This window comes from Hemicordylus capensis, chromosome 5 (assembly GCF_027244095.1).
Source record: "Hemicordylus capensis ecotype Gifberg chromosome 5, rHemCap1.1.pri, whole genome shotgun sequence".
Classification (NCBI taxonomy): domain Eukaryota; kingdom Metazoa; phylum Chordata; class Lepidosauria; order Squamata; family Cordylidae; genus Hemicordylus; species Hemicordylus capensis.
Window position 1 is genome coordinate 52,507,651 of NC_069661.1, and position 144,179 is coordinate 52,651,829.

General features: G+C 42.8%; 1 protein-coding gene across 15 annotated transcripts; it reads left to right on the forward strand.

The window, feature by feature from the left end:
* Positions 1-17,064: 17,064 nt before the first annotated feature.
* On the forward strand, positions 17,065-83,920 carry PCDH10 (protocadherin 10). Of its 15 annotated transcripts, none has more exons than XR_008308208.1 (6): positions 17,065-20,641; positions 22,885-22,943; positions 23,564-23,670; positions 36,853-37,158; positions 40,587-40,655; positions 43,097-43,132. XR_008308208.1 is itself a non-coding variant. In XM_053254036.1 (6 exons), the coding sequence occupies exons 1-5, from the start codon at positions 17,996-17,998 to the stop codon at positions 67,855-67,857; spliced, it is 3,153 nt and encodes a 1,050-aa protein (XP_053110011.1). In that variant the 5' UTR covers positions 17,065-17,995; the 3' UTR covers positions 67,858-67,892; positions 79,845-83,920. The 15 variants fall into 15 exon arrangements, 11 of the variants coding, with proteins under 11 accessions (XP_053110011.1, XP_053110013.1, XP_053110019.1 ...); XM_053254036.1 differs by lacking the exons at positions 40,587-40,655; positions 43,097-43,132 and adding exons at positions 67,823-67,892; positions 79,845-83,920; XM_053254038.1 differs by lacking the exon at positions 40,587-40,655 and adding an exon at positions 45,044-45,686.
* Positions 83,921-144,179: the final 60,259 nt, after the last annotated feature.

Here is a 144,179-nt window from a genome sequence, read left to right on the forward strand (position 1 = left end):
AGTCAGAGGTGGTTTTTCATGAGTTGAAATATACAGTATGTTACAAGCTCACATTCCAGGCCACGTTGTGACTAGGAGGAGCCAGCATCTTTTCTCTCTAAATATTTCACAGAACAATGCTGGTAAAGCAGGCAGATATATTGGGGTTTAACTGCTGTTTTACAAAAGAATTGGACTTGCCATAGTCATTCATGCCCTAGTTACATCCAGATTAGGTTATTACAATGCACTGCATGTGGGCCTTTGAAAAGTGTTCAGAAGCTTCTGTTTGTTCAGAATGCAGCATTATCTGGGGATGTGAGGTGTTCTGATCATAGCCTCCATCAGATATTGTTTTTAAAAACCCGCTGTAGCCATGCACAGCAAGATGAAGTGGGAGGAAGTCCTGCCCCCGCCATGCCACTCACTTGCACACACCAACGCTCACACTTACAATGGGGTGTGTCCGAAGAGGGGAAAGCCCTCCTATGATGGCAGGCATATGCATGATTACAAGAGTGGATCTATCCACCCTCACAATCATGTATGTGCCTGCCATTAGGGGTGTGCATGGAACCGGCACGAGTAGTTCGTTTCGGGTTCGAACCAAACTCGAACCAAGCCACCCAGTCCATGAGCTGGTTCCTTAGAACCAGTGGAGGTTCAGTTTGAGCTGTCGAACAAGTTTAACCCAGTTCTGTTCCCTTGCTTGTAAAGGGGAATCCAGCAAGGATTCCCCTCAGTTTGTTACCTGAGTCATCCTCCTCCTGGCTTGCTGCATTCAGCCAGTTCCCTCTCCTGGAAACCTCCTGGCTCCCATACTCGGAAGCAGCTCCTCATCATCAGCAGCCTTGTCTTTAAATACCCCAGTGCAGAGCTGACAGAACTTAAAGCCTACTTCCAGCCCTGCACACTTCCTGATCTTGCTTCCTTTTTCCTGCCACATCTCTGTCTCCCTGGTGCTGTTTCCTGCAACCCCTGCCTTTCCCTCTCAACCCCACTCGGATCAGACCATCCTGGACTCTTCTCATTACTGCCGCCCACTGAAGGGAATGAAAGCCCCGCAGGAGGGATGCCATGCCCTTCTCCAGACTCCACTGGGCCACACAGGCAACCAGGTAACATAGCACCCCAAAACCCCTACCACATGATAAAGGAATGTGCTGGGAGAGCATCAGGATATCCGCAGAGGATTCCAGTAGGTACACTTTCAATGCCTCCCTTTCATAACTGTGTATGCCTAGGGCTGTGCCGTCAGAACCGGCCCTTTCCTGGTGATATAGTTGGGTGTGAGGTGACTTGTCACTTGAACTGGTGTTAACTTATGAAGTGAATATGCTGAACCAGAGTTCACTCATAAACTTGATTATTCAGAAGTAAATGCCACATGCTTCAGTCAAACTTACTTCCAACTAGCGTGCCTAGGATAACAAGCTTATTCTACTTTTTCTTGTTTCATTGCTGGCAGTTGAGAAGGAACTACTTAGGAGAGTGGCTTGCAAAAAGGGCCAAGTAATTTCCTCCATTTCAGGAAATAATAATATATAATAATTTCAGGAAATAATAATATATAATAATAATAATATGGTTCTTGTTCTGTGTACAACGTTTGTAGGCCTCCATCAGCACAACACAGATCTTGCTGTTAGACATGATGGGAACTTTTTAAAAATATGGCAACAGCTTGTTCTTGTTATTTACAATCCTAATCACATCATTGATTTTGGTAATCTTTCCTGCGCTAAGAGCAGTTATTAATCCTCTCAAAACAGGACCAGGGTGTATGTGTGTTTGTTTGTTTGTTTTGTAAGCCTAGATAATTAAAATTAAGCTGAGTAATGACACTCTAGAGATTTTTCTTAGGACTGTTAAAAAGACCACATGCAATGTTAATGGAGAAACTAAAGCTACCGCAGAATTTCCTAGTGTAACTGGGATTTCAGGTTTGCCCTCAGACACACTAAGAGGATATCTGGAAATCTTTGTTTTATGCAGCATTACAAAGAAGACCAGCTAAAACTGAATGGAACTCATAAGAAATAATTAGTTATTAAGACTAAGGATTCAGAATCTGAACATTAAAGGGTAGTGATGTGCAAACTCCCCACTTCTCAAATAGTAATCAGGTTGCTAATTATAAGTGCTGTCATCAAATGATAGAAAAAAAACCAGCAGGTGGTTTCCCCCCCCTCTCATCCTCCTCTTTTCTCTGTAGCTCTCATCAGGTTTCACATTGTCAGTGTGTACAGGTCTATATACACATACACATTTTTGTGTAAATGACTGCACATTTGGGGCAGGTTCAGGTGATATGTCCGGCTGCCTGTCTACCTCACAATTAAAAGTGAAAGCATGCACATATTTTCCTTGTGGTGCATCATTCCACCTCACGTACTGACACAGGAGCAAATGTCCAAACTGCCCATAATCATATACTTTTAAAATGAATACAATGTATATTTATATACTGCTTTTCAACAAAAGTCCCCAAAGTGGTTTACATAGATATTAAATAGATAGATAGATAGATAGATAGATAGATAGATAGATAGATAGATATGGCTCCCTGTCCCCAAAGGGCTCATACTCTAAAAGGGAAATATAAGATAGACACCAGCAACAGCCACTGGAGGGATGCTGTGCTAGGGATGAAAAGGGCTAAGTAGTGTTGGTATTATTACGAAGTTGTATTGGAACCACAACAAAATGCCACAGTATATCCCTGCTATGCAAATGATATTTGAGACTATGGCTGAGTATGGTGGGGGGGAAAAGTTAGCAACAAAAACAGGAGCACCTGCTTTAACTTGAGTCTTAGTTCAAATGCAACCTTGATTTTGTTGTGTTTTCTAGGTGTTTTTCTAGGGGTAGAGGAGAAAGTCTCAGCAAAGTCTCAGCACCATTTCAAAGCCATTCCCTCTCAGAAACACAAAGCTGTGAAATGGCTGGTGAATAAACAAGAGTTCTACACACCTCTCAGAAGCAGAAGGACTTGTCACTATTTTGAAGAAGTGTTCTTCAAGCTGATAAATTCCCCACTCTTTTTGTTCAAGTCCTCCTCCTCCACCTTCACCAAAGAGTTCCATTACCTCCACCCACCCGCTTGTCTGTTAACTGCCTGAGCTCACAAACATTCCACCTCATTGGCTATCATGGGCAGTTGGTAGGGCAGGGGAACGTCCTTCAGATTGTTTTTAACACCAACATATCTTCACATCACCCTGAGTCTGCTGGGAACCACCCCCCCTTATTATTTATGTATTTATTTTACATTTTATATCCCACTCTTCCTCCAAGGAGCCCAGAGCGGTGTACTACATACTTTAGTCTCTCCTCACAACAACCCTGTGAAGTAGGTTAGGCTGAGAGAGAAGTGACTGGCCCAGAGTCACCCAGCAAGTATCATGGCTGAATGGGGATTTGAACTCTGGTCTCCCTGGTTCTAGTCCAGCACTCTAACCACTACACCACGCTGGCTCTCACTTGCCCCCAGCTATTCTGGTTCTCCATCCACAAAGGTCCTACATTTCAGAACTTTTGGAAATCATATATAAATTAGACCTACATTTATTTGTAGTTGGATATATTTGACAACCACTCCTGTATGTTCTTGGGCTTCAGTTTTTCTCCAGCAGGGAGGCCAACATTTTTTTAAAAAAAATAGAACCTTGTACCTTGTTTTAAGACATACTGTTGGTTTTTTTAACAACATACTTGGTTTTTTTTACTGTTTAACATACAGACACACGCAGTTTAACACATGCAATTTAACACACGCAGAGCCAGCGTGGTGTAGTGGTTAGAGTGCTGGACTAGGACCGGGGAGACCCGAGTTCAAATCCCCATTCAGTCATGAAACTAGCTGGGTGACTCTGGGCCAGTCACTTCTCTCTCAGCCTAACCTACTTCACAGGGTTGTTGTGAAAGAGAAACTCAAGTATATAGTACACCGCTCTGGGCTCCTTGGCGGAAGAGCGGGATATAAATGTAATAATAATAATAATAATAATAAGTATATTAATCAACCAGTTAAAACACACAGAAGGTTCAGTGCACCAAAACCTTTGACAGACTAACAATAAAGAAAAAGGAATAAAACACACATTCACCATTATCAGGAGACTGAAATATGTTTGTACTTATTTAGCTTTGATACATTTTCCTCAGGAGATCAAGGTAAGTAAACAATTAATACTCTACCTCCTGAAAAAGGTCCTTGAGGCACCTTGGCCCATGCATTTGACAAGGGAGCTTAGACTCCCAAGTTTTGTCCACCCAATTGGGACATTTGCTTGTTTCCATTTAGCTGCCAAAACAATTTTGGCTGCCAATAACAAATTAAGTAATAGTGTCTTACAAGAGCCAATTATGTTGTTGTCTTATTATTTGGAGCAATATTAGTTTGGATCCTTTCTAACGATGCAATTCATTAATTTGTCACCTTGTGTTTCACTATCATATCCCAGGATTCTTGTGCCATTTGGCAGCTCCACCATGCATGAAAGTGGGAGTTGATTAACCCACACCCTCGCTAACAGTTCAGTGAAAATGCTAGGTTTAGTCTGTGTATCCTTGCTAATGTGTTATGCCATTTTGTCGGTTTGTTTAAATGACATGTCTTGAAAATCAGAGCAAATGCTTCATTTAAAAGTGCCTGTCCATGCTTTGACCAATGTATCCAATTATATCTTATCTTGTAGATCCAATACCCACAGACAAGCAGAAATTCTTCTGGTGAAGCCTTTTTCACCACTGTTTCTGCATATTAATAGGAAAAGCTTTACTGGCTGAATTTCTGCTTGTCAGGCAGCTATAAAAGGCACCACGGGGAAGTGGGGACGTAGTAACCTTATTTTCTAGATTTCATCCTTTCTTTGATGTGAGCATTAAGAGACCTCAAAATTCACATCTCTGCCTCAGAGACAAGATGCCTCTAAAAACCAGTTGCAGGATGCTGGACTAGATGGGCCTTGGGATGATCCAGCAGGGCTTTTATTATGTTCTTATATCTGGGCTGGGATACAGCAAGTTTTGTTAACATCCTTATAATGTCCGTCCACGTATTGTCCGCCCATCTTTATGATGTCAACCCACATTTTCATCACATGATCATCATCTTTATCACTTGATTAGCCCACATATTAATCACCTGAAGTCATTCAACAGGTGAAACTTATCCACCAATATATCTCAAGTCACCTGTTGAATTTCTGGTTGTTCCATAACCAATAAATGCATAGAAGCACTATCTGAAAAGGGGTGGTGACCCTAAGTAAAATATAATGACACATGTTCAAGCAGTTAATTAACACCTTGAGTACAGTTTACCTTAAATTGCTGCTCCTCCTGTCCTACCCTAGAAATTTTAACTGGAAAAGTTGCCTTGAAAAAGACACTGATGGTTAAATATTGTCTGTTTCCTCCTGTTTGTTTCCTGTTTGATTAATCTGCACTCCGTTTCTATCATGCGGTCGACAGACCAGTTGGCTATATTGGACAACCGCTCCTGTATGTTCTTGGGCTTCAGTTTTGCTCCAGCAGGGAGGCCAACTTTTTTTTTTTAATAGAATCTTCTTGTACCTTGTTTTAAAACATACTGTTGGTTTTTTACTGTTTAACATATGTATATTAATCAACCAGTTAAAACACACAGAAGGTTCAGTGAACCGTCAAATTAAATCGATTTAAACAAAATCTATTTGAAGAGATTTGAGTTAAGTTTACTTCTCCTTTGGCTCTTGCAAATACTGAGGTTTACATTCTTTAACTAATAAAATAAAATAAAAACCTCTTCGGTTTAAGATGAGAATTAAAGTGCTTACAATCTCCACTTGTGCTCTATAAAGCACAGAAGCTGCAAGTTAAGTTGGTCACCTTGATTTCTGCACCATGTAAAGACTGTGTGCCATCCTGTTGTATATTATGCTGGCTTTACAGATTAGGTTCCATGCACCCACACTTGCCTTGGGAGTTTGGTTCAACAAGGGAAGGGTGTGTTTAGTCAGAAATGTAACAGGTATAGCATTGCCGGTCACTTCCTAGAGATGCAAGCTAAATTTCTGCCTGATTTTCATTTTTCCTTGGCTGACAGAGAGACTGACAAAAGTATCCTGGCCAAGGACTTGTACATCAGTGCCTCCTTCTCCCACCCTCTCCACTGGCCAATGGGACCATTCCTAGCTCTGGAATGATGTAGGGCCCTCTGGGGATGCTCCCAGTTGTAGAGGAGATGCAGAGCCCAGTGGTAATATATCTTGGCCAACTTATCCACCACTACCAGTTGTACTGGGAGGTTTACTGCCTGTTGTTTAAATGGCCTGTTTAAACCACAGCCAATCTAGTTCCTTTACCTTCTGAAGATCACTTGAAAGAAAAATTCAAGTCAAGACATATGGAGGCTATTCACACAACATGAGCTGCCTCGGATAACCCAATGGCTCTTGTCATATGGAGCGCTCAGAGCCCTCCCAGCTGCTCCAGAACGTGGTAGCCCGATTTCTTAACCCAGCAATTAGCCTAGGTCAAACAAACCTATGATTAAGAGGAACATAAGTGGTGGGTGATCATGAGCATGATTGCCACCGGGTAAAAAGGCTCCTTGCCCCGCCCTGGCATCCCACCATTTCTGGCAGTGAGCCAGTGGGGGGGGGGAGGAGCAGCCATGCAGAGTGTGGCCACTGCTCTAATGAGAGCAACCACTGCACTTGTGGTGCGGGGCGTCCTGGAATGAGGGAGGGGGAAGTCCTCTCACTCCTGGCTTTTGCCTTCTCCACACCATCACTTGTGTGGGTGCACAGTGCGGTGAAGGCAAAGAGGACAACACTCGTCTGCCTGCAGACCTCCGTGAGTGGTAGCATGAGGTTATATGCATGACCACAGTATCTGAAGTTTTTCATCTGTTGATTTTCTGATCCTAGAAGGTCATCTAAATGCTATTAATTTAATGAAGCAAATCCAATAGGCAATGGAAAAGTGCAGAAAGATAGGACAAAACATGAGGCTCTCTCTCAATTAAAGAAACCTAGTTTATTAATCACATTATTTCCAATATTCAATTGATTGATAAAATCTTCATACATTTTAATGAGACCAAAATAGTCCTGAAAAAATAAGCATACTTTCCTTTTTTTAATATGGTGTATGTCTATGCCATGGCAGTCACCATCTTAGAACATAATTCCGTCCTTTGTTAGAGTAAAGGGGGAATGCCTCTTTCAAGAAGGTACTGCATTCTGAAATTCTAACCATTCATTTTATTAGTACTACAGTAAAACCTCTATTCTATGGACCCTGTTCTTCCATACCCCAGATTTTATGGACAGCATCCATAAAATCTGGTTCCTCAGTCTGCTGGGTGAAGTGTTCAAGGAGCAAGAGCCAAGATTGGCTAAAGGAGAAATATTCTACCTCTAGGAAAAATGTACTCCCAACTCAGCAGTGATTACTGGGCAGATCTGGCAAAGGCAGGCTGTGACCAAAGCAATGGTGGTGGGTGGCAGGGGTGGGGTGGGGTGTCTGACCAATCAGAAAAAAGGTTTCCAATTCCATCAGTGGTTCCTAGGCAGATCTTGAACAGGCAGGCTGTGTTGAAAGGTGGGACTATCTGACCAATCATCAAAAAGCTTCCAGATTATGTTAGTGGTTGTTGGGCAGGTGTTGCATTAGAGAGGAAGAAGGGTAAAAATACTTCCTTTGTGTGTTCATAATTAAATACGTGATTGCCTCAATTATACGGACTATCACCTAACAGTTGAGCTGTCCCTCACTAGTTTGTAAAACTGAAGTTTTTCTATAGCAACTTCTTTTTGTAGAAGGTTTTGCTCAGTTACTCAGAAATGCCTTTTATCTCATTGAAATGGTTTGTAATTGATCCGATTAATCCATTGCAGGGGTGTTCTTAGAGAGCCCTGGCAGGGTGTGGAGTCTGGAGCAAATCAGCCAGTGCAGGTGGTCCTTCTTCCAGTTAATTTTAATGGCAGCAACAAGAGCCATTCTCTGGCCCAGGCGGTCACCCTGCTTGCCCTGGCCTAAGGACAGCTCTGCTCCATTGATTAAAGCTTGCAGCCTTGCAAAACACACAAACAAAAATCATATTACTAGCTGTCATATATGTCCCTTTGACATAAATCCATTCTTGAGGAACACCATGCTGAATGCCACTTTCCCTAAATCCATGGCCTTGGATAGTTGTGTGGAAAACATTCTCTGGAAGCAAGAGAGACAAATGATGATCAAGAGGCAGGCACTTACAGGGGAGGGAGGAATCTGTTGCTAATTTTCCATTTCAATCTGAAAGGTGGATTTACCAGCCTGGAACCATTTATTTGCATTTCTAAGTGGCAGCATGGAGCAAAATGTGGTTTTGCAAAAGATTAGTCTTCATTTGTCGAAGTAATTGCTGCCTAAAAGGATGACATATGGAAGAGCTGACAGGAACTGTGGTGGTGGGGTCGATTTTTGTCACTTGCCTCCAAAATGAAGAAATAAATAAAATAAAATAGAAAATCTCATTTGGTGCTGGCATTTTTTAAAAAAGAAAAAAGAGAGAGAGAACAGACATGTCTTCTGTAAAACTATTCCTGGACTCCTTATTAATCAATAGGCCCTATTGAAGGGAGCCATATATGGCATCACGGCTGCAACAGTATTATTAGAAAATGATATAGTGTGCATTAGGATGTATAATTCATATTGCCTTCATTTGCTCAGACCATCGTGAAAATCCATAAATCATTTTCTTGTTCATGTATTGCCTAAGTGCAATTTGTCATTTTGCATTAGGGGGCTGCTTCAGATCATCAGTGCTTTTAATTCACTATTTAGAGTTTAACAAAATGCTGCCCAGCCCTGTCTGACAACTGAGACTATATGAGAATGAAGTGCCCTAGCATGGAGTTTGGACAAATAGAGAGAAGAGATAAGGAATGGATGCCCTTAGCGGTTAACAGTGTTCTTGTAGCTTGATGCCTTGTGTATGCATATTAGATGTACTCTGCTGAGAATTTATCCTCCCCTGTGACCACTTTTAAATGACTGGGTATTGCACAAGAACATTGTTTGGGTGTTAAACATGATATGCACAATATTGTATCCTATGTGAAGATGTGAGCGATAACTGTATGAAATAAATAAAATTCAAATTCCCTTGAGGATGTAGATGGGGAAAAACTCTTAGGGGGAATATTATAGGGTGTAAATACAAGCATAATGTGTGTAAAGGATGAATTTATACCTTGTCATATTTTTGCTCAAGAGTTTTTCAACATCTGCATCCTCAAGGGAATTTGAATTTTATTTATTTCATACAGTTAAAGCTCATATCTTCTGTTTCCAGCACAGTTTACAAAATCATCATAAAAACACAGAATAAACCACAATTTTAGGAATTAAAACAGCAGCTAAACTATTTAAAACCTTAAAAGGTTTGGAAGAATAAAGAAGCCTTTATCTAGTACCAAAAAGGTAACAGTGCAGGCACAAAGCTCACACTCAAAAGGGAATTCCACTGAATAGGCCTCACATCAGTAAGCAGCTACCTCACCTCAGATGGCAGAGGCAAAAAGAAGACCCGCAAAGACAATTGTAGTGCATTGGCAGACTGATGCAGATCAAGGAGTAACCAGAGCTCCATTAAGACAAAATGGCAAAATTCCATCCACAAGGGTGCAGATGAAGTGGGAACAACAGACTGAAAGACAAAATTCTGTGGGGAAATCTATAGAAAAGACAAACTTTTCTCCTCATGATATTTTTAGCCTACTTTCCTTAAGGAACATTAGCTTATCAGATCACCCAGCTTTATGTGTGTCCCTATCAACTTCAAAATGCATGGACCGATTTGAACCAAATTGGTACAGTTGTAGGGGCATATAGAGACACCTCAACAGCATAGTTTGTGATGATGTCATCCACCCCAATTCAAGATGGCGGATGTGTGAACGTTTGAGGTGGAAGTGGACTAACTTGTGAAGATGCTAATCATCAATTAAGATTATAGTGAAAGAGAAATAGGCAGATAAGTTCTTACCAGAACTTCTTATTTTTACCATCATCTCCCTCTCATTTTGCCACAGCATAGCATTTACCCGTGGCTGGTTGCTAGGCACTAATGGACAGACAAGCAAGTTAATGGTCTGTATGACTCCTGCAATGTGTTCTGTGCAAGGCTGCCTTTGTACATAGTTCAGAAATTTAGTTAGTTCAAAATGCATCAGCTAGATTGGTCTCTGGGGTATCCTGGAGAGACCGCATTATGCCTGTTCTTAAACAGTTCACTGGCTGCCAGTATGTTTCTGGGCAAAGTACAAAGTGCTGGTTATTGCCTTTAAAGCCCTGAATGGCTTAGTCTGGGTTACCTTATGCCTTTCTCTACAATATCCCCACCACTCATTAAGATCATCAGGAGGGGTCCATCTTCTGGTGCTACCAGTTTATCTGGTGGCTACCTGGGCTTGGGCCTTCTCAATTGTAGAATGTACTCCCCATGGATATAAGAGGATTATCTCCCTTGGAAGTCTTCAGAAGAGCCTTAAAGACCTGTCTTTTTGGCCTGGCTTTTAATATCTAGCTTGAATTTTAATTTTAATGAGTTTTAATCTGGTTTTAATATTTTATGATTTTAATTGCTTTATTATGTGTTTTTTATTTTAATGTAAACTGCATGAGCCACTTTAGGAAGGGTGGTATATAAATTGAATGAATGACTCAAATAATAAATAATAAATAAATGTGGTTGGGAAATGCTGCCATCATGTTAACAAGACAGAGGTGAGGTTTGGGAAACCCTAGTTGCCTCACAGGGCCTCCTCAGTATATTAGTGCAAATGCGGATGGACTGACCCACTGCATCCAATCTGGCTCTAAAGCCACAAGGCAACTGTGCATCCCTTGTCCTGAATCTCCATTTCTTTTGCAGAACAGTGGAAGATGTAAGGTCTGTGCAAGGTGTAGTCCCACAAGGGAAGGAAATGTGCATTTTATTTCTTATTTATTTTTCTGTGTGAATTGCTTTGAGAACCTTTGTTGAAAAGTGGTATATAAATATTCATAGTCATGTACTGTATTGTACAGTCTTTCTTGGAGACTGTGTCCATACTTCTGACTGAGTGCTAAACCGATGCATGGTAGCTTCCCTTTAACTCATAGGCATATGCAGGGTGTCAGTAATAGGATGCCTCCAGTGGTGTAACTGCAAATTCAGAAGTGCAGGCACTCCCCATGACTGCCCCTATGGCCATGCCTACCCTGACAGCCAAAGAAGCTGCATGTTCCTGCATGTTCCCTCTCTCCACTGCACACCTGGATGCCTCATCAGTGAGTATTTAAAATTGTATAATACAGGCTATTTTACTCCACCTTAATTCTTTCTGCTGACCTGTATGGGTTACATCCAACTTATCTGGTTGCTAAGATATTTCATTAAATGCCTGTTATATTACACTTTGTGTTAGTTTTTTTTTTAACTTTGAAAATTATGATAGTCACCAAATATAGAACAGTAGAGTAGCGTTGTGATCAAGCCTAGCAGACACCTTACATACCAGCCAGTTCTGTAGTATAAGTCAATTCATTGTGTCTGGGGATAGGTGGTGTTCTGGTTTGACAACAACTTGTTGTACACCGCTCAGAGCCTTTAGATGGGGCGGTTTATAAATGTAATAAATAAATAACAACTATAAAACCAAGGTTGCCAACACTTGAACTAGGCCAATACCACTATAACACATAATGGGGGACTTGGAGTGGCTTTACCCTCAAGTGCTCGTAGGGACAGCAGCTCCTGATACCTCCTTCAGCTTGCGGAGTCCACCAATCACTACACCACACTGCTCCAGCTTTTTGAGTCCACCAATCAACACTTTCAAAGTCCCCAAAGAAATGTGAGTTTTACTTTCTAGGGACCCCTACAGCATGGTGACCCTCTATGTCCAGGCTTATCAGGCCTATTGGGATATTTGTCCCTGGAAGGACTAGTATTGTATTGGGTGAGGGGAAGTACTTAATCACGCAAGATTAAAGGGCCAGACATTAGAGAGTAATGGATGTGATTTTTAAAAAAACTTTATTTTTCATTTTCATTTAAAACAAAGCAATAATAACCAACATATCAAACAAAAATAGTGTGTGCAAAGTCACATACAAAGTCACAAAGTAACTCCTCCCCTTCCCTTCCCCCCTTCACTTCCCAGAAAAGGGGATGGAGGGCCCCACCTATGCTCTCCACAAAAAAGTTGTCATTGTCTACAAGCATCAAAGGTGCACAAAATGAACTTCTGCATTCAACACAACAAAAAGGGGGATGCTTTTTCCTTCTGGCTTCTCCACAGATTTGGGGGCTATTCATGGCAAAGTGCAGAATTGTTTATACCGGCAGCAACATTCCTCATGGAAATCAGCATTGAAGAAGTGGGTACCATTTACCATCTAGAAAGCCTCTGTGATGGAGTTAATTTTCAAATAAGCATGCTTAGTATTGCAGTCTCATTTTAATGCGCAGTTTATGATTCAACAGTGGGTCCACAATGGAAGAGTTGAAGTGTGTGTGTTTGTGTGCACGTGCTCTCCAACTCAACACATATGGCGTATGCTCCATATTTCCTCCACCCACACTGATTTCCCTACAGAGATGCTGTCCTTTTCTCCTTGTCCCTTGTTCTCATTGTTTATTGGTTAATTATTCTAGCCAGGCCATCTTTTCTCTCTGTGTCCTTTTGAGGACACCTTTTTATTGCCCCATCTGGATTTCCTATTTTTCCTCAATTACTTGGGAAAAACGCCTCCCGCCAAGCTCTGAGCATGCCACAGTCATAAGAGGATTTAGGAACAGATTGCTTTCGAGTCATGTTAAATCACCACAAGCAGTCATTTATCCAGATGTTTACAAACGGCCCCCCCTTCCTTCTTCGCAGAGGGGACACAAGACAGGAAGTCCATTCCCTCTCCTCCCTGTCCCTTTCTGGAAACTCCGAGAAGGAGAAGTTGAGCAGTTCAACCCAGAGAAAAGGCGGGGGGGAGCAACCCATACACCCCCAAAGCCCTAAGAGCAAAAGGTGACCCAGGCTCCCACGATGCAAAAGAACAGTCCCTGCACTTTTGATGCCGGAGGGATGGAAGGTAGGCCGAGATAGTTTTTGTAGCGTCGCCCTCCCATGGTGTAATGACTGCTGATGGAGGGGATACTGATGGCCTGCTCGCCCTTGGCGGGCGGGGGCGCTACAGTGGTGCTGTGATTATAGCTGCCTCTGAGTGGCAACTCCATGTTTTTACTGTAGCACTTTCACGGCAGTCATGACACTACCCGTTCCAGTTTTTACGCAGTTCCCCTTCATCATAAAGCCACGGACGCTGCCTCCGAAGGGGGAAACGAATACATAACCCCTGGAAGGGGGAGAGCGCAGCTGAAGATCAACGCACTGTCTGGAGGGATTGCTGGGCACTGAAGGACAGGAGGAATCCAGATTTGGGGGAAAGTGTGTTCAGAGTTGGAAACGAGCAGGCTTAACTCCGCATCTGCGGCGTACATAGATTTCTCTTATGACCAAGATGAATAAATGCCATCCAGTGCAGCTGCACGCTGAGCGTTGCTGCAGTAGGAGACTGCTGGCTGCTGCTGCTTGCCGCTGCTGCAAGCCTCGGGAGAAGGGCACGCCAGGAACCAGCAGCTGAAGAACCGATGCAGCAATTCAAAAGGGATTTTAAAAGAAAGATGCAGGAGAGAGTTTGAAAGGGAACAGTGGATGCTGGAGTCTGAAATTCTCTCTCTCTCTCTCTCTCTCACACACACACACACACTCACACACAAACAGAGAGTTTACGCGCACGCACTGACACACATACACGCAAACTACACACCAAGCCAGCAACAAAACGTCACGTCTCCAGCAGTGACTCCCTCTGGACGCTAGGAGGAGCTTGCTGCTTACATTTGTGAAGCGAAGGCGACAGCTCTCCCCATCCTCTGGCTATTGAAAACTTAACATTGTAATGCATTCAGCGGCCTTTTTCTACTAGCGGAGCCGTCCATCTCGCCCCCCGCCCCTTAACTGTCCTTTTAAGCGTTCCAGTTGAGACGCTGACTACGTTTGGAGGAAAACTGCCGTTAAAAAGGCCCCCAGTAGTCTCAACGGGGCAAGCTGCTCAGCCATTCGAGCTGCCGCTTGAGAGAGAATATCAAATCGGAAGAGCATCCAGCCCCCAGCCCCGCCACCAGCTCAGCCAGGCTGCTGTTGAAACCGGAGGCTCCCTCCCCACTCCGCTTTTTAAAGCACAAATAAATCAGGGCATAAAAGGAGGATCCTTAGGAATAGTCCACAGCTTCCCCTTTCGCGCGAGGGAGCGGGGAGCCACAGGTCCCTGCCTCCCCGAGCCCCACTCTCCGCAGCTCGCCCTCTCTCCAGCTCGCTCCCTTCTTCCCGCGTGTGACGCGGCCGCAGCAGCGCTCGCTTTAGCTCTGTCTGGCCGACCGTAAATTTAATGCAGCTGCGAAAGGGACTAACTACTTTCCCCTCCTCCCTCCCGCACCCCCCCCCGCTTTTGCTCAAAGGCAGGATCCATTCACGGGAAAGGAGCAGAACAGTCTGCGACGGGAAGCGAGAGGTGCCCACACAGATGGGCAGGGAATGTTCCGACACTGGCGGCTGGCGGCGGGATGGGGGAGGAAACCTCGCTTTAAAAAGAATAAAAGCAAATTCGCCTCGCTATAACAGCAGAGGCTATGAAAATAGGGGGGAGTCCTGTTTTCCTGGTCAGTGGGAATGACACCCCTCCCGGCAAGCTTTGATCCCATAATTACGCGTCAAATAGCCCTGCTTCTGGATATATGATGCTTTACAGCGCAATAGACCCTCTACCCGAATTGCTGAATGGGCTTCGAGCCAAGGTTGAACGAGCTGTAGATCGAGATAACATCCTCAAGGGGAAAGCAGGCATTTGCGATACGGTTTACTAAGAGACTTGCTTTTATGAACATCCCATGATGTCTGCATGGTGGGGGGAACCCATATTGGTTTGCGGTTACAAACGAGGGGATCCATCATTCTCAGCTGTAGCGTGTGAGACCCTGACTCTAAGGAATGTCTTCAGTAGAGACGTGCTTGAACCTACCTGTACATACCTTTCACCCCCCTCTCCTCGTTCCCTCCCACGCCCTTGTGTCCTTTCACACTGCAAGATCTCGATGACAATGGTCCCCAAGAGAGGCGCCATTTATGAGCCACTTGCTGTGGGGTATTGAGCCTTGGAGGCTTTCCTTGCAACGCTGTTTCTTGCAAGCTGCTCTGGGCAGCTCTTGGGGTGGAAGATTGGCGGGGGCCGCGGTCACACGCGATTTATTATTACACAAAGACCAATGTGCAGTAGATACTCCTATTAGATACTCCTAAATGTGCAGTAGATACAGTTTATTCAGGATAGTCCAGCGCTGGGGGTTGCACTATGTTCCCAATGGATTCTATTGCAAATGGCCACTAAAAGTGCACACACACACCCAGCACGCTTCTGAGTGGACTGTACATTCTCAGTGGACTGTACATTCTGAGTGGACTGAGCGTGCACATTCTCAGTATCTGTATTCGGATGACATCAAATACATATTCTGCGCTCGCTCGCCACTCCTCAAGGCCCTTGCTTCGGAGCAGTCCAGCTGAAGGCTGCTGAGCCACTCAAATCGCTTGGGAGTATTTGATTGGAGAGCTGCCCTCGACACTTCAGCATCGTCTTATACCGATGACAGCCTTTCTCCACGATGCCACCTGTCAGCAGCGGTTTCGATCTAGTAAATTATGACAGTTCGGAAAGGCGGGAGATGAGAGAGGGGGCCGTGTGTGGGGGGGGCGGTTGGTGGAGGGAGACGACCCCAGGAACGCCCGTCCCTTCCAGCACTCAGAATCTCTTGAGGAAGCGCAGCCAGGGAGATTCAAGAATACATATACAAGAAGTCACAAGGTGCCGTTTCATCAAGAGAGTACCTACGTACAGTTGCTATAGGACACTTCTTCTGCGCAAAGGAGCCTGAAGTCACCATACGAAGGCAAGCGAACCAATAGTAAACACTCTATCCATAGGGTCTAACGAAGGCTTTAACAAGTTAGCTTTTATACTTGCTGGTCTTAACCCCTTCCTCTCCCACGACCCCAAACGCAGGTTTACTTGGAAGAAACCCCCTCTGAACTGAGTGGGGCTGATTCCGGTGCAAATGTGATCGGGGCTGTTGCCTCTGGATCTGGGATCCACAAATCAGTTAGGTATGCATTTAAACTCCGTCCTACTTTAGTATTGTTATCAAGTTAGAAGAATGCCAGTTACAATGATTTGTGCATAGTACCACCAACCCCCATCAGTGAAGAGGGAGGGTTATACGCGGCTTATGGATTATTGCATTCATTCTGTCTGCCCTCCCGGATGCTATTTCAGCGAAATTGATTCAAGAGTAAATAAAAATTGTGCAGCCAAATCTTTGTTACTTAGGAAGACAGCCCTCCTCCCTACGACCCCCACCCCACCCCATCCCCGCCAAAGGGAGGGGGGAAAGCTACAGGCTGGCACTGGATAGCTATTTCAACTCTCCATTACGTGCGTGCTTTTTAAATCCTACACCAGAAAGGAAAATCAAACCGCGGGGAAAATAGATAAGGAAAAAATCGACTTCAACTTTCCCCTGTTTATGACTTTAAAATATATATATAAAGACACAAGGTACAGAAATAGCCAAAGACGAAAGGGAAAGTCAGGCGCAGGTGGAAATTCCTTCTCCACGGAGCAGTTTGTTTATTAGCGTCATGGTTTGCATTGATGACGAGAGGTGATCTCCTTGCTCAGTAACTGCAACAGGGGAATAGTAACTTTCCAAGGCAGAGATTCCCCAGCAAGCGCTTCGGGAGTGGCAGGGTTATTCTCTCTGCCATAGAGACACACACTCACACTGAGAATACAGGGGAGAGTTCTCGCGCGCTCCCTCCCCCACCTTCCCTGCCTCCATGACGGAGACTGCTGGACGTGCGGCATATCCAATGGGTTGCCGCCCTAGGGCTGTAACTACGAGGCGATTGGTTGGCAGGAGCAGGTCGCTGCGCAAAAACAGAAAAACCGAGCGCTCGCAGCTCAGAAACTGCCAGCAGAGATCACAGGAGCTGGAGCCGGGACTGGAGAAGGGAGCGAGTGGCAGCAGCAGTATCAGTGAATTGTGTTTGGAAAGGCAGGGGTAGGAGGCAAAGCAGCAAAGGCGAGGGGAAAAGAAAACTGATCCGGACCCTCATTAGCAAGAAAAATGAGGGTTCTCGGGACACAGGCTTTAAAGGAAGACATGGCGAGGGAAATTTAAGAGAATCCGAGATAAGCCCCAGAGCGATTGGGGGAATGAAAGTTTGGAGCTGCCGAGCTGCTCTCTGTCTTTTTCGAATTACCTCCTTTGGCTGGTCGTAATCATTTTTGGGGTGGTGGTGGTGGTCTGATTTTTAATTTTTGTAAAACAATCTTTCCTGTCTTTCATGTGTTTTTCTTCGTCTGAGGGGGGCATGCCCATCGGTTCTTCCTGCAGCCTTTCCCGCTCCTGCGATCAGGAAGCCAAACCGAGGACAATCTTGAAAGATACCAATTCCCCAGGATTTGCTGTTGCTGCCTCCACCGGCTCTCCGGCTGCCGCGGTGCAGTGCCAGGACTCTGGGAATAAATTAAAACGGGCTCCTGTGTCTATATAGCCACCTACCTACCTATTGCCTCTAGTTGGTCATTTCTTGCGAAGATCACCGATGAGGTGGGAGCTCTGCCTGGCGTCCTCCCGTACTCATCTCGGGTGATTTATTTATTTTCTTTTGAAGGAAGGCGATGGGGGAGAAGAGAGAAAATGAAGGAAAAGGAATGATCATAAATCCCTTTTAGAGCCCTCATCCATCTCTGCCCCCACCCCTCCCTCCCCACACAAGAGTGTTTCCTGGAGGAGGAGGGTTTTTTTTGTTGTTTTTTTTTTGAGAAAGAGGCAGTGCTGGTGTCGGGGAGGGGGGATCTCTTTCCCCTTTTGGAGATGGTCGTGCTATTCCTCTTTGCCTTAATCTGGATGGTGGAGGGAGCCCTTTCGCAGCTTCACTACACGGTGCAGGAGGAACAGGAGCATGGCACTTTCGTGGGGAATATCGCCGAGGACCTGGGCTTGGACATTACAAAACTTTCCGCTCGCCGCTTCCAGACGGTGCCCAATTCGCGGAGCCCTTACCTGGACCTCAACCTGGAGACCGGGGTGCTCTACGTGAACGAGAAGATCGACCGCGAGCAGATCTGCAAGCAGAGCCCCTCCTGCCAGCTGCACCTGGAGGTCTTCCTGGAGAACCCACTCGAGCTCTTCCGCGTGGAGATTGACGTGCTGGACATCAACGACAACCCGCCCGCCTTCCCGGAGCCCGACCTGACCGTGGAGATCTCGGAGAGCGCCACGCCAGGCACCCGCTTCCCTCTGGAGAGCGCTTTCGACCCGGACGTAGGCACCAACTCGCTGCGCACCTACGAGATCACCCCCAACAGCTACTTCTCGCTGGACGTGCAGACGCAGCCCGACGGCAACCGCTTTGCCGAGCTGGTGCTCTCCAAGCCCTTGGACCGGGAGCAGCAAGCAGTGCACCGCTACGTGCTGACGGCTGTAGATGGAGGGCAGCCCCAGCAGCGCACCGGTACCGCTCTGCTCACCATCCGCGTGCTGGATTCTAACGACAACGTGCCCGCCTTCGAGCAACCCGTCTACACGGTCTCCCTGCCCGAGAACTCGCCGCCGGGCACGCTGGTGCTGCAGCTCAACGCCAGCGACCCGGACGAGGGCCAAAATGGAGAGATCATCTACTCGTTCAGCAGCCACATCTCCGCCCGGGCACGGGAGCTGTTCGGGATCTCGCCGCGGACGGGCCGCCTGGAGGTCAACGGCGAGTTGGACTACGAGGAGAGCAGCGTCTACCAGGTGTACGTGCAAGCCAAGGACCTGGGGCCCAATGCCGTGCCCGCCCACTGCAAGGTGCTGGTGCGGGTGCTCGACGCCAACGACAACGCGCCGGAGATCAGCTTCTCCACCGTCAAGGAGGCGGTGAGCGAGGCGGCGGCGCCGGGCACGGTGGTGGCACTCTTCAGCGTCTCCGACCGGGACTCGGAAGAGAATGGGCAAGTGCAGTGCGAGCTGCTGCAAGGCGACGCGCCTTTCCGCCTGAAGAGCTCCTTCAAGAACTACTACACCATCGTCACCGAGGGGCCCCTGGACCGCGAGCAGCCCGGCGGCGACGCCTACACGCTGACGGTGGTGGCGCGGGACATGGGCGAGCCGGCGCTGAGCACCAGCAAGTCCATCCAGGTGCGCGTCAGCGACGTGAACGACAACGCGCCCCGCTTCTCGCAGCCCGTCTACCAGGTCTACGTGAGCGAGAACAACGTGCCGGGCGCTTACATCTACGCCGTCAGCGCCACGGACCGCGACCAGGGCGCCAACGCGCAGTTGGCCTACTCCATCCTGGAGAGCCAGATCCAGGGCATGTCGGTCTTCACCTACGTCTCCATCAACTCCGAGAACGGCTTCCTCTACGCGCTGCGCTCCTTCGACTACGAGCAGCTCAAGGAGTTCAGCTTCCAAGTGGAAGCCCGCGACGCCGCCGGAGGAGGCGAGGAGCCCAACGGCGAGGAGGCGCTGGCCGGCAACGCCACCGTCAACATCCTGGTGGTGGACCAGAACGACAACGCGCCCGCCATCGTCAGCCCGCTGCCCGGCCGCAACGGCACGCCGGCCCGAGAGGTGCTGCCCCGCGGCGCCGAGCCAGGCTACCTGGTGACCCGCGTGGCGGCCGTGGACGCTGACGACGGCGAGAACGCGCGCCTGACCTACAGCATCGTGCGGGGCAACGAGGCCAGCCTCTTCCGCATGGACTGGCGCACGGGCGAGCTGCGCACGGCCCGCAAAGTGCCCGCCAAGCGCGACCCGCAGCGGCCTTACGAGCTGGTCATCGAGGTGCGCGACCACGGGCAACCGCCGCTCTCTTCCACCGCCGCCCTCCACGTGGTCTTGGTGGACAGTGCAGTGGAGCGCCAGGGGGCGGGCGCGGGCGGCGGCGGAGGCCCCGGGGGCGGCGGGGGGCTAGGCCCCGGGGGCGCAGGAGGCCCCGGGGGCGAGCACCGGCCCAGCCGCTCGGGGGGCGCGGGGGCCGGCGAGACCTCGCTGGACCTGACGCTGATCCTCATCATCGCCCTGGGCTCGGTCTCCTTCATCTTCCTGCTGGCCATGATCGTGCTGGCCGTCCGCTGCCAGAAGGAGAAGAAGCTCAACATCTACACGTGCCTGGCCAGCGACTGCTGCCTGAGCTGCTGCTGCTGTTGTCCGTGCTGCAGCCGCCAGGCGCGGGCCCGCAAGAAGAAGCTCAGCAAGTCGGACATCATGTTGGTCCAGAGCGCCAACGTGCCCAGCAACCCCGCCCAGGTGCCCGTCGAAGAGTCGGCCAGCTTCGGCTCCCACCACCACAACCAGAACTACTGCTACCAGGTCTGCCTCACACCCGAGTCGGCCAAGACCGACCTGATGTTCCTCAAGCCTTGCAGCCCTTCCCGCAGCACGGACGCCGAGCACAACCCTTGCGGGGCCATTGTCACGGGGTACACCGACCAGCAGCCTGACATCATCTCCAATGGCAGTATATTGTCCAGCGAGGTAAGGCATCCCTTCCCCATCCCCTGAGCCTCCCTCAACTGCCTGGGTATCCCAATCTCTGCTTCCCCATCAGGTGTTGGGAAGTGATCATTGTAACTGCCAGTATTACTGCCCAACTTGGTGCATATTTACCCAGGATCAGTCCCCCATGTGTTTAGCTGTGTGGATAGGATCGCCCCCAACTGCACTGCTCCAAGCATTCTTTACTCGGGCCCGGTACTGCCCAGTTCTGTACTTGGAAGCCCCAGTTCTGTACTTGGACTTCAATGAGATTCTCCCCCCGCCCCCAGGAGTGGGTATAGGATTGCAGCTTCCATTGGCGTTAATACTTAATTTGTTGTCTTACTATAAGTACTAAGGTTCCTGATATGTATAGTAACGTTGCTCTGTGGATTTTCTCCCACAAATTCTTAGAGGTTTCTAGCTTGAATCATTCTATGGTTATTGATGCATATCATGTATTTTACCTCCCTTCCCTTCAGTAGACTGCATTTACAACTACTATAAGTAGTAGCAGATGAGCAGTCAGCTGATTTATGTCCTTTCTCCAGAAACGCATGCTCTTGTCATCAATGATCTCCTCACACAGTGCCACCATCAAACTGCAGTGCAGTTCTTCTGCACCATCTCTGCCCCCTTCACTTTTTATCTAGCCGTTTAATGCACACATTGTTCCAAATAGCGCCTTCCTAATACCTCTCTTACTTTAAATAATTACGATGCAGGACAGGCTGACATCCGAGGTTCCTTTTGGTTTCAGCTAGCAACATCCTCTTTTCTTCTGAAAGCAGAAGGGACTATGCACTGGAGAGAGTATCTTAGAAATTGTTGCAGCCTAACGCCCACACTCTCTGAATTTGAATGAAGCTAGCCAAGCTTTCCCCATTTCTATATCAAATCAACATAGCCTTAGGTTAGATGATGCCAGTATTTATTTTCACTTTTAGTTACACTACTTGATACATCTGAACACCACTGTTTTGCTTTCCTGGCCACTGCTCTTTTCAAGGAATGGCAAATCTGAGAGTATTTCTTTAATCATTTCTATACTCAAGGCAATATTTTTTTAAAAATTTACATCTAAGAATACTTGCATTTATGATTAAGACTGGGAAAATTCTCTTGTGGATAGCAAACTATCAGGCAGCAATTTTAAGTAATTCAGTAATCAAAGACTTATTCATTAACGTTTCATTACTCTAGCAAGGTCCACCTTACACTACAGTGTATTTTTGTAAAGAAGGTATTTCCAAAAGAACATCATTGCCATTCTCTATCAAAGCTTAGCAGTCTCTTCCATGATGCATATTTTTGTATTACCCTAGAGTATAAAGAATTTTTATGGATCATATGATGGAGGCTTAACATGTTTCTGTTAAAACCTGGTCTGCTGGGCATTAAACTGTGTACACCATCTGTGTCAATTGCTGGAAGAAAGCACAATTTGAGTCTTCTAAAGCCAACAGAGACCTTTAAAATGTTAGCATTTTGAATATTGGCCTTCTAGAACTTCAGAAAGAAATGTGTCTCTTTGCTGGCTATTTGTCTGCTTTAGAATTGTATTCCTTTGCCCATAGGTTGTATTGAAATGCATGCTGGTGTTCAGATTGTGGGACCATTATTCAGAATGAATAGTAGCTCACTTGATATCTCTCATGTGTGGTGTAGGTGGTTGGTTATTCAGTAATGGTAAGGAATTAAAATCCAGTCTTGGATTAAAAATTCCTGTTGATTAATCTATGAGCCATTTCTATTGGTGCTTGTTTATTTGGGTGAGTGGGGGGAGAATATTTCCCCCCCATGGATGTTTAATGGCCTAGCTGTTAGTGAACATAGGAAGCTGCCTTATACTGAGTCAGACCATTGGTCCATTTAGCTCAGAATTGGCAGTGGCTTCTCCAGTGTTGAAAGCAGGAATCTCTCAGCCCTATCTTGGAGATGCCAGGGAGGAATCTTGGAACCTTCTGCGTGCAAACATGCAGATGCTCTTCCCAGAGCGGCCCCATCCGCTGATGGGAATATCTTACAATATTCACACATCTCCCATTCAAATGCAAACCAGGGCAGACCCTGCTTAGCAAAGGGGGCAATTCATGCTTCCTACCACAAGACCAGCTTTCTCCCATAAACCTATATACAATACCTATATACAGGCACCTGTATCCATTATAATAGCTGTAGTTATAAACTGGTTGCTCACAAATGTATACTAGGATCTGATTTTTTTCCTATTTTTTTTCTAGACTAAACACCAGCGTGCAGAGCTCAGTTATCTAGTTGATAGACCAAGGCGGGTAAACAGGTAGGATCTCATTCCTTATTTCCGAATGATGACCCTAATTTTGTAAAACCTGAGATGTATTTCAGCAAGTATAAAGGGGAAACATGGAAATGTGTTTACTGCAGATGTCGAATAATAGCTGAGGAATATCAAAACCAAGTTGTTGAGACAGTACCATTAAGCAAAATAAATAAGCACTGAATGAACATCTTTGAGTTATGGCTTTGGTAGCTCTCTGAAATTACCTGAAAAGAGAGTGGAATGTGATTTTGTGCTCGTTTCAAACGTGCCTCAAATACTTATGAGCCCCTCTGTGAGAATTGGCAGCTAATATTGACTTCTCTGTGTGCAAATTTAGCTTCCCGTCTTAAGCAAATTCAGCCAAATTATTTATAACAACTGTGTGTAACACAGGCGGTGTGATAATGGCTACTGTCTGTTCCAGTTGGATTATTAATGCCTGAAAGTACAAGTTTTGTATCTGATGGAAAGAGCAGCTCTACAGAAGCAGTGCTGAGAGCGGGGAGGTCTGGCTGAGTGCAGCACCGCATGTGGCCATGTGATGGCAGAAGAATGTTTTATGAGTTTCCTTTTTCCTGGGTGTTCAAGTATTAAGTCTCTTCCCCCCCCCATGTTTCTAGTTCTGCATTCCAGGAAGCAGACATAGTAAGCTCTAAGGACAGTGGTCATGGAGACAGCGAGCAAGGAGACAGCGATCATGACGCCACTAATCGAGGTCAATCCTCTGGTAAGTCTGATAAGGGGGAATCTAAATATTTGATCTTTTAATAAGAGAAGCAGCAAGGGCAATTACAGATAGATAAATAAATAATAGGCCAGAAGTAATGTGATACAGAGTGTTTATCGTCTTATGTGCATATACAGCTAGATGGGCTTAGAGTGATTCAGTTTGTAATACACAGAGAAAGATGGACCCTGGAAACCCTGGCTTCTTGCTTTTGAGCATTAGAGTGTGTTGGTATGTTAATCCTGCATGGCTGACTCTCCTTGAATGTTAGTCTTCTCTACTAGAGTTCTGAAGATGCTGATAAGTTTTGGTGTCAGGCAAAAGTCTCCTGCAAAGCTGTTGGGAAGATTTCAGAGCAGTTTGCAGTGACTATAGCAGGCTATAGATTTCAGAGCAGTTTGCAGTGACTATAGCAGAGTGATGCACAGTGGGTGTGGCCCTAGGGGAATGAATAGGAAGGAGTCCTGTTTGAATGACAGCTGGATTTTGAAGGGTTCTCTCTCCCCCCCCCCACGCACCCTTTGAGATCAGCAGTGTCTCTCACAGAGTATTGGGAAAATATAATGCCTTGCATTTTCAGGATTTAGCATTTGTAAACCAGTAAGAGGGCTGCATATGATGATGAAATTTGGATTAATGGCCATATTATATGTGACTATTTGACCTTTTATATGCTCATGAATGGAAATTAAAATACCTGTTAGATATATTCTTGCGCCACTGCTGCTACACCTATTTGAGATGAGCACTGATCCATTTGGTGTTTATTTGGCTGTAATGCACCCTGTAGCTTAGTAGGTATCAATGCCATTTGTCACTAGATTGTCATCACCAAAGGTTTGGGAATCCAGGATTAGCAGTAATAACCTCTCCCCTTCAGCTCATAAAAGCTCTCTAGGCTCTTCTTTCCCCCACCCCCAGATTGTCTTGCAGGGTGAGCCTCTAGGGAGGCGGGTGCTTTTCCTCTCTCCTGAAACATCCTCTTATGCATGAGCGTGAATGGCTGACTGATGCCCAGAAGCACCAAGAGACTGAGTGGAGGATATTCTAGCCCTCCACTCTTGGAATGTGTTATTCCCTTTGCTTGTGGGAAGCCTAGGCACACTGGCAGGGGAAAAACCCATTCAAGGGCTGCTTTATATTGCTGCAAGTCATTAATATGCAGACCTAATGAGACTTGAGGAGAGCCAAGAGCCTCTGAGCTCACTGCTCCTTGCAGGGCTTCATGCTTAGTGAACAGAGCATTTATTTTGTGTCTGGGAACCTGACAACAAACCAGCTCTTGCCAGAAGTTTACATCGAAACACAGAGCCTTTTCATTTTTTGCTCTATATTTGGCATATGATTTATTGTTGTCTCAAATCTGTGCATTTTGCCTCTTTCCCCCCATCCCCAGTTCCTTTGCACCCCTTTTGAGGCAGCAGTCGGTGCTTGGGGTTATAAAAATCTCCTTTGCTTTATCTCTGTTTTTCTTTCTACTGGGCTTCTTTATACACACACACACACACACTCATTGCAGTACTCATCTCCATGAACATTTCAATCAGTTTATTCCCTCAGCATAATGAACCATAATAACCAAATGGGAGAGAAAAGAATAAACATCTGTACAAGAAGCTGGGATAGAAAGGCAGACTGTGGGAATATAGTCATTGTGATGCACATCAAGCAAAAAGCCATTTTATTTTAGAAGAATATAGCAAAGGTACTGTACATAGGTTTCTTAGATTCTCTCCCCACCCCCCGCCCAAATAGTTTATCTGGGATTTGTTATATTCTGAAACTTGGCAGCTATTTTTATATTGCACCTCTAAAGATGTTAATTTGTGTTACTGTCTGAACCCAATAAACTGAATGTCAGCTGATTTGGAACTCATATCTTGAAACCTGTGGTCCACCTGCTGTATAGACTAGCCTGTTTCTAGACTTACAGGTTTCTGGAAATTAAAATTGAGGGGAATAAACTAGACTGGAAAATTGAGTCTAATCAAAATTAACATTTTGTACTGAAATCTTAAGTTAATAATGGCAGTATTCAGTTTTGATAAATTATTATAGTAATCACTTTGCTTAAGGATTTTTGCAGTGCTGGTATTTAATATATAATCATGGTGTACACTGGATATATGTTATCTAACTTTTTAGTTAGTTGTGATGTACATGCATAAATCCTTGGATTATGTGTAGGTTTCACAACAGTAGTTAGCCAAGTTTGCCCTAACATTAGTACTAACAAGAAAGATTTCCTTGTGTCTGACCTTCACTTCCATTCCTGCCCATTCCTCTTAAATTGATTCTGTGAAAAGTGTGGGAGCTAGTCCTGTTTGAACTTGAGTTTTTAGTATTCAAGGATGCTTCCTTAAGGTTATAAATATGGATAGATTATATGAAAAACAATTAACAGTGCTACATGCTGGTAAGCTCTGGATCAGAACTCTGACAGTTACTCAAAAAAGTGTAAAGAAGTGATGGACAAGACAGAGATAGAGTTAAATTATTTAGTTACGTGTTTCAGCTTCCACCTTATCTAATGATGAAGGTGGAAACTAGTTTAACTAAATATTTTTTTATCTTAACTCTTGTCTTGTCAGTTATTTACATGTCTGCATGTGTGTGTATTATTTGTAGAGATGTGGATATAGCAATTGCTGTAGCTGTCTGTACTGTTACATTATTTCCTATCCTTTCATGTTTCTCTTTTGCATCTTCTTCCTAATATTACTTATTTAAGCAATTTACCTCTCAAAGCAGAAGTTGCTGATAAACCAGAAAACCAATAATAGTGCCTTAAAACTACTCCCAAAAATAATTGTCCTAAAATTCCTTATAAACGTGCAAAATAAATATGCACCAACTATGCAGCACTTCTCCTTTTGATTTTGCATCCAACATAACATGTAAAGCAATTCTGCAGCCTTTGTTTTAGGAACTTGAGATCTGTGGCAAGGCTGGGAAATTTGGTTCTAAAAGGGAAAGAACTACCAACAAGTATACATGGCAACAACAGGGTTTTAAAAATAGATCTATTTCTGGAATATTTGGAATTGTATGCAGTCCAAATGAAAGTGTCCCCCAATCCTTGTTGTAATCTGTTGAAGCAGTATGTGTACTCAGTCAAATTGACTGAGCAGACTTGAAATAGGATAAGTATTTGGCTGTTCAGTATTGAATATATACATATGAAGGTACCTTATATTGAGTTGGTACAATAGTCCATCTAGACCAGTATTGTCTGCTTTGACTGGTGGCAGAGATTCTTTTAATTCAATATGTTGTGGACTGAACCCGAAACCTTCTGCATGCAAATCATACATTCTGCCGCTGAGCTGTGGCTCTTCTTGGTTTCATATTGAATGGATTTAGCATCCCAAGAAGGGTACTGTATTATGATTTCTTGTTGGGGGGGAAAGTCCTTTAGTTTTCAACAGGATGGATTCCATTAAAGAAGCCCTTTTTTTGCATGTACAATAATCTCCTACTGGAGAAATTCTTCTAAAGGTAGTATCTAAGGATTCTACCCCCCCCTTTCTCCATGGGTAATTAAGCTCTTGGCTTCTCTTCTGAGACTTCCAACATAGGTGCTAAGTACCACTCTCTGTGTGTGTTTGTGTTTCTGCTGTGTGATGTGAACACCTGTCTGCCAGGACTTGGACCTAAGCCACTGACTCATTTCCTCTGGTTGCTCACGAAATAAACATGATGATGCTGATTTAAGAAGACTAGATTTGGGGGGGATCTCAATTGTGTACATATTTCATGTAGGCAATAAAAACTTTATGGATTTAGATATCTGACAAAAAGTATTCAGTATGGATGCAAAAGAAACATTGCCAGATTAAAGTGTGTATTTTTTTTCTTAGCATGTGACAGTGTGTTCTGCAGGTTATTTTTATCTCTATACTTCTATAAGGGACTGATCAGTCTAGCAACTAAGATTCTGGTTAACACACATAATATATACACAGAAACAGAATACAGTATGTACTGTACATGCAAATTCACAGAATTATTTTGGCAAGCTATTTGGGAAACAGTTGTTAGCCCCTGAAAGAGCTAGTGGATGTCTGTGATGGAAATAAGAAAAAGTATTACCCTGCAATTCCTGAATACAGAAAGACAAATGGAAAGACAGAGTTTTGAAAGGGGGAGACTGTTATTTCCCTCTTCCAGATCATGTACAGTTTGGTTCTTTGCATGACATTTGGGCACTTAGCTAGTATTTTATTTGAGAAAATGAGGGAAAGGATGTAGTGTTGTGTTTTATTTTTTATTTTTTTACTCAGTGTGATTGCTCTGTTTAATTTTGTTTCCATCTCGCTGATTGAGATTTTGCTTTTGAAAGCAAAAGCTTTGCTTTTGAAGAGCTTTTGGGAAATCGGAAGGGTAAGAAGAGACACTCAGATGGTTGATAGCAGACTTATGAAGGCCATTTTTGCCATAGAAGAAATGGGAAGCCTTTTATTATTCAACAACCATAACATTTTTGCAGAAAGTGAGTGGCTTTGGAGGGGAAAAAAACACCAGGCAGTTATTAGCACCTTCCTTACAATTGCAGTTTTTAATTGGATAATTAGAGAATGATACTTTGAAGATTATTCAAAATCTCTGGAGGCTTTCTGTGTATAGGGTTTTTTCTCCTTAATTTAATCAAGAAGAAACAAATCTCAAAAATGCTTAACATTTTAGAGCAAAATAAGTGATTTTGCACTCATTCCAATTCTTCATAATGGTTGCAGTCCTGTGCATAATTAGGCTGCTTTATTCTCATTGAATTCAGTGGCGCTAAAGTTAGGGATTGCAACCCACTTCCAAGTTAAGCTTGGAAACAGGTTACAATCCTGTGTACAGTTTGAATTCAATGGGTCTGAAGTAGTGAAACTGTACTTAGGATTGGAATCTACTTCCAAGCTTCTTCTTTTTAAAAGGGTGTGGGGATATTGATATTCAATGCAAGAATATTGCTCTTGCTTCAGCCTTTATTTTTAAAATGTTCCTTTGCTACTACTATTTCAACAGTCCATGCTTCTTTACTTTTAATTAGTGTGGTATTAGTAGTAATTTATTCCTATACTTCTATTTATTTCATTGTCTATCTTTATAATACATTTTTGGCTTTCCTATTTAGAGTAGATTATATTACTAATGGATATACTGTAGATGTGTTTAGTGATCTAGATGTAGACAGAGAACATGAGATGGTTTGCTCGTCTTTTTATAAAAAAAAATAAGATATGGTGCTGAATATTATTGAGCAATACTTTGTATTAATATAATCCTGTTGGCACAGCTGAAAATTTTATGATCTCCATTCATTTTTAGAATTTTAGTTTAATTAGTAATTGCAGGTCTTTGTGTGTTACATGTACCAAATTCAGTTACGAGTTCTAAATACATTTTCCCCACTGTAGACTGGCAGTGACAATAAATAGGTTGGTCCAGAAAGACTGCACATTATGTTAGATTTATGACAGAGTAGAGATGGAAGTGTTTGAGTGACTGAACACTTCCCTAAAATATAAATCAGGAACATGTCTTGGTTTATGGAGGAGTGAGGGGTAGACAGTCACCTCCTTGGTTCATACTGGCAACACTCTTAGAGTGCAGCTAGACAGTTACCCAATAATATACAGGATCTGCTTTAGTTGTAAACCAGCTGAACAGGAGGCAAAGAGGCACCTTTCTTAGTGGCCCACATGTGCTAGCCACAGCCGTATAATGATGTCAGATGCATGCTGACACAGAGATGTGGCCAGCTTCAGGAAAGGCGAAGCACACAGCCCCTTATCTGCTTCCAGCCAGTGAACTTTTTGTTCAGCTCATGAGGTAAAGAAATCTTTAATGAGGCTGAATAGCGGTATCAAAAAGCATAGTTAAATAATAGTAATATATAATATGATAGATAGATAGATAGATCATTCTATCTATCTATCTATCTATCTATCTATCTATCTGTCACCCCTATGTGCCACAGTAGGACATCATCCTAAATTATTTTTAAAAAGGTTTTGTAAATTGTGAACGATGCAAGTCATTTACTGGTACTAGAGAAAGACATGCTGTTCTGGTATTTTCAAATATTTTGTATCAGTACTTCTGAACTGATATTTGAGCACGAGAGTCCCACTTTATGACATTAAGAGAAAGTATTTATCCCTGTTAGATTTGAATTGGCATTTTGTGTAAATGAAGTATTCTTTAAAAGGATGATTTCTGTAATCAGTATACATATTCCATAAATGTATAGAAAGCAGAGATTCCCACAGAAAAAGAAACATGTTAGCTCTCTGTAATATTTCAGATAAAGCCTGTCCCTTCTAGAATTATAAATATTATTGGAAATTAAATGCATGTTGTGAATCATTTAAATTATTTTTTAAAAATAAAATGTGTTTTTAAAAAGGCAATAGATGAACAAATCTAAAAGAAACTTGGTTTTCTTTTGTTGGACAAGAAAGAAGTACAGCTTGATATTGCTTAGTGATGGACTCTGTACTTCATTGTATTATTCTTTTGCAAAGAAACTGGCAGTTTCCATTGCTCAGCTTTGTATGATAATTAAGTGACATATTTCAAATACGTTCAATTGAAAGGAGCACTATTTTTTAGTGAAGTGCTTAAGAAATAAAAAAACCCACACTTATAAAAGCTGGTAACGTGGCTTTCTCAATATTGTTTATTGAACATTTAGTTGTATCTTAAACATCTTGATCGTCAAGCACAACCAGAACACTCAATCCAAACTGTTACTTTGGTGGAGAACAAGAAGGTATATTGTTGGGCTGTGGGGAGGATTTTTATTAAAAGTTTGTAATGGAGAGAGAGAGCATGCGCGCGTGTGTGTGAGAGAGAGAGCGAGCACATTTCAAACCAGGGAAGGAAGTGGGGGAGAACAAACACAAGGAGACTGGCTTTTCAAATGCAAGCACACACACGGTGGCTTAATGAAGGGCAACAATCAAACTAAACAGATCTAGGATAAGGAACACTTTTTGTTGTTGTTGTTGTTTTTTGTTGTTTGTTTTACCTTGCTTGAGAGAGGAAGTTCACAGTCCTTCCACTTCCCAACTGGCTGGGCTGAGGCTCCCTCCTTACCTCCTGTGATTTGCCAAGAGTGACCAGGAAGAAGCTGAAGCATGCAGCCTAGGCTGCTAGGGAGAGGGGTGGCACTCTCAGGGTTAACCCTTTGCTGGTGCTGGCGATTTCGCCACTGCTGTGTCACCGCCAAATCCAAACTCCCTGCCTGGCAAGTGCTAAATTTGCAGGGTGATGCGGTGGGGGCATGCTGGGGAGTCATGTGACTTGCCTATGGGGTGCCTCTCAAGGCAGTGGGCCCCGAGACAACTGTCTCCCCTTGCCCAATTGTAGTTATGCCCCCCCCAAGATTTAAAAAACCTGGGAGTGCGCACACAATCGCACACCTTAGAGGGAACACTGCTGGTGATCTTCTCTGTTTCTGAAAGAGCTGGAAGTGTTACAATGTGTGTGGACAGAGAACTGGAGTGTGAGCAGGCAAGTGGGAGGTACTGGCAGACTTGGGGTGACTCACGAATAAGTCAGTTTCACAAATATCTGAAGGGAAAAAACCAAGAGGAACCCAAATCCCCCCAAGTGCCCCCGTGTTAGCCAGTGGGATAGAATATTTGTGAACTCAGACAGTTGACAGGTAGACAGAGCTAATGGAACTGTGTAGCTAAGAAAGGGGCTAGGAGGGCTTCAGCAAAAAGAGTGGGAACATTTTCCGCTTACAAAATACTCCCTCAAGGAAGTCACTACTTCTGAGGGGCAAAGCTGCCTAATAGTCTCCATAGAGTAAAATGTTGAAATTCTATGCCTCTCTCACCAAAGTGTCAGGTAACCCTGTTCTGTTTTTGAAGGGGAAGCAATTAATCTCTTGGTGATATGACATATGGCCCTCTCAAGTGTTGGTGGGGAGGTTTTGAGAGACAATTTTCTCACAACTCTCTAGCTTCGTGGGAACACTGGAGGTTCAGATAATCATCGTAAGACTTAACAGAAGAAACCTTCCTTAGCCTGCTCTGTAGCAGTTACACAAAACTGAAGAGCCCTGCTTCCTAACTCTTAAGCTTTAGGGCTGGATGAAAAGGAGGTGGGACTGAGCACCATATAACATAACAAAACGCATTAAAAAAAATAAAATTTGCTTATGAAGTAAGACTCAAGTTAGAGGCGGAAGCCTGTCTTTGTTGCTATGTTTATTTTGTCATCCTGGTCAGCCGCAGACTCAGGTAACATATGCACACCAGAGGCATTTTGTTATGGATCCATACTTATTCTCTTACATTTAGCAGAGGCAGAACAACTGGTCTTGTTTGACCCCGGCACAGCATTCTTGCTTTTTTGTTTAAATACTAACTGCTTTGAGGATGCTTTGCATTGAAGAAGTGGTATATAAAAAATAGTAGTTAGGAATAATATCAGCCATTGTCTGTTTCCCTGCACCGCATATAGCTATCAAAGTCTAAATGCATATAAATATTCAGTGCATATAAATATTGGTCGTATTCATAAATACAGTAAAATCTAAGTCGAAATAAATGCAACAATACTACCATAAGCACAATGGGTAAACCCTATCCCTGAATCAGAAGCCCCAGAGGCATTGCTCTGGACTGAGCATCTTGCTTTAACAAGAACCAGAGGTGGAATGAGGTCTTCAGTACCTCCAGTCTCTACTTTGCTGCTCAGAGAAAGATTCTCTGGCCTAATGTCTAGCATGTCTCCTCTGTTCCATCAAGTCTCTGCTGGCCCATTGTCAGTGCTGTGGTGCAGGTGTGGGGCAATATGAGGTACTTGATGCAGAAAAGACCACTTCATTGTGGGGCTCATGTTAAATGAGAGTCAGTTTCAGAGTCTCTGAATTCAGGGTCTCTTGGTTGAGAGACTCTGGTTTGGGCTGGAGACTGTAGGTGGGTCCTCCAGCCTGATTTTTCCTTTCTCTTCAAGATCAGACTTATTGCTACTGCTTAGGGCTAGGGTCACAACAGTCGTGTACCCTATACAGGTCTGTTCTGTTTTTTGGGTGTGTGGAAAAACGTACCCATTCCCAGACTTCGACATAGCATAGGCTTTGTATTTAAAATAAAGTGTGAACCCAAGCTAACACATTGGTAGCTGTCTGCCCTCCTAAATGCACACTTGCTGGTAAACCAGGTGCCAAACAATTAAAATAAACAGTACTATTGCATAAAAGAAATGGATAGTGTTATTTGGTGGCGCAGTGGTAAAACTGCCGCCCTGTAACCAGAAGGTTACAAGTTCGATCCTGACCAGGGGCTCAAGGTTGACTCAGCCTTCCATCCTTCCGAGGTCGGTAAAATGAGTACCCAGAATGTTGGGGGCAATATGCTAAATCATTGTAAACCGCTTAGAGAGCCCCGACTATAAAGCGGTATATAAATGTAAGTGCTATTGCTGTTGCTAAATAAATAGGTTTATTGAAATCACATATTTGAATGAAATAGATCTGATTTTTTTCTTCCTGAAAAAAGCAAAGAAGTAAACAAAAATAAAATATTACTTCTTTCTCGGATTCTGTTGTTAGGCATTGTAAGAATGATGAAAACTAACCTATGTGGTGGTAATATAGTGGTCAGGTGTGTATTTACTTTCATTCTGCAAAACACCAGAGCCAATTAAGTTACCAGACACCAAGCCATTCACCGTTTCCTTGTTTCTTTACTGAATCTATGAATCACCAGCTGTGCTTCTATTGCTCCAATTTTAGGCCATTATGATGCCATGAAGAAACACCTGTTAGAAACCATTTGGTAAAATGTCACCCTATTTATAGGACACTTTAAAATGGAGTATACAGAACAGGAATTAAAGTCTGCATGTGTCCCACTGTAATTTCCTCATCTCATTTTGGTTTAATGTATTAGAAATGTCTGGTGGCCTGAATCTTCTAGAGTAACAGCTGCTGTTAATGTAGCAAACACAATTCTTAAAGATTATTAAGAACTTTAGCCTGCTCTATAAGAATTTGGAGTGGACAGCAACATTTTTTTACTAGTCTCATTTGATCTCTCTACAGCCATATGAATTTGGGACCATCCCATGTGGATGGTCAGTCCACGTTTCCCATATGGAAAAGGGAGTCTGATAAACAGTTGCTCAAGCCATATGGGGAATGATTCCTCAGATTCTAGAAACGTTTCCTACCAACTGTTCCCCCACCACCACCACTACCACTTCCCTGGTAATGTTCTCCTAGTGCAAAATTATTATTAATTATTATTATTATTATTATTATTTCATTTTATATCCAAGGAGCCCAGAGCGGTGTCCTTGGCGCTCTTCTTCCAAGGAGCCCAGAGCAGTGTGCTACATACTTAAGTTTCTCCTTGTTCTTCACAACAACTCTGTGAAGTAGGTTAGGCTGAGAGAGAAGTGACTGGCCCAGAGTCACCCAGCAAGTATCATGACTGAATGGGGATTTGAACTCGGGTTTTCCTGGTACTAGTCCAGCACTCTAACCACTACACAAGGCTGGCTCTATGTGTCTAGCCTTTTATTCATGTTAATCTAATTTATATTTTTAGTAATCATGTGTTTCAAGCTTTCCCCTTTATTTCAACAAAGGCTATCATTAATATGTAAAACAATTCATGCTTCATGTTAGCAGTATTTCAGTTTTGTAAAGTTACAATATGATCCACACAAAGTTCAGCAGATTCAAATCCTATTCTCTTCAGTGAGAGAGTTAACACATGCTCATGAATTAGTGGGAGAAAGTGCTTGACAGTGTGTGGATTGTACCTCCTTTTAATTTGCAGCAATCATAGTATATTCATATTTTATATTGCACTGCTGTATTATGTCACTTGTTTTGTTCCCTGCAGTTGACAAGCAGAAATCAAAGGAGCTTGCATTTTAGAACCTGATACAAAATTGTAAACAGCAGTGCATTTCCACTAGAAACTACATTAGAGAGGGAAAAGAACAGAGTACCATGCTCTCGAGTGATGTTTTTAAAAGAGAAGAATATAGTTTAACCCTTTTTCTTATGTCCAGATATTAGTTTCAGTATCTGCAATTCATTTTCAGAAAGCAGTGAGCAAATTATTGTGAAATAATGAAATTAGGATTTCCTCTAGATAAAAAATTTACATCTTCATTCTTTGCCCCATTTTTATGAAATCTATGTGTCAAACTGTGATTCTTAACACTGATTTTGCTGTTGTTATACTTGCTGGAAAATGGACTAGTAAAATTATTCTATGTAGACAAGAATATTGCTGGAGAAATGTTGAACCATTGTGTCCTCTTCATTCCTTTTCTCTGAGCAAGAAGTGAGCTAGCCATTTACTTCTTAAACCATTTGTATGTCTCGTATGCTGTTCTTCCCTTAAATCTTTAATCCCAGCTTCTGTTCACGTTTGCATTCCTCAACAGCTCACCGATTAGCAATTTACTTCCAGATTCCTGCATGCCAATTATCAGTAGAAGGTTACAATTAAAGCCAGACGTTGTGTTGCACATAGCTTAATTTAAAATAAAATTGTCATTACAAAGTGAGATTAATCTGAGACAAATCCCCTTGTATTTTTCTAATTCTCAAACACTTGTTGGTAAATTGCTGGGATTTTTTATTTGCGGAAAATGTAGTAAGACATTGCTTCTGCTTATATGAATCAAATTAAAATTCAGTCGCAGCAGAACTTTAAAACTAATTTTTGCTTCAGAGAGATAGCTATTGATGCCTTTTTATGGCAGTAGTTTCCAACCCTTTTATCAAAAGCAGGCATTCCTCACCAGGCAAATGTGGTCTTTGGGAACCATCTGCCATTCTTAAATCCTGATACAGAAGAGCCACGCACTTTAAAGGTCTTGTGGCAAATTATTCCTATCCTCTACAGTCAGTAGTCTGCCAATGCCAGTCAGCTTGTAAACCTGCCATAACACCTTGCCAGTTCTAGGAATTGGCAATCTGGTTTACAGTAATGAACAACGATGGTGACCTGGCCATATGGATTGTATCATTGGTAGTGGAAAAACATTTTTAATGTACATAAGTTATGGTGCTTGGTATGGTGATACTGGTATGTGGGGTTGGTTTTAATGCAATTGTTGTAAGGCCAGATCAACAAGTAATTTTATTCTGCAGTTACATGCATACTGAGATCTAAAATACAGTATTCAGCTTCTTCTCCCAAGGAAGCCATAATTTGACCACTGAATTCTTACTGTATACTTCTTAATATCACTCACAGTCAACATTGGTTATTCCATTCTACTCTAAAGACTTCAGACATCGCTCTTCTTCAAGAAACCTGGTCCGATGACTTAAGAAATCAGTCTATTGAAATGCCAATCATAAGGTAGTCAATTGAAGCCCTGCTTCTCATTTTAAATCTTAATAGCATTAAAGGATTTGTAAGCAACCTGTTTCATGTTGGCAAGGCCAATGCTTTCTAGTACAGAGTAAGCATTAACACGTTTGTCAATAGTATTTGGATCTGTGTCACATTGGACTTCAGCTACCCTTAGTGGCACTAATTAGAGTAATTTCACTATAGGCTTTTCTTCAGCTCCTAATGTGGCTTAGGGGATTTTAAGGGAGATAGCAGCGAAAAATTACTTGGAAGAAATTGTGTCAAAGGCTGGCTCTGTTAGGTCATGCTCTTCCTCCAAAGTTGAATTAATCTGTAGTCTTTCTATGTACTGACATATTCAGAGAAATTCACCAATTATTATTTATTTTTACTGGTGAGTTCTAGATGAAAAACAGGTGGAATTTTATTCCACTTTCTTAAATGCATTTTCTCTCACCAGTATTTTTACCATTGTCCCCTTCCTTTCATGTCATACTAATTCTTTACTCACCATTGCTGAGCATCAAGCTTCTGACATCACTTTCTGATGAAGTTGGACTTGCTCCCAGATGGGCTTGATGGAGTGGGTTCAACATTGCTTTTTAATAAGATTCCCACTTATCATCTTGTGATTGTTTTGCCATGAATAGAACATTCTCGCACTTGCTTTCTTTTGAATGATGGTGCTGTCTTTTGAAGACTAAATGATCCAATTCTTTATTGATAGGCTGGAGGTGATGGAAAAATCTTTTTTTTTTTTTAACCACCATACCTTTACACATCTATCAGCAGCTGGTCATGATGCTGAAGATTATATCTGCAGTTTTTCTCTCTTTCCTGCTTGTAGGCATGGATCTCTTCTCTAATTGCACGGAGGAGTGTAAAGCATTGGGCCACTCGGATCGGTGCTGGATGCCCTCTTTTGTCCCTTCTGATGGACGCCAGGCTGCGGATTACCGCAGCAATCTTCATGTACCCGGTATGGACTCTGTTCCAGACACTGAAGTGTTTGAAACACCAGAAGCCCAGCCAGGGGCAGAGAGGTCCTTCTCCACCTTTGGCAAAGAGAAGGCCCTTCACAGCACTCTGGAGAGGAAGGAACTGGATGGACTGCTGTCTAATACACGAGCGCCTTACAAACCACCATATTTGAGTAAGTACTGTTCAAAAGGCTGCTAGAGAGTATATTCCCTTTGTGGGAATAAAACTCTGTTCCCCAGTGTGCTTGCTAGGGATAGAACAATATACCAGAGGCAATAGGAAAAAAGACCCCTTGAATCCCTTTGGATTGGGAATCATTGAAGAGAGCAATGTTGATTTTTTTTTTTAAACGCCTGTGGCATTTTAAATTTGTCACTTCTAGGACCTTGTTGAAGATGGATTTGTTATAAAAAAAATATTGTGCTGTTTCCTGGAACTGATGCCCTAGTGATTTTTCCCCCCCTTGGAAGTAAATAATTAGCAAGACAAGCATTTCTTCAGATTTTTAGCTGTCTGTGGTGCCTCTTTGCTGAAACTTTTCACTGCACCAAATTATTTTGTATCACAACTGCTTTGTTTCTGTTGAGCAAGACTTGGAGGTCATCCTGTGAGTCATGTTTCCCTGCTTCCCCTCCACTACCTTTTGTTCCCTTGACCATCCTTCAAGGGATGAACTTTGATGATTTCTGAATTCTTGTGACAGTCATCAGTATGGTGTTTGTGCGGCGGAGAAGCTGGTGTATAGGTTTAGGAAAGCTATTTCATTATTCACTTCTGATTTTGTGCCAAGCAGAGTATGTTGAAGTCACTCTTTGGCCCAAGATGCTATATCACTATACTTACCAGCCCATTATGTTTTATTACGAGATCGTAAAGTCTTCCTTTGATTAGAAGTGCTTATAATTCTTATAGTCTGACAGTAAGAGAGGAAAGCAGTATTGCATCAGTGAAAGTAATGCCTTGAATTAGTAAGGCTTCAAATGTTGTAGGAGTCCTTTCCTACAAAAGCCAAAATCTAAAGACAGCAGTGGTGTAACAGTGATGTCACACAGGAGTCCAGGTGCATTCTAAAATACAAGTTCAATATTGTAGTGCTTTCTTTTCTCTTTTTTCCTCAGTTCCATTTTGGCAGTTGCCCATCATAATTTGGGAATTAAGTCTTTATATTTCTAGCTTTTTGACTCGGAAAAGCATAATGGAAGTTTCTGATGTCAGCTTTGTGCTGTGTATATTTAGTTAGCAGCAGATGATGTTGAAACATATCACTTGTTACATAACAAAAATCCATTTGATAATATTTCATGTACCTTTGAACATAATGATCTAGAGGAGAATGGTAGGTTTTCATTGTCCAATTCATGAAGCTATCTAGTTTCCAAGACATCCTTTACAGCTGCTTTTTAGCCACACATTCCTAATATCCTTTCCATAATTTTAACTCACATACTTCAATCCTATAGCTCAAATGCTTCAATCCTGTCTCCTTAACATAAAACCTGGGTTTCTTCAGTTTAGGCATCAATTCCTTTTAGTAATGGATGAACATGAAAATGAACAACACTTTTGTAATGGAAACTTGCTATCTGAATTTTGTTTTAGAAGTTGTCAGCAGCTTTTAATCAGAATACAGAACTGTTTGTGATCATTTGTCTTTTTAACTTGGACTATCTAAAGGCTAGTTTAGATTTCCCCCCCACTAATTGTGACTTGTGCATCTAAAGTCTATCTTAAGCCTATGTTGGAAATATGTCCTTATATTGTAATTTAGTGGTATCTAAGACACATTCAGGAAAAAATATCAGCTCTAATTTTTGCATTCTATTTTATAATTCAGGATTATATTAAATCTAAAATTATGTGATTGTCTTTCATTTCCCTGTAATTTATGCTCCGCATAATTTTATGTTTGGAAATGCACATCAGAACAGAGTTAACCTTCTTCTTCTTCTTCTTCTTCTTTTTTTTAAGAGAAGAAACCAACTGCTTAGGAGTATGGTGTGTTTTAGAACCGAGAATATTTCACAATGAATAATTTATTCTTTGAACATGACAAGGGGAAATACTATTCTCTGTTCAATTCTAAAGGAAGCAGCAGAGCTTATTCAAGACGTAACTATAGTAGAGCTGCTAAGTAATAGTGACCACAGCATAATTAAGTTTAACATTCTCTTGGGGCAGATTGTACCAAAAACTATTAAGGAAACATTGCGCTCTACAAAGGGAATTAAACAAAAAGCTAATTGAGAAAAATCTTAAGAGTAAAATCTGCAGACTAAGCATCATTCTACTCACTTGAATAGCTGGGTCCATGGAGCTGCAGGAGGCAGGACATTGGTAATGGACTCCAGAAATAAAATGACTTTTGTTATTTTGTAACCTAGAAAAATGATAAACATCTATTTATTTGGTATAACAAGTAACTCAGATATGTGCAGCTATACAATCTCTACCCACTTAAAGGGAGTAGAAAAATCTAGAACTTGCCCTGAGCCCTGGAGAACTACAAGGAAATGTCTGCATTTGCACTGGAGCTTTTAACCAAATTTGTTTTAACAGCAGCTTCCCTTGTGGTACATTGAGAGGTAGGAGTCAGAAACAACTTCTAGTTCAACTCAAGAGAGAGACTCTAAAAGCCAAATTGCATGTACACAAGTCCGTAGGTGTTCTAAAAGGGGTTTGTTTGATGCCTTCAATACTTGAAGCAAACCCTATGGTCAAATTTTTTTAGCAACAGGGACCATACCCACCTGTGGGTGGTAGCTACAGATATATCACGTAAACATCTCTGCTGCACTCAAGTGACCTTTTCTCTGGAACATTGGCGTCGCTGCAAGAAAAGATAAAATGCTAGGCAGGTTGTCTGACTTCGCATTTTGGGAAAGGGTTTTCAAATGGTGGTTCTCTTATATGTAGGACCAAGGGGAGAGCACCTGTCTCTGTTTAGTCCAACATAGTGCCAATGCACACAATGCAGTCCCTAGCACACACAGTTATGAAGGAGAGGCACACTGAGAACATGCCCATCTTTTTCATGTGTATAGGGGCCATTCATCCAAATGGCCCCTATACAGGCATTTAAAGAACTATTTGGAGCAGGTGTACAGGGACAGATGTCCTGATGGGCATGTTCTTGGCATGTCCTATTCATAATTGTGTGTGGCAAGTGACCATAGTGTTCTTCCTGGTAGCTGTCGCTGGTGCCTCCCTTGTTTTTCTTGTATGTTGTGAGTCCCTTTGGAGACTGGGGAGAATCTTCTAAATCATGTAAGCTTGTAAGCATTTTGCTCAAAAGTGGTATATAAATATTTTTAATATTATGATAGACACAGAATTTATGCAGAACCACAAAAAGGCAGGCAACACACACATTCTGCATAGTGAAGCTGGAAGTTGCAACTAACTCTACAGACCAAATCTGTAGTTTAAAAAATAAGGCTAGTAGTGAGGAATATAATGAAGATTAACAAAAGTGATAGTTAAGGAGATGGTATCATATTCTGTATAACTAGTCCGTATTTTTAAAAGGGGGAAAAATGAATATCCAAGCTACCATGTTAGGTAGATTGGAAAACTACATAAATATTATTTATGTTTTAACAGGAATCAACTCATGAGATTAAGCAAATTCCTAAGTATGACAGATGCATACATTTTATCAGATCCTGTCAGGTAATAATTAAGAGGGCATATCTGAGAATAAGAAGTCAAGTGACAAAGTGCTGGAACAAACTGACACATTAAGTAAAAATAAGTTGCTTGCACCAGATGGTATTCACCCAACAGTTGCAAAGGATTTTTAAGGGAAAAAGTTGACAATTGCTAACAAAAATAATTTCACTGTACAATGTCCCATGTTTAGATAAATTGAATATAGAAAAAAAATGTTGACCTTCAAGTTCTTTGAATCTGATTTCCATGGCAATTATAATAAGTTCAAGAGCCTTCGGAGTCAGGCAATATATAAATAAAATAATACATAAACAGGTAATTCTGAAAATTCAGGAGCAGTGATTAGAGCTTGTGTTTTAAAATGTCTATGAGAAGAGTAGACACTTACCTATCTTCCATGTTTGTAAAGGCAAAATGTGAGTAAAGGGGTTGTGCATAATGCATTATCAAAACTCTGATTTCTACATTGTAGTATAGGGTCATAAATTCTATTTACATTGAGAGATAAACAGTAGGAAGAGAAGGGTGGAATAGCAGCCCCAGGGTGCATGTGTGATGTTGAGCTGATAAATGGTGAGTTTTTGTTGTGGTTAAAAATCATAGGCCTGTTAAAAAGGAAGGTCCTAAAACCCTGCACTGAAAAACCATGAAGGAGGCAGCTAGTTGGATCTCCCAGGGTTGGGAGTTCCATGACTTGGTGTCTTAGCACAGAACACCATCCACTGTGGATTTGCCAACTATATTGTTGTCCAGGAAGGTAGTCCCTTTCCCAACTGTTCTTCCTGCTCTCAACTGCAGATTTCAAAGCTGTTTTACATTAGAACAATTAAAGAAAACAAAAAACAAAACACCAGCCAGCAGAGAGAATCACACTACTGAGTATCACAATTAGGCCTTAATGGAAGAGACTGGTAATACTTACTCTGTTGCAGGCCTTTGATGACATAAGATGATAGAAACAAAGTAATTAGGTACTAAGATTGGTGAATTTTGCACAATAGTAAGTCCTAAGAATGTTTATGTCCCACTGAATGGGATTTCCTAAATTAATACAGTTATTAAAGGAGATAAATTGATTGATTGGGTTAGAAATGGAAAAGGGGGGGAAAAACAGCTTTAAAAATGATCAGTATTTCATTTCCTAGGTTGCTGGGCTGGCCTTTGGGGAAGATGACTAAAGCATTCCTGGTGGTATTTTTCAGACTCAAGCTGTCCTACCAAATGCCTATAAAAACTGAGCAAGGAGTGGGTGCTATATATGATATGGTTGCCTTGGCTCTGGTCTGTGTAAGCCAGGCAGAATTTAATCATATACTGGAAAGCCTCCTCCACCCCAAAGTTTTTTAAGAGCTCAGCTAAATGAAGTAGAGAAGGCTACTAAATTCTAACCATATCCAAAGAGCTGCACATGAGATTCTGTGTATGCACTGGGTGGGAGCCTTAATTCCCACAACCATCTCTCCCTTGAAAATCAGTCCTGAACACCAGGGCACTCATAGCATCCTCTGAAATGCAAGGGCTTGAAGTTGGAAGTGAACATGAGGACAGGCCTCCGGAATCTCTGTTAGCATTGTGGACATCCACACAGAGCTCTTTCCATCCTGGATATCTACTAAGGACAAACTCCAACCTCCTTGGATGAAATATTTGGCTACCCAGTGGTGTACTATGCTAATGAATGTGATTCATGTTACTAAGATTTTATAACAGATTTTTTTTTGTAACTCTACATTATTTGGATCTGGTAAATTGCACCTACAAAAAATAGAATATGTGCTGAATCACATTTAAAAAGTTCTTTCTTAGAAAAGGCCAATCCCATATATCTCTGGCCACTATTATGGACTATAAGAATTTTTTATGTCTGCTGGTGCTTGTGCCAAACTACAATATTTTTCATGTTTAATCAATTGGCATTTTGAGACATCAGTGTTAGTTAAGCCTCATATGAAGAAAAACATTTTTTAAAACCACCCTTGGTTTACTTTTAACAAGTGGAAGAAATAATAGAAATACAAAACTAACTCTGCTTTCATTTTATTACAGCAGTAAAATGGTCGTACAGAAGTCACATGCTCTGTCTTTCAACCATTAAGTTAAATGAAAGGATTTTTCTATCTCACATTCCCTTCTTGCTTGCAATCTATAGTGGTAGTTATTTCCTGTTTGCGGGGTGGGAAGCCAATGGAATGATTGCTGTAATGACAGGCAGGAAAGAAATGGGTACGTCAGAATGACAGATACAAAAACTAGTCTATAAAATTGTACAAAAATATAATCAGAGTTTATTTTAAAATAAAGATAATGGTTTAGAAATAAGATAATCTACAAGATCATCACCTATTAAACCTCAACAATAGAAACTACAACTTGTAGAAAAACAGAGAAATTGTAAACCACAGAAAACACCATTAATCTGATCATAGTAACTTTTATTGCAGATCAGAGTTTGACAGTATTCTGAACTCTGCTTTAAAGTAAGTGAAACCAAGAAAAACATGAAGAAAATCTTGCCACTTTTCTCTGTCATGTGATTTACAAAACCATTGCTGCCTGAATCTCTTTATGTGCTACAGACATTGGGAGGATATTGGTGATGTACCTCAGTAGTATTATTGCTAGTGAGTGACATGAAGATTAATGCTGCGCTTGCGCAATAAACAAAGTTATGCATGTACAAGACACTTATGGAGCTGTGAAAAATCACAGGATGCTTGAAGTTTCACTTGCACAACACTAGTGGAGCAGGATGTGGGCATCTCCTTGTGCTTTGGTGTGCAAGCACATCCTGTTGTGCTAGTACAGCACTGGTCTGGAACACACATTTCTGATTTAGCATATCTCGCTAGTGCAAGACCCCTTGCACTGGAAGGTAATAATAATGGGTGTCAGTCTAACTATTTTTATTAACCCGGGCACGAGTAATTCAAAACCATTGATTTACACTTGCATGTTTTCTTTCATAGAATTACTTTGCATCTTTTTGCAAAACAGTACACTGAGAACAGGTAATGTTGACTTACTACAAAAAGGCAGTGTACTTGAAAAGCACTGTAAATGCTAACAGCACAGAGCAACACTTGGGGCCAAATTGCATGTTTCGTTAAGTATGTAGTTTGCTCATGCATCGTTGTTTTTTTGTGTATGAGCATCAGCCATGATGGGAGCTGATCAAGAGTAGTGCCATGACATGGGGGACAGAACAATTTAATCCTTCACCCTGCATCACAGTCCCAGTGAAAATCGCCCCCTCAAGCTCGTTATGGTGCCAAAGGCAGCTCCCCTTCTGGGTCAAATAACGGCTTCAGGGCTTGGGGTGTGTGTGTGGATTATGCCATGAAGGGAAAAAGTGAAACCTCCTCACCCATGTCATAGCCCTGAACCTGATGAGCCCCGCTCTGTTCTCCATGGCTATTTGCAAAAGAAAAAAGTAGAAATGGAAGGGCAAACTACATATTTAACATGACATGTAGTATGTAGTATGGCATTGGTTATGGGAAGAAACTGAAAATTAACAGATTGGCTTCCCCTAGGTCATAGGTGGCACGGATTTGACTTGTGTCTTCAGGCTTTAATGTATTGTGGAGTTTTAAAGCCCCATTCTAAGAACTTTAGTGCAACTTGTTATTGAAAGAGAGAACTGCTTCAGCGTTTGTTGTTTTAGGATATTACTTTAATGAGGCGATGAGAACAATCCCCCCCTTCCTAAACCTCAATTAGCAATGTTTTCCAACAAATTATTAGCAATATGAGAGAACTCCATGGCTGACATCCTAATTTACACAGCATGCATGCAGCCAAAGGATACACTCTCGCAGTGGCTGTATGCCCACTTCAGCAGCACAGGAGGTTGTATTCAGGGGCTTTGCCAGTCTCCCCATCCCCTGGAAGTGCTTTGTGCAATGTACGGATATACCTCTGCGGATCACACAGTGCTCAGGGAGATATTTCCTGGTTGCACAGAGTGCTTCTGGGGGAAGGGGAGATGGGTGAAAATTACCTCCTTAGTTTGTGACTGACCTCACTGCTGCAGTGGAAACACAGCCACTCCAGGCATACCTGCTTTGTCTTTAAGCACACAGCGTTTTAGGATGTCAGCTAGTATCATTTAACAGGTTATATATTTATTAGTGCTCCTTAGTAATGGCTCTATAGTTGATTTTGTTTTCATGAACACAATCTATCTTTGCCCTTTCAGTGAGGGCACTTTTTGACTTTTTGACTTTGGAGCTCTTTCTTGAACTGCCGTTTCTTCCCCATTCTGGATCTGTATATTGGAAAGAAAAACCAAATGTCTCTTGTTAATCTATATCTCAACAACATTTTTCTTGGTATTCAACTTTAATTAGCTTATGTTTTTGCTTCCACTTTGCCACTAAAATCCTAAGGTTCCTGGTTTGAAAACATCCATCTTGACTTAAGACGACATCCTTTCAAGTACCTTTGGTCCACAGAAGAAGAAACCAGATGAGCAGCAGGAAATTAAACTAGGTCTCTGAGATGCCCCTGGCTCTTTGTGCGTCAGCTACTAAGCATGCATAGAAATACAAGCTTGCGTTGGGAGAAGCAACTACGAATGGTTTTTGACATGCATATTCGTAGCAGTTTCAGTTCTAAATCTGACTACCAAGCTTCCCTCCTTTTCTGATCTTTACAGCTAGATCACTTATAGACATATACCAAAGAAAATGACTGAACAAACTGAATTAGCAAACAAAAATATTTGTGGTAATTTTCATTAATACTGTCATATGGAAAGTCGTACAGTGCTTTGCCACTGTTCACGGATATTTGAAATGAAAGAAGTACTCTCAGAGGGCATTAGAAGATCTAAAGATTTGACAGCGAGATTAAAAATCCATGTAAGAATAATACTCATTTTACTGTGAGTATAGGGTGGTGGTGGTGGTTGGCTTGTTTTTTTGTTTTTAAAAAGTGTACCTGTAGACAAAGTAGCAAAGGATGTATGTACTGACAAATTTAAAAAGAGTAAAAAACTTTAATAATAAACAATAAAGCTTATCTATCTGACTAATTGCAAAATCAATTTTATTAAAAACGAAAATGCTTATGCATTATTTAATGAAGAACATAGCTCTCTTTAAAGGTGAAGTTGTGCCCTCAAGTCAGTGTCGACCCCTGGCAACCACAGAGCCCTGTGGTTGTCTTCTTTGGTAGAATACAGGAGGGGTTTACGATTGCCATCTCCCACGCTGTATGAGATGATGCCTTTCAGCACCTTCCTATTTCACTGCCGGCCGATATAGGAGTTTCCCATATTCTGGGAAACATACCAGTGGGGATTTGAACCAGCAACCTATTGCTTGCTAGGCAAGTCATTTCCCTGCTGCGTCTATAAAAAGTGGGGATGTTGTACTTGCATGCAGAGTCTCCCAAGAGAGTGTGTTCTGAAACCCTACCACTGTGCTGATGCTCACTGCCCTCCATTGCCCCTGGTGACAACATTTGTCTGAGAGACGTGCTATATTTGTGATTAGTCATACCATGGTGCAGAACGCTGAGGCACTGCAGCATTCTGATCATAGAAAGGATTTGACCACTAGTGTCGCACTGGTCTCTGCAAATGCTGCAACTGTGAACAGTGTGGGGAAGCTTCTGAGCATGTCTGCACAAGGTGGGGCTCACAGGGCACACTCAGGGATGCTGTATCAAAACTGAGTACAGCACCCTCAGTTTTGATAATGTCTGAAGAGGGCTCATGAATAAGCCAGAACTGAAGTTTTCATTGGTATTTTAAAATGAAGTAGTTAGCTGTAATATGCCTTACATCTCTCATGCTATCTGCCTTGCACTTAAGAACAGCCCTGCTGGATCAGGCTCAAGCCTATCTAGTCCAGCATTCTGTTTCACAAAGTGGCCCACCAGATGCCTCCTGAGAAGCCCACAGGCGGGGGTGAGGGCTTGCCCCATCTCCTGCCATTGCTTCTCTTCCTTCTTTGTAGCTTGCTTCTGATCCACATCAAGGCCACACATGCGTACTAGTAACACTAGAAGGTATTTCACAAAACACAGACTGCTTGGCTAAAATCCCTCCTACCTGAGCAGCCCATGTCATCTGGGAGACAGGGAGGTCTCTCGATCCAGCAGCTTCAGCCAGAGCTAGCCCAGATCTGCTCCCCAGGCAAAAAGTGAGAATGGATGGAAAATGAGTTACTGCCACTTCAATGTTTGGCCGTGTGCTGCACCAGGGCTCTGAAGATAGCTGCTGAGAGTGGAAGCCATAGAGCCCTGATGGCACTCCAGACAGGGAGGAGAGCCCTGCTACATCATAGCAGGCTGCCTCTCTGTTGTCTGTACAGTGAATTATGGGATGCGGGAGGACTTCCTCCTCCTGATCCCACATTGGGTGATTGCTGCTGCACCCTAAGAGGCAACAATTGTGTGGGGGAAGGTAGATAGGCTCCTGCCTTCCTCCCAGCCCTACCCAGTGGAATTGATCACGTGAACAATCTTAATGTGTGGTTCAGTGTAACATTGTACTGAAAATTAGGTCTGGTTGTGTCTGAGCATCACATTTCTCTACTTCGGCTTGACTATCATTCTGACTATAAATATGGGATTTATACTCTTCCCCACCCTGCCCACTTAGACTGTGACTTGTACAAATTCGGTCCAAACACTTCCAGTGATTGGAAATAAAATTGAGTGCATCTAAGGTCCAAAGTTAAATGCCTTGCTTCCCTTCCTCCTACATAACTTGCAAGGGCTGCCAGGCAGCTCTTTAGGTAACTCCTTCCCAAAGAAATAAAATCTCCTAGGAAGAGGCCGTATTAAGCAACCTCCATTTAGGTTTATTATTGGAGAAGTTAGAGTGTGCGCCTGAGATTTGGTTGAAATCCTGCTTGAGCATTTTAAAGGAAACATGTATGTGCTCATATTGTTAGGCAATAAAAGTCAGAAGATGAATGCAGAACCAAGTGGCCAGTTTTTGTTGAATAAAGCAGACGGTATAGTAAAGATGCATTTTGCTTCTGTCACAAAAGAGTGGATGTTAAATACGGTGGTCTGGCTGACATCCTGGCCAGCAAAGCACCAGTGCAATGGGAGAAGCACCAGTGCTTCTGAAAAATTCAACTAATTCAGCTCCCAGGCTGGCTCAGTGGTGAGGACAACTTTTGATGATCTGTCCTTCTTGAGGAAGTGCTGTGTGCCACCTGACTATATGTCCCGGAGGGTTGTACAGCCCTCAGAGATATTTTCGGTTGACATAGAAGATGTCTTGGGGAGAGGAGGAGATCATTGAGAGTCCCACAGAATAGCACCAATGCAATGTTAGCCTGGAACTCTTTGGATGCACTGGTGCTATACCAGTGCTTCTCCCATTGCACCAAATGAAAAGGAACAAACACTGGCATATTCAAAATGCTTGCAGCTGTAAGCAGTGTTATCCAACTGGCCACCAAAAAGAAGTGGGATTATCTCATCTCAAGGCTTTGTTATTCTAAGCACATTTACTGCTACTTGCATTTCACTGGAACCAGTAGAAACTGCTTACAAGAATCTGCTTAGGGTTTTTTATGGTGTAAGGTTGAAATCCTATTATATGGAAGTAAGGACTGGTTCACACACTAGCATCTTAATGAGAAAACACACATAATCAAGTTCCCCACTGCCTGTCTTCTCTGTTCTTTGGTGATGGCTTGTAGTCTTCCTCTTCTCTTGACCTGAACAGACAAGGAGAGACCACCGCCTTCACTTATCCACTCCGACAGCAGCATTTAGCTCTTCTGGATAGCAGTTAATTACACAAGTTTGTCCCTGTTTTGTGTAGTGTCAGTGGTGAGGAGGGAAGTCCCCCCATTTTATGTCAGAGCACCTGCCATCAACCAGAAAGAAAAAAGAGCAGAACTGATACAGTGCGGGTCCACTAGCAAAAACATCTGGAATGTGGCCCTAATATGGATGCATAAGGGTAGTGACCTTGTTCATGCAAAGAGTTCAGAGCAGGGCAAGAGTGGAATAGGCATTTCAAGGGGGATTTCTAGTACCATGGAGGACACTGAGGCTGACATTCAGATGAATGCTGCTCTAGTGCAGTAAACAAAGTTGAGCGCACACACACGGAGGCTGTTTTCATGTGCTCCCTAACCCAGGTTAAGGAAGCCCAGCCTGGGTTAGGCTGCATGTGAGAACTGCCAGGTTGGGCCTGATTCTGGTGCGGCAGCGCTGCCTAGCCCCGCTTTGAAACCCGTCTCTACATCCAACCCCAGTGGACACAGACGGGCACCTAGAGCTTCTGGGGGAATCCCCTGTGTCACTCAGTGCATTGTGGGATATACAGAGGCTGGGATGCGTCATCTCGGTCTCCAGAGCTCCACACTGCACCATGCAGCACAGATTGGGAGTGCGGTCCTCCCACCACCCCACCCACCTGGTCATGTGAACAACCTCAAGGTCACATAGCTGAATGAAGGTTCAAAGTTATTCAATCCCTTGCACTCAAAGTCTGCTTGCATAGCAGAATATGATGCAGACTGAGGAAGAGGTTTCTAAGCAGGTGGTGCCCCACAGGTTTCGCCCTGTTGCATAGGTGCAACTCTGCTCTGAAACACAAGCGCCTGACCTAGCAGAACTAGTGAACACAAGATCTTTGTCCTAGTGCAACATGCTTTTTAAAGCTGCATAAATCTGAAGGTCAGCCACAGCCTTCAACATTTGTTTTGGAGGCTGCTACAAGTGAAGGGGGCTTGACATGTTACAGAGTAATGTATAAATTAGCTCTAAATTGTGCTTGAATCGGGAACATTTATATATTAGAGTAATTAAGTAAACATCCTTATTAATGGGAGGGTAGTAGATGTATTGAACAGCATGGAGCCTGTTTATGAAGACACTGAATGCGTGTATTTGTTTGCATTTGCTAGCACACAGAGCAAGCACTTAAATCTGGTGTTAGACTGGGGAAGAAATCCTGAGTTAATGATAGTGACCTTAGCTCACTTTCCATTTCAGGCGTAACTGGCAAGCATAATTTTAAACTATAGTTCTAAACAACCTTTACTGAATAATGCAAGATGTTGAGGTACAATTAATAGCTTCTTAAGAAATGAGTACAATAATGCCTAACAATACAGAGAAATAGAAATGTTTTCATTATACTTATCAACACCAGAGATGTGGGCTTTCCAGAAAAATTTGAATTTGTTTTTTTAACATTTCCCCATGCAAATTGCACCCTCATTTGTATAACATTTTCATTGATCCCCCTCCCCACTCAAAAAATACTGTACAAATTTTCCTAATGCCCTAAATAGATTATGATCTGATCTGGCATGTTATTTGAGCTATTATACAGTAAAAAGCACCTCTATCATATTAATGCCTCACATTGTATCTCAAAGTTTTTTCAAGTAGCCAGGCAGTTAAACTGAAATATTTGAGGATTGGGAGTGATCACTAAAGTCACGCTTACTGAATACTCAACTTAATAAAACCTGTGTACCCTCTCACATACTTTCTGGATATTCCTGAAAAACATGAATTATAGCTTTGAAATTGTTGAACTTGTGTGACCCTCAGGGACATATTTTGGTGATGCACAGATGGTTTGAGAGGGAAGGGAAGATTGATGAAAGTTACTCTTTCCCCTGTTCAAGTCTGGAACTCCTACTGCAGCATGTGTTCAATGCTAGTCCAGATGCCAGCCAATGGAATTTTAAGAATGAAAAAAAAAGTTCACTGAAAATATAGCATGAGAATAATTTCTAGAAAATTTTCCACGCCACATCTCTGATCAACACCAATTTAAAAACACTATAAATTGACATGAATCCAGTATAAGCGAAGTTAAAATGTTTTGAACTGATGGAGGAAAAATAAACCCCTTTCAGCAGCCATGTTTTTGAAAAGTAAGGTATTTTATCAGGAGTTCTACTAAAATCCTTTTGTACAGAAGGAAAACCTTTACTCTTATTGAAACCCACAGTGTCTGTGTTTGTTGTATGTCCATCTTTTATTACCAAATCAATAACACTTTCTGTGAAAATGGCAAGATGCCTTCAGATAACAAAGTTCAAAATATTTTACCACATTTTTATCCTGGCAAGTTTCCCAGATTAACAGGTTTCTATCCTGTCTTTAATTCAGGTACCATTTGTGACTTTTCTTCAACCAGTATTCCATGCCTGACGCATACTATTGCTGATTTCCTACAGTCATACACTTCGTGCAGTTATCCATTGTGAATGGGATTTTTGGCTAACTATACTATTTTAAAAGCTAAATGTGAGATGATGCAATGCAGTTTCAGATCAGACTTAGGAAAATAGCTGATTACCATTTGTATAGTAATAATAGGTGCAGCTCTGACAACAAACATATTGCACCCAGCATTTGTTTGTTTGTTTTGTTACATTTATATCCTGCTCTTCCTCCAAGGAGCCCAGAGCGGTGTACTGCATAAGTTTATCCTCACAACAACCCTGTGAAGTAGGTTAGGCTGAGAGAGAAGTGACTGGCCTAGAGTCACCCAGCAAGTATCATGGCTGAATGGGGATTTGAACTCGGGTCTCCCCGGTCCTAGCCGAGCCCTCTAACCACTACATCATGCTGGCCTCCACATTTCTTAATTTGGTACAGTTGATAGCATCGTTTAGACAGAATTTAAGTAAATTGGCTGAAGAAGGTTGGATTTTGGTGTTCTTTCTTGCTTCTCTCTGTCATCTTCAACAAAAGTTCGGAACTTCAGAGCCTTTGCTTCCCTTAAACCCGGACTGTGATTATATATTTTGTATAGCCATACCTGTGTAGGATATGTAAATATACAACATCAGCTTTGCCCAGTTCAGAATGAAAGTCATTGTGGCAGTACTGTTTTCAAGATAAATAAGAGAAGGGCTCAAAAAATATAGCTCCCAATAACAAAGCACACTAATTGTTGTTATGATGGCCTTGTGTCAGTGATGAAGAGGATAACAAGTGGCCTATTTCAGGCATAATATGACTCATCAGTGGCTTAGACATTGCAGTGAAGAGTATGCTAATCACATATTTAAACAATACAAGCTTGGAGAGGGTTGAAAATCTTTTGCAGAATACAATTAAGTACTCTATAATCTTGATAAATTGGAAGGACGGGCTGAAATTTGATAGGATAGTACTTCAAAACAAGATATAATTGCTTTGCTTTTGAACACAAAATAAAAGACCAAAGTGGATAAAGAAGTGTAAAAAAATGGATAAGAAAGAATAAAACTAATGCGAGGAAGTCTAAGGAAATTCTGGGTAGAATGTAACACACTATCTGATGATCTGCACTAATAATAGTAATCATAATAGCAAAATGGGCTGAAAATGTCATCTGAAATGGTCATGTGGACTCATTCTGTTTATTTTACACTTCTTAAGTATTGAACCAAGCATCATTCTTCACTTTAGGAAAGTGCATGTGGTGCAGCCTATCTGGAGCTACTGCAATACTAACTGGACAGAATGCCGTAGAAGTCAGGTGCTTCAGTAGTTTCTCATATAAAATAAACCCCAATGTGCAGAAAACTAGCATATCAGAGAGAAGGAAATGCTGTTTTTGACAGGCTAGCTTTCCATACACGGGGTGTTTTCACATACATTGAGTATACAGCCCCCTTCACCACTTGCGTTTTGAAATTATACACATCTAGGAGTACTGCAGTCACCTTAACTGGCACAGTGGGGAAATGCTTGACTAACAAGCAGAAAGTTGCCGGTTCAAAGCCTCGCTGGTACTATATCAGGCAGAAGCAATATAGGAAGATGCTGAAAGGCATCATCTCATACTGTGAGGGAGGAGGCAATGGTAAAATCCTCCTGTATTCTACCAAAGAAAAACCACAGGGCTGTGTGGGCGCCAGGAGTCGAAATCGACTTGACGGGCACACTTTACCTTAGGGAGTACTGCATGGTGATTTCCCCCTGAGTATCTCCCCGCCACCCAACATCCGTTCATTCACAAAATTGTGAAAATGTGATTGTTTCAAAGATGACATTCCAGTGTTTTTAATGGAATGTGTTGTGAATTGAATATTTTACTTTATTAGAATTGCCCACATAGGTTATGTTCAGTGCTGAAACAAACTCTTCTATCCTGACTAATAGAAGGAAAATAAAATCAGCCTTTTAATGCTTGTATATAATTCTGATTAATTCAGTTGGATACTTTCACTGGCTGACATCCTGACCAATGCTGTTCCTGTGCAAGCAAAAAAAGCACATGTGCAATACTACCAACCCTGCTTCTGAAGCACAGATGCTCACTTGGGGGGAGATCTTCTCCAATCACCCTCCCCCTTGAAGCACTCCATGTAACAGGAAAGTAGGTCCCAAAGGGTTGCTAGTGTTGTGCATCTACTGTTTTTGCTTGCATCATTAGTCGGGCTGTAGGCCATTGTTACTGAGCAGTACTCAGTATCATCATCATCTTATTATTATTTTATTTAATATCATATTACATTAAGAGGGGATTTATTTTCTTCCACAACTTTCAGACTTCAGGGGAAAAAATACTGTAGAGCACAACTGGATGCACCTTGTGTCAAGACTAGACTGCAATGAGAGCACTTTATCAATTGCTGATGCTAAATGAATGATAAATGCTGACATCACCATAGATATTGAAATAGTTTTCTGCATTAATAATAATAATAATAATAATAATAATAATAATAATAGTAAATTAATAATCTGAATACTAGATGAATTGTATTCATCGTTACTACTGCTTCTAGCTAAGTGCATTTCTGAATAGTATTAATAACCACAACTTGACAAGTCCCAGGTGCCAGGGAGCTGGTGCTTAGAAATTTTACTGTGGTGCCTAGGCTAGGATATTCAGAGGTAGCATTATTTAATAAAATCTGTTTTTGTCCCATGCAGCGGTGTTTCTGTTCAAAGTATGTTTCTTGAAAAGGTGGTAAAGCCCATTTACCCTCCTACTCCACAATGTCCATCAGTAAATCTGGTAATGTGGTCAAGTGTCCATTTTCTGGCTCTGAAATTTTTGGGATGGTTCCTAGATCCAAAGAAAATTCATCAAGACCAGGATGTGCTTACAGAACTGACCATTTCTTAATCCCAGCCATTGAAAAACAATGACTGAATACTCTTTGGAAGTGTAGGATAGTTGTTAAAAGATAATCAACATCATAGGCCACATGCCAGGACTTATGTATAATAATATATAACTGTAAAATAATTCTTAACACATGGTTAAGTTTGTGTAGTGTGGAGTAAAATGTATTCAGAATATTTATTTATTTATTTATTTAAAATATTTATACCTTGCCCCTACAGTACACTACTGCTTGGGGCAGCTTTTATAACATTTCCTATTTTCAAAGCCTTAGGTGACTAATGTTTAGGACCATGACCTTACTTCCCATGGTTGGCCATAAACATGATTATAGGAATCCAAGGATTCTACATTATTTTTGCAAGATGAGCAGAGTGGCCTTCATATATATATTTAAAATGAATACTAAAATATTAAATTCAATACTAAAACTTCTACATTGCTTAGCTGTCTAAAACTGTCCTTAGGGCAACCTGTGGTATTTATGCTTAGAAATTAAATGCATACTAAGAGGCTGTCCTCACAAGCAGCCTAGCCTGGGATCCTGGTGCTCCCACATGGATCCCAGTCCTCCCACCCAGCCTAACCCTGCTCCTAAACCCAGCTCTTAGCTGAGGTTAAGGAAGCAAGCGCTCCCTTAACCAGGCTGTCAGGGTTGTGTGTCTCCTCAGGCTGTATGCAGACCGAGGATACACTGAGACGGACACCTAGAGCGCACACCTGATAGAAGATCCCATCAATACACTGCGCTTGTGGCATGGTGCCTTGTGAGATATCCAGAGGCCAGGACACACTCCCAGCTGCCTTTCTATGATTGTCTGGGAGGAAGGTGAGTTGGAGCAGCTTTCCCTACCACTCGGTCATGTGAACGGCCCCTAAGAATATGAATACATTATGAGGGCTACTGGTATGTTAGCCTCCAGAATTGTCTTGAGCTAAAGAGAAGTGTTTATGTATATAACATGGGCCTTTTCAAAATAGAGACTATTACATTGCCTTATACTTGAAATCACATTTAATGCTTAAATTAATGAATGTGTGTGTGTGTGGGGGGGGGGGGTAAACTTTTAAATAAATTCATTTGAAGGTTGGTCCTGTATCTAGAATTGTGTCCTGATGGAAAAAGTAACCATTTAGATGAACCATCTGTCCCCTTTTGATGATAGAGGCAACAGCATTGGCATCAAAGTCATTCTGAATGGACATAACAGCAATGTTATGCTCTGAGTGTTATGTCCATCAGTGCCATTTTCATCCCTGGTTACCTCTGAGTCAAGGTCGCTAGAATGGATTTGTGCTGATTTGGGCAGTGTTATACTCATGCACTTACATGCACCAACATCAAAGGCTGATACCCAGCTGTGGGCAAGTTAGATCTTGAATATGCTTATTTATCTTTTGACATCAGAGGATGGGCATAGCCATCAATACACTTGAATGGCAATCTTGAAATATTTATTTATTTATTTATTTTATTTAAATAGATAAAGGCAGGATGTTAGAACACAGCAATTACTACATTCATTATTTTCATCACAGCCTGGAGACCAGGTGCTCATGTTATCTTTTCTGTGCTTCAGGAATTGGGCATGCCAGGGTGAGAATTGTCAATTCATTTTAGAAACTATATGTGACTCTTGAATATTGCAGAATCTGGGGAGGTAGGGACACAACCCATTAAAATTCCAATGCAGGGTCCAATTTAGACTATGGCTGAAGTCTTTGTGGAGGAAGTCTTCTGTTTCTCCCTAATTTAGAATGAGTTAGAGAGAGAATTGCAGCCATTACACATGAGCAAGGTGATTTCTTATTCTCAGTGTGCCCTTTACACTATGAAACACTTCATCCAGAAGAATAAGTACATTGTATCATCACAGATGATTCTGAGCAAAGAGCCACATGGGAAATGCACTAAGAGATCCAGAAGGGCAAAGCTAAGGCTGATATTTATATGAATATTGGCAGCTATGAATTAAAAAGGCACTAACAACTACACACATACCTATACACAATATACATATTTTTGTATGGAAGTTAAAACAAAAGATTTATTTTTGTTTTCTCTGCTCCAAACTAAAGCCAGCTTCAATATTTCTGGTATCTCAGATGTGTGTTGTATCAAAAGTGAATAGCTGCAGATCAATTGTTCACTAACAGCCTCCAATCTTTTTTACACATAACCCTGTCATTAATAGAGTATTATCTTTTTAGGCACTCGCTGTACACATACAGCAGAACTTGACTGCCATCTTCTTTGTCACAAATGGTGGGTTTTCTCTGGAAATTTTGAATGGAAACATTTTTCAGAAAATTGTTTGATGCTCAAAGTTTATCACAATCTGATATAGTGTGTTGGATTTAGTAAATAAGATTTTTTTAAAAGTACACCATATTAATTTTACATGCTGTATAAGTATTTCAGTTTTTTTCTAGTAGCCAGAAATAGTTGAACTGAAATATCTAAAAAAATAAAAATAAATCAGTAATATTTAAACAAATTCAAAGCCTTACTTTGAAAATATGTTGTATTGGAATAGTTGTAAATATTTCAAAGATATGACAGCTCAGTAGCAGGCACTTCTGAGGCACTTCTCTTAGAGTGTTTAAATTCTGAGGGCGGAAATGAAAGCTGTTAAACTAGTTTTATCATGTTCTAAAACAGGTGAGTACACATATCCATATCTGTATATGCAGACTTCTAAAGATTTGATTAAGGCATTAGTCAAATTGGGCAGTTTCAATGCTGGAATTATGTTTCCTGTTATTTCCATTTCTTTGCTTATTTAATACAATATTTAATACTGCCCTCTTACTTTATAGGAACTTTGGGTGATCTGCAACAAAACCTAACAGCAACTGAATTAATAATAGTTGCAATAAAATATTGACCAGACCAACAGCAAGTAAATAAAAACAGTAACCAAGAATAGCCAGAAACTTACACATATGTGCATGTATATGTATACAGGTATATATACACACAGAGAGAGCACCATTCATTATAGTCCTATTTTCATGGCATAGCCAACGTCAATGATTGTGCATGGAGGGGCAAACGGGGGAAAGGGGAATCGAAGCAAAAGGCTTGCTGATCTACAAACATTAAGGTTGTTCTTACAACCTAAACTTAGCCAGCTTGGGGAGGGCTAGGGGGAAAGCAGGAGCCTTCCTGCCTTCCCCTGCACAACCTGCACCACTCCCAGGCTTCTCAGTGCCACATGGCCACATGATCCGTACACAAGTGCCCCAGGAGCAGCGAGGTGATGGGGAAAGCAAGCTGTGGGTGCATGGACCGTGCACCATGTGAGACGCATGGTGCATTGGAGATTTCCCTTCTGCCAGGTGCTCTCTGCAGGCAGCCCGAGCATTCACACAAGATGTGAGGGACATGCACATGTCCTCCCTCACTTGGTAAAAAAAACCCTGGGCTACCCAGCTGGAGAGTGCTGGGATCCGGACAAAACCCTGTGATCCATCTGACCAGTTCTATCCAGGTAGGGCTTTGCAAGCCCAGGTAGTACTGGACGAATGCATGACCTTATTCATTTTAATGTTTGCATGGAATCAGTAAGTTATGTGACTGGTGTCATGAACCCAACTTCAACCAAAGCCAGAACTTAGATCGCAAGGGGAAAGAGCCAGGCAAATTCCAACACTAGCATCAGCTGACATGTTGCAGGACATGGGACCCAGTGGCAAGGCTGAACTAGGCAATGAGGATCCCTGGAGACTGAAGAGCTGTTCTCATGTTAGGGGTCAGATCCAGATTTATCAAGGATTTTTGACCCTTCGGTGTTCCGTCACCAACACAGGGAACACAGAAAAGCAGCCAAGAGAAGGCAGAGAGCTTGACTCTATGCCAAGTTTAAGTAATGCCACTTTGCATTAGAGGGCTTGAAGCCCAAGACCAAGAAATGGAAACTGGAAGCCCAGGACCAAGAAATGTAGAAGGGTGCAGTTGGAGCTAAGATTCCTTCAGATCAATTCGTTCCCTCTGAGCTTTCTATGGTGCTGCAGACTCACTTTGCCTTGTCTTATGGGAAACCAGGAGAGGGCAACTGGGAACCTTGGAAAAGCAGGGCTCCCAATCTCAAGAAGAGAGGCCTCCATATGTACAACTGTATGTGCACTGACTCCATGCAGACATACAAGTGAACATGCATAGACTCCCCCCACCATATTACTAATAACTAATTGCAAGCGACTAATTAATTTCAAGAAACAATGCATTTCTAGAAATGGAAAAATATAGTAGTGAAAAATGTTCTGCCCCAGATAATTGCCTACCACATAACCATATCTCGATCAACAACCTGTAGATGGCTCTTCAAGATGCTGTATGCTTTATTTCCACATATATATACCAGGATAGATAGTAGCCCCACATTGTCTTGGTCTTTAAGTTACAAACTTGTGAAAAGGGTTGTTTTCCCCAATCAGAGTAGTTGAAGAGTGGTTGAAGGACAGATGTCTTCTACATGCTCATAGGCTTGGATTCCTTCTGTGTTCCTTTTACATGTTCATATACTTCCTTCTAGATGGTCCTAGATCTGTTACTAATAATGACTGCAGAATCAAGATATGATTTCCTTAATAAAGTATTTGGACTTGCATTTGCACCTTAAAATAAAAATGTTTCACAGGTTTCTACCTGAACTATCTCAGGGTCTCCTTTTGCCTACCATACAATAACTCCACCATTCACAGATGAAAATTGAAGTGTTCTTGTGTACATAGCCTCTATTCTTTACTAAGTATCACAAGCTGGAGCCTTCCTGTCAGTCTTTTGAACATATATTTATATATTTCTGAAGGCTCTCTCTTTGCTTGCTATATCCATATTCATTCATGCTGCAACAGTCTGACCTACACGGATTTAAACTTAAGGAGGAAGTTTATTCTTTTCATTAAAGGGTTATTAGAAACAATATATAAATCTTCTATAACACTGCTAGCCAATGTCTTTCACTATGGGGTTGTAGGGAAACCTTTTGGGGAAGATGTTCTATGGAAAGACTGCCATCATTGTAAGGGAGTGAGGAAGTTGGTTGTTAGGCCCTCGGCCCCTAACAAGGATGTTGTTCCTTCCATAGCAGCTTGATCACAAAGTATCTACCCCTGCTGTACCAAAATGTTGGAATGTGTCCATTTTCTATGCAAATAGCATGGAGATCATAGAAGAAAAGACTTTTTGGGTGATCTGTTTTTACTCTGAGAGGTCCTCAGTTGGTCTGGAAATGGTTAATCAGGAAGGGCTGCTTCCCAGACACTTTGCTGAGCAGTGTTCCCTCTAACAGAAAATCCCAGAGGTTGTGGACTACAACTCCCAGCATCCTCAGCTGAAGCCCACTGTAGCTAGGTATTGTGGGAGCTGTAGTCAACAACATCTGGGATTCCCTCTTACAGGGAACACTGTTGCTGAGGAAACAGCACTGCCAGGACCTACAACTGAATATGAAGAACTATGTTTTGTTTTTAACCAAACAGCTGCATTTCAGCCATCCAAGTGGTCATTGAATACTTGTCATCAGAGGCCTTTGGGTCATGAGTCTCAGGGACCCCTTTTTCTCCCGCACTGAGAAGGATGACGTACTTTTGGGTTGGCTGAGGAAGAATAAAGAGTTGGAATGATGCAGAGAGTGACCTCTAGGGCATTTCTTCTGTTTAATGCTGGCAGGGCTAACTGTTGCCAGCCGGGTGAAAAGGTGCAACTGTGAAGTTCATGGCATTGTTTCCAGAGAAGGTTTTTGGCAAGTGACACTGCCTGGGTCAGTGGTATTGGGGGCCAGATGAATGCACCAGAGGAGCTGGAGCTGGTCCTTGGGCCACCAGTTGGCCATCCTGTCCTGTAACAGAATAACAGTTTCTCCACACTTCCCAGTGTATGAAATGTCAAATTGTAGAGCTCTGTTCACGATCAGTGAGAAGAGCTTGCAGACTGTCTGTGGGAAGGGAGGGTTAAGCTTACCTTCCCCACAGACTATCAGTTGTCAGACACATCGCCCCACCCCCCGGAGCCCCAATAATGCACCAGGCGAGTGCACAGTGCATTACAGAGTAGGGGTGTGCATGGTCCGGAATTCCCCCGGTCCGGCACAGGGGGGACTGTTACTTTAAGGGGGGGGTAGTACTCCCCCCCACCGCCGCTCTTCCTCCTCCGGCACTGGTCCTTTAAAAAATCTTCTTGGGGCAGCAGAGTCCCTCCCTGCCACATGATGTATGCAGCGCGCGCGACGGAGACAAGCTTGCGCGCCGCGAAGGGCGCATGCGTGCCGCTAGCTCTATAGAGTCTACACCATGGAAGGCTTTGAAGGACAATGACGGGGGCAGGGGCGGCAGGGAGGAACTCTGCCGCTCCAAGAAGATTTTTAAAAGGACCAGCGCTGGAGGGGGAAGAGCGGTGGGGGGGGAAGTACTACCACCCGCCCTTAAAGCTACATGCCCCGCCCCTCCGGACCGCCGGACTTCCGAACCGGTTTGGAGGTCTTTTACAGTGTGCCTGGACCGAACCATGCACACTACTACTACTGAGATGGCCCACACCCCGAGTGTGCCACCTGATACACAATTTTTAAAAATGAAGTTAAGAGAGCACTTGCTCCCTTAACCTCATTTTAGCAGGAGGCTTCTTAGGTGGGTTTGCCGCCATGTAGCTGCCGGGATCAGGCGTGATCCTGGTGATTCACACGAGCGTGCAAAACCGGGCTAGACTCCCTTGGCCTGGTTTTGCATGCTTGTGTGAATGGCCTCTGTGTATTATGTAATGTCTTAGTGTTCATGTTCATGAGCATGTTTACTAGACGTGAAATATATATTTCATGCTAATGTTTTCACTTTTAAAGACCTGGAAAAGGGAGCTGAAATCCAAACAATGGCAATCCTTGCAACTCACACTTGTATTCTTAAAAAACATGCACCTCCAAAATCTCACCAGAGGCTAAATTGTAGCAAAATTGGGGAAATGATTTATTAGAAGTAGGTACCAGGAAATTGGAACCATATTTGTTTATTAGGGATTACTGAGCTGTATGCATACACTTAGTCCTGGTCATGTTCAGTTCCTCATCATGCAGCCAGCCACCATACCATCTCCCTTCCTGTCCTCATTATACTTCTTCTATTCATTTTTTCCTGCTCTTCTCCTATGTGGTTAGCTACTCATGGTGCTCTATATAGAGCGAACTCTGAAAATTGTGGTAACATGTCTATTTTTAACTTCATTCTTATAGCGTCAGCAAAAGTAGCTATTCTCTCCAGCTTTTCATTGACACTGTTACAGAAGGAATAGTGTGAAGAACAACACTGCACATTTCCATGCAGGGATAATTCCATGTATGCATGTAAGAAACACCTGATATAACTGTACAAAACCCCAAACAGTGACATGGTGCCGTAGCTCCTTTTCCTGACAAAGACATTAAAACTGTCATCAGGAGCAAGAGCTCAGATGCTTTCAGGTGTATTCCATCAACCCACCACCACCATGTGCCAAGCTGTTTTTTGGAGAATTCATCTTAAAGAGAACAAATCATGTATCAAGTACTTTGCAATCTTATCATAGACTATAAGATTGCCATCTGTCCTCTTTTCCCAGGCAGGACTTTTGCGCCATAATAAAAGGTAGAAATGCACCTAGCAGGCAGCAAGTTGAAGGGGGAAAAACACATGCAGATGTATGCAGATCTGTGCAAGACCTAAAACAAGTATATATAGCCACTAGTATATCTGAATAAGGAAGAGAATATATGGATGTGGCTTCATTTTCTTCACTCAGATCACTTGTGTTAGTGCTTTGTACAAGGAAGAGTGCTTCTCCACATCCAGAAGCCTGTTTCTGCATGCAAGAGGAGACCTTTGGATTCTGACCAAAATATTAGGATTTAGTTAGCATGTGAGGCTATGTGTCATCTTGTAACCATTTCTCCTGTCCATCACAGTATTGTGCCTACTACTCGGGATGTGCAAATTGGTTTGATGTCAAATAGGTTTGACATTGAACCTGTTTGGTCTAGGTTAGGAGAGTGCTAATGAAGTTAGAAACTTCATTTTTTAAATTGTCAGCTGTGGCTGCTTGCAGCAACGACTTACAGACTACGGAGCTCTCGGGGAGGGGGTTCTTCATAATGCACCGCACACTTGTGTGCGGTGCATTATTGCAGCTCTGGGGGGTGGAGCAATGTGCCCCAGAACCCCAACCCTCACAGCTCCTGGCAGTAGCCAGTGCTTATCTGGGCAGGCTATCCACCTGCCCAAGGGAAGACAACGGAATGTCTGCAAGAGGTATGCTCTTCAGGGCTTCCTTCCCACAAATCCTATTGCTGTTTCTCACTGCCCGTTAGAAACGGCTCATTATATACCTTTAAAAAGTCTTCTGTCTGATTAACTGAGAGCACAATTTTATAGATTAAGTGTTTTTAAGCAATCTTCATGCAGCACTAGAACAGTTTCACGGTTTTACATTTCACCGAGATTACTAAACTTCCCCTCTACGCCTCCCCCCAAAAAACAGTTCATGCTAATACAATTTCCCTGATGTATCAAAAACCTAATTTGGTTGTTGCCAAAGCTTTGTTGTAGCAATATGGAACAGGGTGACCTGATGTTGTGAGGCTTACTTGATTATAACTGAGCCAAAATTAGGATACAAAAAAGCATTCCCCTCTGCACACGTTTTCCTCCATTTCACTGATTATTTGGTAAGTTAGTTTGCAAAGCAGGAATAAAGCCCATTCAGAGTGAGGGCAGGAAGTAATCAAGTAGTTAGGGCTGATTGTCAGGAATCCTATTTATCTGAGAGTAATGCTTGCTGGCTTTACTTTCATTTGGCTACATGATGTCATTGCACTTTTCACTTGATTAGCTTGAATTGCATCATGAAAAATCCCCTGTGGATTTTGAGGTGTGTGCATTTTTTAAAATGGCATTAAAGCTGCAATCAGGAAAAGAAGCAGCTAACTTTGCACAATGGACAGCATAAAATGGTAAGCATGCAACTTTGCCTCCATTATGCCCTCCAAAATTTTATGAACTAAAAATCTAGTGCGAACTTATAATTGGTCAGCCAGGCTCAGCTGATGAAAAGCTAGCTAGCTAGCTAGCTATCATATTTATATACTGCCTGATATGTGTATCTCTAGGCGGTGTTCAAAAATTAAAACACAAATATAAAACAGAGTAAAAACAATTCCACAGAATAAAAAAGTTAAAACAATTTCATGAGCCTGAGAAAACCGGTACATCTTGAGGTTCTTCCTAAAAGCAAACAGAGATGGAGATGCTCTTATTTCAGCGCATTCCAGAGTCCCGAGGCAGCCACAGAGAAGGTCCAATCCCGAGTCACCACGAAATGAGCTGGTGGCAACCATAAACGGATCTCCCCAGGTGATCTTAATAGGCAGCAGTGTTCATGACAGAGAAGGAGCTCTTTTAAGTACCCTGGACCCAAGTCACTGAGGGCTTTATAGCTAATAACTAGCACGTTGTATTTCACTCAGAAACATAGCAGCAGCCAGTGCAGTTCTTTTAGAATCAGTGTTTTATGGTCCCTTTGGGTTGTTGCGGAAACCAGTCTGGCTGCTGCTGCATTTTGTACCACTCATAGTTTCTGGACTACTTATATGGTATACTCTGCAGTAACTGTGGAATCCAGTTTTCCCCGAATACAAGATACTGTTTCCACAAGAAAGTCATTGAAGACATCACAGTGAGTGACTGATGGTTCTAAGTTTAAATTCAAGGGGGAGGGGACACATACTAACCCCCTCACAACCCTAGACGACTCAGCTAGATGTGAATTTTCAGAAGGTTTTGTAGGTTTGAGAATCATTCCTAATGGAGACATTGGGTAGATGAAAAGAAAGCTGAGGATATCGTAATGGGATAACAAAGGGGAAAGTCACTCTTCTGCTCAGGGAAATCCAGACAGGGAAGGACTCCCTTTGACTTGTGAGGCTTCTTTGCAGCCTAAGATTGTGGAGCTGTGGGATCCTCCACACTCTAATTTTGGGGAAATGGCAACTTTAAGGGGAAATGGCACACTCTAAGGAGCTAATTTTTTCTTTGCTTAGAAGTCCAGCAAGCTATGTCGCTTGGGTGAAATATTTCCACTTGAGGCACCTTTTAAAGTGGCAATTCTTTTTATATTAAACAAAACAAAACAAAAATTTATATACTGCTTTTCAACACAAGTTTCCAAAGTGGTTTACATAGATAAATAATAAATAAACAAAGAAGATAATAAAATTAACAAATAATAAATACATAAGCAGGGGGAAAGCAACTGGCCTTTTCCAACCCCGGAACAGCATTGTTCCTGTGTCTGTTGCTGGTTTGTATCTTGTGTTTCTTTTTAGACTGTGAATCCTTTGGGGTCAGGGAACCATCTTCTCCTTATTATTCTTTCTCAATGTAAACTGCTTTGATTTTGTGTGTGTATGTGAAAAGCAGTATATTACATGACTATGAAGTATATGAAGCCTTACTATTATTCTTACAGTAGTAGTAGTAATAATCGTTGTTTATTCCTAAGCCATTCCAGCACATATCATTTCATCAGAGGAAATGTAAGGATCATTAGTCAATATGACTTCAACATAAAGATAAAAGGCATTAAATGACACTTGAAGGGAGAAAATCCTCTTTTTTACTTTTTTTGCTGGTGATTATTGATAGCCCAATTTTAATTTTAAAAGGAGGATTCACTTCATTACAACTTTCAAAAATACTGAGCTCAGGGATAGAGGTTTGGTTGATGTATGATAGCTTTGTTGGTGTATGATAGCTTTCCTCCTTTTCTCTAAAGTTCTAAGCTAATTTATCTTCCCAGTGGTGAGCAGGATAAGAACATACCTGACATCTGTATTTTAATCCTGCAGAAACTCTGTTTCCCATTAAACAATGGAAGTGTTTAGTATCTAAATGCTTCTATTTGGATAGCTGAATGGTACTGGAAAGGTTCCTTGGCTTCCCTCGATTTATGTCTGACAGCATCGTATCCTTTGCACGGTCCACTCTTGTCAGCACACACTTGCACATACAGGTACACATACAGATTGTCCCGGTTCTCATAGAAATTGGGCATGGACTTTCAGGCATCCTTCCCGCCACCACCCCATTGATTGTATATAGGGCTGCACAATCCTTGTGCTTTCTATATACTGAAATTACCTAAAATCCCCTTTTGATGGGTTCAGGACTGAATTTTACCGTGGTGATTCTCTTTATTTAGCAGGGGGAGAGTAACTGGCCCTATCCACCCCCAGCACAGTACTTCCAATGACTGTTGCTGGTGTCTATCTTATGTTTCGTTTTAAAATGTGAGCCCTTTGGGGACAGGGAGCCATCTTATTTATTTGTTATTTCTCTTTTTAAACCGCCCTGATCTATTTTTGGAAGCATGAGTCCCCAAGAACTCATCATATAAAAAGAAGCTTTGCTGTCTCCCATTACCTTTGTACATGCTCAGCACTTTTAAAAACAGGCTTCTGTATTTAATCCTAATGATAATTTGAAACCTCCTGCTTCTGGTGCTTATTGGCTTCTGGCTCTACACCAATGTATGTCACCTGCTTCAGTGCTTGGGGAGATCGTTGCAATATTTCTTTGTGCTACCACCAGGTGAGAGCCCCTGAAGGACAATAGAAATGTACCATTATGAGTGTCAAACCTGTACAAGACCAAATACTTAAATTGTGGCTGATGGGTTCCCTTGAGCTTTTCCCTTGTGGCTGATGGGTTCGCCTGAGTTGATTCTGGTGCTTGGTCCTATCTAGAAGATGGCATATCTGAAAACTGAAACGGCAGGAAGGAAACTGAAACGGCAGTAAGCTTTTGTCTAGCTTACTCGCATGAGGTCAGCCACAAACTGGCCTTTTATCACATGTACGGTATTCTTGTGATTATAGATTTCCACGTATGGTATTCTTGTGATTATAGATTTCAATCCATTGCCCAATATTTCTAGACACACAGATATTTTGTTTATTTATGAACAGGCTTTGGATATCAGGTTGTGAAAATATGAGCTGTGTTTTAAAGAGTTCTGTTCTGTAGTTGGACCCTGTGTGGGAACAATTTAGCTGTTGCGCAAGCACATACATTGAGTATGTGTATGAGTCATGGAACCGCATCATCAAGACCAATCATGTGGCTCCTTCCTATCTAATTGCCACCAGGCTGGGAGGACAGGCAACAATGAATGGGAGGCTGTCCTCATATATTGTCCTGATATTCTCATACATTAATAGTGTGGGAAGCAACTGATAGTCTGCAGCAAGTACATGCAAAAGGAGCCTCATATCAATAGAAGTTAGTAACAGAAGGGATGGGGAGTCGCTCTTGTGGTAGCAAGCATGAATTGTTCTCTGTGCTAAGTAGGGTTCCCTGCTACTTGCATTTGGATGGGTAACTACATATGACCACTGCTTTAAGATATTCCCCTTAGGGGATGGGGCCATAGCTCAGTGGTAGAACATCTGCTTATTTATTTATTTATTTATTTATTTATATCCCATTCTTCCTCCGAGGAGCTCAGAACAGTGTACATGGTTGTTGTTTTTTAATCCTCACAACAAATCTGTGAAGTAGGTTAGGCTGAGAGATACATGACTGGCCTAGTATCACCCAGTGAGCATGTGGAAGGCCCAGGTTTCATCCCTGGCATTTCCAGGTAGGGCTGCAAAAGATTCCTGCCTAAACCTTGGAAAACCTCTGCCAGTCAGTGTCAACAGTACTGACCTAGATGGACCAATGCTCTGACTTGACACAAGACAGCTTTCAATGTTCCTATGGGTATCCTTGCTTCCTTTTGTATTTCCTACTCTCTGGGATCATCCTGGCAATGATTGCCTATACCAAACTCTTGCCTGTATATATATTTTGCTATAAAATACGTAATGGTTCACTATGGAAAAAAAATGCAGATTTTTGTATAACAACATCCAAAGGGGGGCATTGTTGGAAAGGTAAAATAAGATGAGGACATTAAGACCTCTAATCCCAAGCTCTTTGAGCATTCCTGTTAATACATGGAGTGTACATTGTGGCACATTCCTTCACAGTAACACCACAGGGAACACCAATATTAGTAATAGGAATACACTGCGACGATGACGACTATGACGATGATGGATTATTTATATAACGCTCTTCACGTTCTCAAAGCTGTTTACATAGAACAATAAATAATACATAAATAAGATGGCCCACACATCTTCCATACATGTCTCTTGAGAAATTTGGGAAACCTTTATGGGAGCTCCATATACACAGTAAAGTCTTGTGAGCAAAAGCTGTTCTGGATCAGGGTAAATGGATAGAGCTTTATTATGGATGTGCCTTGATTCGCTTCTTTAAGCTTCTATTTTCTATTTGTATAAAATATTAACCATAAATCTGGTCTATAACTGCACTAAATAAAATTGTAGGATTTAACTCCTCTGTTTATGCCAGTTTTCTTTCTTTTTCCCCTGCTATCCCATTTCAGATAACCGATATTTGTGTGCATGTGTGTATACACCCTTAACTCACTGATATTCATGGAATTTGCACATATTTAGAAAAAGAAAATATCCAAAAGTATATACTGTGCTGTGTTTCTGATTGTTACTGCAATCTGTCGTCTCACTGTAATTCTTAAAACCTTTTCCTCCCGGTAATAGCCCTTTGGACAGATATTGCTTTTGATACAATAGCATAATTCATGCCTTAACAAAACTATCTGTATTATCCCCGAAGAGATGTGCTAAGGTGAAAAAGCCTGAATATCTTTAAATGGCTTTCCCCCCTGTGTGCAGATTCTTAATCCTCCCCCCCTCCCCGTAGACACTTATTACAAAACCAAATTTGTTGTGCAAATATGGTAGCAATTTTATTTAACTTTGCTAATGATTGATTTTTTTAAAAAATGAAGCAAAAAGCCATCAAACCCAAGGGTTGGATGTAAAGTTACCCTCTTGACTTGATTTCAGTGAACAGTAATGAGGAAACTGTACAAGACTTTAATAGAAATGGCTAAAAATATCTATAGTATGAGCTCAAGACCTAGAATTCTCAATTCTTACATTTACTCGTGTAATGACCGTGATGCTTTCCACCTCTCTAGGCCTTGCCATTTGTGGATCTCAAAGTGGATTATAAAGTGATATAAGACCTGCAGATCCTCTGTGAGATAGGTAAGCATTATTATTCTCATTTTACAGATGGGGGAATCATGGACAGAGAGGTTTAGTGATTTTTTTCCTTTCCCCACCCCCAAGGCAGAGCCAGAAATAGAGCTCAGATATATTCCCATCATATCCTCTGCTTTAACCACATGACCATCCTTCTTTCCATATAACCTCTCTGACTCTATTTCCCCAACTGTAAAGCAAGGATAATAATACAGGTTCAGATAGATTTCTCTTAAGGCATATTTCTATGCCTGCAGAAAACTGAGGAGAAAGTTAATGTTAACCCCACTGTAGAAGCTGATTGTATCCTTTCTCCTGGAGTTTGGAGTGAAAAAATGTTCGCTTACATTTTGTAGAAAGGAACTAATTCAGCAGGATATTAGCTACCTTTCTTAGTATGGTGGATTTAAAGTTTTTTAATGGCATAATTAAAAAAATTGAGGTGTAAATTTAGAAATGGTGAGAAGAGGTACAGAAAGTTACTGAATTTTCATCACTAGAAGTCTTTCAAAAATAACTTTTACAGATATCTGCAATACTCTCCCACATGGCTAAACTAATGAAGCAGTGGAGAATTTTAGTTAAATATGAAAATTATGGCATTGCGTTTTTATGTAGATAAATTTAAGCCATTTAATCAAGATTCTGAGCAGTGTTTTCACTTGCATAGAAACCACAGGCAAACAATATGTCCAAAGTGGCTGAGACAATAATAACAATCCCTGGTGAAAGTTTGCTATTCCAGGGGCGTAGCTAAGGGAGAGGGGGCCCATGTTCACCCCTCCCTGGCGGCCCCTCAGAGTAAGGGAGATAATGGAAAAACCAGGGGGGGGAGCTGGGGGGCTCTTAGGAGCTGGGAGGCCCGGGTTCTTTGAACCCATCTGCTCAATTATAGTGACACCCCCACTATTAACCAGTGGTGGCAGCTGCCTGTTGGGGCAGGGGTTAGAGGGAAGGGGGGAGCTAGGGGTAACAATAGACGGGGTTAAGAGTAAGCAGGTCCAACCCTGAGACAAGTTAAAAAGAAAGGGCAATCGCCAGCCCGTGGTTTTATCCAGTCTGTAAAGTTGTTTACTTGTCTCAACCAAAATCTCCATCATTCATACCAGCACTTGGCAGCTGGCTATTTAGTGCTAGATTTGCCCTTCAGCTGGCTGCAAGGAAAGCAATCATAGCCTTAGACTAGTAGGCATCACTGAGGAACTATAGGTGTCACTGTGGAAAGTAGCAATGTTCCCTCTCTCTTTCTCTCTAAAATCTCCATGCCGCTTCTTCTCCTCAGTAGCTCCATCCCTTCTATCAGCATTGCTTCCATTTCTACCCTTCTTTTCAATCTCAGCCCTCTCCTCCCCATGCAGGACTAGGCTAAGAACACCACCTGAAGTGAGGGGTGGGGTTTGGAGCCTACTGGCTCCCTGCAGTGCCTCAGAAGCAAACCCAGCTAAGAAGCCAGGCTCTTAAACAAGGTTAAGGGAGTGAGTGCTTCCTTAACCACATTTACTTGCCTATATGTCAGCGCCAGTTGCTTTCAACTGTACTGAAGCACTGACGGGCACCCGCCCTTCACTGGGGGGATCCCCACAATGAACCACGCACTCACTGCATGGAGCAGGGCTGATCATGTGGGAGTGCAGAGCGTGCTCTCACCAGGCTTCCAAGGATCATTTGGGGGGGAAAGGCAAGGCTTGGGAAGCCTCCCACCCGCCCACCCAGTAGATTGTGTGAATGGCCCCAACAGTTTTTTGGGAGTAAGTCCCCATGAGTTAATTAAGGCTTTACTTGGAAACTGTATGGAATTGGCTGCAATTCTATGCGACATTTACTTTATCAGATTTGAGCATTATTCTGTACACCGCCTAGAGATTTCGATATTGGGCAGTATAAAAATTAATTAATTAATTAATTAAAGCCATGTAGATCATAGACCTGATCGAAAAATTTATGCTGAAGATCTCTCCTTTCAATACTACAACTATTCACCAAAAAAGTCTAAAAAAAAACAAAACAACAACAACCAGCAGCAAACAAAAACTGGTATAAGGACTATAGAGAGAGGTGCAGCCACTTGACTATTTTGGACTTGCCTGGTTTCCATGTTGTACCTGTTAGGTTGCTCATAAATAGAACACAATAATATCAGAATTCTTAAAAATTAAAATCAAGTCTTTTTGTATTAAAGACACACATTTCTGACAGGTTAAGTTTGTTATTGTCCAGTTAGTAATTTCAGTTAAAATACCATGTTCTGTTTGAAAGCTAAAAAAATCCCCCCCCTCCTGTTAGGTGAGAGAATAAGAGAAAGATGAGGGAGCTAGCAAAAGTCTTTCCTTAAAGTCCCAGAACAAGGGAGAAGAACAGAGGTAGCTGTTTGTTATGAAAAGAACTCCCCAGAGGAAGTGTCAGTCCACCATATCCCATCCCTTTCTCATGCCATTTTCTAGATCTCTGAACATTACTAAGATTTGCTAGTTAAATTCTAAAACAGAAAAAAGGAAAGGACAAGAGAAAAGCTCCCAGTAAATGCTGGAGAAATCCAATGCCTTCTGTGGGCTTGGTTGGGCTCCTACCTTTTCTGAACTCCATCTGCTTACAGACTGTGTGCCCCCATTTTGCACGATCACATTTCACAAAATGTGCTTTCTCTAATAAAAATGGGGCTTCCTGCTTCCTTCCAGCCCCTTTCAAAAACTGTGCTTGCCTCCAGGCGCTCCTGATTAGTGGTCAAGTAAATCAATCATAGCTGAGCCTTTTCTTATTGGCTGAGGCTCCTGGGGGACCTGGAAGTGGCTCCTGGAGGACTAGCCCACCTTATGACAACAAACAAAAGGCTGATTATTGGCCAGGAGGCTTTTTAATATTAAATTTGGGGAGGGAATCCTTATGCTAATGTTGACCATCAGGGCCACAGAGGCTGGAGCCCACCGTAGCCACACACACTGCAGGTCCTGGAGCAATAGTGTACTGAGAGATAGAGAAGATGCATATATTACTGAATTCAAGATGATGCCTGCAAATTATAGTTAGATGAGTAACATGGCAGCTGCAGGTGGAGATCTTTAGAAGGGCTGTGCCCACTTTGCCCCTACACAGGAGCCATCACTGCTATTAGCAAACATTTACAATCTTGCTTGGGACCAGCTCGTTGCTCACAATAGCTTAATTCTAAGAATCTCTTCTCCATGAATCCCCAAGATCTGCAGGAATGGTGATGTTTGTTATGATAATTAAGATTCTATAAACATAGAATTCTTAAATACATGCTTGGAATCACAACCCAGTTAAGCCCAGATCCTTAGATTTAAAATTGGTTTAGTCCCATTGGACTAAATGGATTTAAATCCAAGTACTTTGGCTTATTTGGTATGCCTGTCACTCTACTCTTATTGTTTGTTTGTTGGTCTGTGTAAACCACTTTGAGAACTTTTGTTTCAAAGCAGTATATAAATATTCATACTATCGTATTATAGTATTCCTCTTCCATTGACATTAGTGGAAACAAATTGCTTTGTGGAACCATCTGCCACAGTAGTCTAATATCTAGCAGTTTATACCTATTTATACCTAGTAGGTATAAAATGAATATGAAAACAGTAGTGTTTTTTTAAATCCAATTGGATATGGGGGGTGGGTAGTAAAGACATTGTTGGTCACAATTTCTACCATTGGTACTTGGTAGGGATGTTCACAAAACTGGTTTGCCCAGTTCGGTTCAAATCTGAACCGGATTCAGCCTGGGCATTTTCAGTTTTGCCCCCTCAAACGGAGGGCCCAGCTTGAATTCGAGCCTGGTTCAAAGGTGGCAGGGGGCATTAAAGTAGTGTTAAATTAGAAATTACCACCACCACCAGTCTTGAGGGTGCTGTGGCAGCCGTCGGGGAGTCTCCAGCGGCTCCCTCTCCCCCATCAGCCTCCCCACTGAGTCTCCCAGGCCTGGTTCGGCCCTGTTCAGGTGCACATTGGTCTTTTTTTTCTTGGCTGCCATGTATGCACATGAGCCACTTGAGTGACCATGCAGTTGCCCCCAAGGCCGCTGGTGATGGCAATTCCTTTTTTTTACATTATACTAATGCGCGGGCACCCACCATCCTCAAACTGAGGCAAAATTGGCCCGAGAGGTTTGATTTGACCTTATACTGAACCAGGTCCAGTTCGGTTTAAGGTCGGACATTCGAATCAACCCAGTTTGAGTGCGAAATGGTTCAATATCAAACCGGTTTGCACCTGTTAGTACCTGTTTCTTATATGAGTACTTGCTTATTTTATGTGATTTGTTGCTGTTAGACAGCAATAATATATGCTTTTTATTTTTTTAAGAGATTATCTACTGTAATACCACCACTTCTACTATGAATATTTTATATAGTATTTCTTGATAAAGCTCTTTGGGCAAATGTTCATATGTTTGATCTTTCACTGACCAATAGCACAGGGATATAGTGAATACATGAAATGTTACACTTCCCATTATTATAACTAGTGTTGGGCAAGCTCCTTGGGCTCAATTCAGAATGGACTCTAAATTAGGTTATTTGGGTTTTATTTGTAGCAGACCTAGGGAAACTCCCTGCCTCCAAACCCTGCTCACAAGCCCCACTATTCCCTGCCTTTCCTATCCAAACTTATCTACAGATAGAAAGCCTCCTGGATACTGCATACCAGTTTCTGGGGCCTAGTGTAGGTCCTTGATGTGAATCTCCCACCATCTCATTTGGGGTGGGAAAGGAAAATGGGCAGCAGGAGGAGGCAGGAATTGTAGTTGTCTGCGCCTGTTGGTAATTGGGATCAAACTTCAGAGAGATTAGTACTCAGCTTGTAATGAACTCTGAGACCTTCAAGTTAGATGAGTTCATTTCCAAACCCCAACTCTAAACTCTGACAGCATCTCTAATTACAGTTAATATTTGTGTAATATATGGCCATTACATGGATACAACCCCTCTTCGTTTCAATAGGTCTTCTGTAGGATATCCATGCAATTTCCAGTTACATGAAAAAAAGACTTCATGATGTCTATGTATGTTGGAATGCTCACTTGGAGAAGGGGCAAAGCTACTTTATTAATTAATGTAATAAATCAGGACTTGTTTTATGGTTCATACATTTGCTGCAGAATTCCTGATGTTCTTCCAGCTTCATGGAAGTTGCTTCTCTGGGCACATCTGGCAAAATGTTTAAATGTCTCATAAATATGGAGCTTGACTGCATAGAGCTTTGTCATGGAATCAGTAAAACCCCCACCTGGCATGGTACTGCTATCATCAAGCCCAGCAAACAGTCCCCACCCATGTGTTTGCCTATTTTCCAGTAGGCTTATGAGATTATCTGGCAATCCATGTGCATATGTGTGTCCTCCCCCATTAATGTCGCAATACCTGGACCAATATGAACCAAATCGGGTGTAGTTGTAGGGACACATAAATGGCATAGTTTGTGATGATGTCATCCATCACAGTTCAAGATGGGAAGAATAATTCCAAGAGGTTTGAACCATACACTTGGGCTGACTGCACACTTTTTGCTAAACTACACACTTGGTTCTTTTACAGGTCTGTGTGTTTCTCTATAAAAAGTGTGAATACCCATTAGCAGCAACAATCCCATTAGTCACATGATCACTTGTTATCACTTTTTAATTAGCATATTAAGGGGCTATTCTGGGTCATTGTCTCCCTTTCAACTCAATTTAAACTTTAGTTTACACCTTAAACTTGTAAGAAGCGTACAGGCTCAGGAAATGCTATCCCAATGTAAACAATTATGTATTTAGGTCCTCATTCTGTTACTGCAATAATCACATACCCTAATGGGTATTTAATATTTTTAAATTTAAGGCATCCCTTGCAAAGGTCATGACACTGATATAACAAAATTAGATATATAATTTGATTCAGACAGTGCTTTAAAGGCAGTTTTCCAAAGTGTAAGGAATACGATTTTGTTCTCTTTTACTATGAAAAACTGTTATTCTAAAATTGTCATTTTTATTGAAGGCCAAACTAAATGACATACCCAGAAATGCTTAAAAGCAGGTGAAGTGGGTTGTGAACTACTGCTGGGATGGAGCTACCTTGTCTAAATAACAATTTTCCTTGTCTAAATCACACATACACACAAAGACCAACAGCTCTTTGCCCTGCAGAGGAATACTTACAGGTAACCTTTTGGCTTAACCTGCTCTCACTGGTTTTGATGATTAAACACCATTAATGGATCTCTTGTTTATCTGTTTCGATCCTGAGATTTTGTAATCATTATTATAATCAGTCAATTTCTTGTTTAGAAGTTGAATAGTAAAACCTTGAGGCTGTTCTCACAAGCAGCCTAACCTGGGCTAAGCTGCTCATGTGGAGCACCAAAATCAATGTGGATCCCAGCACTCTTGCCCAGCCAGACCTCACTTTTAAGCCTGGCTCTTAGCCGAGATTAAGGGAGCAAGGGCTCCTTTCACCTGGCTGCATGCAGCCCTTGGAGACACAGAGATGGATGCCTAGAACACCTGTCTGATGGGGGGATTCCCCAATGCACTTCCCACAGTTCAGTGTAGGATACCCTGTGTTAGGGACGTGTTGTCCTGGCCCCTGGAGCTCCGCACTACCTGGAACAGTGCTGCTTGTCTGGGGGCATGGTCCGTGCTCCCAGCAACATTTGAAGGATTGACTGGGGGGAAGGGAAGGTTTAACCGGCTCCCACCCTCCCTCCTGAATAGCTCCCTTAAGTTGTGGACATCTCTGTTGTGATTTACGTGTATAGACGCAGCAGAGGGTTAGAAAAACTCATTTAAACTTTGGTCCTAACACGTCCTTCTCACAAAATACCTAAGCACTGATTCTCTATATGAACCTTGCTACTTTGGTGTCAAAACATGAACAGCATAAAAAGAACACTTTGAGGTCATTCACACAATCAAAAACTGTGTTCTACCCAGGATTGGGAACTATGTGTGTTCCCAGTTTCCGAGGCTATTCACACACACATGAAAAGGTGGGCTAAGGGAGCCCAGCCCAATTTTGCACACATGTGCAAAAATGTGTTGCAATGTGTTGTAATGTGTTGCAATGTGTTGTCGGGCCCAATCCCAGTGGCTACATAGTGGCAAACCCGCCTCAGTAGCCCTGCATTAAAATGAGGTTAAGGGAGTGAGCATTCCCTTAACCTCGTTTTTCTGATTGTGTATCAGCCGCGGCTGTTTGCAGCTGCAGCTAGCACACTTGGGGAGGGGGGATTCCCATAATGCACCACACACTCATGCAGTGCATTATCAGAGCTGGGGGGGGGGGGGGATGATGGCGCTTCCTTGTGTCCCAACCACTGGAGCTACCAGCAGGAGCTTGATTCTGTCTGGGTGGGCAATCCGCCCAACCAGGGAAGGATAGGTGACTGTCCTTGTGGGGGGTAAGTATAACCCACTCTCCCTGCAGACTGCTCCAGAGCTCTTCTCACTGATCATGAGAAGAGCTCCTTCAGTTGTGTGGAAACAAGGTAAGAGGAAAACCTTGGTAGAAGTGATTGTGTGGAAGCAAGGTCGGCGGGGAAACTACTAAGGTTTTCCTCCTACCTTGCTTCCACACAACTGAAAATTGGGAGCACACACAGCTTCCAAACCAAGTTAGAACACAGTTTTTGATTGTGTGAATGACCTCTTTGTGTGATCAGCATTTTAATTTATTGTACCTAACAACATTGTATCAAAGGGAGGTTTAAGTATCTTAAAGAATAATCAGTTTATTTCCTTCAGATTGGCCATATTCTGGAGATATTGACATTCAGACTAACACTGCACTAGCACAAAGATTTTACACTAGTGTGGGGATGTTTTGAGCTTCTGTGGGAGCTCATGTTCCAGATGAGTGTTGTGCTAGTATGTGCACAACTAGATGCACAACCTGTGCCTCCTGCTGCCCCATCCTGCCCTGCTCTCCTTATTGCACAAGCACAACTAGAGTGCAGGAGATTGCAAAACTTCAAGCCTTGCTGCAACTTCACACAGCTGCCCAACCTTCTTGTATGTGTGCAACTTTGTTAATTGCACTACGGCAGCATGCTTCTGGCTGTCAGTCTTTGGATCTATGGAGGCTTGAAATGTGCAGCCTATGAACCATGAGAATGCTTATTCCTCTTTGTGAGCTTTGCTAGTTTGTTAGTGAAACTTGAATGGATACCACTGTAATATCTTTAGCAAAATAGTGCAAGAGAGCCAGCTGATTTCCTGTCTAATTTCATCTATGCACTGAGATGAGAGTTGACATAGCATCTTTTCTGAATGCCAGTACAAATTGTTTGCTCCCAATTACACTCAGAGTAGGTGGTGTCTGGAGCTAAAACCACATAGTTACCCCAGCTGGCAGATTTGGATTCCGGTTTGCTAATGCACTGACCTTTTTCACCTACAGGAAAGGATTAGTTTTCAGCATGACAGTAAATGCCTGGATTTGAATGGTGGGATTAATGCAACATATTTTTATTCCTTTGTCATCTTCCTCCCCCACCACCAGAAAACCCTCTGCTGGTGTATAATGGTTCACTTCAAAAGGGAATGGATTCTAGTTCTAGATTATGCTAGGAATTTTTGCTTTAACTTCAGATAGGCTGGAAACAAATCAGTTTCATAAAACCATTTTATATTGGACCTGCAAGCATACTTGTTCTATATCCAAATTTTATAAAAGCTCTTTTTGGATACTTGTCATGACCTACTTAGACTGTTGATTGGAAATCAGAATCACATACAGCCCACAACAAGTCAAGACTATTCCTCAAGTCTCAAGACTCTGTTCTGCTCTGTTTTATGTTCTTTTCATCTGGCCTGTTTTCCAGCAATTTTCTTCCTGATTTTCCCCAGCAGTGGTAGTTTCTAGGGAAGACCCTGGGTGACAGGCATTGTCCATGCTGTGCATGAATAAAGTCTCTGGGTCAGTTTCAGGTATCTCTGTGTATTTCAGGCAGCAGGTTTGGGAAGACCTCTGCAATAGCCAGTCCTGTGCTTGTTGTAAAGTAGTTAGGAAAATAGGAAGCTGCCATACAGGTGAAACTCGGAAAATTAGAATATCGTGCAAAAGTCCATTAATTTCAGTAATGCAAATTAAAAGGTGAAACTGATATATGAGACAGACGCATTACATGCAAAGCAAGATAAGTCAAGCCTTAATTTGTTATAATTGTGATGATCATGGCGTACAGCTCATGAAAACCCCAAATCCACAATCTCAGAAAATTAGAATATTACATGGAACCAAGAAGACAAGGATTGAAGAATAGAACAATATCGGACCTCTGAAAAGTATACAGTGTACTGTGCTTGATTGGCCAGCAAACTCGCCTGACCTGACCCCATAGAGAATCTATGGGGCATTGCCAAGAGAAGGATGAGAGACATGAGACCAAACAATGCAGAATTGCTGAAGGCCGCTAATGAAGCATCCTGGTCTTCCATAATACCTCATCAGTGCCACAGGCTGATAGCATCCATGCCACACCGCATTGAGGCAGTAATTGCTGCAAAAGGGGCCCAAACCAAGTACTGAATACATATGCATGCTTATACTTTCCAGAGGTCCGATATTGTTCTATTCTTCAATCCTTGTCTTCTTGGTTCCATGTAATATTCTAATTTTCTGAGATTGTGGATTTGGGGTTTTCATGAGCTGTACGCCATGCTCATCACAATTATAACAAATTAAGGCTTGACTTATCTTGCTTTGCATGTAATGCGTCTGTCTCATATATCAGTTTCACCTTTTAATTTGCATTACTGAAATTAATGGACCTTTGCACGATATTCTAATTTTCCGAGTTTCACCTGTATACTGAGTCAGACCATACTGTAGGTCCATCTAGCTCAGTATTTTCTACACAGACTGGCAGTGGCTTCTCCAAGCTTGCAGGCAGGAATCTCTCTCAGCCCTATCTTGGAGATGCCAGGGAGGGAACTTGGAATCTTCTGCTCTTCCCACAGTGGCTCCATCCTCTAAGGGGAATATCTTACAGTGCTCACACATCAAGTCTCCCATTCATATGCAACCAGGGCAGACCCTGCTTAGCTAAGGGGACAATTCATGCTTGCTACCACAAGACCAGCTCTCCTCTCCAGATCAAGCAAGTGTCTTTAAGGTGAAAGTGGGTGATACAAAAGTTCTGCCTCTGCTGTGCAGTCTGGTTTGACTATTTCACACATGCATGACATCAGAGCAGTTAACAGTGATCCTGCATACGTGAATGCACCCTCTTCAGATAAATGATGAAGTTGCTGTTGTTGCTGGATTATTGGTTGTTCTATTGCAATTCCTATTAGAGCGGGTTCCCCATTCTTCCATTCCTGGCCTCTGTCTACATGTTCCCTTTCCACTTAGCATGCTGCTTATCTGTAGTGATTCTGTACACCTTGCCATAATGTTTAGTGAAGTTTGCCATGTGGACCTTCCCGATTGCAAGAAGAGTTTTGTCACCAGCAATGGAGCACACAACTCTGGACTGATGTAGCAATCTGCAAGATTGATGTGGCAAGCTGAACTAGATATTGAGGCGATTCTCACAATTAGTGGAAAGCGGGCTAAGGGAGCTTAGTCAGCTGTCCACAGATCGTGGGAACCTGCGAGCCTGGTTTCCCCAAAGCAGGTAACCCGCTTACCTACCCCACCCCTTAGCCCAGGTTAGCAGAGCGAGTGCTCCGCTAACCCAGATTTTGTGGACATGTATTGTTGCTGCGCAGCTCCGCGCTGCGGCAACACATGAGGAGACCCCTGGGAGGCTCCAAGCAGCCTCCCAGGCTCGGGTCTCTCCAGCATTCCTTGCGCACTTACGCGGAGCATCCCGGAACTTCCGGGGGCCGCTTGGCCCCCAATCTCCGCAGCTCCCGCCGGCTCCGTGACAGTGCTGACAGTCATGTGGGTGGCCAATTCAGCCGCCCAGGGCTGCAGCAGTGCTCTTCTGCGGGGAGAGCGGGCTGAGCCCACTCTCTTGGCAAACCTCATTTTGGCGAGTCTCACCGATCATGAGACCTGCCTCAGTATGGCAGGGCTAGAAGAGTTTCTAGTGACAGCACATACAAGTGATCACAATTTAGCCCAAAGTCACAATTTAGCACAGGAGACTTAGTAAGGTTACATTTAAGGGAGTTAAATCTATATAGCCTAAGTATGAGATGCATTGGCTCCAGTGGTCCCTCTAATTTTTTAAAATCTCTGTGCAGAATTAGTTTTCTTCTGGGCGGCAGTATCAAGGCACTGTGTGCACACCTGCATTCAGAGTGGGGCCTTCCTAATTCAACCTGAGTGGGATCTAAAATTAACTGAGCAGACATCAGAAAACTTGTGAGCATGCGCACATGCGCACACCTTAGAGGGAACAGTGATTGGCTCTCAGGAGCCTATTGCTTAGAAGTCCAGCAAGCTATGCCACATTTTTGAGGGTGAAATACTTACGCTTATAAGGCACCTTTCAAAGTGGCAACTGGCCTATCCATCCCCAGCGCAGCATCCTTCCAGTGACTGTTGCTGGTGTCTATCTTATGTTTCTTTTTTTCTTTTCTTTTTAGATTGTGAGCTCTTTGGGGACAGGGAGCCATTTTATTTATTTGTTTGTTGGTTGGTTTGTCTATATCTATGTAAACAGCTTTAGAAACTTGTGTTGAAAAGTAGTATGTAAATATTCATCATATTTGTATAATGCTGCATGTCCTATTGATTGAATGGGAATGGGGAGAATGTATAACTCTTTGTTTGAAATGGATGGGTCTTAAAAATGTGGACCTTTAGTTCCACATTTTTGTAACGTTTGTATTGTAACATTTGGATTTGGATTTGTAACATTTTGGATTAATAACTACTAAAATGGACCATTAAACCCTGATTGATCTACTGCTGCCACTGTTTGACACAGAGCTCCAACAGTGTGTAGGTACCATACAGAACATAGCATTATTCTTTGTTGTCTCAGAAGTGTCTTTCTTTCTTTCCCCAGCACGGAAAAGGATATGCTAGTCAATTCTACGGGACTTATCTGAAGCAGCATGATTTGCACAAAAGTCGACCAACAAAAGCATCAACTTTTCAACTTCATTATCTTGGCCATCTGATTCTGTGTTACCTGAAGAATGAACCGTGCTGTAGAAGACATCGTGGCCAATCATAGGACCTAACTGCTCTCAGCAGGCCTGAGAAATGAGTTGAAATGTCTGGAACTGTAGACACTTAAAGAGGCAACTGATTTTGCCTCTCTGATCAGTGTGTGCCTGTTTACAGCACTATATAGATCTCTCTTTCTCTCTCTCTCTTTCTCTCCAAAATGTCACTGAGCCCTTTAGATGTTTATATTCGCCACAAGAAGCCAATCGTACAGATTAAAAGGAAAAAAAGGAAGTGTGCATTATAAATGCAATATCACTGTTTTAAACTTGACTGTTTTATATTATTTTTGTGTGAACAAGTGTTCCCCAAACTACTCCAACTTTACAAAAGAAATTGTGAATCATGTTCTTTTCACCAGTGGGTCATGAAAATGTTGTTAATCTGAAGACCCACAAAATATCAAAGACATTCTGTAGTTTATACACCGTGTTGCAAAGTGTTTACTGTACTATTTCAAAGCTTCTAAATAAATATAAAATATATATATTATATTACATATAATTTTCCGGGAAACGTGGTACCATTTAGTTGATTTTTAAATGAATTCATACAGTCCGCACCATACACTAAAGTGAGAAGGTAATTCAGGGTCCTTAAATTATCCTTGCCTAAAAATAAAATAAATCTTTAATAATACTTCCCCAATTTTTGTACTTTGGTCAATCCTGTTTGTCCTTGTTAAAAAAAAAAAAAAAAAAAGCTGTAAGCAACAACTTTTTTTCCTGAAAGTTGTACTGAATTTTCAATGCCAAAGATACAGCTATCAATAATTATGAAAATGAGCACTGACTATGTACTATCAAAAGTATATATATATCAACCACCATTATTTTGATTCTATTTCTATGGCTTTTAATTTGAATCAACAAAACTTTTTATAAAGTCTCTATAAACTCACATGTATATGTTGTTAAAAAGTACACTGGGTGTCTGTACATTTTGCAATGTAAGATATGTAAGCGAAGATTAACTATTTTAAGGAAATCTTCTCCCACAGCTCATATCTAACATACATAATCCTTTCACATAGTTTTGTGCAAATATATCTTTGCTTGCAATTGTTTTTGAAGGAAGGCCGATCACAAAGTCAACCATGTCAAGCCATCAATTTGAATTTGTCTCTTTAATACAAAAGCAATCTGAAGTTTAGAATAGTCAATACCAGCTTCACTGATAACTGGGTTGGTCCCATGTGTTAGTTTTGTAGTAATAGTGTGATTTGAAGTATCTCAGAAAGGATATTTTTTAATTAGTAAAAGACAAATTGTTCAAAAGCTCAAAACCTTGCCAAGTAGAAGTTACCTTTAATTTCATGGAATACTCTTATAAGTAGTATTGAAAAAAGTGAAATATAGTAAGGTGTTTCCCTTTCTTTCATTTTTACATACGCTTCTGTCTTTTTTTCTTATAACTACCTGCCAAGTGTTCAAGTGAAATTGTAAATTCATATCTGTGACAATAGCAGTTGTTTCAACTGGAGATAATACTTAGATGCGGTTACTGATATCCTGACTAAGCATGAAGATGCAGCAGAAGACCTCCCCACTTCCACAGCATGCACGGGGGAGGGAGGGAACCAATTTTCACTGACCTTCCCTGCCTATGGAATTGCTCTAACCTTGAGCAGTTCCAAATATATGATCCATGTTCAGTGGAAGTGAGAAAGCTTCTGCCTGTTGTTCAGCAGTGTCCAGCTGTGAGAAGGCAGCTCCTGCTACATTCTTGGTCAGGATGTCAGCCAGTGTCCCTTTGAATTAGTGGGAAATATCACTTTATTTTGGGTTTGGGATCATAATAGATGATCCCAAATTTGCTTCCTTGTTCATGTCAAGTACATTTTCTTCACAGGGTCAAATATGGTTATGTATTAAATAAGGCTGGGAAAAGTAGCCCTTGCACTTTTAAAAAAGTGAAAAACACTATCTCATGAATATGGTTTGATCCAGAGTGTTTGGAGTGAGGTGCCATCAATGTGCTGATGACATTCAGCTCTATTTCACCTTTCCATCAGATTTGGTGAGGCAGAGTAGGTGCTGAATGGCTCTCTAGAATCAATAATGGCCTAACAAGATTAATCTCAGTCCAGAAAGTTCTGTTGGTGGGTGGTTCATCTGACTGAGGCAGTAAGTAGTGTTCACCCTATTCTGCATGGGGTTGCACTCACCTTAAGGATCATATATGCAGTTTTGGGGTACTAATTTTAATTGAAGGCCCATGTGATTCAGTGGCTCAGAATTATGATTAGTGTGCCAACTGGCATCCATCCTAGGTAAAGATAGCCTGGCCACTTTTACCCATGACCTTCCAGACTTGATTATTGCGATGAATTCCATATGGATCTGCTTTTGAAGACGTCTTGGAAACTTCAGTGAGTGAAAAATACAGCTACTGTGTTATACTGAGACCAGCTATAGGGAACATATGTATTTTGTCAGTTCCCAAACAATTGCACTGGTTCTTGGTCTATTTCTAGACATTAAAGCCCTAAATGACTTGAGACTTGGCTACCTCAAGGACTGCCTCCTTCCAGATGACCCTGTGTTCATCTTCATAGGCCCAGTGGGCCAAGCCACATTCTGAAATTAGGTAGGTGATGACCAGAGAGGTTTTCCCGGTTATTTTACTCTGCATCTGGAATGTTCTTCCTTAGGAAGTTTCACTTGGTGCCAAATCTGATGTCTTTCCAATGCCAGGTGAAGTTGTTTTTATTTGCTCAGGCTTTGCTGCATTTCAGCTAGCTGGTTCTTAACCGGATGAATTTTATTAGCTTGACCAGATGTTGGTTTTTTTAACCACTTCTTTGGTTTAAAATTATATTATGTGTTTAAGCTGCATTGCATATACCATTTTTTGTTAGCCAGCCTAGGAGTTCATATTCTGAAGGGTAGCATATAACATTTTAATGTAAATAGACATCAGTACACACATAGGGCTCTGTGTGTGCAGTCTTCCCCATTCACTTCAATGGAGAGCAGCTCTGTGCATTCCTTTGTACATCTGGATGTGTGTTCATTAGCGCCCTCTTGCCTACAAACTTTTCCAAGATGAACAGCCCTATTCAGACATTACATAATATATATATACATACAGGTATCTGTACACATATACATGTTCGTGTGTGTGAATGACTGTGCATGTGCTCCTTTTAAGAGTGAACCTGGGTACAGGCACCCTCAAATGAAGGGCACAGATAGGAGGTGTACTACTATATGTGAATGACCATAATGTGTAATCTGTATGTGCGTACAGATCTGTACGTGCATATATTGTATACAGATTGTATGTTGTGCGTTGGATGTAACGTATGAATAAGGCTTCTTTCTAAAATTTATTCAGTCAATCTCTACCATATTCCAAGTCATATGAATGGGAATTGTGTGTACAAATTATTATAAGAGTTGAATTGTGAGTGTGTTAGTTTCCAAATGCTAACAAAATATTCCTGCTTTTTAAAAACAACACACCCTTTCAATGCATATTTCTAAATTATTTGTTTGATTATCTACAGAAATTTCTTGGGATCCTTTTAACGATGTGTATTATATATGAATCACAAAAAAAGCACAGAAAATAACTATTAATTTGAGAAACACAGCCGTAAAAATCTTCTTTAGCTTTAGGTAATGGAAGTTTTGGTCACCTCTATGCCTTGTTAGTTTTATGAAAAAAAATGGGCTATTTTAGTACTGAAATGTGTGAAGAATATTTCATTTGAAGAAGTCTGTCAACTTGTTGCTGCTTTTAAGACAAGTAATTGAATGCCCCTCCTGGAATTGGTTTTGCTTTATTTTTTATAGCTTCTCTATATGGAGGCATATAATGTAAATTAGGGTTGTTTCTAGTCCTGTGGAGAAAAAAAAATCACATTTTCCTTTTTATAGACTATTAAAGTGTTTTTATTTACTGAAATCTCCCTCACATTTTGCATGCCAGTTTTTGGGGGCAAAAATGATGCTGTTATTTCATCTGTCTACACTAGTGCTTTTATTCCATCTCTTGCTATATGAAGAACTACATGTAAAAGACATACACAAGCTTCAGTCCATTTCATGCTTTTGCCTTTAGTTGTTGTTCCATCAGTGAATATGAACAATACAACTGAGGTCAAGGAGAAATACATACAGAAACATAATAGGGGTATTTTTCAGGTAAAGGTAAAGTGTGCCGTCGAGTCGGTGTCGACTCCTGGCAACCACAGAGCCCTGTGGTTTTTCTTTGGTAGGAGAGGTTTACCATTGCCATCTCCCACGTAGTATGAGATGATGCCTTTCAGCATCTTCCTATATCACTGCTGCCTGATATAGGTGTTTCCCATAGTCTGGGAAACATACCAGTGGGGATTTGAACCAGCAACCTCAAATCATTTTCTGCTGCACCATTAGGTGGGGCATGATAAACCTATACAAGAAGGTGGCTGGCAAATTACTAGAGGGAGCCTGTGTTTGTGGCCTCCTGTGCTCTCCTACCTATTGGTTGAAAAGCCAACCATTGTTCTTTTGTTGTGCTGTTACACATATATGTAAAGACATATGAATTTATGATGTCATGATGAGTTTATGACTGTATGATGTCAGTATCACATGGCAGATATCTCATTTGAATGTGGCCTCACATGGTGATTTTTTTTCTATTTGTTTTCTGAGGGAAGCCCATTAAAAAACACTTGGTGTTTTTAAATAGAAATCAAATGCTATTTAAAAAATAAATAAATTAAATAGCATTTGATTCAAATGACATAATCTGCCAAAGAGAGAAAACACACCTATAAATCTTGGTGTGGTAAAATTTGTTCATGAAAAAGTAACCGTGTCAAAAAAGCAATAGCATTAATTCTCCTCTCGAAGTAATTAATCCTACTCCTCCTTTGCACTTTCTGTCTATTGAATAATCCAAACGAGGGATGTGCACGCACCGGCTTGTTCGGCACCTCCTCTGGGAAGTGCCAAACTGGCTCGGGCGCCAGTTTTCGGCTCAGCAGGGTGGGAAGTGGAGCAGTCCCCTTAAAGAGCAGCTCCTTCCCTGCTCATACCCGCTCTTCCAGCAGCAGCACCCACTCTCCAAAAGGCCATGTGGGGCTGCAGCGCTGTTCCCTGCGGCCTCCACATGGTGTCGGCACAGACATGTCCAGCATGCATGCCAGCCACGTGTGTGCCGACACCACATGGAGGCTGCCGGAAAGAGCACCTCAGCCTCACTTGGCCTTTTGGAGACCAGACACAGTTGCCAAGAAGAGCAGTGGGGCAGGGATGAGCAGATAACTGCTCCACTTCCCACCCCACTGAGCCGAACACTGGCACCCAAGCCATTTGTGCACATTCCTAATCCGAACTGAACCCAATTTTTTACCAGATTCATATTTGGTAATGTTTCGCTTCATAGGCTTGATGGGCTATTACTATAAGTATTCCGGTTGCTTTGTATGAACCATCTGGGGGAATGACATTTTGTTTTAAGGCTCTTAATTTCTTGCACTGCTGCTCAGCCCATAAATCTTGGGACAGTTTCCATAGCAGCCTTGAATGCAATGTGAGAAGTTCCTGTGTTTTCAGCAATGAAAGATTGAGAAGCTCCAGGTGCAAGCTTAGGAGATCACTGCCAACATAATCCCCTTAAACAGAACTGATCCTACTCATTTTCTGAATGCCAAGCATGAGAGGAGATGGCCCAGAGGAGGTGTCTGAAGGTGCATGATGCAGCTCTACTGCTGAAGCTAAGACTTGGAAGCTACCTCAGTAGAAGATGATCTGATCATTGTAAGCTATTTTGGACTATATGAAGGAACAGCAGTGTAGAGGTATGATTTAACAAACATTCCAGGAATAGAAGATTCACAGTACTGCAGCCTGGAAGATAGTGGAAATGATAAGCTACATTTAGTGTATATATTTTTAAAACCATCTTCATCCACTTTTAGATAAATACTGAAGAGTGTGTGGTAAAATTGTACATATGTAGCAAAAATCTCATAAATAATAAAATCTTTAGGGTTGTTTTTAAAATCAGTGGCTGATGTCCTGGGCAGCATGCCACCCATCAAAGAGGGCTGAGTGCGCTGCTTCCAAAACCGCCAAAATCTTTCCTTGCTGCTAGCGAAGAAGGGGGCTCCTCTGGGATGACTCAGCTGTGCTTGGGATGCACCACTAAGAAGGTACGGAGCAGCCCCTGCCTCCGCTAGCAATGAGAACAGACTATGGGCTAATTTGGAAGCTGCCTGTGCGTCCTTCTTTGACGAGTATGTCATTCACCAAATTAAATTGTTTCTGCCCACCCCTCACTCCAAAAATAAAGCATGTAAGTAATCCCTTGCTTTCCTGAGCCATATTTAGAAAGATAAGATATTAAGAAGACATTTCAGAGGAAAAGGTTTTCCAGTATTGCAGAAGTATGTAAAAGTATACATATTTTATTGCCCTAATCCAGAATGCTGCACTGTGAGTACTGCAGATTGGCTTCTGAATTCTCTTTTCTCAACAGCTTAAAGCTTTATGTTTTATGCTTTAAACTCTGTTTTGTTCAGCACGTTGTCCCTGAATCTTCAGGGAGTTTCCATCCCTGCCCTCAACACAGTGAAATGAACTGCCATCTTCTCAATGACAAATAGAGAAACTTGAGGTAAAAATCTAGATGAGATACAAATTCTGGCAACATAAGTCAATTATGACCAGTCAATTTCTATTTGCAGATAGAAATTGCCCTGCAGGCCCTTTTTCCACACGCACTTTGTTAGGATGTCAGCCACTCAGTAGAGTAGTAAGAAAAAATAGTATGAAGGTGATCTAATAGCTCTTTAAAGAAAGCTGAGGTGCAGTACTGTGTGTTTTTAAAAATCAAAGTACGAATCCATCATTTCATTATGTGTCTTCAGCTTGTAGATAACACAGTGGAGCTATTCACATGACCTACCTGGTGGGTGGGGGGAGGCTGCACAAACCTGACCTTCCCCCTAGACCAGGGATTCTCAACGTTGGGTCTCCAGATTATTGGACTTCAGCTCCCATAATTCCTAGGCCCAGTGGCCTTTGGCTGGGGATTATGGTAGCTGAAGTCCAATAACATCTGGGGACCCAACGCTGAGAATCCGTGCCCTAGACAATCAGTAAAGGTGCGCTGGGAGTATTGACTGCGCTCCCAGATGATTGAGCTCTGGAGGGCCGGAATGACTTATCCTGGCCTCTGGGTATCCCACAGTGCACCATGTGCCGAGTGTAGTAAATTGGGAGATTCCCCCATGGGGATGGATCTGTGGAGACACATGATCTCGGAGGCTGAGTTAAGGGAGTGCTTGTTCCCTTAATCCCAACTAATAGCTGGGTTAAAAAGCTGGGCTAGGAGGCACTGCCCCAATGGAATTGGGCCCGATCCTGGCAGTTCTCATATGCAGCCTAACCCAGGCTGGGCTTCCCTAGCCTGGGTTAGACTGTGTGTGAGAACCGTCTCATTTACTTCTGGTCACTTACTTGCACATAGGAAGAGTAACTCACATTGCTTTTATTGTTACCTAGGGATTCGACCTCTTTGTGGGCTGCCGTTTTCATAACATTTTTAAAAATAATTTTATTACAAACATATATTCCATAAAGCACATTCACTGCCCCATGTCATTGCTTCATATCTTCAGCTACAGTTGGTTTGTTAATGGAAATTTTGCATATGCTTCCATAAATACAACATAATTGACCAGGGCCTTGATCCAGTGTATCATCTCCAATTGCTTTGTTACTTTTCTGATTTAACTTCCCTGAAGTGAAGAGGTGCACAAACAGAAGCTCTAATCTTTTCAGTAAATGGTGAAGCCAGCACATAAAAGAGCTCAGTGAGTTTCTCGCAGCACCCAGAGGAGACGGGATCTCTGTGCAAATCTCACTGAAAGGAATGAGGGTCTTGAGAACAATTTTTCTAATTTCAATATGCCTTTTTCAGAGTACTGTATTGTGGCTGATTTCCCCATGTGGGGTATACAGGTGCTTGCATCCCATGGTGTGATGTGCAGAGATCTAAATGGGCGCAGGGTATATAATATTTATTTACAGACCCTCACTGACACCTTGCCACTTGTCCACTGAAGTTCACATTTCACAGCCAGCACTAGCCCTGTTGCTTCCCCCTGCTGCTGCTTCCACTTCCCACAAGAAAGAATGAATTCTTTCTCCGTTTAGAAAAGAAAGAAAGAAAACCCAGCCAGCCAGCTTCCACAATGGTAGTTGATTGGGGAATAGCACCAGGTGTGCATGTGCCCGGATACTAGCTACACATGTGCCCTGATGCCAGCCATGCAGCATGTCAGCATCAGGGCACATGAACACCAGTACCATTCCCCAGCCAGCTACTGCAGCGCAAGCCATTGGATGGATTTTCCTTTTGTGCCAACAAGCTGGGAAATGGATGTGGCAACAGGGGCGGAAGCAGGGGGCTGCAAGAAGGCTGGCAATGGCCATGAAATGGCAGCAGCAGCAGCAACAATGACAGTCGTGCAGGCAATACAAGTGGATTGTGAATGTTCACAATCTTGAATTTCAGAATCAACTTTTATGAGATACCGAGAGATACAGATGACGCCTGCTTAACTGGGGCTCATGCCATTTTTAGCAGCTTGTAATGCTCACCCCAAAGAAGAGGTGAGCATTATGTGCTCTAAATTCTCATGCTTTGGTTACAATTCAAGCCAGACAAGAATTTTTGGTTTACCCCTTCCCACCAGCCTCAAAGCCATCTCTCCTCCTTCCCTTTAAACCAAATTGTTGGCTGGCCTGTAGGACTGGGGTGGAAAGGGACTGGGGAGAGAGTATGTAGCTAGGGTGAACAACTTCCAATTCTCCTCCATAAAATTCTCTGCTGCATGTCTCAACCAACACACCACTCACACCACTCTGCTGCATGTCTCAATCAACACACCACCAGCTTTGAGAACAACAGGGGGGGAAACAGGGTATCTGACCTTGGTTCAGGAACCAAACGCTGTTTGAGAACAGGGGCTCTTATGGGGAAACTGGTTATGAGTCAAGATGTTTTGAGTTCAGACGGTTTTCAGAAGCCAATTGTGTCGTAAGTCTGATGACTTTCTGTATAGTGGATTGGGAAGTGGTTTAGAAGTTGACTGTTGTGGGGGACCTTGCACAACTCTTCAAAAAAACATGTCTGACTGAAACATCTGCAGCAGGTCATTAAATGAAGAAGCATTTTTAATCTGCCTGTGCAATACAAACAGTCAAATGGGACTTCATTATTATGTTACCCTAAGAAGAGTTTATACAACCAGAGCTGAAAAGCAACAGCCCTTCCATCTTATTTTCTCACTAATCTGCTAATCTCCTGCTATAAAATGGGTACATTTACATAAATACTATTGCCTTTATACTCAGTTCAAATCAATTTCTCAGAACCTGTCTTTATAGATACCCTTCTGTGTCACACACAACAAATTTTGACAGCTTCATATACAAGAAATTTTGACAGATTTCTTGAACTAAAATTGTCTTGGAATTTTACTTTGTTAGTAAAGTTCACAAGACTGTGAATTGACTAAAGTGTCAGGGAGGAAACAAGATCGGGATCGAGATCTGTCAAGATCCATAATAATGGGTAATGTGCCTGTGCAGGACGCTCGTGGTAGCATGCCACAGCTTGTCAAGCTGACTGAGCCCCACCCACATGCCTTCAGCGTTCCATTTAAAGACAGGCAGGGTGCCATGTTCTTCTCTTCTTTTCTGACCACCATTGCATTCAGTCCTCGGGCTGTCACTCCTTATCGGTTAGGTTCTTCTTCTAGCTTTATCGACAAGATAAAAATATTGGACTGATTATTGGATTTTTTTTTTTACTGGAACTGCTTTCAAACTTCACTGGTGTTCTTGGTGAATTGGAACAGCATCTGAACTTCTCTGGTAGTATTTTCAAATCAGAACAGACTTTGATGACAAATTAGATTATCTCTAAAATGGCTGAGGAGAAAAGGACCTTCAAGAGGTGCATTGGCTATAACGCCAAACTTCCCTCAAATAATCTCCATGACTTTAATCTGCCTGGGAGAAGAGCACAATGTCTCAACATGCAAAATATGCCTGTCTTTCTCAAAATAAATGAGGAAAAATTGGACTTTTCAGCTTCATGCCGCCATTTATGATGAGGTGCTAAGTCCCTCGATGTCGGGAGAACTCTGCCCTTTAGCCTCATCATCGACCTCGAAGACTTCAGTGTTGATTCCAGAACATCCTTCTAGAGGCCACAGCCATTAACATCGAGCTCGGCATTGGCTTCATATCGAATCCCAAAAATCTCTTCAATGTCTGCCCCACCATCACCACACTAGAGCATTTGCGAAGCACAAACATTCAGATTCAGAAGATCCTCCCTCACCCAAAGACAAAAGAAGTCTAAAACCATGGATTTAATGAAGGAAAGGACACCCTCTCCTTCAGGCCTTCAGAACCTGCCTTGGAAACCCCCCACTTCGGAGGTCAACAGCAACAAACATTGTACAACATCGAGAGTTTTGTTCTCAAAGGAAAAAGAGCGACCTAGAGCAGAAAAATTGGGAACAGTTGACGTCGACTATGCATTGATACCCAGATTGTCAACATGGAGAGCCCACTCTCTATCGCCGGCACATACACCAATAGATTCTTCGCCACCATCGACACCTGCAAATAGACTCCAAGAAACTCCTTTGATATGAATGCAGATTCCTACGACGCCCAAGGTGCAAGCTCCCTTTTCAACTTTAAGCATTCAAATTCTATCAGCATGAAGGCTGGTGACCCCTCGATGTCAATCCGAAATATCAACTTTTGATGTCAAGGAGGAAGAAAGAGAGGCAGTATTGGACTCTACTACTGCCAATACCTTACTATTGATTCTTGATTCCAGTTCCAGCACCCCCTCAGCATCAATGTTCAAAGGTTTTTTACAATCTTCAGAAAGAGGGACTCCTGGGGAATCAGTTACCAAGCAGTCCTTGGACCACAAGATGCCAGGTACACTCACAGTGCCTCATCTGACAACCTCGCCATGGCATACCTGCGGCTTTACACATTCAGCAACTGTGAATGTGTAAAACACTTGCATTGATATTGATGGGAACTAGATCTCCCAGTTTCCCCTATGACTTCCAACAGGATCAGCCTTGGAAACTGTCACAGACAAGATTGTATCCACTGCCAGCTACAGTAGCAGCTCCAATTCGGACTGTGCCATTACAACCGGCACTTACAACTATTTCGGTGGCCACACAAATAACTTCCTGGCCCCCTGCCAAAAATTTTAAAGATTTGGCTACACAAACTATCTATGAAAACATGGACATTGAAACACAAACACTGAGCACTCCAACTCCACAGAAAACAGCCACCATCAAAACACAAACATATGTACCCCCTTCTCCGTCTCATTCCCCTTTGGATCAGCATGATTCTTCAGACTTTGAATCTGACCCAGATCCAGATGCCAGACTGATCCTCCTGTTGATGTGGCTCCAACCACTCACATATCCCGTAATGAAGAGAAGAAAACATATCATCGTCATGTTAGAGATATGGCTAAAGCGCTAGGTCTTGACCTGAAATCTGAACTAATCAGCACTGATAACCCCATCTATAATTTTATGGTGAGGTCAGAATCAGCACAGCCTGTGGCCATGCCTGTTCTTCCAGTCATTTCATTTCCAATCATTTCACCATGCCTGTTCTTCCAGTCATTTCATTTCCAATCATTTCACCATGCCTGTTCTTCCAGTCATTTCACTGCACCATGTGCATGGGAGGTGATCCAAACCTCAACTTCCACATCTAAACAACTGAAGAGTCTATTCTGGGTGCAGGCAAAGGATAATGAAAATCTTTTAAATCCTGCACCTAATTCCCTAGTCATTGACTGTGCCACATCATCATCTTCAAAATCTGGTCACAGAAACAAAATCTGGTCCTGTGGATAAAGAGGAAAGAAACATGGATTTTGGAGGAAAAGAAATTTATTCCACCTCCTCTCTATTGGTTAAAATAGTGAATTATTCTGCTTGCACAGCAAAATAAACTCTTGGCTTATGGGAGGATTTACCAAATGCTATGGAGATCCTCTCCCCAGAGGAATTTAAAAAGCAGTTCCAATAAACCTTGGAAAAATCAGCAGCACTTACCCGCCAACAATTAAGTACTGCCAAACACCTGGCCAAACAGAATCATGCTCTTTGGCAGCAGCAATCTCCCTGCGCAAACATGTATGGCTTCATTCCACCAACCTGCAGGGAGATATGAAGGAAAGGATTGAAGGCTTACACTTCAATAGGAAAGGCCTATTCAGCTAAAATACTGACTCCACCATGGAGAAAATGAAAAAGTCAAAATTCACCACTAAAACCTTTACCACCTCAACATCTGCCTCCTCCAATGGCTCCAAATACTGCCCTTATTTAAGGCAGAAGTCCACATTTAAACAGCAAGAACACCGTGATTTTAGGAAACAATGCCAACCCTACCACAAGGGGCCTTTTCACAGCAAGGGGAAGTCAAACCAACCTCAGCGTACAAAGCAGTCTGAGTCTCAGAAGCATCTTTGAGGTTCAGATCCACCCACTGTCCCTACTGGACTCTTACCTTCTTCCGCCACCGGGGGCCATAACATCTTGGCAAGTGAGGAAACAACACCAGCCTCATGAACTCTATTCTCCTGCCAGCAACAAACATCAAGTTGGCACGCCATGCCCCCGCATGGCACCACATAACACTGGACCAATTGGTCCTGAAGATCATATCATCAGGCTACGCCATAGAGTTCAGAACAACTATGAAATTCACAGGGATGAGGTTCACAGAACCTTCCCAGGCATTATTGGAAGAAGTAAAGGAGCTCTTAGCCAAATGGGCTATTACTCTGATACAGTGGGCACACAGACGGAAGGGATTTTACTTCCGGTACTTCTTGATCCCAAAAAGAGATGGTATACAACCTCTCATGGATTTATGCCACCTGAACAAAATTTTCCATGTGAGGAAATTCTGCATGATAGCGTTACAAGATATCCTACCTCTTCTATACCAAGAGAACTGGCTTGTGATGCTGGATCACAAAGATGCATATTTCCACATTGGCATCAGAGAGCAACACAAAAAACATCTCAGGTATGCAGTAGGAAGTCATCAAGTGTACCAGTACACAGTCTTACCCTTTGGACTTGCCAGCGCCTCCAGGGAATTTACAAAAGGCCTGGCTGCGGTGGTAGCTTACCTGTGAACAGAAGGTATATAGGTCTACCCTTACCAGGATGTCTGGCTTCTGACTTCCAAAGACAAAGAAGAGTTACGTTCTCAAACGAAGTAGTACTATCTCTCCTCCAAGACTTGGGGATCCAAGTCAATTGGAAAAAATCCAATTTTTCTGGACACAGATATCAGGAAAGCATTCTTACCTCAAGAACTCTTCCAGTGCATCAGGAACTTGGTTCTCCATGTCCAGCAGAATCCAGCCCGACCAGACCGGTTTATTCAAAGACTATTAGGACTGATGGCATCCTGTAACACAGTGGTACGATATGCCTGGCTAAAGATGCCTAAGTTGCAACTTGGGTTTCTGTCAGTCTTCCGCCCAAATGTGGATTGACAGGACCTATGTTTAGTAATCCCAGATCAAATTCTATGCTCACTTACATAGTGGGCGATGGGCAGGAATCTTCGGGAAGGGGTTCCTTTTCAAATGATGACTCCTATCTGGCTAATCTCTCTGCTAGGCTGGGGGGCCCACTGTGGAGCTCATCAGATACAGAGCAGCTGGACCCTTCAACAGAAACAATTACATATCAATTTCCTGGAGCTTCTGGATGTCATCAAAGCAGTGAAAGCCTTCCTACCACTTCTTCAGGGAAAAATTGTACAGGTGCAATCAGACAATACCACGGCTCTGGCCTGCATCAACCACCAGGTAGAGACAGTGTCTTGAAGTCTGCACTCAGCCTACAGCTATGGCATTGGGGCATCAGATTAATCTAATGCAATAGCATCTGTGCCTCTAGTTCTCCCCCCTCATTCCTCACTCCCTTTTGGTTTTCCCTCTGTTCTCAGCCCCCCTACTCCCGCCACTGGGAATTTCGGATACTACATTGCAGTCATGAGCTTGTGTTAGTTGCATGGACATCATTATCAGCACTCTGGTTCCATATATGATTACACATCATATCCTTGCTGCTACTGATATCTCAGAGACTCCATGACTCCTAAGAATTGCATCACCACTGTGGAGACACTGTTCCCATTGGGAATAATAGGAGAAGCATCACTCCAGCAGTGACACAGTTCTTAAGGAACCATGGAGGCTCTGCAGGCTGAGTTGCAGTGAGGACATAATTTGGAATCACACGGATCCGGCATGTGCACCCTGCTCTTCCATCAATGGGGCACTGTGCAGTATGTAAGTCCATGTTGGTACCATTTTGCTTCTCCTCCACCATGGTCATCTCCAGATGTGTAAGGATCAGTCTGAATGAGCCCCATTCAATTTGGTTTCCATTTGTTCTGAAAGCAATGCACTCATCTACAAATAAGTACTTAGCTGGCAAATATGGATCAAGACAATGCCACACACTGTGATATTGTGCAAACATTGAGGAACTGATGTTTCAATATTTCAGACAGATGCCACCCATGAAAATTTTGGAATTAGGATCCCAGGTGTATTTTGTATGAAGAATGCTTTCAAAATGCTAAATACTTCCAGTCAATACAGACCCAACTGCCTGAACTTTCAGATTGTCTAAAACAGTATTTCTTTAGACCCATCCCCATTTGATTCTGGAAGTGCTGTTTTCAGTGCTAATGACAGAAATTAATTATGTCAGCACTTTGAAGGATATTGCTGTGTATCAGATTACATAGATTGCTATGTATCAGAAGGGTACGTAATCCACTACTGTACCACAGAGCAGCTGAAATACTCCATAGTCTACTCTAATGATGAGTAGGAGTCTGACTTTACTTAATACAATTAGTTTGCTTTCCTGAATTAGGACATAGCCCTTTGAATGAGAATTCAGCTGAATGTATTGTGGCTATGTCATCCTTAATTTTATTCCTCGGCATGATTAATTGTTCAGTTTTAAGTTTTATTAAGATTGGTTAGGTCTTACTGCCATTCTTAATGGGCAAGCGTCTGTTGATGTGGCTAAGGGCAAAATAAAGTGTCTGTTTCTCTGCAGGTGTTCACCTTATGCAGCTTTCAAGCTTTTCCAGGGGAGCTTTGAAATTATTTGAAGGGACTTGCTAATTTCATAGAGAACATATTTTACATACTGTATGCTGTGTGCTATTAAAATATCTGAACTTTAAAGTGTGTATGCAATCCCCTCTATCTATCTATCTATCTATCTATCTATCTATCTATCTATCTATCTAATTAATTTGTAAACCACCCCACTTCCGTCCCTGGGCAGTTTAAAAGACAAAACAAATTAAAACAGAAATGAAAACCTTGAAATGATTTAAAACCACAAGTCTTGTTAAAAAGCTTGGATGAAAAAAATGTGTCTTTAAAGACTTTTTAAAGGTTGTCAGAGATGGGGATTTCTTCATGCAAATTCAATCTCTTATCCTGAAACTGGAATAAAAAGAGAACATATATACATTTGATTATCCAAAATACAACAAATCCTTTTGTTGTATTTTGATAAACATAGATGCTCTACCATATGTTCTTCAAAAAGGCCAAGAAAATCATTGCCAGGTTCTTCTGTTAGTGCTGATGGATAATAGAACCTGACATGATGATACTGTCAGAATCCCAGCCAGTATAACTGAGACAATATATGGATTCAGACTGTAGATTAAGTCTAAGTTACCTATCTGACTGCCAAGTTGAAGACATGTGCAAAGGTGTATCTGGAAGCCTCATTGACGTTCTGGACAAGACATCTCCCCAGAGCTGGTTTATACAGGAAATGGAAAGTTTGAAATGTAGATTTTTTGACAAGGTGTGGGAATGAGAGGTCAATGAGGCCAAGGCCTCAACTGAATATTTAGAGACTGAAGATTTAAGTAATTATGCAAATTTTTCTTTCAAAAAATATATATATATGGAGACTTGGTGAACCAATCCAGTAAGGCTAGTTCAGCTTATTATAAAAGCTTGCAGTTATGAATGCTAATTAACTTACTCATTTGTTAGTAAGATCACTAGCTAATAGTTCAGGAAGGCAGCTGATGTTTCACAATGGCTGAGAAATCACCCTGGATGGGGAAGTCATAAGAGCCTTGTGCGATGGCAAATATCCCCCAACTGATGGGAGGGGCTGATTTGAGAATGTGATGATTCATCTGTCCTTCCCCACAACCAGGGGAGTAGATTTAGGCAGTTTGTATAAGACAGAAGCCCTCTTCAAGCATTATGTAAGCATATGTACATCTGTTGGTAACCTCCAGACATGACTTCTGTAATGCGCTCTACATAAGGCTGCCTTTGTACGTAGTCCGGAAACTTCAGCTGGTTCAGAATGAGGCAGCCAGGTTGGTCTCTGGGTCATCTTGGAGAGACCACATTACTCCTTTACTGATGGAGCTACACTGGCTGCCAATAGGTTGCTGGACAAAATACAAAGTGCTAGTTATGACTTATAAAGCCCTAAACGGCTTAGGCCCTGGGTATTTAAGACAGCGTCATTATTATTATTATTATTATTATTATTATTATTTACATTTTATATCCCGCTCTTCCTCCAAGGAGCCGAGAGCGGTGTACTACATACTTAAGTTTCTCCTCACAACAACCCTGTGGTTAGGCTGAGAGAGTGACTGGCCCAGAGTCACCCAGCAAGTATCATGACTGAATGGGGATTTGAACTTGGGTCTCCCCGGTCCTAGTCCAGCACTCTAACCACTACACTACACTGGCTCATTACTACGAGCCCCACTCATCACTATGAGGCCCACTGCCCATTGAGGTCATCTGAGGAGGTCCGTCTCCAGTTACTGCCAGCTCGTTTGTGGCTACACAGAGATGGGCCTTCTCAGTCGCTGCCCCCAGATTGTGGAATGCACTCCCTACTGAGATACGATCCTCCCCATCTCTGGCAATTTTCAAAAAACACTAGAAAACCCATCTTTTCACCCAAGCTTTCTCAGCTTCCTAAATTTTTAGGTTTTAATTTCTGGTTTATTTTTAAATTGTTAAATTGTTTTTAGTTTTTGTATAAGTTTTTAACTTGTTTTATGCTATTGTTAACCACCTAGAGATGAAAGTTTGGGGCAGTGTACAAATTAGATAGATAGATAGATAGATAGATGAAATATATGGTGCACACAGTGCCAACAGAAGCATGCCAGCATGCCTTACCTGAGAAGGACTTGAGATCCTGAAAAGAGTGAGAGATGGACTGAGTTTTTGAAAGGCTGAAATAGAGAAGCTGGAGAAAGAGAGCTGAAGGGCTCTGAGGTATGGGTTCTCTCTCTGGGCACCGGTGTAAGTTGTGCCTGTGTCATGGTGGATGCGCTCCTATTTCAGTTCTGTCTACACTCCACTTGTATATTTGTAAATAAACCAAATATTACAAAGACACCAGAAAACACTTGTGATCTTGCCTTCAAAGGAAGCCAGGTATGTACCCCTGGAACTTCTAACTGCTTTAGGGAAGTGGGGAGCATGCATACTGTAATAGTATATTAGTCCCAATGCAACTCCCGCTCCCTTTAATTTGCTGTGTAATGAGAAGTATTATGGCCTAAAATTCTTCCACGGACATCCATTTCCAACAGATGCCCATATATCTTTTTTTCATTGGTAATTTAAATTTGAGGTCACAAGGAAGTAAATAACCAGCATTTTGTTTCTTGAACGAAGACACTGCTGGCTGTTTTGAAAGTACAGTGGCCTGATGAATTCTGTAGACACATATTGAGGCTATTCCCACGATCAGGTGAAATCGGGCTAGGGGAGCCTAGCCCAATTTCACCTGACCGTGAGAACCACCGGGCTCACAGGTGAGCCCAGTGGCCTCCAGGTGGTTAACCTGCCAAACTACTCCTCCCTTTAAACTGGGTTTGTGGAGCGACCGCTCCACAATCCCGGTTTTTCTGTTCATGAGTTGCTGCGGCTCCGCACCGTGGCTACTCACGAGGATACCCCCAACCGGGAGGCTGAAAAGCAGCCTCCTGGCTCGGGGGTCTCTCCAGCATGCCGTGCACCCACGCAGCCCCCAATCCCCCCAGCCCCTGCCGGCTCCGTAACAGAGCCGGCAGTTGTGTGAGCGGCCGATCCTGCCGCCCTATTCGTCTGCGGGGAGAGTGGGCTAAGCCCGCTCTCCCCGCAGACTAGAGCGGGGAGAGCGGGCTAAGCCCACTCTCCCTGCTAACCCCCTCATTGCTCTTCTCACTAATCATGAGAAGAGCCTCTTTGTTATGTAGGTGCTATATTTTTAGTTATACCAGGTATGTATATGAATGTGTATGAAGGCTTTAATTCATTAGCATAAATACCGTGATAAGAAAAAAGTTGGCGGCACAAGCAATTTGTTTGGTAAGCCTGGTGCAACATTGAGAAAGTCAGAGAATACTCTTCTACTTATATTCCCTCGAAATGCAATAAATTCACAGTGAATTGAGCCAATTAATAGAATACTAATTAAAAAACTGGGGGAGGGCTTAAGTTCTGAGTGGGGTCTTGGAATGAGATTATGCAACCATCTCTAAAATTTCAATATACAAGCTGGGAACAGAAATATTCCTTTATAATATTAGTATGATGTTTTATGACCCACACTAGCTGGGAATTGGTCTTCCACGGAGGTCAATAATAATTCCAGTCCATATTGAAGATGAAACTCAAGTTCCTTTTATTTTTTAGAGTGTTCTAGACACACATTGAGTCAGTAAAACAAAAGCAATAAAACTGTCCACTGGGTGAAAAAACCCCCAATGATATTAAAGAGGCATTATCAAAGCTTTTAAGTGTGGTGCAGTTGTTTTTAACCCTCAGCTGTGTAAAGGTACATAAACAAGCAAATCCCAGCTATGTTCTTGTTGTCAAACTCTTATTGCACTCTGGTACACAATCAATACACAAGTATGGCCTTTCACCAGTTAATGATATTTACTGTATGTTATAAATATAAATATGACACGGTAGAAAACTACCCCCAAAGTGAATGGATTTTTCATGGTGGGGTGGTTTCTATCCCATTCCCATGTTAAGTCATTTGGGAGAAAAACCACCACAGAAGTGAATGGAATCCCTATGGTGGGGTGGTATCTATCCTATGCCCATGTTAAGTCCTTTGGGATGGGGGAGGACACCCTGTTTCTCTTTGGAAACTTCAGTTTTCTTTACCTTCATAATGATAGTGTCTCAAAACCAGTCTGAGGAACTGTATAGTTCTGTGCCCTTGAGTTAGGGCAAATGAAACCAGGCCCTCCCACAATGTCTCCCACAGAGGAGAGCTGGTCTTGTGGTAGCAAGCATGACTTGTCCCTTTAACTAAGCAGGGTCTGCTCTGGTTGCATATGAAAGCGAGACTAGAAGTGTGAGCACTGTAAAATATTCCCCTTAGGGGATGGAGCCGCTCTGGGAAAAGCAGAAGGTTCCAAGTTCCCTCCCTGGCATCTCCAAGATAGGGCTGAGGAAGACTCCTGCCTGCAACCTTGGAGAAGCCACTGCCAGTCTGTGAAGACAATACTGAGCTAGAGAGACCAATGGTCTGACTCAGTATATGGCAGCTTTCTATGTTCCTAATGTCAGACCTAGTATTTGGAAGAAGTAAAGCATTTGGAAACATCTGTGTTCACAGATACAGGGATTTTAGCCTGTAGAACACAGGCAAAAGGATCACAACAGCAGCAATATGTCAGCAACAACAACATGTCAGCTTCAGTAAGCCTGGCATCAGTGGATCAACCATCTGCAGTACATTTCTAGTCTTTTCCAATTTCTCCCACTAGGATACAGTCCAGAATGGGGAGTGTTGGAGCTTGGTTCCAGGTGGGATGTAGAGGTGGGATGTGTGAATCTGCTGTACCTCACTCACAATACTGAGATAATGTGTTCTATGAGAAGCAGAAATGACAAAAGGTGGCCTACAACCAGACTATCACTTGCCCACTGAACAGTGGTGTGGTGGGGTCGGGGTGCTCTGGCGAGAGACCAGACCAAGAGCAGTTTAGTCTAGCAGGGGGAGGCAGTGAGTGAAGCAACCCCCTTCCCTGCGGGGGAGTGGGGGAGAGAGAGAACAGCCTCATGAACCCTGAGGAAGGAATCCAAACACTGTCCAAAGTCCTGGAGAGCCGCTGCCAGTCAGAGTAGACAATACTGCTCGAGATGAACCAACGGTCTGACTCAGTAGGCAGCAGCTCCCTATGTTCTGTTGGAAGCACCTTGACCTAACAGAACTGATATTGTATCTTAGCCTGCTAGTCCTGGCTGGTGTGTTTCATGCCAGTCCTGAAGCACTGCAGAGACCATGGGCAGTACATTTGGGACCATACGATTTCTGTGCCCTGATGCAGCTGGGATGATTTGAGGATGGGGCGTACGCAGCTTGGCTGCAGCCAGAGGACAAAGTCCTCGGTTGGCTCCCCCACCTTCTAGGATTTACCATCATGCATGCAAAGCATGCAAGTGCCCCAAGCCACACCCCCTGTGCCTGATGTCAGGGGTGGAGCCAATGCCAAGAACTGGGACTGTCAGCCCTGTCAGAGCTTCCCTTCCCCAGTCAGTGGTTCGTGGAATCACTGACTGGGAGCTTCTTTCCCTGTTTCCAGGGAATGGGCCCCGTTCTCAGCCTTGGCCCCGCCCCCTTGAATCTGATGCCGGTATCCCCTTGCACCATGCTCCCTACACTCCTGTTGGAGGACATCACAAGTAATTTAAATTAAACTGCCAAAGCCACATGACAAGAGACAAGACTGATTGCCCAGCTGGCAAGCATTAAAGGCGTCTGGACCTTGGTTGTGTGGGAGCTGCAGCATAGCTACATTCCTGGGTCTGAACAGCAGTTGATGAGCAGCTGTTAGGTTTTTGAGGCACAATTCCTTCTAGCAACACCTGCCAAGTAAGCCAAAGAAGTACGGTTTGAAAATACGGTGGTGTTGTGATGCAAAAACATCCTACCCACTGACAGGAGATGTTGACCTTGGGAAGCAAGCTGAAGGATTTCATCAAAGACAAGCAGTCCTAGCTACCTAGGAAAAGCTACCCAGGTTTTCGTCCTGTTTTGCACAAACAGCTCCTAAACCTGGGTAGAACACAGTTTTTGGTTGTGTGAATGATCTTATTAAGTTGATATGTAATGTCTCCTCTTTCCTTCAGAACACATCTTTTGAAACACAGATGTATGTCTGCCCTTAAAACCTATCTGTTTGGCCTGGCCTTCCAGGGTTTTAAATGATTAACTAATGGCTTCAAATTGTTTTAAATTTTTGCCCTGATTTCCAGGGTTTTTAGCTGTTTTATTGTGTAGTAATAGTTTGATTTTAATTGTTAACTTGTTTTAATTGTTTTTATCATGCTGTAAACCGCCCTAAGCCATTTTGGAAGGGTGGTATACAAATCTAATAAATAAATAATATACTTTTCGTTACCATATATGTACACTTATGAGAGGGGAACAATAATGGCTAGTGAAAGACTAGAAAATCAGGCGCGGAGCCAGCCGAGAGGTGGCCTGTGTCCGGCCCCGCCCAGCGGGCCCTCTGACGATGTCCCATGCGCATGACATCACATACACGGGGCATGCCTGAGCCCCGAGAGAATCTCCTCCCCACGCTTGAGCCAGCACTTGCCCGTCCTTTTCAGGAAGTGTTTGCTCTTTGAAAGCATCTATTCTGAAAGCAACTATCTGTAGAAAGCATCTAAAGGGAGAATAGATGCTTTTATGCAGCAAGCGCTGCCTGAAATGACAAAGAAGTGCTCTCTTGGACTCTTCGGAGCTTGAGGTCACGTGCAAAGGAGGTGTGGCCTCGAGCTCTGAAGAGCCCGAGCGAACACTTCCCTGTCATTTCAGGCAGTGCTTGCTGCCTGAAAGCATCCATTCTCCCTTTCTCTTCCTCTCTGGAGGGAGTGAAAGGGGAATAGATACTTTCGGGGAGCAAACGCTGCCTGAAAAGGACAGGCAAGCATTGGCTCGTGACTCTTAGTAGCCTGGGCATGGGGGGGGGGGAGTTGGTTCAGGACTCTTCCAGAGCCCAAGCCGCACACCCCTGGGGGCTTCAGCAGCCCCTACCATTGGCAGCCCAGATTCTTTGAGCCCATTCGCACAATAGTGGCTATGCCCCTGAAGAAAATGATACCCCTTATAGAAATGCAAAAAACCAAACAAAAACAAAAACCCACAATCAGCTCATAAAAATGTAATTTGTTCGGGTTTTTTGGACCTCCCAAAAAGTAAGTGGCCGACAACCTGACTAACAAAGTGCTTGTGTAATGAGCAAAGTTCTACTATCACAAGAAGATTGCATAGTTGTGCTAAAAAATGCCCCCAGGGATTTGCACAACTGCACCAAAGTTCCTTTTAACACAAATGAGACATTTCAACCAAATGCTGCAGTTGTGCAAGTGCAAGCATGCGTGTGGTAGCACAACACTAGTCTGGAATGCAAGCATCAGGCCTAGTACAAGTAGCTAGCACAACAACTTTGCACCACCACTGCATCCTTCCATAAGCGCTTCATTAGAATGTCAGCCATAAGCCATATTGGCCTATTGGGTGGGGTTGGGGGGACGACAGCCAATAATCACAATCAAGGCATAGATTTTTAAAGACCAACCAAATGGATGCAAAATTTTAAAACAGCATTCAAGTTTTTCAATATTTTCTTCAGGCGTATCTATTCTTATTAACCAGACTGAAGCCTTTTCATCAGGCTTCACTGGGTTTATCAAAGCAAAAGGGTGGTTGCAGGGAGGGGGCAGGATGAAATAGCCCTGAAAGTTTGCAGCTTTGTTGGTATTTCCTTGCCTCCTCTCCACTCCTCTCATCTCTTCTTCTCACCTAACACTGTTTATTCAAGTTAACATCAGCAGATTTTCTCCAGGGAGTAACCAAAAGGTGTTGATTTTCTCCTGTTCTCAGTCTAGGACTCTTTTAGCTTGCTCATTCCCACCTGCAGGAGCTGTTAGCACTTCAGTGGAAATCATCTTTCCTTGATTACTTGTCACTCTTCAAGGGAGCGCTTTTCCTTTTGTTCATGCTTTTAGATCATTTCCCCCAGAATTCTCAGTCTTTAATAAATACATAATCAACAAAATGCTTTCATCTATTCATTAGATTTTTGTAATGCCTCAAGAAATGACTTCTCCCCTTGCATAAACTTGTCAGCAAATCTGTTTACATCCTTCACAAGAAAACAAAATATTGTCTCTTTGTTCCTCTCCCAGCTGAGCAACTCTTGAGTAACTCAGTGAGCTGGTTTATATTTTTTTGTCATGGGTAATAGCATTTTTTATTCTGCTTGCCAGGTGTCAGGGGCTGGTGTCAGTGGAAGAGCATCTCGAATGCGGAAAGTCCCAGATTCAATCCCTAGCATCTCCAGGTAGGACTGGATAATATTGTTGGGTAGCCACAAAGGACTCAGAATACTCAGAAGGACTGACTGCTGATTCTTGAGACTATCTCTGTGCCCATAACTTTGGTATGGTACAAAAATATTTGTATCTGGTCCTCCAGGAAGGAGATGACCCATTAAGAATAATTTTCTGAGAGTTGGCCTTGCTTGCTAATAATACTAAAACTCATTGTATTAATAGTGAAGAATTTCAAGAGAGTAGAAAGAGGATCACGTAGAACCAAATCTTAAGTTACTATATAATGTGGAACAGATCAAAGCTACAATTATGTGCCCAGGTGTCAACACACATATTGTATTCAAATCAATGGGATGCATTTGGGGATGGGGCCATTGTTCAGTGGTTCAGCATCTGCTTTGCATGCGGAAGGTCCGCAGTTCAATCCCTAACGTCTCCAGGTAGGGCCAGTCCATGCAGATGATAAATGGTCTGGCTTGATATAAAGCAGCTCCCTATGTTCATCCATGCTTAACTATGTGTCATGTACTCCAAAAACTCTCAAACCAGAGCCCTGTGAAAACTTCACAGCACACAAAGCTCCTGCATGAGCAGACTTTTTCAATTCATGGAGCCCTCTTTTGCTTTACAAGATGCATAGAAGGCCTACTGTAGCTCCATTTTCCCCTTCTCTCAGTGCTATTAGACTGACACGTAGACTCTCTTATGCTATCTGGCTGCCACTGAATGGTGACAGCCTAATACTGCAGCATGCTCCCACACCCAAAGCAGTACTCTCTCTAATTCTTTTCATCTGTGTGCGAAATAAGTTATGTTCTGGGCAGCAGTATCAAAGCAGTGTGTGCACATGTATATTCAGAGTGGGGCCTTCCTGATTCAATCTGATCGGGATCTAAAATTAACTGAGCAGACATTAAAGAAAACTTGTGTGACCATGCATGTGCACACACACCTACCTTAGAGGGAACACTAACCCAAAGGGCAAACATCTCTGCCTAGAAGGACAATGGTAGTTACCCATCTTCCCACACTATCTGAATAGTTTCCTCCAGTCAACTCAAAGGAAGCAGAAGTACTGCAATTTAATGCCAATACTGCAAATTAATGCAAATACTGCTAACTCAGTGTACAATGATTTGGACATGTCCAGAAGTAGAATGGAGCTAAAATGAGAGCTTTTCATGAAACCTCCCCTCCCTCACAAAAGGGGTTCCCTTTTGGTAAGTTTTCAGGAGAGCATGCAACAGGGACAATTGTTTGTATGTATGTATGTATGTATTTAGCAAATGTTTTGACCATCTGACTTCCTTAGACTCGAGGCGGTTTACATAAATTAAAACAACGAAGACAAGAGAAGAAGGGGGAAAGGGGTGGAAGAATGAGGGGGAACCCCCCCACACACACACACATTAAAAACTAAAAAGTTGAAACGTGTTTTCTCACTCTGAATGGGTAGGAGAATATTGAAACTTCTACTTTATCAAGATAACTTGGTAGCTCTTTATCTTTTTTGTTGAATACTGTGAGTGTTTTCATTGTCCAATTGCTTGTCTTCAGTGGCAATGCTACTTAGCCAAAAACCAATTGACTAAATGGTGTTGTGACATCATCTTTCTTAGTATCTGCTCCCTGAATGGCTGGTATCACACAATGAAGACGAAAACAATGACCTGGAGAAGAAGCCAGTAAAGTGTCACAAGGAGACTAAGTGACGGTCAACAGTAGGGATGTGCATGGACCTGTTTGGAAGCTCTTTTATGGGCCTCCGAACAGGTTCGAACAGCCAGCAGTCCAGGCGGTTCAAAGGTGGGGGGGACACCTTTAAGGGTGCGGGAGGGTACACTTACCCCACCACACACACACACACATTTTCCCCGCTGCCACTGTCTTAAAAACCAATCCAGTGGGGTGGCACCATATCTCCCTGCCACCCCATTCCCTCCTCGGTCCGGAAGTGACCAGAAGTACCCCACACTCATGGGCACATATGTTGCGCTTGATCGCGTACACTGTGTACATGCATGCAGGGTCATGTCTGGATGGAGGTGGCAATGTGGCAGCAGGGAGGTATGCTGCTAGCCTGCCGGACCAGTTTTTAAGAGAGTGCCGGTGGGGGAAACGTGGTGTGTGGGGTAAGTGCACCCTCCCCCGCCCTTAAATATGTCCCCCCCAACTTCGAACCGGGCCCCGCCGGTTCCGTGCACATCCCTAGTCAACAGTCATATAATTTTTTTAAAGTATACTTTTTGTACTGTGTGCACATCACTTATTTTTGCTCTTGAAATTTTTAGCAGCAAAAGTTCAGCACTGCACTAATAGTGATGAATCGATAAGAACTACAGTACTGGTGTGGATGCACCCTTTGCTACACATAGATGTGTGGTGCTGTGATTGATGACTTGCTTCACCTTGTGGTTAGAAGACCTGGTGGGCTACTGAGTCCTAAAGTGCTTCATGAATGAAAGAGAAAATAACTTAGCAAGGAAGCAGTGGTTGCTGCATCCCCTTGAGCTAATAGCCACAACTTCTGAAGCCTAGAGATCTCGCTCCTTCTTGGTCAGCCACACAGAGCCTTTTTATGTAATGTTGTAGTGTCCCAGTGCCACCAGGCATTCAGGAGATATTTCTGGCTCTTCTGGGTCTTAGGTTTCCCATCCAGGAACAGCAGGATTGAATCTGGCTAGTAAACACTATGAAATGTTCTTGGACTAACTGGATATTTAGCTACCTGGAAGATAAATCACAGGGCAACTTCTCCATGCATATCGCTGTGATATATTGGCCTGAGCCACTATCCAGTATGTCAAAAGAACTGAATAAACTGGACCTGAGTTTAAATGCAATATATTTTAAGCCTTCATCAATAAATGCAGCAACCACAGTCTGATTGGGGCGGGGGACTCTGGGATGATAGCCATGGACCATAGTGGAACTACTACCAGGCTTTTGCCATTAGCATTAGCATATTTATGTTAATTGTGGGTGTTTACTGTTACTTTAAACTCTCACTCCCGGACAGCAGCTAAGAATTTTAAATCAACAATGCAGAATCAACTAGTTACTGCACTTATTTGCTTGGAACACAACAGAGCAGTGATTATATTCTTTTAATTGTCCTTAAAGTCATTAATACATATGCAAGTACAATTTTCGGCTCTCCAGAGTCATTCCCTCATTACACTTTGTGATGCACTAAATTACACTATTGTGATTAGTGCCTCAAACCAGTGTCCAAGTGGTATCAGGAAACTGCTGGGCTCCTTTTGCTAAGGTCAATTTAATTACATTGTGCATGACAGCAACCATGCCATTTGGGTATTGCCTTTGCCACCAGCAATTGACACCTGAGTGTTAATGAGCTAGTAATTAAAAGCTGGCACAGACAGGCACATTTTCATGTTGGAGACTAGGAGTACCATGTGCCGTTTCACTTTTGTGCTGCTAACAGCTCAGTTATAGCGTTTCTAGAATATACAAGATTTGTGAAATATAAACATTTGCAAAGCCTGTCTTTCTGAATAGTCAGACAAAACAATTCTGAGCATCCCATGAGAAACAAAACTCTTATAAACATTTCCTGAGCTTTGGATTATTTTGCTTGGATTTGATTTTGCTCACATTTTAAAGCTTGTTTAAAGGTTAATAGTTTCAAATGATAATGTACAGTATTGGACATCATATGCCAAATTCTCTTCAGACTCAATTCTTGGTCATAACAACAATCACTTTCCTTCCTTCCTTCCTTCCTTCCTTCCTTCCTTCCTTCCTTCCTTCCTTTGCTGTGATCACTGCCAAATGTCATTTTCTAGACCCAAATGGCTAAAAGTCATTGTAATTGGGGGTGATAAGATGTTCTTGTAGTGCAAGAACATCTGGGGACTGAGAACCCTGTCTTAGCCCCTTTGCAATTTAATAGGGGATTTGGAACTACATGTACAGAGGCATAGAATTCCATAGATTAATTATGTGATGTATGAAAAAGTACTTCCTTTTGTTGGCCCTATATTTCCTAGACATTAGTTTCATAGGATGACCCCTGGTTCTAGTGTTGTGAGAGAGGGATGTGGAAGCTGGCTCGATTCAAACCATGGTTTGAATTGCATCGGTCCAGTTTGGGCAGTTCCAATTCAAATTGGACCAGGCCCAGTTCTAAGAACAGGTTCACGGGCCAGTTTGGGGGCATACTTGTAAAGGGGAAACTGGCAAGGATTCCCCTTTACAAGTAAAGGGGGATTCCCTATAGTAATGTGGGGGGAGGTGAAATAGTAATTTCTACCCTTAATTTCCAGGCGGCGGGGACAGTGGAGGTGGCTGCATCTGTGGCAGTGGAGACATTGGCGGCAGGGGCTAATCCAACCCCACTGCTGGCCTCCCAAATGGCAGCCTGGACGTGCTGCGGCCCACATCAGGCCTCTGTACATCCATGGAGGCCATTTGTGTCACCATGGAAAACATGTGGTGATGCAAATGTGGTGATGCAAATCCATGTTGCACGTATAGAGGTCATGAAAATGGCCTCCTCATGTGCAGAGGCCCAAACTAGACCACAGCCAGCCCAGGCTGTCATTTGGGAGACCGGGTGGTGGTGGTGGAGGAGCGCCTGCCATCGCTGCCAATGTCTCCGCTTCTGCTGCCGCCAGCTCTACTGTCCCCACTGCCTGGAAATTAAAGATAGAAAGTACCCATTCACTAACTCTCCCCACATTACTATAGGGAATCCCCCTTTACTTGTAAAGGGGAATCCTTACTCTTTACAAGTATATCCCCCAAGCCAGCCCGCAAACTGGTTCTGCCTGGTCAGATGGTTTGACCCAGTTCAGCTGAGCACAAGACTGGACTGAACCGGGTCGGTTCAAATCTGTTCCAGATTTGAACCGAACCAGCCTAGCTAGTCCCATGCACATCCCTATTGTGAGAGAGGGAGAAAAATCTTTCTGTCCACTCTCTCTATTCCATGCATAATTTATAAACCTCTACCATGTTTCCCTGTAGCTGCCTCTTTTCCAAACTAAAAATCCCCAGATGCTATAGCTTAGCCTCATAAGGAAGGTGCTCAAGGCCCTCGATCCTGTCGCATTCTGTCAGTTGCATGTGAATGTGAAAACTATTGTACTAATACTAATTTTATTTGTTTTGCTTTATTATCTATCTATCTATCTATCTATCTATCTATCTATCTATCTATCTATCTATCTATCTATCTATCTAATTTATGTATATACCGCCTGGCTCCAAAGCCACTCTCAAAGGCTCTAGCTAAACATGGATAGGTTAGGGGTAGGGACTTCTATGGTTGCATTGTAACTGGGACAGAAGGAAGGCTTCAGTGTCAGGGTGATCCCTGGAGTCTAAGGATCAGTTCTTGTCACCATACTGGCATGCTAGCTGCTGCTCACTTCTAGCTTCCGGTACCATAGGCAGACATTGTCTTATGCAGGCCATCTTATGGCTCTCTGCCCCCAAAAGTGCTCACAATCTAAAAAAGAAACATAAGAGGCACCAGCAACAGCCACTGGAGGGATGCTGTACAGGGGATGGATAGGGTCAGTTGCTCACCCCCTGCTTAATAAAGAGAATCACCACTTTAAAAAGATGCCTCTTTGCTCAGTTTGCAGGGGCAAAAGAATCCATAGTTGAACAGAGCCTTCCATTGGCTTTCTTTGCTAAAGCAAACAAATATGCTTTGCAGCATACCCTCAATAACCCTCACTTTCAAAACCAAGGGAGAGCTTCAGAAATGAAGGGGCCCTGTAACTAATGTCAGAAGAATGGACTCAAGGCGGTGGCTTAGCAAATCTTCCAGTTGCTTTACAAACCCATACTCGCCCCAACCGATGAAAAATGCATTAACTTTATTGAATCTTTAGTTTTGGGATTTACTTCTCATTTCTCATTTTCATCTTTGGGAAGAGTTTGCTTTTTGACTGAACCCTCTGTAGGACATCCAGCCTTTTATATGCAGATTGGTATAATTATCCTTTGAAATACTCTCAAATCCCAGTGGCTTAAACTGAGAACATGAAAGGGCAAATGTTATCCTGAGCTGAAGGATAGAAAAAGTGGCACATACATCAATCCAAAATGAGATATAGAAATGAACAGCTCTTTACCCAATGATGGCAGCTTTTGACAGATTATTGAAAGATCTACACAGCCACAGAGGCTGTCATGAGTAGCACAAAAAGAATCACTGCCTAGGGATAGCATTATCAGATTCCCCAACCATTTTTAATACTAAAAGGTGAATCAATGTTAAGTGAAACAAGAGAAATACACCATGACCCCCCCCCCCCAAGAAAACCCCTTCAGCTTTCTTCCCCTAAAGAATGACACCTGGCCCCAAGTGGCAAGACAGGATGTGATGTGATCCGATGATAAAATCATCTAGCTAAACTGTCAAACAAGGAATGGCATCTACACTGGGCTTCCCATCTGGGAACTGTGATAGAAACTCCAGAGTCAAACCTGCTTGTCCACTGAGATCCAGATGACAGACATCTGGCGTCCCAGCACAGGAGGGGAGATGGCCATTCTGCTGTCAGCTATATCAAGCATCTGTTTAATGCATCCAGACTTACAACATGAAAGGGGAAATAAAAGAAAACAGAGCTAAATCATGTCTCTTTAAACCATAAATAGCTCTGGCTATTTAAGTTAGCTGGGGCTAATGTCACATTCCTCTTAAATGAAGTGTTGAGAGATAAATGACAGAGCCAAGTTAAAAGCGTTTAGGGTAATAAAGTGATGGTCGAGTGCCACTCCTGAGCCTCTCCAGAAATGTTCACCTAACACCCTGTTTTGTATTTGTGTCACCAGGAGGGCTCAGAAACATTACAAATTAAGGGACATAGACGTACACATGGTTGTAATGAGTATTATCTAAAATAAAATACTAAAGAAATGTACAATAGAGCAAATAATACTACAAGGGATGTAAATATGAAAAACAACATTTTTTCCTGCAGTCTTGAATAGAAGATACTGTGATGGAAACAGCTAGTTTCTGGAACAGAAAAGTTATCATTAGGATAAACTAGTATCTTAACAAGAAGTTCTAGGAAGAACTAATCTGCCTACTTTCCTTTCACTATAACCTTAATTGATAATTACCATCTTCACAGGTTAGCCCACTTCTGCCTCAAATGTTCACATGCCTGCCCACTTGAATTGGAGTGGATGGCATCATCACAAACTATGCTACTGAGGTGTCCTTATGTCTCCCTACAACTGTACCAAATTCGGTTCAAATCACTTTGGTGGTTCACAATATACCCCACTTGCACCTTAAATGTTCACACATCTGCCATCTTGAATTGTGCATGTCATCACCACAAATTACGCTATTGAGGTGTCCCTTTGTGGCACTACAACTATACCATATTTGGTCCAAATTGGTCCAGGCATTGCAAAGCTGATAGGAGGGGACACAGAGAGAGAGACACCCAGAGCTGAGTGATCTCATAAGCTTAATTTCCTTAAGCAAAGTAGGCTAAAAAAAAAGATACCATGAAGAAACTGGGAACATCAGAAAATCTAAAAACAGAGCCAGCGTGGTGTAGTGGTTAGAGTGCTGGACTAGGACCGGGGAGACCCCAGTCACTTCTCTCTCAGCCTAACCTACCTCACAGGGTTGTTGTGAAAGAGAAACTCAAGTATGTAGTACACCGCTCTGGACTCCTTGGAGGAAGAGCGGGATATAAATGTAAATAAATAAATAAATAAATATAACCATACAAGCAGGAGGAGTATTAAAAATAAAAGGCATTAACGCAAAATTGACATATAAAAATAATGAATAACAATTGGTTACCAGACCCTCCCAGACCATAGTTATAAATGGGACAAAATATATCATGCAGATATACCCTCTGGTTGATCATAGCATACCTTTAAAGAGTTCCATTTCAATAATTACATCATGACATCTATTCTAGAAGTGATTTTTCAATGTTCTACCTTTATGGAAACATCTGTTGTTAAAATACAATAATGCTATAGAGAATTTGAGGATATGTTCTAGGGCACAAAGTTAGTTCATATAGGACACTGGCTAGCTTTTGGGGCCTCATTTGACCTTAACACTCTAGCCAGTTCACTCTTCATGAAAAGATAAATATTAACAGGTGATCCCATGCACATTGTATGTGGAGGCAAGAAGCTCATACATGTCATTCACATGACCAAAGTGGGCTGGAGGAAAGGCAGGTTTCTACCTATCTTTCCCCAGACAATTGGAGCCTTTTTGGGGCCTGCCACTCATGTATTCACAGGACCGACACGGCAGCAGAGTCGCAAAGTGGGATCAGGAGGAGGAAGTCCTCCCATGTCCCACAATGCACCTCATAAGCAGCGGAGAGGCAGCCTGCAGCAGTGCAACAGCACTCCTCTCCCTGGCCACACTTTCCAGCAGACTTTATGGCCGCCATTCTTGGTGTCCATTTTAAGAGCTGCAATGCTTCCGACGAGCACAAAGTGAAGTAGGACAGGCTTCATTTCCCTCCTACCTCACTTTGTACCCAGGTAGCAGATCTGGGCTACCTTGGTACAAAGTGAGGCCAGGAGCAGTTGGGTCAGGCTGCCTCCTGGTGACCCAGACAACTTGACCTGTTTGGGTTAACTCTCTCCTACCCCAACAGTTCATGTTGTGAGAATGGGCTCATATGTATTGAAAGAATAATCCATGTCAACCTGTTTAGCTTCTTCTTTTTTGTTATATTAATGAGCTTCAAAATACTTTGCCTAAGAGAGAGAGAGAGAGAGATCTTGAACCAGTGGTGCAACATTTAATGTTCCTAGGTCTCAGTGACATAACCTGAATAAATGAGCATGCTCATAAATAAATATTTTGCTGAAGTCTGTGTATTATATTTGCAGGTGTCATAAGAAGTGAAATCAGAAAAGACTGGTTTTTGCATTGTTGAAAAAATTTAGTTTTGGATAAAGAATGAAATCATTATACTGCTTATTATTAATCCCCATGATATCCAGACCAGAGAGTCCCTACTGTGTTGAGAACAATCTGATTAATTTGGAGTGTCTTAGCATGATAGCAAAGTCAAGTGTTTTGAATGCAATGAATAAAATTATTAATACAAGCTTATAAACCAGAGGTGTTAAAAGAAAGAAAGGTGAATAAATGCCAATTAAAAAGTAGCCATTCATTTTGAGGCCTACTGCATTTCCATTCAGGAACATCAGTAGGTAATCAAAACAGAAGAGCCATAAATATGCTGTCAAATGTTCTGGATCGTTTTGGCAGTAAAGGAGAAATCATACATAGATGCTGTCAGGAGTGCTGAAGCTGAGCAAGCCTGCCTTAGGGCCACTCTGGGAAGAGCACCTGCATGCTTGCATGCAGAAGGTTCCATGTTCCCTCCCATGAGAAGCTGCTACCAGTCTGTGTAGACAATACGGGGCTAGATGGACCAATAAGGCAGCTTCCTATTTTTATCTATCTTTAAATTTCTGATGTTGTTACCCGCCTTGAAGATTTGAATCAGCTCCAAAAGATGAAACAAAAATGTACAAATTAATCAATCTACGGTTAAGGCCCTTTTTAAATACTCTGACTTTGACCCTCTGATCCTCTGGCAAACAGTTAGTTTGGTTAATCTAAGGCATGTGTTTGCCCCAGTCTCTAGGATATTTGGAATGAAATGGGAAGCCTGCTGTGACTAACTATCCAACTATAGGGGCAACAAACACTCAGGCAATCAACATTTTACAGGATAAGGGCAGGAACAGAAGGATAAATTCAAATTTAAATAAACATATATTCAGGGTGTGTGTGTTTGTGTGTATGTGTGGTATCTGCAGTGGCACATAATAATGCACATGTGTACACACTGCCTTGAAACTGCCGCTCAGAACAAAACTCATTACGCTCACTGATCAAAACAATTAGAGGGGAGATTGCTGCAGAGAGGAGGGGGAACTGGCTGCTTGGGCTTCCTTCTTTATTGATGGACAGCCCCGGCAGCAAATAGCAGCCGGAGTGAGGGAGGAGCTTTCTCCCTTAACTCTGATTGCAGATGGAGGAAACCTGTGGTGCTAGAGTTCAGATGTAACACTGGCATCACAAAACCGGAGGTACAGGTGGTGAAACCTTATTCAAACCAAAGATACACATCAGAGTCTGGGGAGGGAAACTGTGGGTGCTTTTTTCTTTTTTGAGAAACTGTGGTTGCCTGCATTTGGATATGCAGTTTCCAAAATGGGAAGTGAAGAGGCCTCCAGTTTTGTGTTACATGAAAATGCAACCTAAGGGAAAATAACTTCCCTCATGCATCTAACTGAACGGTTCCTTGTCTTATTACTCACAGGCAGGGATCTTCCTGCTGCCTCCAGCTTCTAGTCTGTGGCTTTCCCATTTCCCCAGCAGCTTCTCAGCAAGCTGCTTTCTCAGGGCATACTTGGGACAGAACAAGAAGTGGAACAAAGCTTTCTCTTTTTCTGCTGGTGGCTGTGAGTGTTGTTTGCTTCTAGACCTCTGGATTGGTCCTTCTGTTTTGATTTTCCTGGACTTTTCTCCTTATTAGGAAAGGCCCATCCTCCAGCAGTTGCTCTAAGTGAGGCCTAGTCCTCTTTCAAACCCTTTCCATCAATACAGATGCATTTTATTGGATAAAGAAAATCCACATTCTTTTGCTGTATGTTCACATTTCTCTTCCAACGACAGTGTTCTAAAGAATAGGGATGTGTGAGCCGGCTCACTTCAAGCTGGGCTGGAGATGGAGCCACCCTGGTTCAGCTGGTCCAAGTTTGAACCAGACTGAGTTTGATTCAGAACCGCCCCCAGTTCAAAGAACCAGCTCAGGGACTAGTTCAGGAATACTGGTACAGAGGAATCCTCGAGAATTCCCCTCTACAAGTAAAGGGGAATCCCTAACCTTAAACCTAAAGGCATGGGGGGAGGGAGGGAGAGAAAGCAGCCTCCATGTCTTTAGCAGAGGTCATGGGATAGGTGTCATAGGTGGGTAGCTAAACAGCAGAGAGTGGCAGCAAAGCATTGGAAGTGGCAGGGGGTGGCACAAAGCACCTCAAACCCTCCACTGGCCTCCCAGATAACAGCCTTGGCTGGCTGTGGCCTGGTTCACACCTCTGCACATGCACAGAGGTCATTTTTGTGACCTCTGCACTTGTGCAGAGGCCATTTACGTCATCACGTGGTGATGCAAATGGCCTTTGCACACATATGGATGTTACAAAAATGGCCTCTGTGCATGCACAGAGGACTGAATGGGGCCACAGCCAGCTCAAGCTGTCATTTCTGAGGCCAGCTGGGGGCCACTGCAACCTCTCTGCCCACCTATGCCACCAATCCCAATGACCTCTGCCGCTCGGAGGCCGCTATATCTCAATCCCTGGCCCCATGCCTTTTAGTTTAGGTTCAGAGTGTCCCTTTAAGTGTAAGGGGGAATCCTCAAGGATTCCTCTTTACAAGTATACCCAAGCTGGTCCACGAGCCAGCTCGGTTAGGTTTGAGGGTCGAGCCAAGACAGACCTGGCTCGGCCATACCCAGAACCGGTCCGGGCCAGGTCAGTCCGAATCTGGCCCAGGTTTGAACTGAGCCAGTCCAACCAGTTCCATGCACTTAGTATGACCCTACTAAGGAAAAATTAAATAGATTTTTCTAAATGTATGCTGATACCTCCGTCACACCTTGCTGCATTGCAGATTGGCATGGGGCAGAATATTGGCTAACATCCTTACTAAAAAAGTGATGAAGCAGGAGGCTGTATCCTCACAGCCAAAGGATTTCCGACTTCCTTAGTGTGTGCATGGGCAAGTGATTTTTTGTTGACTTTCCTGCCTCTGGAAGTGCTCTGTGCCTTCTTTATAGAACTCATTTAGCTAGGATCATAGCTAAGCTGCATCCCTGTTCAATGAGGCTATTCCAAGTTCAGCCAACATTTTGCTGAGCGGCAGTGTGGAACACAGGATAAGGGTGAGCAATTTGTCATCCAGAAATATGTCCCTGAGGGCTGCTTGATCCTCAGAGACATATTTCTGGGCCACAAGAAGAACTAACGGAGGCAGGGGAAATCAGCAAATAGTGCTCCCCACCACCACCACGAGTCTCTGCTACTCAGCAAGACCTTTGCTAAGTTCAGAGCAGCCTCACTGTACAGGGACACAACTTTCTTACAGCAGCAGATGAGGGCACAACGTGTGGGCCACCATTCACAGCAATGTGGATTTCTGCCTGAACAAATGTTCTGTTTGTTCAGAGTTTGGGGCCTAGAACTCATAGTTCTATTGCTTAAGTAATAAAAGTTGTGAAACACCTACATGTGTGAGAGGAGGGGAGGGGATGAAAACCATGTATTGTTTGCTTTCAGGTCAAACCAGAAGCCTAAGGAAGTCATGATATGCTCTGGAGCTAATAAGTATCTCTGCAAATAGCCAGCCAATTTGAGGTAGGGGAGATCATCAATCCTAGTAGGATAACTTGTCCAAGCTTCAGTGTGTCCAGTGAGCTTTTGCTGAGGGGGAAAACACCCCAGTATTAAAGGTTTCTGTAAATTAAAAATGTAGGTAGGGCTGAGGAGAAGAATTGCTTTTCAAGCATACCTTCATAGTTTGTGGCATTGCATAAATAGACTGATAATCTGTAACAGAACAGGCCCTATTGCTAAATGTGGCAATGATGCATTTAATATTGGCACTGTAGGTACAACAGCATAAACTACTCTCTGTGCCATGAAACTCGGCATCTCTGCGTGATTAAGGAATGTGACTTCTAGCTCAAACACAGCAGAAACAAGTGAGCTATGTCATACCAATAATGCTGTCACCAGACTAGGCACATAAAACGCACAAGCTGACTCTAACAACGTGGCTGGAACAGCATATAATTATGGTGTAGGGCCAGAAATGTATACACAACAGGTTTGTAAACTGTTTTGGTCAAGTCAGCAAAAATGTAATTCTGTCATAACTCCCTACAACAGGGTGGACCGTTTCATTGCACTTAGTTTCATAAACACATACCTGTCAACTTGGTAGAAAAGTAGCATTTTCTTGTAACTGGACTGGGACTTTTCAGTTGCACTTAGCATCATAAACATACCCGTAAGCATCTACCTATGAGTTTGAAAGTTATTTTAGCTGTGTATTTTATAGTTAAGAGGTTGTTGTTTTTTTAAAGAAGTCCTCTGCTCTGCCTAACTTCTGACTGCAGATTTAAAGGATTTAAAGGACCAGCTCATCATATCATCAAAAAATGAAAACGAACAACTGTTCTATTATTCAGTCACTTTATTTTTATAACTGTTTGTAGCTATACTTTGAGTGTCACATTCACAAACCTAATTTGAAGCTGTTATTTTATGTAGTCTGATGATACCATCTGTTTTAATTCTTTATCCCTTTTCTGCACTGGACACATCTCTCATATTTTGTCTTTTTTAAAAATGAGTGAGAAAGAAACTTTGATGCTTATTATTTCTCAGTGGACATACTTTTTAAAGGGGGAGATGCAGGGAGAAACAAACAAATGCTCATAAAATATGAAGTACAGCTCAAAATCCTTAGAACAACGGAAAGAATTATGGCATGGACAGCTGCTATATATTTCTACCTTTTTGAATACTTTTTCAATATTGTCTCTACCTTTTTGAATACTGTACTGGCAACCAATATCGTAAATCATTGACATTATATACAAACATCATATATACAGGTAATTATAAAAATCCTCACAGTCCACATGCATCTATAAAAGGACTGTACAGAACTTATGACCCACCTAGTTGAACGAGTCCCCTAGTCACATCTGGTAGTTCACTGAGGCCTTGGTAAACTCCTTGGTGCTGCTTGCTGGGGACTCTGAAACAGAAAACTTGATAGTAATGATCGGCACAGCTCCTTAGCCTCAGATATCCTATTGTAACTAAGTCTATGTACGCGTAATTGAAATAGCTGAATATAGGCCTGTGCAAAGATTTAGTTTCCAAGTGTCAAATCATCTGTACATTGTCCCTGAAATGTAGTCCTTCCCAAGGCTTTGATCATAGAGCTTATTGGGGAAAGCAATGGGAAGGACTATATTTCCCTGGACTCCCTACATGCCTTGCTCCATGTCTGCCAAGATGTCACTGGGGTTTCCAGCAGCTCTGAATCCCTTTAGCAGTGCTCCCCAATGCTATGGGCAGGACCACTCTGCACACAGGTGAGTGTGTGGGACAGAGCCAGGGAGTGTGTGGGATGGAGCCAGGGATGAAATGCAGATACTCCAGCTTCCATTAATCTTTTTACAGGCCTACTGGATGTTCTTCCTCTCTTTAACCTACTTCCATTTACCCTTCCCGTTTTCTGTTACCTTACATGTCATATTTTAGATTACAGACTGCTCAAGGTAGGGACCTCTACACTCTCCCCCGCCCCACCGCCCGCCTCTCTCTCTCCTACTCTTCAAATGTTATGTTGTATATTTGTTCATACATTATACATTGTACAATGTACAGATCATACACACATCCACAGATTATGTGCCGTCTCCCACACACAATACTTGACCCTGTGTCCTGTATTTGAGGGGACTGACTGACCGACTTATTTATTTATCATATGACAATAAAACTATAGAATAAAATAGGTATTTAAACAAAATTTAAAATTATTTTAAAAATTCTAATTAAAGCCTGTGAAAACAGGCGTGTCTTGAGGTTCTTCCTGAAAACAAAGAGAGAAGGAGATGCTCTGATTTCAATAGGGAGCATATTACAAAGCCCTGGGGCAACCACAGAGAAAGCAGGGTCATGGGTCACCACCAAACGAGCTGGTGGCATTCTCTCCAGAAGATCTTAACAGGCAGCAGGGTTTATGACAAAGGAGGCACTCTCTTAAATAGCCTGGACCTAAGCTATTAAGGGTCTTATAGGTAAGAACCAATACTTTTTGTTTCACCCAGAAACATATCGGTAGTCAGTGCAGTTCTTTTAAAAAACGGAGTTATGTGGTCCCTTCGTGTTGTCCCAGAGACCAATCTGGCTGCCACATTCTGTACCAATTGTAGTTTCTGGACTATGTACAAAGGCAGCCCCACGTAGAGCGCATTACAGTAGACAAGCCTGGAGGTTACCAGCATATGTACCACTGTTTTAAGGTCATTCACCTTTAGAAATGGATGTAGTTGATGTATCAGATGAAGCTGATAAAAAGCACTCCTGGCCACCGCCTCAACCTGAGAAACCAGGGAGAGCTTAGGGTCCAGGAACAATTCCAAGCTATGTACCTGATCTTTCAGGTGGAGCGTAACCCCATCCAGAACAGACAAACCATCTCTCAGGTCCTGTCTGTCCACAGCCAGTACCTCCATCTTATTTGGATTCAACTTCAGTTTGTTATCCCTCATCTAGCACATCATTGCCTCCAGGCAGGCATTAAGGGAAGATATGCCATTTACTGATGAGGTCAGCATGGAGAAGTAAATCTGGGTGTCATCCCCATATTGATAACACCCATCACCAAAACTCCTGATGATCTCTCCCAGCAGTTTCATGTAGATGTTAAAGAGCACTGGAGACAGTATGGAGCCTTGTGGAACTCCACTCTTCAGTTCTTGCTTAGCTGAACAACAGTCTCCAAGCAACACCATATGGAATCTGCCAGAGAGGTAGGAGCAGAACCACTGTAAAACAGTGCCACCCAATCTCACCTCCCTCAGACAGTCCAGAAGGATACCATGGTCGATGGTATCGAAAGCCACAGAGAGATCCAAAAGGATCAGCAGAGTCACAGTCTCTCCGTTTGTAGATCATCCATCAGGCCGACCAAGGCAGTCTCAACCCCATAGCCTACACGAAAGCCAGCTTGAAATGGGTCTAGATAATCTGCATCATCCAAAACTGCCTGGAGCTGAGAGGCTACCATCCACTCAACCACCTTGCCCAACCATGGAAGATTAGAAACAGGTCTGTAATTAGCTAACTCTGAGGGATCCAGAGTAGTTTTCTTCAAAAGTGGTCTCCTTAAGACAAGGAGGCATCTGTCAGGGTCTCGACCGGACTTGGTTGCATGCTGTCAACATATAGTGACGAATGTTGTTTTTCAGCAGGGAGTAGCCGACTGATGACGTGATATATAGTGCAAGCCACGAGAGCTCCCAGCTGGCAGGGATTTAAGGCTTATCAGCCCTCTGCAATAGGCGTTTGCCTATTGATCCCTGCGTCTCGTGACACACCGCTGTTGGGGGGTCGGCGGGGGTTGGTTACATAGCTCTTCTTCCGATTGGTCTTTCATGATTTCTGTTGCCTCAGGTTGTTGTGCCTGCTCAGAGTCATTATCCACAGCTGTTTCATGAATACTGACAGCCAGGCTCTGCCCCTCAGACACTCCTGCATCGCCTGGAAAGTTGACAGCTTCCCCTTCCTCCTCGCTGTCAGAGATTGAGGGCGTGAGAGCATCCTGCTTTCCCTCAGAGAAGCATTTATAATATTTACCAGACCCTCTCTGATAATATGATTATCAGATGAGATAAGCCAAGTTGGGCAAGGGTCAAGAGAGGTTGTAGGACATACAGTCGGAAACAGTTTGTCCACTTCCTCAGGAGTCACAAACTGAAAATGATCCAATCTAACCCCGTGAGATGAGTAGGGACTTATGCTCAGTTTCACTTTTTAAATGAACACATATACAGAGTACATGTGCACAGACACCTGTATGATGTGCAACATAATGTCTGAATGGGACCCTCTCTCTCTCTCTCTCTCTCTTATATGTGCACAAGCACATACCTTTGGACTCTCAATTGAATTTGATTGCATAACAGATCATAAGCTTGGCTTATTATTGTAATTGCACTGCAAGAGGACTCACTGGTTCAGAAAAGAACAAAATGGCACACTATAACTTCAAAAGAGAACAAAATATATTGTTCCATTCATAACTATAATGGAACAATACATTGGCTGCATTTGAATATAATGTGAAACTGGAGGTTGCCGGACCTGTGGTTAATTTTTCAAACAGTGAATCGCTTTGCAGGTGTTCATCCAACCAAAATCTTGCAACCTCTGTTTTCAGGGCAGGGAAGCCACTCCCTCTTTCTGGTCCTCCGGGGCCGCATCCCAGAAAGCTCTGTAGTGCTCGCAGATTGTGGGCAAAGCATCAGCATGTCTCGAGGGCAGCAGCCAGTGGCTGCAATGTTCAAGTGACCTGTTGAGTGTGATTGTGCTTTTTCAGAATGGTCCACCCACCCGTCCTCTGCAGGGAAAGGGCATTTAAATCCCTTTAAATGCCATGCCATTCAAGCCGTTCTTTAGACAGTGGTTGCCTTGCCACAATTGTTAGAGTCCCCAAACAAAACTTTCTTGCACAAGCAAAATTTCTCCTGGGGGTGGGTGGGTCTTGGGGGTCACTATTTTCCTGTGACTCAGGAAAGGGAAGGGAACATGATGACTTCCTAGGAGGGGATATGTATATGAGGGAGGGCAAAGGATCCTGGGGTCTGGCATGTTGTGACCAAGTATGCTTTTGTGAGGGCTCACCCTGACAAAATAGTCCATGGAGACCAAACCATGGGACTAGAACTCTCATGAGAGGGCCATTCTACTGGGAAAGACCTTAGGCTTGCCAAAATCTTCTGTCTTCTGTTGGACTACGCACTCATGAGTTGAGCTAATCCAAAATGGACACCCTGCTTGTGTGGCGCCCCTACTCACTCTGGTTAATGATAGAACTTTTGCATAGTGATCCCCTCCTCTCCAGGGAAGACTTTCACGCACCCAAGGGAGATTTTGACAATTCATGTGTCCAAGCATAGCCAGGTGGGCAAACTGGGGAAACATCAGGACTGGGGATGGATCTTTACTCTTATTTAAATTTCCTGGGTTCTGACCGGCGTTATGTCATATGCAGTTCTGCCATTGCGGGGAATCATAGGAGAGGGGAGCCCTGATTTCCAGTGACCCCAGGATAGTGGGGTTGCTGTTCTGGGCAAAAACAAAGTTGGACATGTTTAAAATGGGTAGATGGGCTGGCAGAGGGCATGCTTTGACAGTATATTTGCAGCAGTCACCTAGACAGGGAGAGCTTTTTTGGGGGGGGGGTACCCATCCCAGCAGCTTGCTTGCATAGAGCAATCTGGCTGGGTGCCATCTGCCATCCAATCTCCATGGCCTGACACTCTTGTGAGAAAGTATTCATGGGAGAAGGGGATGTCATCACACATTATTAGTTATTCTGTCCAACAACGCTGTCCCCACAGATGTTCTTCTCATGAGTTGTGAAGGGGTATCCGCATGACCTTACACTCTGATGAGTGAGCTGTTCTCTCAGGAGCAGCATCCATGCTCATCACATATGAGGAATTTCTCCTTTCGGTGGGGCAATGTTGATCCTGATGCCCCACCCTTCTCATGAGTAAGCCTAGGGACTGCACACGTTCCTCCAAGGGGGAGGGGCTTGATCCCCCCTTCCCCAACATCATTGTACAAAGAATAGACCTCATCTATTCAAGAATTCCTTATTGGGACTGCCTTTTAAACCCAGCCCCGGGCATTGCCACCCTGCCATATGTTGCTGTCACAGTGCTCTAAAGTGGTAATCAGATTATCGCCTATCTGAAATATATGGCTTGCATATTTGTTACTAGCCTACTGTCTTTCCAGGGCTAGTGATTTTTTAAAAACCTGTTCATTAAAATAATTGATTGGTATGTTTTGCCCACTTCCAGGCACATTTCAATCTCTTTTTAAAAATAATGTGATTGTTTTTAATAGATACTGATGTTAGCTGCCTAACACATCTACCTGTATGATAAGTGACAGAACAGTGGGTTATAAATGTTTAAAATAGATAAATATTAAATGGATGCTTAGGAATCTGGTATGGAATCTAAAGTATCACACCTTCAGTGAATGTTATGGGGTAATTTCGTCCCTCGGATTCAGTCCAACATACTATATACCCCCTCCCCCCAAAAGAAGAGTAAGTTACCATAAATGATTTGGTCTCTGGGGATAAAACCTTGTCCAGGGTAATATGTTACCTGAAACATGAACGAGTTGTTCCCTATGGGGTAACTATTTACCCCAAACCCATTTTAATGGGGGTAAGTTGATTATCTTTCTGCTTATAGGTCTTGAAAGCTTTCTGCTTATAGGTCTTGAAAACCTTCTCACCTGGACATATTTGAATAGATTTTGGTGATGCAACCTATGGGTTAAGGTCTTGGTATCCATGGTAACAAATGATGGTCATCTACATCCTGCTTTTGCAAGATATTTGGAAAGAAATGCTGCAGCCTTTTGTTAACCTCTTTGTTTCCCTTTTAATGTCACGTGTGACCTCTGCTTTTTGACCTCATTGTTCTTGACTGAATTCAAAGAACAGCTGATTGATGGAGAGATAGCAAGAAGAATGTTATGTCTCTGTCATTCAACTCCATCAAATCAGCTATGATTTCCCTGATCTACAAAACCCCACAACTGAATACAGTAGAAAATGCTACATGAATAAGTGGAAAATGTGCTTTTTGTGCAGGGTGAGCTCATCAGAAATCCCACATATGGTGTGAAGAGGGTGCAGTGCACCTTTACAAAGCTGCTATATGTGGAATATGTTTAGAGCAGCTATATGTGGAATATGGTACTTGGGAAAAGATAGGAGAAGTTAGTTTGGAAAAATTTGCAATTTTGTTTTTGTCATCACTCTATCAATGCTGCTTCAACAATTCCCAATGGAAGCAGTTTTCACGAAGTGATGGCAAAATCCTTTGGAGCCACAGAGGCTCTCTGCATTCTCTAGTTGTGACAGTGGGCTAGAGAGTCATTCAGAACCAGCATATGCACTCTGCTCTTGGATTGGCGGGGTGCTGCACAGTACGTAAGGCATCATGAATATTTTCTCAACCAATAAACTTAATTTGGGGTGCACTTTTTTCTCACTTAATAGCCTCACTGCTTGCTGCTTGTGCATGCGGATGGGGGAAAAATTACCCCATCATAACAAAAAATAATAATAATGTCATGGACTGACATCTTCACTAACTGTGTGCACGTTTTCAGAGATCTACTTCTGGGTCAGCGGAAAGGGGATCAGCAGAATGAGGCTCCCAATCCACGTGAGAATCCACATTTCAGAAGCGAAGCCACTAGCTTTGCACATCTGCTATTTTGGCTGTGCATGCACACCATTAGGGAGGATGTTGGCCATGATATCTGTTGAAGATTTAAAATACCCTTACTGGTATCCGAGTAGTCGACAAAGCATTGTTCCAGTGACTGTCGTGATGGGCAGTGATCCATTGATGCAGTCAGAGCTGCCTCAAGGCAGAAAGTCATGTACAGGTAGTTGCCCAGCAGGCTTGATGGGCAAGTCAGTTTGCATGGAAGGAGATCCGGAAGTAATTTTCACTTCTCTCCCCTCCGCATGAAAGCACTGTTTGTTTTGCCGGAGATATGAGCACTGTGCCCCCCTCACAGATAGATTTCTGGCAGCAAATAGCACTTTGCAGAGAGGGGAGAGCAAGATAAATCTCTTCCCAATCTCCTTCCCTACACACTGCCCTGCCCGGAACTTCTCCACCTCAAGGCTCTGACTTGATCATGCCCATCATATCAGCCAGTTTTCCAGCCTGGTAATACAATGAAATATTTAACTTCACATATTTATATTTAACTTCAAATTTATATTTAATTTCAAATATTTAGCTCATGAGAGTCATTCTCAAGGGATGGAAGTTCCAGCAACATTTCTGGCATTAGTTAGTGGCAATGTCCAGGTCAATGGCCTTCCTTCCTGACAGGGAGTTCCTGAGCCTGGTATTAAAAAGTGTCCTTTTGCTATAAGTTGATAACATTTTACCATAATTTACTAGCATTTACTTTGCCTAGTCTGTGATAATCATCCAAAAGTGAAATACTGGTCTCAAATATCCCAAGGCCATAGAAGCCAAAGCCTCTCCATCTCTCCTCTTCAGCAATCATCGCTTCTCTGGCTGCCATTTCATTGCTGTTTTGGTGTCATGGAGAGGCAGATTGGGCATGGATTAACATTATCAAAGTTCTAAGGTAAACAAGGCTTTTGTTAAATTAAATTGCCTAAACATTATCTATGTGTTACGGGCTTTTGAATGACACTCTAAGTGCTAATTCGCAGACAGGTTGCAGCTTCCAATGGAAACAGACAAGTTGATTAGGTAAGTCAAATTAGAAATTAGGGATGCGCACAAAATGCGATTCGGATGCAACCATGCTGACAATGCAATGCTAGCATCATGCAGGGGCAGCTCGGGGAGAGCACCACTGGCGTGCGATGATAGCTGGGGGTGGGGTGGGGTGGCACAATTAATAAAGCGGCAGCAAGCAGCAGAGGAGCATGTATGGAACTGATCTCCTCTATGTTAAAAGGGATGTGTACTGCCTCCATGTTAAAGGGATGTGCTGCAAATTTGCAACTTGCTTACAGCCATAACTAAATAAACAGGGGTGAAGCTGACCCAGTGCTCTTTCCATTATGCCACATTCCTTCCAGAGTCTGAAAACTGTTTCACAACAGAGAACCAAAGGTGTAAATCTTCATAAATAATCTTCTGTTACTATTTATTATTATTATTTATTATTATTTATTCAATTTCTATACCGCCCTTCCAACAATGGCTCAGGGCGGTTTACACAGAGAAATAATAAATAAATAAGATGGATCCCTGTCCTCAGAGGGCTCACAATCTAAAAGAAACATAAGATAGACACCAGCAACAGTCACTGGAGGTACTGTGCTGGGGGTGAATAGGGCCAGTTACTCTCCCCCCTGCTAAATAAAGAGAATCACCACGTTAAAAGGTGCCTCATTGCCAAGTTAGTAGGGGTACATGACCTCTATGTACATTATGTACATGGCCTCTATATATGTACCTCTATGTCATGTATTTAGATGTTGTGACATGTGTATACCTACAAAGATTAGAATCATTAGGACAATGGTTTTTCCCGTGACACTCTATGGATATGAAAGCTGGACTTTGAAGAAACAAAGAAAGAAAAAGTACTTTTTATTTGAAGAAAAAGTACTTTTTCTTTGAAGAAAAAGTATTGGCAGTTTTGAACTTTGGTGCTGGAGAAGACTTTTGAGGATACCATGGGCAACCAGGAAAATAAACAGATCAGGGGCATAACTACTATTAGGCAAGGGATAGACGGCTGCCTGGGGGCCCCCACACCTCGAGGGGCCCCCCAGAGGCAAGTCACATGACTATATATTGTGAAGTGTGTGTGTATATCAGCGAGGGGCCCATTTTAAAATTTTGTCTCTGGGCCCACTCCAGCCTTGTTACGCCCCTGCAACAGATGGATCATAGAACAAATCAATTCAGAATTTTCACTCGAGGCACAAATAACCAGGCTCAAACTATCATATTTGGGACACATTATGTGAAGACCCAGCTCCCTTGAGAAGTCCATAATGCTGGGAAAAGTTGAAGGAAAGAGAAGATTAGGGTGACCAGCAGCAAGCTGGATGGACCCAATTACGATAGCAATGAATACACCACTGAGAGACCTTAAAGGCCAAGTTGAAGACAGATCATCCTGGAAAGAATCTATCTATGTGGTCGCTAAGAGTCAACACTGACTTGATGGCACTTAATCAATCAATCAACTATTACTCCTCCTCCTCCTCCTCCTCCTCCTCCTCCTCCTCATCTTCATCCTCCTCCTCCTCCTCATCATCATCTACAATAAGAAGGCAAAGAAGTAGCCTTCCAGGCATGTGGATAAAGGTAATCTGGTTGACATAGTATACTTGGACTTCCAAAAAGCTTTTGACAAAGTTCCCCACCAAAGGCTCTTGGGTAAACTTAGCAGTCATGAGATAAGGGGACAAGTTGCTAAGTGGCTGAAGGACAGGAAACAGGGTAGGAATAAATGGACAGTTTTCACAATGAAGGGAAGTAAGAAGTGGGGTCCCTCAAGGACCTGTATTTGGAACAGTGGTCTTTAACTGGTTCATAAGTGATCTAGAAGTTGGGGTAAGCTGCGAAGTGACCACATTTGCAGATGATACTAAAATATTTAGGGTAGTGAAATCCAAAGCAGATTGTGAGGAGCTCCAGCAGGATATCTCCAAACTGGGTGAATGGAAGGCAAAATGGTAAATGCGGTTCAGTGTACGCAAGTGTAAGGTGGTGCATCTTGGGGCAAAAAAACCCACAACTTCACATATGCACTGATGGGGTCTGAGCTGTTAGAGTCTGAACAGGAGAGAGATCTTGGGGTTGTTGTGGACAGGACATTTTTATCCCTCTCTCACAACAGTCGAATCAGGGGTCATCCTGTGACACTTAGGAAATTTAGGACTGACAAGAGGAAGTACATTTTCACACAGCACATAATTAATCTATGGAATTCTCTGCCACAGGATTGGGTGATGGCCAAAATATGCTTGGGTGGCTCTAAAATGGACATGCCTGGAAGTAGCCTGTTTTTGGATGGGCTGCTTCAGGGGCAGGGCGTGCACTCATTTGAGAGGGGGGAGGGGAGATGGAAGGAACTTTCTCTCTTGCTGTTCCAGCTAACTATTCATTCCTTCACACAGCAGCAGAAGCTGGGAGGGCTTCCTCCCCACCACCACAACCCTCCCAGTTCCCGCTGTAGCCAGCTGCCCCATTCTGCCGGCATTTTATTGTAGAAGGGGGGACTTGCTTCTCATCACTCGCTCCCTGCAGCCACTGTGGTGCTATTTAGAAGTAAAAAATGGAGGGCTTCATCTTCGCCACCCCTATCCTCCTCACTGTGGTAGTGGGGTCGCAAGAGGCTTAATCTCTCACCACCACCACTGCCAGCAATGGTAGACGCAGTCTTAAAAGTTAAAAACAAACAAACAAACAACTTTCCCCCATCCCAAGATCTGCTGCTCTTCCAGAATTCGCCACCATAGACAATTGCCTCCATTGCCTCTATGGTAATCCGCCTATGCCAACTCCAGCCTCAGAGGTAAGATGCCTCTTAATATCATTTGCAGGGGAGCAACAGCAAGAGAGAGAGAGAGCCACTTGTGGGGCCCACCAGCAATCTGGTGGGCCACTGTGTGAAACAGGATGCTGGACTAGATGGGCCTTTGGGCCTGATCCAGCAAGGCTGTTCTTATGTTCTTATGATATTCTGAAGCCGACTTAAATAGTTGGTTTCAAATGTTGGGTGAATGTCAGGCTGAAGTGGGTCACCAACATTCTTCACCTGACATTTCCAGGTTTGCTAGCCATGGCAACAATGGCAGCAGTGGGAGTACACACCTGCCATTGCCTCTGTGCTTAGTTGCTGCCATTGTATATGAACCTGCCCTATCTCAAAAAGGAAAAGTTCCTGCCTTTCCCTCTGTATGTCCTGGTTGTACATTCTAGAGCAAAACAACAACAACATCGAAGTGTAGTAAACTGTGTTCTGGGTACTTGCACATACCCTCCACTTTGGGGTACTTAGAACAATGGCACGGGTTATAATAAAGAACGCATTTCAACAAATGGGGCCATGAGCAATACCTACGTAGGTTTAGTTGACCTAACTAAGGCATGCATGGAACACCTCTTTAAATAGCATATTTCTGTTTCTTTGGAGACACTCATGTCACTATGCAGAGAGCAACCTTAAGAGAAATCATAAACAAAGAATTCCCAAGCAGCTAGGAGGTCACAAATGTGTAGTAAATACAGAGTCATTTTTTTTACCTGTTCTTTAACTGTAATTGTATATGTGTGTCTTAGGTTCACAAACATTGTTGGCAGAGAGAAAGCATATATTTCCAGAAAGAAGGTGCTTCGGTGAAAGGGTGTGTGTGTGTGTGTGTGCGTATATATGATTAAGGGACTTTTAGTCCCAATAGGAGCCACTTTACAAGCAGCTGCCTTATTGTGAGCAACAACATAACCATTTTCTGTAAAAATAGAAGCCTGCAGAGCAAGCTCTTTAAAGTTATTAAGTGAAGTTACTTTGATCAAACAATTTCAGAATGTTCTGCGAGACAGAATAGCATGTGGGGAGTCCTGTTCCTTTCAACACAGTGATGCTTGCTTTTCCTTTTCAGATTGTATGAGCATTCCAGAACTTTCTCTTCTCTGTGCAGCCAGAGAAAGATGACAATACTGCTGAGTTTCAGGAAGAGAAGTAAAGAAAAAAAAGTAAATATAAAGATTAAATAACAATGGATGACATTCCATAAAGTGGTATACCAGCATAAGAGACCTGCAGGGCTGCTGCACAATGTGAAAGGCACCCCAACAGTGTTGAGCAACAGGGCATTTGCACAATGACTTAAAATAGCATCCACACAATTATGCAGTGCTACTTCCATTGGAAACACATTGTGCAGGAGCCAGTGGGTCCCTAACACTGGTGTACCATTATGCAGAATGCCAGTCACCATCCAGCAATCAAATGTTAAAACAGCTTCAGCCATGAAAAAAACTTCTAGTTCTGCTAGATCACGCCGAAGGCTTATCTAGTCCAGCATCCTATTACACACAATGGCCCAACAAATGCCTCTGAGAAGCCCACAGGCAAGAGGTGAAGGCATGCCCTCTCTCCTGCTGTTGCTCCCCTATAACTAGTATTTACGTCATCTTGCCTCTGAGGCTAGAGGCGGCCTATAGCCACCAGATTAATAGTCATTGATAAACCTGTACTCCATGAATTTGTCTAAGCCCCTTCTAAAGCCATCCAAGTCAGTGGCCATCACCACATCCCATGGCAGAGAATTCCATAGATTAGTTATTTTATTCATCCGTCTTTCAATCCATTCATTCAGTTTCTAATACTGCCCTTCCAAAATGGCTTGGGGTGGTTTACATTAAAAAACTGCAGTGTTTTATTATGCTCTGTGTGGAAAAAGTACCAGCTTTTGGTCCTAAATTTCCCAACCTTCAGTTTCATGGGATGACCCTTGGTTCTAGTGTTGTGAGAGAGGGGAAAAAATTATCTCTGTTCACTCTCTTTACTCGATACATAATTTTATACACCTCTAACATGTCTCCCCATAGTTACCTCTTTTCTAAACTTAAACATGTAAGAGAATGTCTTCTTCATTATGATCCCCATCACCCATTGAAGTTGTCTGGAGAGGTCCGTCTCCAGTTGCCGCCAGCTTGGCTGGTGGCCACACAGGAACGGGCCTTCTTGGTTGCTGCCCCGAAACTGTGGAATGTGTTCCCTGCTGAAATACGATCCTCTCCATCTCTGACAATGTTTAAAAAGCACTTGAAAACCCACCTCTTCAGCCAAGCTTTTCCAACTTTTTAAATTTTTAAGTGTTAACCTGTTTTTAATTTTTAAATTGCGTTAATTGTTTTAATATTTTTGTGTATGTTTTCACTTGTTTTATATTGTTGTAAACCGCCCCAATACAAAAGTTTGGGGTGGTGCACAAATTTGACAAATAAATGAATGAATTAGATAATAAATAAAACTCCCAGATGCTGTAGCTTGGCCTCATAAGGAAGGTACTCCAGACCCCTGATAATCTTCTGCACCTTTCCAGTACTCCAAATGCGGCCACACCATAGATTTGTGTAAGGGCATTATAATATTAGCAGTTTTATTTTCAATCCCCATCCTAATGATCCCTAGCATGGAATTTGCCTTTTTCATAGCTGCCGCACACTGAGTCAACACTTTCATTTCTTCAACTGAGTTAACACTGAATTGACACGTCAAACTGAGGTGGGTCACCAACATTCTCCACTCAAAACTTCCAGTTTCACACAACATGGCAGTGGTGGCATCAGCGGGAGCACACACTCTGTGGAAATTGGCAGCTTTTCATGCTTACTTGCTGCCACCTTATGTTCTTCAACCTAGATCCAAATGTATGTATTCTTATCATGCTTCTTATTATCTGCACTGTATGTAAATACTGTTTATTATCTGTACTGTATTATATTGTAGGTTGTGTTGACTTTTTGCTAGCTGTTTAATGGCTGCAATAAACTATCTGATCTGATCTACTTGCTACCATTACGTGTTAACCCACCCACATTCACTACTGCAGTTCAACCTGTACCTCTGGATTGTGAAAATCAGAATGGTTAATAGGGTCGGGGGAATCCAGTGCCTAAAACCACAACCATCTTAGCATTCTATAATTAAGGCTGTTCAGTCTCTGCTTAGCAGTACTAAGCAAAAATAAGTGGGTGGGTGAGTTGTTTTTCTAACCATTTGGCCTCAGAAATGCATCTCCTCAGAGGTATTTTTCACAGCCCCTTGTGGTTTGAAAACTGAACAAATGGAATGCCTATCATTGGAGAAAGGGGATGTCTTCCATGGCCAGGGCAAATGAGCTTATTAATGAATAGGGATGGAATATGGATAAGGATGTCTATTTATATTCATATATAATATTGATTTGTCCTGCATAGCCAAGCCCTCAGGGACATATTTTCTGATGGCACAAAAGGCTTCCTGAGAAAGGGAGAGAAATCCCCTTCTCTGGTGCACTGGTGCAGTTAGTCTGCTTCTTTCACTGCATCAATGCTTCCTTACTTTGTATGTCAAGTGTGTATGGTGTAGCAAGCACACACAATCATGAATGTAATCGTAGTAGTAGTAATTTTTAATTTGGTCACTGAACAACAACTACAGGAAAGCAAAAATAAAAGGGGGGAAAATAAAAATATGAAACATTCCTAAAAGTTCCTAAAAACATTAAACATATTGGGGGGAAAACGACTCATTATATAACAGCTATCCTCAATAGATAGTGATACTTAGTTGTTCAGGTACATAACATGGTCTTACGAATTCTGCTAGCAATTAAGCAAAACCTGGCAAATGCATAAGAGATCTTTTCTTCATGATCTGATAAAAAAAATGCATATGTAGAAATCTTCAGAGCAGCCCAGAAAGTTTAATAAATATGGAGTAATATGCATATTATGAATGTCGCTATAGAAATTACAATATAATAGAACATGCACTGTTAATTCTATAGCTCCTGAGTCACAGGGACAAAAGCGCTCGGCAGATGGAACTTTGTTAAATCTGCCCTCAAGCACTGCAGTGTGCAGAACATTAAACCATGCTTCGGAAAATTCCCTGTGATACTTGGTCATTGTATCTGGTTAAGATATCTGGCAGGGCATGTGTTCAGAATTTGATTTCCCAGCACTACTCCCCTTTGGATGAAACTTTGGTCTATCTGCCATTCTGTATCTAAGATTCTTTGGGTAACCACCAGCTTAGCCTGGTCATAGCCCATCATTATTAGTACTTGCGGTGATAGCCATTATTAGTGGTTCCACCATGATACACTGGAAAAGAAATTGCATCTAAGTCCTAAAGACAGGTCCGACAGGCATTTGTTAGAGATGTAGCCCTCTTTGTATTTGGAATGAAATTTGGGGCTATATAAAATAAAACCATTCTTTTGTGAGTAGTCTTCACAATCCTCACTTTAATTACACATTATACCATAAAGTCTTCACCCTGGTCTAATTTATCTGGAAAGTACAAGTGGCTTGAAGTATTTTCTGAACAGGAGCATGCACATATATTTATCGGGATTTAAAAATGCTTTGGTGCTTTGAAAGTCATCCATTCTGCTTCTACAGTAAGTCTTGGTCCCCTCCTTCTGCATGCTGAACTGAATCTGCTGTTTAGATCAGAAGAGCTTTTCATACATCCTTTTTTCATTTAAGATATTATCAACATTATGGACAGGAGGAGAATTAAATTACATGTTATAAAAACTGATAAATGAAGATGCTGGGGAAAGTGTTTGTTTTTAGTGTGAGGCGGACAGTATTTCCATGGAGCATATAACACAGTAATTCCTGTGTGCAAGAGATTTTACCAAAGACTTTGAAAATAGTGTCTGAGCCCTTTAAAATGTAACTGGCACAGCTTTTGCAGCTTGTCCAACATCATTTACTTTACTTTTCATTTATTTATGTATTTATTTATTATTATTTTTTGCCAGATTTGTACACCATACCAAACCTCCACTTCTGGATGTTTAACAACATAAAACAAGTTAAAACACACACAAAAAATCTTAAATCAATTTAGACAATCTAAAAGTCAAAACCGATTAAAATTTAAAAATTTAAAAAGCTGAGAAAGCTTGGGTGAAGTCCTGGGTTTTCAAGTGTTTTTCAAAAATTTCAGAGATGGGGAGGATCATATTTCAGTAGGGAGCTGAAGGTGAAGTGATGATGTTCCCTGCTAGATCACACCAAAGGTCTGATTTGGCTCAGCATTCTTTTCCCAGTACTGACCAGTGTACCCTGTAACAAGGATTCCCAAATGTTGTCGATTACAACTGGCATAATTCTTCGCCAAAGGCTATTGCGGCTGGGGATGCTAGGAGTTAGAGTCAACAACATCCAGGTATCCCTTGTCACAGGGAACACTGGTAGAGACCAGATGATCCTGGAAGCTTAAAAGCAAGACCTGAATAGGCAGCCTCCATTTCTAGCATCTCTGATATTCAGAGGTATACTGTCTGTTTCTCAACATGGAGCTTCTATTTAGCTGGGACACTATAATGCAGAGCAGGGCTGCACAGGTTTGGTCCTCCAGCTGTTGTCGGACTGAAACTCCTATCATTCCCAGCCACAGTGGCCAACAGTCAGAGATGATCGGAGCTGTAGTCCAATATCTTCAGAAGGGCAGCTCTGATGTCGATGAACATTTTGAAACTAAATGTTGCCACCCAATACAGTACTTGTAAAAGAATGATTACTATACTAGGGTGATACTTCCTTGGTAAGGGGGTTAAATACACATTATAAACAAACATATTTAACAAATCCCTGGTGCTTTTTAAAAGAAAAGTCAAGCCAAATCTCTAGAATTAGAAGTGAAGAAGCAAAAAGTGTGGAAATATTTATATGCTTCTCCCCATTGCTGTCTCTCTGCTAACCCTCCCCACTGTCCCACCCCCCTTCTTTTTCTGAAAGAGCAATTTGGGGTTCTTGTTTGCATATAAGGTGTAGTTAGCACCTAAGATTATGGCCATAAGGCACTGTGGAAGAGCTATACATACGACTGTTTTTCACTGCAGTTTAGTACAGCATCACCCTTTCTGATCTCCACTCAACAGTAAGGCACATTTAAATTGGAAGACATTAATTTGTATAGTTGGAAGTGACTGAGGGAGGGAGACACTCTTAGTCAGAACTTAGAAATAAAAATACCCAACTTGTGTGCAGAGCCTCTAGGCCCTGTCTGAAATGCATCCATTGCATATTGTGCTTTGTTGTTGTGGGGCTGAGCGTTTTGGTCACCTGGGAGGTATTCACACATGGCTTCATGCTGCAGGGTAAATGTTGAGCGAAGCCACTTCAAATTACACTCGCAGCACTGAGGGAAGCAGCCCCTCCCCTCTGCTCTCCGGTTTTATTTTGGTGCAGGTTCACATCTCATGCCTCGATGTTTCCGGGAGAGGGGAGAGAGAGAGAGATTTCTAAAGCCTATATCTGCGTTCCTAAAAGAGTGTATCCCTCTTATCATGTTAATGATTCTACATCAGTGCCTCTCCCTAATTGCTCCAGAGTTTTCAGAAAAACTCACTTAAAACCAGCATTTTAAAAACCCGGAAATATATTGAGATAAGCTAGAATTCGGAAGACAAAGCCCAGTTTGTGTGTGGAATGCCTCCAAGGATTTCTCGAAGGGCCTTTGGGGTAAGTTTGGCTGGCGTGTGAATGCACACACTCTCTTCCGGAGGAGATTCAAGGTAACAGCCCTATCTGTAAAGCCTCCAGGTAGCATATAAAATGATGGAGTCTGTCTGGACATTTAAAAGGGTAATTCTCTAACCTTTTCAGCATTGTAAAGTTAAAGAGGTGCTTCCAGCTGCTTCCAACTCATCATATTGGGTAAAAGAGAAGCAGGCTGTGCACATGAGCAGCCCAAACCAGGCTAGGGCAGCCCAATCTGCGTCGAGGATGATCCTAGCGCTGCCTTCCCTGGAAGCCCAGGTTTGAACACAGCCTTTAATCTGGGTTAGAAGGTACAAGCATGCCCTTTAACCCAGGAATAGGATTACATGTATGCTCGGGCTTCACGCAGCCCGAGCATACACAGAGTTGGGTGTCTGACTCATGGGGGAATCCATCAATGCACTGTGCTGCTTGTGTGGTGCATTCTGGGATTCCTGGAGGCCAGGACTTGGTTTCCCAGCCTCCAGTGATCCACGCTTCCAAGAGCAGTGGATAATTACATAATTACATTTCCCAAGAACCAATATATTCCAGTAAATCACCTATTCCAAGAAACTATACATTGAAATATTTCTTTATTTTATTATTTGTTCTGATCTCCTTGTTCAAGTCCTGTTTGGGTGTGCAATGGTGCGCTGAAGAAGGAGATCGTGGATTGTCTGGGGGGGAAGTGGGTTCATCCTCACCTTCCACTCGCCCACCCTTCCCACCACTTACATTAGCATGTGCATGACCTTAATGACTTGGGCATTAAACAACGGATATCTTTCAAGCTTTTCTCTGTGTAACAATCATTTCTTGGTATCTGAGGAAACTATTGGTCCAAAACCTTGAGTACTATTAAGTACTCAAAACTACTAAGGTTTCTGAGCATTATAGCACTGGGTTGCAGTTGAAGTTTAGATAGGACCCTAGTGCCAAAGAGAGCATTGAAGTCCTTCCCCCAACCCTTGACACCCTGCTTCCCTATATGCAGCAGCAAGTGAACCAGTTGGCCGTTACTCCCAAGTTTCAACATCACTATATGACCTACTGTTTTTATTAGAGATTGCATTTGTCTCACTTCATGGATGTCTTTGGCCATCTGACAATCAATCAATCAATCAGACAACCTAAACCATCTGTAGTGAACTATCATTTCTTAACCCAGGCAAATTATTTCAGTTCCCGGTTCTGTACTGAAATAGCACTGTTTTACACACAGCTCCCATTTATGCTTGAGGAGTTTACAACTCCTCTTCAGATCATATCTCAAAAATACTTCCCACTCTTTTCCAGCCAACCTTACCAGAACCGACTCTTCTAAATGTTGCCTTTTATTCCATCTCCTGCTGGAAGTCAGTGATCTTGCCTGCTGGGTAGACAATTCCTAGTTAACAAAATGGCAGCACATTACTGCAGGCGAGGGATAGGAATGTGCATGGAATCAATTTGAAGGCCCTTTATGGACCTCCGAACTGGTTTGAATGGCTGGCACTGGAAGAGACTGGAATGGCCAGACCGGAAGTGACTGGAAGTGCCTTGCATGCATGCGCACATGACGTGTGCATGTACACCAGTCTCTTCCAGTCCAAGAAGGCATGGAGCGGCAAGGAGGTAAGCTGCCACCTCCCAGGGCCATTTTAAAAGGCAGTGTTGGTGGGGGAAATGCGGTGGGAGGGGTAAGAGCATCCTCCCCCATCCTTAAAGATATCCCCCCAACCTTCAAACCGACAGTCACAAGTTCCATGAACATCCCTAGTGAGTGAGTGTCCTACTGCTGCCTTCCATTTAAAACAAAAACAAAAACTGATGTCACAGGTATTCTTAAACTTAAGCAGAACAGTGCACAGCCTTTAAAGAAGCAAAAATAAATATATAAGCAAAATGTAAACAATTGCTAGCTGTCATAAAAATGAGGATGGGAATTATATCTGTCATTATCAGGGATGCCACTGGCAATTTCCAGTGCTTATACTTCAAAACTGCAATGACAATGCTAGCTGTGGAGATAATTACCTTTCCCAAGAACCAATATATTCCAGTAAATCACCTATTCCAAGAAACTATACATTGAAATATTTCTTTATTTTATTATTTGAGCCTTGTTCAAGGAGATCAGAACAGTGTACATGGTTCCTTCACAACAATCATGTGAGATGGGCTAGGCTGTGAGTGAGTGATTGGTCATGTTGTCAGCTTAATGGTTGGTTGGTCTTGGTCCGTAACAATAAAGAGAGAAAGAGAGAGCTTCATGGTTGAGTGGAATGAGAGTCTCTCCTATCCTCTCCTAACCACTTCACCACACCAGCTTTTTATTTTCTTGTGAGAAGATCTCTTCATTTGTGCAACAAATACACAACCATTGCATATTTGTTGCTCAGTAAATTGATTTTCTGGAAAGGTCCCCATGACTCAGCTTCTGAGATGTTAGAAAATACTGCTTAGCGCTTTTCTCTAGAACCACAAGACCCTGAAATTTATTGTTGAGGTGGACTTCAGGGTCTTCTGAAAGTGGGAATGCTTGGCAACATGTTGGCAATTAATCCAGGCTAGGCCAAATTCTAATCACCTCCCCGCAACAGATAAATAGAATCACTTGGGAAGATAAAATGTTCTTTTAAAGGACAAAATGGAAACTTTGACTTTGGAACAAACTGTGTAGAGAGAAAGAAAATCACAAAATGGTGAAATGGTGTTTAATGAACAGTGTCTGAACATCAGGGAAGGGGATCTATATACTCAAGACAGATGACCTTTTCAATTTAGCTAACCTTTTGGTCATTTTTTGAAAGTTATCACTTATGAAGATAAAGGTCAGAAGGCAACTCACCCTTCATAAATTGTCTTACTTCTTCTGTAATATTATGTTTCTTTGGACACCCCTTCCTCTGTTGCTGCGTGTGGTGTGTGTGTGTGTGTATGGTTCTAAAACTCAGTTGGACCAGAAGATGTCTTTAGATGTTCTAACTACATTTATTTCTGGCAGGAATCAAGATGCTACATTGAAACAGGTCAAAGGCTGTCAAGGAGGAAAGTTCAAGTGTCACTGGAGATGAGCGCAAGCAGAGTCCAAAGTGAAACTGAGAAGGCAGAAAGTAAGTCAAAGTAAAGTAAACAGTGTGTGGGGAACAGGGGCAGGGGAGCACACACAGGAAGTCAGGAAGAAGGAATGCAGGGAAAGATGAACAAGTATTGGGGTTACTGTAGCACAGCTTGGTCATAGAGATGCCAGTAAACTCACTATGGCCCCATTCGCATGTAAGGGGAAACTGGAGATAAAAGGGCCAGAGGTTGCCAAACCTCATGTCCGAATGTGTGCAATTCTGGTCTCGCACAGAGAGTGACCCAAGGTTTTGCTCTCCAAACTCCAATTTGAACACTCAGTTTGTAGTGAGTTTCACTGCTTCTACCTAAGGTTAACAACCATCTGCAGTACGTCCACATGTGGCTGTCTGAAACTGGAGTTGAGGGATGAAACTCCTCCCTCTCTCCAGCTATGATTGGCTGTGTGGGCTGTCCTTTATGCAAGAAGGAAGCCCACACAGCCAGTTCCCCCTTCTTTCTATTATGTCTCAATGCAGTCAAGAGAGCGGGGGTAGGATGGCGAGTGGAACCGCAGGTAAATTGGACTCGCAGTTCTGCGTTATGTGTGAATTTGGCCTAGCGAATATATGGGCTTAGACACAAACTCTGGGGATTTTTAACACTCACTTCAAAGAAGGTGGGAAACATGAACCTCAAATTCTCAGATTAAAATTTGTATGCAGAAGTGCTTTTTTATAGAGAGAAACAAGTGGTAAGGAATTCCTTAATTGTTCCACAGGGTCCTATTCCCAGTAGCCACCTGCCTAATCTCCAGAGATGAGTACACCCAAAGGGGTGTCTTTTTACATGATGCTATGCAGAGGATATTACCAAGACTCCTTTAGCCCTGACGCACCATCTATCATGAGGTGCTGCCACACTTCGGCTGGCACAGAAGCTCACAATGCAGAAGAGGGAACCATTTTGTAGGACAGGAAAGATCTCTCCATTTCCATATATCCAAATTTCATCAACTTTCATTTGATTTCTATTCCACTAAATTTCAGGGTGTGTGTGTGTTCAGTCACCAAAAAGGAATCTACATTTGCATATTTAAATACATATATTTTCATGTACTTTATAATATATACTATCCAAACAGTTGACATGAATATACGTTGCAAAGTGTGCATTCAAATATGTTTTTTTCTACAAATATATGAAATGCATACAGTTCATAAAAACTGTCATATCTATACAATCTAATCCAGTGGGGAATGGGAGGGATCGGGAACTCATGGATTGTGGTAAATGAAGAATCCAGCAACATTATGTCCTCCCATATCAAGCTTATACTTCCCAGCAGAAGGATATAGATTCTACTTCTCCAGAACACTTTGCAGCTGAAGTAGAAGAAACAGAAGCAGGTTCAGAGTTAATATAAAATAATTCTGACTCCACCATAAAATGTTGGAGCTGATGCTCAGAGAATTATCATTAGTCCATGAATAACCGTTTATCATTTGAAAAGCGGCTGAACCATCAAGACAAACAGTAGGATGTTTGCTCATCTCTAGCTTTCATTTGTTTCTAGATATTTGACTTAAACTTTATTTGAACATGGCAGAATTTCCGCCAAGTGTTAGCACAGCAAGTGTGGGACTGAAAATTCTGGTTTCGTGTGTGTGTGTGTGTGTGTGTGTGTGTGTGTGTGTGTGTGTGTGTTGGGGGGAATGTTAATGCAGCTTTTCAGTATACTCTCTTTATGCAAACCACTTAGCATTTGTGCATATTAAATGATAATTACCCAGATGAAGGAATTTCTGTTATATTTTCTTCCCATGGCAAGAGTAATAGAAATAGAAAAGTAATGATTGTGAGAGAAGAAGGCTTATAAATCGATTTCACAAAGAGGAACTTCATAAAGAGGGGCCCATAAGTTTTCTCTTGGGTGTGGTGAGAGGGAGACTTTTCATTCTCTTTAGTGGCAAATTGTATATTTGGCAGCTAAAGAACATCCGGGGAATGTACATTAGTGCGGGTACAATCATCTGAGCACTGTTATAAGCCCCACATATGTAAGTGAGGCTCCCTTTGAATTGAGCCTTGGAGGATGAACAGCGGGAAACAGTTTGTTTTCCTTATTTCTCTTTCATGCCAAGAGAAGAAGATATATAGAAGTTGGTCAAAGAGAATAAGTCTTTTTGAATTTAGATGAGGGGAAAACCTCTATTGTGAGTCAATATACTTTCGTAAAATAAGGACATATCCAGAAGTTTGGGGATTTGAATCTTGGCAGGAGCATAGCTTGAAAGATATAATCTAAAGCACATATATATAAAAGTCTTAGGTGGTATGTGGCAAGCTCCGCCCATGCAGTGCTAAGTGCACTTGTGGTGAGAGAGTACTGGGGCAGTATGATGGTGGTGGCCAAAGCGGCTGGCTCGGGGGCAGCCAGTGAACTGAAGGAGCCCATCGGGGCAGCTGAGGAGGAGGAGGAGCAGAAGGGCAGTGGAGGATGGAGGCCCAAGGTGGAGGCCGAGCAGAAATGGAAAGCACGGGGGTGGCTGGAGGAGCCTGATGGAGCAGCCGGTGCCACCATCAGAGATGAGGGGGGGAGGAGCAGGAGGGTGACAGACGAGAGAGGCCTGAGGAAGAGGAGGTGGTGCAAGGAAGGAAAGTAGTGCTGTGTTGCTGTTGCTGCTGCTGCTGCTACACTGGAGGGTGGGGAGGTCTCTGGGGTGAGAGGGCTGTGACGGGGTGAGGAGAGCAACTAGCGTACAGATGCTCTTCACCAGTCAAGCTACTTATTATTGTTATGTTTTACAGTTGCAGCTTTGCAACTACCTTATCTGGTTTCCCCCCAACACCATAGCGATGAAAGAGTGGCTGACATGCTGTGCAGCAAGCCATGCATCCAAGAGAGATGAGGCATGCTACTTCCGCACCAGCCAAGAGCCCGAACACACACCTTCTGAAAGTGGAAGCTGTTCTGTGCTTATGAAGCAGCTGTGACCAATCCCCATCATGCTCTGAGTAATTTTCCTCATCATGTCAGTCAGTGATTTGCATGCTTGAGCAATGCAGTTTGCCAGCAACAAATGCACAACTTGTGGCTATCTGGAATCATCCAAATGAAAACTAACTGCATAGTTATATGTATGGAAAGCACCACCTGAAAATCTCTTAGCCAAACCTTCTTCATGGAGCTGATGTGAGGGAAAGAACAATAATAAAGGATGTTGTAACTTGCAGTGAGAATGTGTAAAATCTTATTGATTGATTACATTTATATCCGCTCTTCCTCCAAGGAGCCGAGAGCAGTACATATGCTATGTTTGTCCTCACAACAACCCTATAAGGTAGGTTCGGCTGAGAGATATGTTACTGGCCTAGAGTCACCCAGTGAGTTTCATGGCTGAATGGGAATTTGAACTAATGTCTCCCCAGTCCTATTCCAACTCTCTACAGTAAAAAAAAAACCTGAAGTGAAGTATTATTAATTTCAATTTTGGATAACTTAGGTGGTGTACGAGGGGGAATAACACCCAAGATTATGGATGTGCTCGAAGTCTTTTGGCACCTCTGTTTTGAGGAACTGAAACACTTCAAGCTGTCCCAGCTGAATCATTTTGTCAGGGGCGAGCTGGGCACTTTAACTGGAGGAAGGCAGGTCTGACCTGCCTCTCCATTGCTTCTCCATTGCCCCCCGCCACCCCAGCTTGGCACTGTTTGTATTAAATAGCCGGGCTCTCTGTTTGAAAAAGCCACGCTACTCCGGCTGCATCAGTTCCCAGCAGCCTTTGGGCATCATCTGGAAGGAAATGGCATCAGAGCATGTGCAGATGCCATCTTGAGTGGTCTGCAACACCATGATGTGCTGAGTGAGCTATACATGAGAGAGGGTTGTGTTTGTGAGGAGTTGTGAGGAGGAAAGGTGGGGGGACAGAGACTGGACTGTGCACACTGTGAGAGAGGTGGTGGGTGCCCTGGAGCGGCCTGACGAGGCTGCTGAGAGGTGGTTCAAGCACTACACCAGCTACCTCAAATGCATGGCCATCTCCATGGATCAACCAACTGCCACCCTTTGCCCTCCAGAAGCTGCTCTACCAACCTCAGCTGCTGATGCCAGGGCCCTACCAGTCCACACCAGCAGTCCACTCCCAAGCCACTCGGGCCGCCCAAGAAGCACAAGGCAGTTCTTTGCTCCTCTGAAGGAGCATGCACAGGCCTGGACACCCCCTGGCCCACCGCAAGTGACCTTCAAGGTTCCATGGGAAGGGTGCCTGCCATCCATGCCTGAGACACCATCAAGACCTCCCCCTGAGGGTCCATGTGTAAGGACATCTGCCAGCCCAGTGGGCATGTCAGGGCAGCAGTCAAGCACCCCTGTGCATGCAGAGCCCATGGCCCCTCTGCACCTGAAACCCCAGGGTGCCAGGCAAGTGGGAGAAGGGCCCTCAGGTGCTGCCCCACAGCTGCTGCCACACAAGGCCACCATCAAGACAAGGTTCAAGCACAACCGCCACCCTTGACCAGGAGCCTTGCATCTAAGGGCCTCCTGGGATGTGTCCAGAAATGCACCACTCCCACATGCTCCTACCTTGCAAGAAGAAGTCAGCAGTGCCTGAGCTTCAGAGAGGTGAAGGGGAATACAGTAGAGACAGGAGGAGATGACCATGTGCAGCCACTGCTCCCCAACAAGAGGGTGGGGGGGGATTCTGTTGTAACCCTACCCAATCCTCCCACCCAATCCTCCCACACCACCTAGGCCTGCCAGTTATCCTCTGAGTATGTGCCCCACTGCTGGTGGTTGCCATGTAGTGAGCAGAGCTACACCCCATCTTGCATTCCCTTGATTTTAGAACTGTAGAAATACAGGTGAAACTCGGAAAATTAGAATATCGTGCAAAGGTCCATTAATTTCAGTAATGAAAATTAAAAGGTGAAACTGATATATGAGACAGACGCATTACATGCAAAGCGAGATAAGTCCAGCCTTAATTTGTTATAATTGTGATGATCATGGCGTACAGCTCATGAAAACCCCAAATCCACAATCTCAGAAAATTAGAATATTACATGGAACCAAGAAGACAAGGATTGAAGAATAGAACAATATCGGACCTCTGGAAAGTATAAGCATGCATATGTATTCAGTACTTGGTTTGGGCCCCTTTTGCAGCAATTACTGCCTCAGTGCGGCGTGGCATGGATGCTATCAGCCTGTGGCACTGATGAGGTATTATGGAAGACCAGGATGCTTCATTAGCAGCCTTCAGCAATTCTGCATTGTTTGGTCTCATGTCTCTCATCCTTCTCTTGGCAATGCCCCATAGATTCTCTATGGGGTCAGGTCAGGCGAGTTTGCTGGCCAATCAAGCACAGTACACTGTATACTTTTCAGAGGTCCGATATTGTTCTATTCTTCAATCCTTGTCTTCTTGGTTCCATGTAATATTCTAATTTTCTGAGATTGTGGATTTGGGGTTTTCATGAGCTGTACGCCATGATCATCACAATTATAACAAATTAAGGCTTGACTTATCTCGCTTTGCATGTAATGCGTCTGTCTCATATATCAGTTTCACCTTTTAATTTGCATTACTGAAATTAATGGACTTTTGCACGATATTCTAATTTTCCGAGTTTCACCTGTAGACTCCCACACAGACAAGTTTGCAAACCCCGAAACCAGAAGCTTTCAAGCTCACACAGAGCTTCCATAGCAATGCCTACACCCACAAGTTTGAAACCCCCCAAGGTTGCTGTTCTTCTCTCAAAAGTTAGCAAAGAGGATGTTGTCTGTCTGCTTCTTTGAATAAATCTTGTTTCTTTGTTCCTAAGACTATTGTTAACTTTCCCCTTACAGCCCCAAAATCCACTGCCAGTGGTCAAAGGGAAAGGGGGTTTCTGTCCATGCTGGGAAGTGGGGATAAGTCCATGCTTCTTCTTTAATACCATCGGGGTGAACAAAAACCTTGCACACAACAATAGCCCTTCAGCCCCCTGTTTTGTTCAGTGGTTTATCCCCACTTCCCAGCATGGACAGGAAGGGTTTCTAAGGGAAGACTGGAAAGCGAGGCAGGCTTGTTCCTTCTCCCTTGCCAAGGGGGGAATCCAAGGTCCATGGAACTTGGTGTGTCAGGAGGAGAGGGGGCCCACATACAGCCAGAAACCAGAGGGTTTCAATCTTCCAGAAAAAAATAAGGTGTGCAGGAAGGGGGCCAAATAATGAGCCATGCCCACATGCCACATGGGCATAAAGTTGAAAGGAGGGCAGCTGGTTGACACCAAGCCCCAGGCAGGGCACAAGAAATGAATACCTCATCTCGCCCTCCTGGAACACTGCCGCTTTGTTCCTGCTGATGTATGAGCTAGGTGAGCGGGCACCTGTGTCCACCACCACCAGCCCCAGATGCCCCAAATGGGCGACATTCACCATTCAAGCTCCCACTATGGTGTGCGCCATCACACGACCTCCCTCGCAGTAAGAGAGGAAAAGGTTTGCATGGCGGGCACAGTACTCAGCACTGTGGTCCTGAGTTTGCACGACTTTGCAGATGCTCCTCAGCACCATGGAGGAGATGCAATACACAGAGCCCAGCTGAGGAGACACTTTCTGTGGGTTCTGGGGCATTTGGGGCCCCTGGGTGCAGCAGCTGCCCATTGGGAGGCTGCAAGGTTCTTGGCACTCTCCAGGAGATTCGAAGGGGTGATTGCATGCTCCAGGGTAGGGATGTGAACGAACCGGCAGATGGCCGGTTCGGCAGCAGGGTTACCTTTAAGGAGCAGGGAAGGTGCTCTCCCCCCCCACCTCATTTTCCCCACTGATGCTGTGCCCAAAATCACTGGTTCAGGGCAATTAGTACCCTCTTGCTCCCCTGGTCAGTGTCAGACTGGAAGTGGCCAGTGCATGTCAGCCAGTTCCAGTATGATGCTTACTGGGGCTGCAGGGAGGTACGCTGCAGCCCTGTACCAGCAGTTTGGGGGAGAGCGCAGGCAAGAGGGAAGTGGTGGGCAAG

Coding starts and splice junctions, on each gene's coding strand:
- PCDH10 (XM_053254035.1), top strand. CDS start 17,996: ATGGTCGTGCTATTCCTCTTTGCCTTAATCTGGATGGTGGAGGGAGCC. Junction 20,642..22,884: donor GCAGTATATTGTCCAGCGAG/GTAAGGCATCCC, acceptor TTTTTTTTCTAG/ACTAAACACCAGCGTGCAGA. Junction 37,159..45,043: donor TTACAAACCACCATATTTGA/GTAAGTACTGTT, acceptor TAAAATCCTAAG/GTTCCTGGTTTGAAAACATC.